The 120,300-nt window shown below is 44.9% G+C and overlaps 8 protein-coding genes and 2 pseudogenes across 14 annotated transcripts in view; 5 read left to right on the plus strand and 5 right to left on the minus strand.

Moving 5' to 3' along the window:
* The first annotated feature begins 3,879 nt into the window (after nt 1-3,879).
* Nucleotides 3,880-14,624, plus strand: eda (ectodysplasin A). Of its 5 annotated transcripts, none has more exons than XM_076162711.1 (8): nt 3,880-4,322; nt 10,206-10,305; nt 12,390-12,428; nt 12,658-12,828; nt 13,162-13,196; nt 13,298-13,349; nt 13,803-13,933; nt 14,129-14,624. In XM_076162711.1, the coding sequence occupies exons 1-8, from the start codon at nt 4,014-4,016 to the stop codon at nt 14,387-14,389; spliced, it is 1,098 nt and encodes a 365-aa protein (XP_076018826.1). In that variant the 5' UTR covers nt 3,880-4,013; the 3' UTR covers nt 14,390-14,624. The 5 variants fall into 5 exon arrangements, with proteins under 5 accessions (XP_076018826.1, XP_076018829.1, XP_076018831.1 ...); XM_076162714.1 differs by having other exon boundaries at nt 13,803-13,927; XM_076162716.1 differs by having other exon boundaries at nt 13,815-13,933.
* Nucleotides 14,625-16,279: 1,655 nt separating this feature from the next.
* Nucleotides 16,280-18,615, plus strand: LOC143010518 (tumor necrosis factor ligand superfamily member 13B-like; annotated as a pseudogene).
* Nucleotides 18,616-23,314: 4,699 nt separating this feature from the next.
* Nucleotides 23,315-29,954, plus strand: LOC143010426 (uncharacterized; annotated as a pseudogene).
* A 2,770-nt stretch (nt 29,955-32,724) lies between these two features.
* LOC143010471 (gap junction alpha-3 protein-like) lies at nt 32,725-33,786 on the plus strand. Its single transcript, XM_076162802.1, has one exon. The coding sequence runs from the start codon at nt 32,725-32,727 to the stop codon at nt 33,784-33,786; it is 1,062 nt and encodes a 353-aa protein (XP_076018917.1).
* A 4,565-nt stretch (nt 33,787-38,351) lies between these two features.
* vma21 (vacuolar ATPase assembly factor VMA21) lies at nt 38,352-40,220 on the minus strand. Its single transcript, XM_076162847.1, has 3 exons — nt 40,040-40,220; nt 39,253-39,362; nt 38,352-38,710 (listed from the first exon to the last, which is right to left on the minus strand). The coding sequence occupies exons 1-3, from the start codon at nt 40,099-40,101 to the stop codon at nt 38,565-38,567; spliced, it is 318 nt and encodes a 105-aa protein (XP_076018962.1). The 5' UTR covers nt 40,102-40,220; the 3' UTR covers nt 38,352-38,564.
* A 4,985-nt stretch (nt 40,221-45,205) lies between these two features.
* Nucleotides 45,206-52,332, minus strand: mtnr1c (melatonin receptor 1C). The gene is made up of 2 exons (XM_076162846.1): nt 52,146-52,332; nt 45,206-46,071 (listed from the first exon to the last, which is right to left on the minus strand). Exons 1-2 carry the CDS (start codon nt 52,330-52,332, stop codon nt 45,206-45,208), a joined length of 1,053 nt encoding a protein of 350 aa, XP_076018961.1.
* Nucleotides 52,333-55,443: 3,111 nt separating this feature from the next.
* neurl1b (neuralized E3 ubiquitin protein ligase 1B) lies at nt 55,444-63,878 on the minus strand. Its single transcript, XM_076162706.1, has 6 exons — nt 63,648-63,878; nt 59,446-59,690; nt 59,028-59,361; nt 57,530-58,273; nt 56,636-56,761; nt 55,444-56,336 (listed from the first exon to the last, which is right to left on the minus strand). Exons 1-6 carry the CDS (start codon nt 63,676-63,678, stop codon nt 56,089-56,091), a joined length of 1,728 nt encoding a protein of 575 aa, XP_076018821.1. The 5' UTR covers nt 63,679-63,878; the 3' UTR covers nt 55,444-56,088.
* A 21,358-nt stretch (nt 63,879-85,236) lies between these two features.
* Nucleotides 85,237-88,682, minus strand: dusp1 (dual specificity phosphatase 1). Its single transcript, XM_076162796.1, has 4 exons — nt 87,962-88,682; nt 87,599-87,741; nt 87,252-87,471; nt 85,237-86,593 (listed from the first exon to the last, which is right to left on the minus strand). The coding sequence occupies exons 1-4, from the start codon at nt 88,371-88,373 to the stop codon at nt 86,238-86,240; spliced, it is 1,131 nt and encodes a 376-aa protein (XP_076018911.1). The 5' UTR covers nt 88,374-88,682; the 3' UTR covers nt 85,237-86,237.
* Nucleotides 88,683-91,706: 3,024 nt separating this feature from the next.
* On the plus strand, nt 91,707-107,767 carry ergic1 (endoplasmic reticulum-golgi intermediate compartment 1). 3 transcript variants are annotated; one of them, XM_076162750.1, is made up of 10 exons: nt 91,707-91,851; nt 97,584-97,645; nt 100,065-100,137; nt 100,644-100,738; nt 102,733-102,857; nt 103,619-103,723; nt 103,902-103,962; nt 104,054-104,154; nt 105,353-105,475; nt 105,871-107,767. In XM_076162750.1, exons 1-10 carry the CDS (start codon nt 91,832-91,834, stop codon nt 106,045-106,047), a joined length of 942 nt encoding a protein of 313 aa, XP_076018865.1. In that variant the 5' UTR covers nt 91,707-91,831; the 3' UTR covers nt 106,048-107,767. The 3 variants fall into 3 exon arrangements, with proteins under 3 accessions (XP_076018865.1, XP_076018866.1, XP_076018867.1); XM_076162751.1 differs by having other exon boundaries at nt 105,940-107,767; XM_076162752.1 differs by having other exon boundaries at nt 105,606-106,024.
* A 528-nt stretch (nt 107,768-108,295) lies between these two features.
* flt4 (fms related receptor tyrosine kinase 4) overlaps nt 108,296-120,300 on the minus strand; it is a 33,485-nt gene continuing 21,480 nt past the window's right edge. Inside the window, exons 12-30 of the mRNA XM_076162831.1 lie at nt 119,417-119,525; nt 118,854-119,213; nt 118,099-118,242; nt 116,897-117,028; nt 116,140-116,246; nt 115,249-115,384; nt 114,681-114,785; nt 114,275-114,388; nt 113,030-113,118; nt 112,770-112,926; nt 112,585-112,679; nt 111,755-111,877; nt 111,402-111,513; nt 110,956-111,055; nt 110,590-110,695; nt 110,384-110,508; nt 109,795-109,915; nt 109,530-109,615; nt 108,296-108,923 (exon numbers count right to left, since the gene is read on the minus strand). Of these exons, the coding sequence (XP_076018946.1) occupies nt 108,704-108,923; nt 109,530-109,615; nt 109,795-109,915; nt 110,384-110,508; nt 110,590-110,695; nt 110,956-111,055; nt 111,402-111,513; nt 111,755-111,877; nt 112,585-112,679; nt 112,770-112,926; nt 113,030-113,118; nt 114,275-114,388; nt 114,681-114,785; nt 115,249-115,384; nt 116,140-116,246; nt 116,897-117,028; nt 118,099-118,242; nt 118,854-119,213; nt 119,417-119,525 (2,541 nt within the window). The 3' untranslated portion in view covers nt 108,296-108,703. The remainder of the gene's footprint in view (nt 108,924-109,529; nt 109,616-109,794; nt 109,916-110,383; nt 110,509-110,589; nt 110,696-110,955; nt 111,056-111,401; nt 111,514-111,754; nt 111,878-112,584; nt 112,680-112,769; nt 112,927-113,029; nt 113,119-114,274; nt 114,389-114,680; nt 114,786-115,248; nt 115,385-116,139; nt 116,247-116,896; nt 117,029-118,098; nt 118,243-118,853; nt 119,214-119,416; nt 119,526-120,300) is intronic.

The raw sequence follows: 120,300 nt of genomic DNA on the forward strand, positions 1-120,300 counted from the left end.
CAGCCTCACGGAAGCGAGCGGCGTGGAAACCATCCAGGGGGACAGAGAAGCCGTAAAACATCATCCTGGCACATATAAAAGGCTCACATAAACGCGTATCTCGCTCGTATTTCACCGCTTTATTAGACTACGCACACATAACATATCCAAGACACAAGTGTGGACATGAACATGTTCCAAATGATCTCCGGATCGCTGAGCCTGCTGTGGGTTTTAACGGAGCAACTCGATGCCTAAAAATCCAAAATGTAAACAATCCTCTGACGAAGGATTTGGCAGGAAATAGCAAAGTCTGAGTGGGATAATGGCTCGGAGTATTTTGATTCCTGTTGTAAATTCTTTCCGGGTGACATCCTGTTCACTATCGCTTTCTAATTTTAACCACTACAAGATAAAAGTCCTTACTTACATCCTTTCATAAATCTGGGGATGTGTTTTCACAAATATTTACGTTGTTAACCAACCACGAACTAACTTGAGTGTAAGTAATTTAATCTGCTTCCCACTGGTTTACACCGGGTACTGATGACAGATATGAATGCTTTCTGCCCTCTGGCACATCAGAAAACAGATCCATCTTATGATCGCACGGGTGAGTCAGACTAACTAACACCCAGGTTAACACATCATTCACTTATTGTTAATCATTCATTAATCAAGCATTAAGAAGAGGGCAGTAATGTAAATTGTGAAGGGATTTCTTTGAATATTCGCATTATAGTGCCGATCTGACAGCCGTGTTGTTCTCCTGTGTGGTCCAATAGCTCTAAAGTTTGTGTGTGTGTGTGTGTGTGTGAGCCATGTGAGTGCACTGCATGGCTCTCAGCTCCTCTGCTTTCTGTTAATAAATACAATTACAGGCCCATGTCTCCACTGATGGTGCTGCATTGTAAGCGACAAGGTTACTCACAGAGGAGCAGCGCCGAGCCCCGAGGCCAGATACACAAACAAAATACAGCCTTTACTGCACCACACCGCTGTTTAATAAATTACTTTCAACAGTGCAAACTTGCCACAAGGAAAATGCTTTTACGAAGGAACACTTTCACACAAATGCACTTAAAGTTCACCTGACGTTTTTGCACCAGTTAAGGTGGAAACTTACTCTGACTCTGCTGAAAAATGACTTATTATTGGTGGTCCAGTGTATATTAGTGGTTTCAGAGCAAATACCTGCATGTTTGAAACGTCTAAACAGCATAAATTCTGTGTTGAAGCTTTTTTTAAACTGATTTGCCAGCTTACAGAAAACATTTGGGTTTCAGATTTAAGAGATGTAAGAACATAGAATCAGACCGGACGCTCCCTAATCCTGATAGGGACTCGTAAGACAAGACGCCTAAAATGAGAGCTAATCTGTCATCGTTGAGGGAAATGGGACGCAGTGTCTAATTTACTGGAGATTTATAGGTTGAGCATCAAATGCCACTGCATATCAAATTAGCCAAGGTTACACCTTCACAATGCAGTGTGCTGATACAATCAGAGGTCTGAAACAAGCCACCGTGTGTAATTCTGCTACGCTATTAACAATAAATCATTTAAACTCATCTCTGACTCCTCAGAAACGCGCTGGAAAGTCGATTTGACTTTGTCTCTGTGCATCGACGGATAGAAAAGGAGAGACACATACGGGATGAAAGCAGAGGGGATGCCTGACCTAGCTGCCATCAACTTCTAACAATCCTTTGGAAGCCATGAGTATTCAGACAGCAGCCTGTCATTCAACTCTCCACGGTAAAATATAAGAGGGCCTATTCCTTCTGCAAAACTCTATCATCTGGCAGGGAAAGCCTCTAAATCTTGTTATAAGCTCAGTGAGGATAGAGCGGCACAGCATTTATGAACGCTGGCTGCATTGAAGCCTGGGGGATGGAATAAGTATTATTCCATCTCTTTTCAATGCCAAAAACAATCATTAATACTGCTTTAATTGCCACAGAGTTTAGAGAACTCTTGAGTTATGAATCTGCCCTTTACATACGGTCCCTCACCTTCAGTGGGACCTTTACCTGAGGGCGGTCTGACCTCCACAAACACGACCAAACAATGACAAATGAGTTTGCGACAAAATGAAATTTGAGAGGGTAAACAACCGAGAGTGATTCCTCAAACACACGACTAAAAATTGACACAAAAACAACACAATGTGTAATAACAAAGCATCCCAGGCCTGCATTATAATCGGCCTGCTGCTCAAAGTCATTGTGCCTGCTGCTGGGATGAAAACCGTGGCAAACGAGCTTAGGCTGAGCCCTCAGTCGCAGTCGCCCTATAAGAGTTACTTTGAATGTCTTACTCGCTCCAATTTCAGGATGTCAATGGAGAAACGGCATTCCTGCACAAGAAGGGAGGAGAGTTCATTGGAGGAAAAAGTAGGAAGGCACAGGCAGAAGAAATGGAGTGGGCACAAATTAAATTATACAACAAATGTTTCCTGATCAGAGTTCAAGTTCAGCAGGACATTGGTATGTAGAGTGATTGATTTATGGCTTGGCAATGCTGCCCTTCAGTGGCAGCTGACGAGAATCACTTTTGCTGCAGATGAGAGGGAGTAAAGACGAAGATAATGTTCTGTAAAATAGACGAGAATGACGAGTAGAGGCCCTAAGAACAGAATCACCTCCAGCAAATATAGTAAGAGACGTCCAGCTACTTATAATAATCAACTTTCCAGCAATGATGAATTACTGGACCTTTTTCGCTCATTCTTCTCTATTATTGCTTTGCCACAACACAAAGTGAAACATGGTGATTACTCACTGCCTGTCAGTGTAAGCTCACATCATGCAGGAGAGCACCTTCCTGTAGGTCAAGCGCTCACAAATGTCAGGTTGTGTCCGAAAGAAATAAAGACAAATGTTTTGTGGCACTTGTGTGAGAACTAATCTAAGCGGGTGATCCATCAAGTCCCAAGTTTCAGAGCCGCTTAGCGTGCTGGTTTCATCATCCATCGCTCAAGGACACACTACCTCTGGGCTCCTTGCTTCAGGGATCAAAGTGTCTACATCTGCAAAGGGCAAAGCTAAGGTTGGCTTTGAGTTTTGAAAACATAGAAACCACACTGCCACATTCAATCTGGCTAAAGAATTGTCCTCAGCTGGCTTTTTGGTAACAAAAAATGTCAAATGATTTCCCATGTTGTGCTGAGTGACATGTGTTTAGAGTGTGTGATGGTGCTGTACACAGAGAGGCACTGCCCTCTGAGTAACACCCACTTTCTTCCCGGCCTGTTATCATAATGTTAAGGTCGACGGGGTCCAGGCGTAATTAGATGTAATGATATCGTGTATATTTTGTATGAAGTACATAATTTGTAATACTTTTCAGATCATGGGTGTTATGGTGAAATCATCAAACTTGAGTTCTTTTGCAATAACAACGCTGTGAAATATTTACACCAGTTTTTGAAGATTGGTTCTCAAGTCCTGGTTTCACTGGCAGGCCAAGAGATTACAAACAGCCCTCAGTGCCACCCACAGAACAAAACAAAGTGCCAGGCAAAGGACACAGCAGTGAAAAATAACAGGACTGACGACTAACACACACACCCTAGATATATGCTACGTTCATCATAGATAGACAGATGGACAGATGGACAGATAGATAGAACTACGCAACGCATCAGAAATCATTATGGGGGGTTAGAATAAAAAAACAAAATTAAATACCCCTCTAACCAAGCTTTGCAGTTACCCTACTTGTCCATTAGGTGTCGCTCCATTACTGCACCAGGTGGAACGCAACCCCCCCACCCCTTCACCTCCTCCCCCCCTCCAACCTATGGCCTGGATCGGTCTGGCTCGTAATTGTCCCGGGCCAATCACAGGCGTCGTAGGCGGTTCTCTATTGTTACTACAGAATACAGATACTCGGGGAGAAAGTTCGCCCCACCGACCTGCTGCACCTATGAGTCTTCCCTCCTCCGCGTCAATGACTAGCAGCGGCCCGAGCGAGACCAGCGCGCCGACTATGCCGAGATAAAGAGTCCCTTCGCCCCGCTCCCTTCTCCGATGATGATGGCATGCGACGGTGCTCCCGGGGAGGATTTCCCGGACAAAGTGATGCCCAGAGCCGCTGCGTGCACGTGTAACAAGAAGTGCCGGAGCCGGAGCAGCAGTGTCGTCTTCCTGGGATTCTTCCTGCTGTCGCTGTCTCTCCACGCTGTCACGCTCGTCTGCTACCTGGACCTGCGCTCCCAGGTCAAACGGGAAATATTCCATCAGAAACGGGACTCCGTGTTGACGCTGGGGGGGTCTGACCTGGCTGCTGACCCGGCGGTGTTCGCGCCCGGACACCCGCGACTGGAAGCCGGGCATGAGGTAACGATAAACACACACATGTACGCGCACACACACACCCCGAAAACAAGAGTGATGAAGGAAGGGGGGGAGAGGAAGAAGGGGGGAGTCCGGCATTGTTTTCATTCCTCACCCGGGAGGCTGTTCGTGTTCGTTCACCTCCTGTTGCCGTGTCGCGGTGTCGGGTTCTGCGTCCTGCTCTGTCCCGGCATGTTCTGTTCCGGGGAGGGGGGGCAGGTTCTCGTTTATTAAGAGGAGCGACTTTTTGCCAGATTCGCTTCCCAGACAAATATGTTTTCAATCAGCTTGCGGCTCCTGTTTGACTCAGCCTCTCTCTTTCTCTCTCTCTTTTGGACGAAGATGCACAAAGGAAGGTATAAGCTTCGCCTCTGTCACTTGGCCAAAGCTTCAGGTAACCACAGCCAGAAGGCAAAAGGCGAGAAAGTTAAAGCCATGATCCGGAATTTTCTTTTTAACCCGCGCGTTTGCGTAAATATCCGCCCCTGAAAACCCAGAACCCTAAAACCCTAGACCCAAGGCCCGGTGCCCAGCTGGGAGAGTGTGGGGGGAGGTAGAGGGGGAGAGAGAGAGAGTTGGGGTCAGCCAGTGTGTTGGAGCAGGTGGATGGAAAATGAAGTGGATCACCAGCAGGTGCAGAGCCCAGGGGCTGATGTAAATGCATCAGGACTCAGATGGGGGGGCCGGTTGGTACTTGGAGCCCGGCCAGCTTCGATCTCTCACATGTGTTTTCCTTTCTGCCAGTGGGGCTGATTGAATGTTCATTGTGTTGTCTGTGGCTTTGGCAACGACCCCCCCCCAACGCCCCCCCACACACACACACACTCACCACCCCACCTAACCCCACCCCGCCTCACTAATTTCATCAGTACAAAGGGGCCGAGTGTAGGTCTCAACTCTGCATTGCCTCGCTCAATTAGCTCATGTGTCATTGCTTGTAGAACGAGACTCTCTGTGTGTATGTGTGCGCATGTGTGTGCACACGGGCATCGGGTTGGACGCTTTAGTCGTGAGAAACCTTGAACCCGATAGTCACCCCGAGGAACGATTTGTTCGGGATGCAGGGACCGTGTCAAGAGATCCAGATCCCATGTCCGTCTTGGAGTGTTTCTGGTATTGGCGGTCGCTTTGTAACATTTCACTTTCACAAATGGGCGAAATGGAGCCTATTCATTTAGTCCTCAGTGTGTTCCTCTGCTAAGCTTATTATAGATAGTAGTGGTTTCCCTGGTTAAACTGGAGTGAAATGGGCCTGGTATTCAAGCCAGATGGTGATGCTTCATGAGGTGAAGGACTGTGGCCCAGCTGTAAATATTTAACAGCGCTGTGATGCTGTCCCTGCCAGATGTCTGCATTAAACAACTCTGATTACACATCCCACAGTTTACATAGTTGGAGAAACAGGAGCATGTGGCATTTGGATGTAGCGGCCGCACTTGTTAGCGTTTGAGACGTTCCCTTTGAAGAATTTTTCGTAGACCTAAAAATTGTTTATTGGATTTTTCACACAAGTCGACATCAAGGGCGCGTCAGATGCACAACCGCGATTTGATGTGATATGCAGGTATACAGTTAAAGTGTAATTGATTATGGAACATCCGTCTTAGCCAACAAGCAAAAGACAAACAGGTGTGTCGCAACAAACAAACATGCACATCACATAGACAGAGCGGACACAGCCTGTCTGTCCTATAACATCGGGACGTCAGGCCCATATGGGATGAAATGTGCAATCGCTGCTCGCTCTCTAGGAACGACCACGGTGCGGTCAGAGCGGTTGCTTTGTAATGGAGGGAAAGCAGAGCGCTGTGGTCACTTCTCACGCAAAGACCTGAGCAGCCCTCAGCCAGGCGTAACTTGGTAACATGTGTCCTCACTGTGTCCTCACAATGCCCAGGTGCTGCTGTTAGGTCTTTGTAGGGGTCACCAAATGTTATTACTTATTACTTAAGCACTAAATCGGTATTATTTTGTGACGACAAGCTGTGGTTCTGTGATTTCTCTCTTGGGTTTTGAGCGTCTCTGTTCACAATGGAGTGGAATAGTTGTGACCTATATGAAGCCCAGTGGGTCCAGGGTGGTTGTGAAGTGAAGTGGTGCAAACTACAAAAGAAGCTGAAACAATAATCCAAATATGTGATGCTACAGATTCAGCATATTGAACACAAATCATCACGTCTGTACAACTTATTATTGGAGCAGTTTTCTCCACTTAATATGAAAACTGCTCAGTTTTTCCTGGAAATAACACACAAAACAGCAAAATTCTGATTAAATCGAATAACAAATCTGGAAATCTCAGGTCTCCTTGTGTTATATATGAGCAGATAACGTGAATGTTTATGATTCTGAACAAAGGAAGTGAGCAAACGGTCTTTACCTAAACACTCACAGTTGGTGTGCCCTTGAGCAAGGCATTAAATCCCAGCTTTCCAACAGATCTGCGTAGTTCCCAACAATAAAAGGCCACTCCCAGGTGTGTGAGTGTGTGTGTGTGTGTGTGTGTGTAAGAGAGAGAGAGGGGGAGAGAGAGCGATGCATTACTGACTTAAAGCAAGTGTCGCTCTCTTTCAGCCTGACCCTGTCACCTGACCCGCGTGAATAAAACTTAATGAAATTCAGTCCACAGAATGATTAAGTGCGTTAGATCAGATAGCGTTTTATTCTTGTGCCGAACATTTTCTTATAACCATTATATGAAATAATTTCTCCTCTGATGTACGCCTTCAAAGTCTCACAAAGAACAGATGCTGAAACATCTGGAGTCTAGTTAACGGCTATTAAAAAAGTCAGTTTGATGGGACACAAAGTCCTCAGCAGCGTACACACTCAGGGGCGCCAGGGTGGGCTGTCACCCACATCAACATCCACGTTAATTGTGACCAGTGTGTGATTAGTTAAAACAACAGCATGATATGCACAGCTGGAGTCTGCTTTCATAAAAGGAGCTGATCAATCTGGACTAAGGTGTCAAAGACGCAAGATGAGGTAAAACTCTGGAGTTTCACAGGGAATGCTTCCTTATAAGAGTGAAGTGTATTGACAGATGGCGCACAAAAGTAACCAGCCAGTGCAGATTAAACCTAGAGTAACAATCATCTACTAAACTAATACATTGTCTGTTATTTACTGCATTCAGACAGACAGCAGCCACTTTGCCAGTGATGTTGCAACAGTTGGAAATGTGATTTAGTGCTGACAGGCAGCGTTTCCCAGTTGAGATGTTTACGGAGGTGTAGGCTCCACTTCTGAAGATATTTAATAAGAAAAGAAAGCAAATTAACTGTCAGTGTTTGTCTGGGAATGGGAATCGCTGGGGTGCTATAAACCTCTTGCTCAACAAGACGCAGCCACTAGCAATGCCGACAGAGCGGCAGTGGGCAAGCTGTGGTTCCCACCCACATCTGGTACCCACCAGCCCTCAGTTTCACCTCTTCAACTTTGTAACCTCACATTCTCACCCGCGAGTAAGTGACTAATCTTCACTGCTTGTCCAAGACTTCAGAGCCACTGCAACAGCCAGAGCGTCTGTGTCAGTCCGCTCAAAACAGAGCTGCACACGTCACTTACAAACTGGTGGTAAACTGGAGAAACTTCATTAGTTTCAAGTGCACCAAGGGGTAAAATTCAAAGCGTTGTCTAATTTTATTAAATAAGTGTTAATAGTGCAAAAACAAATCTGGTGATCACAAAATTACACATCCCCGCGGTGACTGAATTTTAGTCATATCCTCACGGAGCAACAGGGAAGCGCGTCCTCTGTGTGCAGCACCACCCCCACGCTTTGAAGATTTGAAAGCCCTCTAATTAATCGCGTTTTTTTTGGCCTCGCGCTGAAAAAAGAATGGTTTACTCAATAGTTGGCACTTGGCGTACATACCAACACGTTGTCATCCTGATTTACTGTAAGTCTGCATGCCTTTGAAGGGTAGGTTGAAGGTTGTAAATGTAGTAATAAAGCAAACAAGGACACAGAACCAACGTCTTAAAGGTACTCGAGTAGTGGAATAACTTTTTAAAAAGCCGGCTCATTGCCAAGTTCTGTGTTTTCCAAAACAGCAACCGCACCACTATGGAAGTAGCTTCGCAGATTGCTTGTTTGTTTTTTGTACATTCTGATGAAGCTTAATCTTCGGCCAGAATTTGGCTGTTGAAATCATGTTTGGCTGTCAGAACAGACGAAAGTGTAATGCCATATGCCTGAACATACACCCAGAATCCTTTGAGGGGTAAAAGCCCCCTATATGCCAACAGCTGGAGTGAAGATGTGGAGACACCTGCACACCAAATGAACAGCAAACCTCGCTGCTAGCAGGAACATCTGGTGGCCTGTGTGTCGATAAAGCGTTCCAACACATACTTCTCCATCAGGCTGGAATTCCCGTGCTTATAAAGGTCAGACATGGTTGGCAGCTGGTCAGGGATGTAGACTTTAAGTACTTAGAGCTTGCCCAACACGGCCAAAGGGGTGTTTGACATGATACAGCTCATCCTCGTGGAACTCCAGGGGGTTCCACATCTGAGTCGAGGTATAGACGAAACTCAAAACATAACTTTTCCCGTCTGCCTTCCTATGGTCTTCCAGTGGCTCTGCCTGAAACCACACAAAGAGCCAAACAGAGTTCACTCCGCAGTAAGGAGACGGATTCCTCCTGCCATCGGGGTTTAACGACAATGTTTACTTTGGTTTAACAGCAGAAACTTAAAATTGTCAACAAGCATGTTTGACTCTTTTCTACTAATTCAACCTAATGATAGATTATTTATTTGTTATTTTCCGATCCGAGGCAAGGTACTGCACGTGTCACTGCTCGGGAGACGTCAGTTACACAAACTCCTTGCAGATGTCCGACACAATAGTAGTTGTACTATTATTTGCCCTCAGCTGTTGACAGCTTTTATTCCTGCCCTTTTTTACCATTATTTATGCTGACACTCCAAAGTGTGACCGAAAGTGATCTCTTGGATCGCAACTCTCGACGAAAAGATCTTTGGGTGGTCTTGTTGTGTTTCCAGCGTTTCTTTGTCTATGCGATTCTGGGATTCCTCCAAAGATGTGATCACAAAACTGGCTCTCTAACAGCATATGACTTTGAACAATGGCACAATCTGCATTAAGGAACTCTTGAATCGTGAGGACGGACATTTTGTTGTCAGCCCTCGATCGTGTTTGGAACACGTCCTAGGTGGTTACAGTCGGGTCAGGACGTCCTACAGAGTTCATGTGAATGTAGGTCGACCCTGAATCAGTCACATAAGAACACGGGCGTGCATTTTGTCCCGCCACTCGCTCACCCATGGGAACATCCCACTACTGTAGCATAGACCAGCTACATCATATCCTTTCTTTGGCTCCGTTCCTTTTTTTTTGGGCTTATTCATGCCACTCTGAATAGGGCTGGAACCAGGTGCCATATGAATGGGTATTGCTCTCAGATTAACCACAATTCATGTCCTCCTTTTGTATAAAAAGGTGAATTTTAGAGCAGTCGTGTCCAGGTGACTGTCTCAAACGGCAGCAACACAGACAAAAGTGACTTGGGTTACCGGATAGGTTACAGCCCCGATGGTCCAGACAATGACTTGGCTGCAAATGAGTGTGCTGGCTGGCAGTGTCTCACGTCTTTACAAACAGCCCAAGTTGTCTTTGTGCAAACATTATACCCCAAGAATAGAAAGAGCACTTGTAACTTGGGTCTTGTTCTCAAAACGGCTTCACTTATTAGTTTCGCTACACACAATGGTTAATTGAACGCGGACGTGACTTCTACTGATGTCTGAAAGTGGCTCTCCTTGGGGGGAGGGGGGGCTGTGCCGGCTTGAAGGTTCTGTGCAAACACATTCCAGGTTCGTCCGCAACAATAATTTTGTTTTGTCTTTCCCTAGGAGAAGTTACCCCACAAACACAGCAACTCCCAGCCCACAGAGGATCACAGGGCGGTGATGCAGCGAGCGAAACGGAGCCCCAGCAGGCAAACAGACTCAGGTACAGGCTGCTTTAGGCTTCATCATCTTTTTACCAATTGTTTTGCACTACAATCACACCATGTGCAAATGCCAGGTTCAACTTTCAAACAACATGCAATATGAAAACCATTTAACCGAGTGACATTCTTTATACGAAATGGCTGTCATTCGCTCATTAGCAGCTTGAATCATTACATTGACCACACACACCTGTGAGCATCCATATTCATATGCAGGCATATATATTCAGTCCTCTCTGCTGCACCTGCATGAGTGTATTTTCTGGACAGCGGCCTGGCTAACAGCTGAGCAATGGTTTGTTTGCTTAGAGGGGATTGGGTACAGTGTAAATAACCGGCTTATTGGCGGCTTAAGGCTCTTAAATTTTGAAAACAGTTTGTTAATGGTTTCACACTTTTTGCGGAATTGATTTTTTACTACTTTGTGCTTACTTAACAAAGCAGTTCCACCACATATCACTGCTGAGTTTATAGAGCCGGAGATTAAATGGAATGGGATTCATTATTACTTGGATAGCAAACAAGGAAAACAGAGTTTGGGAGGGTTTCACCAATTTGAAACAGACAGCGAAGCCTGTGTTGATTTCCCCGTCTCAAAATAATATCAGGTCCCTGAAATATCTTTTGTATCTGTCAACTGAGCAGATCTAGATTTGGAACCCAACTGTGTTATTGCTTAAGCATGAACCATGACAAAGAAGAACACAAAATAATCTTTTTGTAGAAGAAACGCTCAATTTGAAGACCCAGGTGGGCGTTCTTAAGAGGACGAGTTTGTCTCAGACTTGAGTGGAATTCATTAACTTCATCGAACCGATTCATGCTAATCAATAGCTTGGCAGAAAACAATGCAGTCAATATGCCCGAATTTACTTTAGTAGTTTTTGTTGAGAATGTGTGCTATGCAAATAAAAAAAGCAAAGCCTTTGAAGTTTCACGTCTGAGTGCAACAAGTGCAGCATGATCACAAGGCATTCCAATGTCTGTGGCGTGACACTGAATACTTGGGGGGAAGTTTAGTGATTGTGTTTAAATTAGAAGAAAAAACTCACCTTTCAGACTTTCTACATAAATCAGTAAAGTCCCGAGCCTCTAAACACTAATCATTCCCAGGTCTCTATTCTGCTCTCAGCACACAGACAAAGGCTTTTGTAATCTCAGCCTTAGATGTGTGTGTGTGTGTGTGTGTGTGTGTGTGTGTGTGTGTGTGTGTGTGTGTGTGTGTGTGTGTGTGTGTGTGTGTGTGTGTGTGTGTGTGTGTGTGTGTGTGTGTGTGTGTGTGTGTGTGTGTGTGTGTGTGTGTGTGTGTGTGTGTGTGTGTGTGTGTGTGTGTGCGCATGTGTGCGTTCTCGGCACTCCTAACGGGCACCAGATTCCAGATAGGGCTGCTCGTTAAGAGGAATCTATGCGGATGCATCCAGTCATTTAGCCAGAGGAGAAACACTGGCCATATGTTTGAGGGGGACTCAAACTGTGAGGTTTTAAGGTTAAATGGCCTTTGTAGTTGTAATGACATGGTAAACACACGAGCAGCGAGACGGCTTTTTGAAAAGGATTCTTCAGTTGCACACAGGGTCTACACACACCCATACACACACACACACACACACAATCTCACAAAGTGCATTTTGTCTTTCAAGCATTGACATAGATGCCCCATCAACATCCCATGCACGCACGTACATACACACAGTTGTAAAGGGGAGTCTCACACACAAACACATGCACACACACACATACACACACTTTCATCTGCATTCTACATCTGGGCTTAATTCAAAGAAAAGGATTTTGGCAGGATAAAGTATCTCTCTAATGATCTTCTCCAGTTCCACTGCCTGTGAATGCTTAAGGCACTTGTTCATACAGAGGAGGTGAAACCACACTTACAAATTACTACACTAGAAGATACCGCAGACTGACATACCTCCACTCAATTGCTCATTGCAGAACATCTGATTCTGTTATTTTAGCCTGTTTAGTGTACCTACATGGAATGAGCTGGATACTAGAGATGTTATCTGAGATGATAATTGTTCAGGAGACCATTTCAAGCTTAATCACACTCTTTTGTTTCTTTCAGAATCAACTGTAAAGGAAAAAAGGAAAGAGAAGAAAAAAGGTAACATAAATTGCAGCCTAGTTTCAGTTTAGTCTGTCTTTCCATCTGGTTAAACTGCTACCTGTTTTCTGGGAGCATCCCTTAGATATCCTACAGTACAGAAATCCAGTCGGCCCAAAATTTAATGACATGTTCAGTTTTCAGCTTTCTGTTTCATAGAAATGCTTCACCATTTTATATTTCTTAATAGTCAAACTGTTCAACAATTAACAATTTAATCTTGTTTTAGCAGGGAGGAAACGGCTCCCAGGCCCCCCTGGTCCCCCTGGTCCACCGGGCCCACAGGGGCCACCGGGCATCCCAGGAATCCCCGGCATTCCAGGAAGCAATGCTGTGGGGCCTGCGGGACCGCCTGGACCCCCCGGGCCACAGGGACCTCCGGGCGCTCAAGGTCCAGCAGGTATAAATTGTAAATAAACATTACATGATAAGTGCAGAGATAGCCGAGTCTCGAGTAACAAGCCAGAGTGCATGAAAACACCCAGGAGACAGATTTGTTCTCAGCTTGGAGACCTCTGGAACACTTAGGGCTCATGGTTCCGCCTGCAAGCTGAAATGTTCCCACACGAAAAGGGAGCTCACGTCCAGAAAATCAGAGCACTTGTTGCTTTTACACGAAGCGATTTGTAATGTCAGACATTGTGTGTGGCAGTGGTGTTCCATCTTCTATGTGAATCTCTGCTCTGTCTCTCAGCTGTGCTGTCAGCTAAAGTGGTGTATTTTATGGTTGCAGGGGTTCCCGATAAGACAAAAACAAAGGAATTCCAGGTATGAAGTCACATTCTAAAACTTGATTTTTTTTTTTATCATGAAAAGCTGAATTCCTGATGAAGCAGAGCTTTACTCATGTTCTGTCCAAACTTTTTCAGCCTGCAGTGGTTCATTTGCAAGGACAGGAAACAACCATCCAAGTGAGAGAAGGTGGGTCTGCCGTATTACGCCATAAGTGAATGTATCTCCTGCCTTGTTTGATCCATTTACTGTATAATCTATCTGCTCCTTCTGCATGTCTGTAAATACGACTTTTGGACTGCTAAACCACAGAATTACACCAGACCTGATATGAATACTGTATGTTTGTTTCATGTTGATGCTTAGTATGTTAGATTAAGGAGTAGATGTTGTGATTGATCAGTATTTACAATAAGGTATAAATAATAATCCTGTAATGATTTGATAGTCATCCCAGTTATTGTAATATTACGAGTATAGGGTTGCAAGACCGTATTGAAATTAATGTTTCACTTGGGCGGGGGAACACAATCACACAGCCAGGAGGCATGAACCCATTGAAACACACACCCTGGTTGTAGTAACACACTGCTGAAAGTTGTTTTTGTTGTCTGTTTGCCTCTTACCTCTTATAATGTTTAGATCTGTCTGAAGGCATCCTTAGGAACTGGAAGATGGTGTCCATCCACCACCGTGTGTTTAAAATGCACTCTCGCTCTGGAGAGCTTGAGGTGCTGCTGGACGGTGTCTACTTCATATATAGTCAGGTAGAAGTGAGTACGGTCCTTGACGTAACTCTTATAATTTACAGTTCAAAGTTAAAGAACTGTTTTTTCTTCTCCCTGTGGCTTAAAAGCTTCTTTAACCCAAACGCTTGTCGGCTACTCTCATAAACTTTCAGCTTTGTAGTTTTGTGCTCACTACCCCTCTCAGTCTTTTGTGAATTGTATGTGTCCCTAATCCACCAGGTGTACTACCTCAACTTCACCGACATAGCCAGCTATGAGGTGATGGTGGACTCCAACCCCTTCCTGCGCTGCACCTGCAGCATCGAGACAGGTCAGCGCAAGTTCAACACCTGCTACACGGCCGGGGTGAGCCTGCTGCGCGCCGGCCAGAGGATCTCCATACGCATCGTCTATGAGGACACGCTCATCAGCATGACCAACCACACCACCTTTCTGGGAAGCGTCAGACTTGGAGAGGCTCCATCTGCTGGACAGAACTGAAAAGTACACAGCCACTGGCCCTCCTCCGAGTGCTGAATAGAAGTTGCTCACACCGGTCAAATCGGTCTTTTCATCCTGCCAGTAGTCACTGCAAGGATCGATGAGATGTTTAGATAGGTGTTAAGAAGCAACTTCCAGCTCATGTCATGCCCTTTAAGGTCCTGTTAAGGTCCTTTAAGCCTCCTGGTGATTAAAGTTGAGGACTCCCCTGGGTGACATTTGTTCACTTTCACAATTCTGCATACAAAAGGACATTATAGACTATGCGTCCCCTGACAGATTCTGTGCAAAATGAACCACCTTGGCGAGCCAATTGTCCTTTTACTCAAATCAAATGTTCCTATTTATAATCATGGTTTTGTCTCAAAACAGGCAGCATCTCTCCTTGTGACAAAGAAGGACATTGCGCTGACAGATACTTTGTATACTTCAAGTGCTGTTGAATGATAATCTTGTATCTCCAAAAACATCAGCTACTTATAAATTACGACATGTCGCAGTGGTAAGAGAGGTTAATCAAACCTCATGGTCCAATCTTCGCCAAAGTCACAATGTTGGATAAACACAATCTGATTCAAAAACTGTTATTGTTGTCTTGCTTCATCCAACATCTATAAAGCTTTAGTTGATGGACTTCTCTGACTTCATTTTTCCCCTCGCATATCCTGAGCTGCTCCAGGCCCTGCAGCAGTGACGCAGCCCCAAACCATGGCGCTTCCCCCCACGATGCTTGAGCTGCATGAGGTTTTTGGTTTTGGTGTAGAGCCTTTTTCCTCCAAACATAGCTGTGCATTTCTGCCAAAAAGTAACCTTTGTATCATCTGTCTCCAGAACATTGTCCCGGAAACCTTGTGTAAGATCCAGGTGGTCTTTGGTCTTTGAGTGTTTTGAGAGCAGTGGTTTCCTCTGCGGTGTCCTTCCATGAGCAACATGTTTGTGCAGTGTTTTTTTTCTATAGTGGACACATGGACACAGACTCTGGCTCGTTGAGTGTTTCTGCAGGTCTTCTGCTATAATCTATGACCAACACTACTAAATTCTCTCCATTTGTACCAATTTGTCCTATTGGGGATTTGAGTGTGATTTGAGGCACCTGTATGATCCACACCTCCAATCCCATGGAACCACTCACTACAATTTGCATTTTGGAGAAGTCATTACCTCAAAGTCATTTCTGTGTTGTTTACTTTGAACAGATTGTGTTTATGTATTATTGTGACTTTGGCAATTCATGAAATTCCGAAGGTTTTCCTAACTCGCCGCTGTATGTGCAGATCTTGTACCAAAAGCCTTTTAAAGAATATCCTAGTGGTTATAAGTATTAGGTTTAAAAGGGGGTTTAAGGTCTTTGTGCCTCTGCATCATAAAAAAAAAAGACTTAGACTATACAAGACTATGTAAATGTTCAGAGCAACAGCACTATATCATTTGCGCACATTTGCACTACAGCAGCCCTGCAGAATATCAGAGTGATGTGTTTTGTTACAATGCTATTTAGTTACCGTATGAATGAATCCATGTTGAAAAGTGATAGTTATGTTTATAAGTCACTGTACATATTGTATATAAAATGGGATATACTTTTGTAAATGGATTTGATTGATGGATTAAAATGTTTCATTTTCTGTCTTAAAGCATTTGTCTGTGCTGATTTTTGTATCTGTTTACCTATTTGATCTGACTGGCTCGAGTGCTTATGAGAACAAATCCTGTTCTTTAAGTGAAGCGTTTATGTCTATATTCATGTTCTTCTGACTCAAAAGTTTCACAATACTCTACAAATTTGAGCATAATCTTCATATGATCTAAATGAGTTCCATCTTGAGGAGTGGTGAGAAGATAGTTCCTCATTTTGAAACCAAACATGTACATTTCCGGGGTTAACTCACGTGTGACCTCACCCTTTTTCCAGTAATGCGAGGACATCGAGTCTGCGAGTCTCAAAATGCTTTACAATACTCTATTATCACTAACGGCATTTATGTTTTGTCTTAGCCTTTTCCTGGCGTACAGAGCCAGAGTTTCAGAAAATGATTTTCGAAAACTCCAAAGGGACATAATTCTACAATTAAATCAACCACGTTCTGAGGGAGTCGGTGGGAAAATGGCCAAGCTGTCTAAAACAAGCGAGGTATGTCACCGATTAAGCAGGATGGAGTCATCTTGGACATAGCACTACTGAGATTTTATCAAGCATTCACATCACACTGCAATAACAAATTTTGTGATTAATGCTTTGTTTTCTCTTAGGACATAAAGCAAAGTACTTTCCAACAAACTCAAATGAGTTCTCTGGAAATATTCAACAGAGTCAAACGTGAACAGGGCGGCTGTGGAGGTGGGTCATCAGCTGCGGACTGTGAATGTGTCCATTAGCTATGGCCTAATCTGATAAGAGTATATAAACAGTGTATGCTAAGTGAATAAAATTGAAGTGTATGTTTGTTTCCCAGCTTTCGCAACTCTGACACCATTTCTGCAGTTTACAGCAGACGGAAACAAACAGCCATACGTAACAGGTAACAGGCTAAATTTAAGTTTTGGATTTTAGCATCGCAAAGTCTGCCAGTGTTTTGAATGAATGTTTCTTGCCTTTTCCCATAGGAGATGTAACAGTGATCCCTTGGACTGTTTCTGCACAGCAGGGAAATAAAATTTCAGCAAAGGAAAACAGAATTGTTGTCCAAGAGGATGGTTATTACTTCGTGTTTGGACAAGTACTGAGTCACAGCAGAAATCTAACTCAAGCATAACTAAATTGATATTGCAGCTGATTTGTTCCAACTGTGTTGCTAATGTTCGGCTTCATTTGCAGGTTTTGTTCAAAAACCCAGGCATCATTATGGGTTATATAGTCCGAAGTTGGGGTTCCATTTTATCCGGAATGAAATCGACGGAGCTCTTGCGCTGCGTGCAACAAATGCCTGATGCGTCTCATGCCAATACGTGCTACACAGCAGGTCAGTGACGCTCTGCTTCTGGCCTGCATCAGTCATATAATTAGTCCGTCTGTCCCAAACTGCATCTACGTTCTGTTGCAGGCATGGTGTTGCTGTATCAAGACGACGAGCTGGAATTGGTGATACCAAACAGGCGCTGATCTCGATGGACGCAGAGTCGACCTTTTTTGGTGTCATGCAGCTGCACTGACACAGAAAGAAAATGATATCACAGGATGTGGGAAGCGGACACGAAAGGATGCCGATAGAGCGATGAGTGGCAGCAGCAGGAAGAGCTCTCGGCCTCTTGGTGACTCATCAGGATCAGGGAGAGGCAGAATGGTTTTGTTAATAAAGTGTCCAACTATCAGCAATACTAAGGACAGCTACTTTGAGATAAATGTGTGCATCTTTCTGATAATCCACCAGGTCCTGTCCCTTTAAGATGGTTTCTGTGTTCCTTTCATCAGCCTTTTTTAGCATCTGTCTTTATGCCTGGCTGGGGGCCTCCCTCCACCTCCACACTGCCTGTTTATTTGTTCCTCTTGTCTATTTCAGAGTGGCTTCCGTCTCCCTATACAAGCAAACCTGTATAAATGTTGCTTAGGAGGCCTTTTCGAGTTGTCTCTAAAACTCAATAAAACATTTTCAGACACTTACTTAGCCAATCTAATGTTCACACTTCACCAAATTTGATAAAGTAGTTCTCTAAGGCAGATGGAAAGCACCATATCAATGGTCAGGTCTTTCCTGTCTAAATATAGAGTCAACAGTGCCTATCTGGTATCCACAGCCTGTTTCCCCTCGCTCTTGTTTATGCAACAAGCCTATAAGAGGCTGTGTGTGTGTTTGTCTGAATGGAACAGCAACAGAGGGATAATGTTCAGACATACATTCTCAAATCTACTACTCTGGTCGCTCTTCCTCGACCCTCATGTAACAGGAGTGTCACATCATGCTCCAAAGGTAGGCTCAGGCTCAACAGTTGATTCATCACTACTTGCAAAATGTAAAACTGTTACTTGAATAAATTCAACCCTTTCTAGCCTAACGAGGTGAAACTTAACCAGTTCAGAAATTTCAAAATCGGCTAAATTTGCATAAATGTTTACTTCCTTGGTCTAATGATTACCCTTGATCTTCCATTCAATTTAAGGAGATGTCTTGGCACAACCAGAGCCTCTATTCCGTCCCTTTGGATTTGGATATGAGGCTCAGAAGACTGGACCTGTCCAATAACTTCATCAGACAGTTGCACACACTTGGTTTGCCATACTTGGAGCAGCTGGACTTGAGCAACAACCAGCTGGATCTCATCTCTGAAAGGGCTTTGGAAAAGCTGGCTCAACTTGAGGAGTTGAATTTGTCCAAAAATGTCCTCAACAACAACATTGACAGCAACAGTAAGGCCCTTCAATCCATTCGTAAGCTGAAGACTTTGGACCTATCGATGAACGGTTTGAACGATGAGGCAGCAGAATTGTACCTTCGAAACAAACCTTCTCTTGAGCAACTTGCGTTAACTGGTAATTCCTTAACAAGACTTACAACCAACTCGTTCAAACAAAGCAAGAACTTAAGGGTCATTAGAATTGAAAATAATCTGATAAAAGTAATAGAACATGGGACATTTGAACCATTGAGACAATTGGAAATGCTAAATTTAGCCAAAAATAATCTGCCTCATATTTGTGATTTTAAATTAAATCAAGTTAAATATCTGAATCTCAGTCATAATTCATTAGAAATATTTATTACACATGAGAACGAGCAGGTGTACAAGCTTGAAATTCTTGATCTGAGTTTCAATAAACTCCTTTATTTCCCCATTCTTCCAAAGATCAACACTTTGAAGTATCTTCATTTACAGCATAATATGATTGGTGCTTCTACTTCAGAGGCAACAATGATATCAGAAGCCAACTCTCTTTATCACAACATTGTAAGTGAGGAAGACAATGAAGCTGAAAAAAATACCCTTTACTCTCACTGGAGGCCGATGCCTCTGACTTACATTGACCTGAGCTATAACCACTTCAGGTATTTCCCATTTGCCACTTTAAGCCTTCTCTCCTTTTTGGAAACACTGAATTTCAGCTTTAACTGTGTGCCAAGCATCATCTGGAATTTAACAAAGCACAAGGAATTTGGCTTCGATCAGATTTCCTTTCCCTACTTAAGGAACCTCGACTTGCAAAGCAACGGACTTGAACATATTTCGTCCACCTTTCTTAGAACTCTCACACAACTAGAAACATTAAATCTACAAGACAATTTTGTGAAACCCTGTTCCCCCATGGGCTATGTGGAACTCTCTCAATCAACACGGCACATCATAAATCCTGATGTACCTTGTGTTTCTTTTTGGAAAATAAGTAATCTTCAACACCTCAATCTTAAAGAAAACAAGATAAAGAAACTCCAACCAAACACATTCGTAAAGACATCGTTACTTTACCTCAACCTTGCAGGAAACTCAGATATGGTGATGGAAGCAGGTGCACTACAGGGTGTAGAGAGAACGCTGCAGTCCCTGATTATCAGCGAAATCAATATGACAAATGCTGATATGTTACCCTGTATGCCAGCTTTAACTCAGCTCAACATGTCAAACAACCATCTAGGTACAATACCCAGCAGTTTAAGATGCTCTCCTCTGAGAGAGATCGACATAAGAAATAATGTCTTTGTGTCTTTGAACTACTCTTGGATTCAAAATATATCTTCACACCTCAATATTATGTATATTAGTGGGAATTATTTTAATTGTTGTGACAGTAAATGGCTGGCAATCCTAAACAAGTTCAAGATTAAAGTACCCGACATATGTCAAACTGAATGCTTTACACGTGCTGGTAACATTATGGTGACAGAGTATTTGAAAAGCCCAGATATGTATTGTTTGTTCGATACAAAAGCAGAAGAAATTAACTTTGGACAAATTATTATAATTGCTTTATTTGTAACAGTAATACTAACAACATTGATTACAGTCACTTGGAAGGTGTATCGTAAGTGCAGATGATGTATAGTGTGATGTCCTAAATCTATGTTCATTGTTCCATTGTGTACATATTTGTATTTGAATATGGAGTACATAGAGTCTAAGACCTTCACTGACAAACATGACAGACAACAGTTACTGAAGCATTCTTCCTGTGTCAGCTTACAGTTAATATGGGAGGGGCTCAAAGGCTGCTCCTGCTGTACAAAATAAGAGTATTTCATTTATGCTAGTTTCAGCAGAGAGATGTTGTAAATAAAGACATGAGAATTTGCTCTCAGTGAGTATTTATGCCTCTACTGCACACCACAAATCTGTGTAATCTCTGTATAGTATTATGTTGTGTGATTCTAGCATCTAAATATTGTGATTGGAAATGGCTCTTGTAACTTCCAAGATGTTTGGGTACAGGGTTTGCTGATTCAGCATTTATCACAGCAGAGGGATTTGCTTGTTCTTCATTTTGACATGTTTGTTTGCAACAAGGTCTTAACCATGGACGACTTAAATGTCTTCTGTGGGCCACAACATTCCCTGCAAAATATGGACTACTTCACATTAAAACAATTCCAATAAGAAAACCTCGTAAATTGTACTTTATAACCACCCGAAGCTTCTTCTCTCAATTATTTTTAATTAAGCAGCAGTGACTGAATAGCAATTTTGAAGCAGAGCTTTCTTATTTGTAGCAGAAATGACCACAATGGGGCTTAAGCTAAAAGCAGATGAATAAATGTTTATTCCGCCCTGCTGATCCATGAAGGATGGTAATCACACCCATGATGTGGGTGGGAAATGAGTTGCGATAATGTGCATTATTCTCAGAGGAATCAACGGATAAGAACAGCTATTAGATAAATCCTATTCCAGATGGGATACTGTTAACTGATGCAGCTTTTGTGTCAAAATGGAGACAGACAGTAGGAGCAGTCTGGTGTGTAACCTTAGGGTCAAAGCTTTTTGTGAAAAGGAAAGCGAGATGACACAATGCAGTGTAAAATGCATCTATGTAAAGCTATCAGCAAGGATTGTAAAAGGCTATACCAGGAAACAGAAGGATATCCTGTTGCTTATCCTGACATGGGCACAGCACAGCTCCTTCACTAAGCACATCCTTCCTCTTTAAAGTGATGCAATATGCCACTCAATTCCTGAGGCCATTATGACTTTGTCCAGTATGTAGAACCAGGTTTCAGGCCTGTGATTTCACATTCGTGTCAAAAGATGTGAGATGAGCTGTCTTGGTCTTGAGCAATATAAATGTAGAAAGCTTCTTTCTTGCCCCACCCACAAGATTTACTAGATCAAGTAGCAGCTTGACAAGTTCAAGCAAAGAGCACTCAAAGAATAGAACACTGTGTGGATAGTATCAGGTGTAAAACCATAGGAATGCAAGTAGCAAATTGTATTCATTCTTGTACTTGATGTTTAAAGGTAGCTGGCAACTGGTTTATTAACACATTGTAGGAAGAACTGGAAACTTGTATTACTGCCAGCCTCTATTAACAGGAGAACAATGCCTGTGCATATTTCTACCAAACAGTCATCTAATATATATTTCATGCTTTCACATCAATCTGTTGGATAAAAATGTAATCCATGCCAACACAGGCATGCTTTATGACAGTGGAACTCTCTCAATAAAGATGATTTTGTGTTGCATCTTTCATACCAGGCTTCCTCAGACTTCCTCTGAACAATCTTGCACATACCTTGTTTCTTCCCACTCCTTTTTATTGTTTATCTCCCTCAACTCACTTTCTAACACAGGTATTCGGCTTGCGCTTTAGTTATGTTTTCCTCTCTATTCATTCTGCAAAACTGGTATTATTGGTATGGCGACCAAAAACATTATTTTGCCTGACAGAACCTTAGAGCCTTTTCTCATTTCCAGCCCCAAACAAAAACAAAGATATTTTGCTTTGAAGCCACTTTTCCCTTTCCTTAAATGATTGAGTAAATTTCCAATTTTGCTGAGCCAGACTTTGATCACTGCAGAAGTCCAGACTGAGAAAAAAAGATGCTGCAAAAAGAGAGTGTTATTGTAGGGAATAGTCTCAAGCGAGAGCCCACACGGAACTCAATTTCTTTGATCCACAAGCTGGGTGCAAATTCCTCTCTGTGGTTGTGATGAATACACCGTGTGATCTTTATATTTAAACATATTGGGTTGTAGAGCATTTCAGTAGCACTGAAACTGGCCGTCGAGTCTTTACGCTACAAAACACGTGAATACTTTTGCATCTCCTCTGCCAACATCACCAAGCATCAAAGTTGTGACACGCGATCTCAAATTTATCGATGCTGCTGCCAGGAAAAACTGGTTTGCAGACGATGAAAACCAAGCCACAGTCTCCAGAATCAAACCAGGTGGGACAGAAGCACGTTCAACGTTAGGAATGCAAAAATGAAACTCGTGACCTCAGTAGGAGAAGGTTCTGATCTGTCCATCACTATGGTTGGAAATGAGTTCAAGCTTATAAACAGAGTCAGTAAAGGATGCTTCATGTTCCTATTGAGTTATATTTTACTAATTTATGGGTTTGATATTTATAAAAGGATCAGCTTAGTGATAAATAAATACTTACTTTTCTGAATGTATTTCATGGTCCTCTGGTCATTTTTTCCCCTTTTTGTTTTTTATGTTTTCAAATTGAAAGCAAAACATTCACCACATAAAACAAAATCAGATCAAGACAAAGACATTTTTAACAATAAAATCATATCCAACGCTCCTCTTGTTTAGCCATTTATGCCAGTTCATAATAGTATATTCAGATGTAATAGCCCCATAAAAGCTCCAGCAGACCGCTATAAAAAGCATTTTAAAACTTTCACCACCGCCTGGAAAAATGTAACATTAAAGGGAAAAGAAAGTGAAACTACGCCTTCGTTCCTCCGTTTTGTTTTTGCTAATCTGGCCGACATCTTGTCAGAGCTAGCTTGCTAACGTTAGCGACCTGTGCGAGGCCCCATCGGCTTTCTCCAACTTTTCACCCGCAGACAAGTACCGTTCTCCGGCAGCAATGACTCACCCGTCGCCGCTTCTCCGGTGTCTCCCGGCGCCGTCCAGCACGTCACAGAAAGTGCAGTTAACTTTCAAACTGCTTATATTGGAAAATGCCCGAAATACACTCGACCGAGAGCTCCGCAGTTTAACCAATAAGGTAAGAAACGCGCAAATATGTAGCACGTTTATGCAAATTACAGGTAAGTGCTGGTGTAAACCAAAACTAAACCTTTAGGGGGGGCTTATGCAGTATAATATCACTTATACGCCTGTTTTACTTTGTTCCCGTAGGCTTATGAAGAAGTCCAATGTTTCATAAATTCATCTTTTCCATCACTTTTGTTCACTGACCTCCTGAATTCTTTGGATGCCAAATATCAGACTTTAAACAAGCTCTTGGCTGTGTTAAAGGACATAACAATTGGTAAGTGAAGGCTTCAATTTACAGTTACTGGCGTGTCCGTCCAGGGCCGGGAGCCATGTGTCAAGACACGCTGTCAGCGCCCAGGGGTCACACACACGGACAGTAGAACATCATGGTGTACATGTCTGGTCTTTAAGCAGAATCACATGCTTATCAAGGGTAAATGATTTCCCATGGATGTTCATTCTAAACCCTCTCTGTCTTCCTCATCCAGAGCCCCAATTTCATGCCCCACCTACTGGTGAAAACGGAGTGAGAACAAACCAAATCCAGCTCCACAGACACAAAGAGATCTTGGCAACACATGTTCTAAAGTTTGGGCCCATGTTGAAGAAAGTGCTTACGGCTCTCTCCATATCCAAAGCAATCCAGGTGCTTGGATCCACACTTTCCCTAAGGCAGTTGAAACAGTTCATCATCTCACAGCCTCGGGCCATCCAGGAGTATGACGGGATTCGTAGTACCTCATCCAGCCACGACGCTGCCGCCGATCCCGCTGTAAGTTCACCCTGTGATGCTCAGGCAGAAGAGGAAGAACGTGCTGTTGATTTTGATGAGAAACGCCAACCAGATGCTGTCATTGTGCCACCTGCGATCCTTCAAAGTGGAGCACATAACACAGAGGGGCCACCTCCACCGCTTCCCATTAAAGCCTTTCTCCCAGAGACCAGCAACCCTAAACCCATGATAACACCACCGCTAATTAGCTGGGGATATGAGAATGACGTCCAGCTGCAACACAAAAAACAAACATGCACTCAGCTTTTGCACTTTCTCAGCACAGGCGCTACAAACATTGGTGCAGGGGAGATCACTTTAAAGGAGCGCTGGAACTTTTTGTCCACTCAGCCAACATCACCTACAATCCAAGCTGACCAGGTGACAGATGTGGCAGAGGACAGGATGTGTACTGATACTCTTGTCCCGAATAGGTTGCTTGCACGCTCTGAAAACCACCGCTCGGTCTTCAGAGTCAAAGGAGTTGAGCCGAGGGCTCTTATCTACTCCTGTGTGATTGCAACAGAGAGTGAGTTGTGGGATATAGGCAGTATCGCCACAGAGGTGGGAGAGAAGCCCCTTGATGACGACACTTTGGTAAACCAGGAGTGCAGGAATGAAAGCGTTGACTCCACTGTAAACCTCGACTCGGAAACTCACACACGTTCAGAATTGGAACAAAACAGCAGTTTGCCCGGTGCAAAGCTGTCGGCAGTCAGTAGTGTAACCATTCCTGAGTTCCGCAGCCGGATGTTTGAGGAGGTAGAAGTGGTCGTGTCTCATGTTGTCAGCCCGGGAAACTTCTACATCCAGCATGCAGACGGCATCATGAAGCTGCGGGCCCTCGTCACAGAGTCAGCATTCCTGCACGGATTCTAAAGTTTTCCTCTTTTCATCTGTTCTTAAACGTCTCTTTTCCAGATTACATTTACAAGGCTCAAATGTTCTATCCCTTCATCCACATTCTTCTCCTCTCACTCATTTGCAGCACCTGGAGCCCCAGCCGTTCATACGCAGAGCTGAACCGCATTCCAGACATCGGAACCTCGGTGATGGGTCGGTTCCCTAAGCAGGAACAATGGTGCAGGGCTCAGGTGACCAAGATATGTGGCGTGAGTGCAGGTGGGCCCCGTTTGGACTCTTTGGAAATTATTCTGCATATGTTTACCCCTAGATGGTGGTAATGTCACACAGCTGGAATCTGTCCCTGTGTCCCTCTCTCAAGCTCATGTTGGGCCTAAACTGCCACACACTCTCTCTCTGTGCCTCTCTCTCCTTCCTTTGTGTGTGTGTGTAAGGTAATATCATTAATGGTGCGGGAAGTGAGACATCCATCATGGTGGAAGTACAGCGGCTGGATCACGGAGACGCTGTCTGCTTGTCTCTGTCGGACGTCAAGGAGCTGTTGCCAGAAATGGCTGCGTTGCCCCTCCAAGCTATCCAGGTCTCGCTCGCAAACGTGGGTGGCTTTCCTCTCACGATCTTATCTTAAACGTAGGATTTGTCATTTTCCACGTCGGGATTTGCATACATGGGAATGGTTAATGCGCCGCGCTCCGCCGTGAGAGTGCGGACTGAATTATTGGCATTTGCTCACATGATTAGTCACAGTCTTATCTCTCGCTGGGCGATAAAGGAAATGAATTATCTGGGTTCACGGTACTTAGTGTGTGTATCCTTACCCGCAGGTGACGCCGGTGAACGGGGGAGCCTGGTCCGAGGAGGCGGCGGCCTGGTTCAGAGCGACGGTGCGCGGCAGGACGTTCTATGCGAGGCTTCACACGCAGGGGCCCAAGGTCACAGTGGAGCTGTTCTTTGAAAAGGGGAAACTAGGAGCCATGAGGTATCAGTCTGCATACATTTACATTTAACATTCACAGAATGATAACACAGCCTCATTTATTGAATTTTTGAGTCAAATATAGTAGAACATATGACAGAAATCTCTAAATCAAAGTGTCAATAAAACGCTGAGCCTTCCAGAAAGCAGTTTCCTGTCACAGCGAGTGGATTGGATTGCATTAAGTGAGACAGATGGAACAACAAACAATCAAAGTCAATCAAAGTGTGTGATGTTTGATGAGGATGCGCAGCATGTCAGCTTAACAATTTCACTGTTGTCTTTAATTCAGGAGAAGCGCATCCCTGTCACTCAGACTCGCCCAGAACGGCCACGCCAAGCACCAGCAGCTGAAGAACATCGGCGTCGTGAAAAGAAGTGAGTAGCCATGAAGTTTGGGACTGCACCAGGTTTTCCCTCATGCTGCACTTAGGGGGCGGTATAGCCTATATGTGTGACCAACGCACCTGTAAACCTTTCCACTCAAAATGGTCCTGTTCTCTTTTTCAGGCACTTCTCAGCTGCAGAGGAGGAATCAGGAGTCTGACTGGGAGACTAAACTCATCTCAGTCTACACCCAGAATAAGAAAATAACCCGTCAGTCATCCAGCCTGCGCCTGTATCAAGGCAATGCTCTTTGACTCGACATTCATAAACAACGGCGTTAGAGTGACAGATTGATTTGCATCTTTTTTGCTGTTGACAAGCTGCTATAGTCTGAATAGAAGAAGAAGTAAATACCAATTTGAGCCAAAGTTGGAGGCCTCTCACATAAAGGAGCATTCAGCAGTCTGAACAGTGTTTACACAGTGATGTAAAGTACAAAAATAAAGCATAAACCTTTTTGACTAATGTTTAAAGCATTATAGTGCTATTTGAGTTGTCATCCTTCATTCATTAGTCTTTTGTTTGTATGAATAAACTCCTGTGTTCTTGTAATAAATTTCCATTTGCAGTTCTCTGGCTCTCTGGTGTCTCCCTATACTGTACATACACTGAGCGGCGTTCCCTCTATAGGAGGAATACAAATGAAGTGGATTTCATTCAAAGAATTGCCAGGCCACCCAAACCCTCCCACCACATGCTCATTAGTGACGCAGAAACACTCATGGCACCGTGAACTGCGGTAGGTCATCTGATCTGACAAACAACCACATTGTGTTTCCTGCTGCATTCAGTTTGTTTCTGTAAATTATGGCTTCCACTGATGAAGGGAGGAGTTGAAATCTGAAAATTGCGAATGCATAAAGGTATAACAAAGGCAAGTCTGTGGTTCAGTGTTCACGAACGTCTGAGGGTTATTGAGTTTACACCCATCATTGTTAAATATATGACAGCATACTGTAGACATGAACTCATTCATAAACACACGTGTACTTTACAGCTGCTGGCTCAAAGGCCTGAGGAGTTATTTAACCCAAACAGCTGCTGTAGTTTGATAGATTTGAGCCTATAATGTCTTTAAAGTGATATCATAACCAAATATGTGAATTTAGACTTTGGTGATTCTAATTCAGGCCATGATGACTTCTCTTCTGATATCTGTTTAGCCTCATATTGCAGATTATTGCCGTGGTAATAGTTGTGACATGGTTTAAAAACACAAAAACATTAACCAAATTAGATTAACAAAGATGTGTCTGTCTTCGGCTTTCATTTTCCAGTACAGCTTTGTTTTGGGATGAGTCAACAGTTTGTGTTATTTTGGGGATGAATCTGCGAAGCCCTTAGCAAACTCTGTATTCTGAATGACAGTGGCTCAGGTCAAAAGCCTCGTTCACTTCTCTGCACTGCCAAGCACAATAAATAATGTGGCAGGCTAAGGCCTTTTGTGTCCACACAGATTCCTTATTTTGCCCGGGGTAGGCGGAAGTCGAGGCGTTTGATCTGAATTCTAAAAGAGTCTTGTTGCAGCCCAATAAAGGATGCCATTGTATGTAAATAGTTTATATAATAGCATATGACTGCTACGGTGCAGGGCAGCGGCTAGTGGCGGAGGAATGATTAGCATTTTCCTAACGCATGGTGTTTTCAAACCAGCTTGGTTTGCTAAAAAAAAAGACAATATTTTAATTCTTTTTGAATACTTTTGTACACTTTGTGTGTACCAACACAGCTGAAGGTAAAGTGTACTCTTTGTTCTTCTATTTTGTACTAACATCCAGCGTGCGGTGAGCTCAGATGTAATGTGAGGCCAGATGTCTTGACCAATACTTGGAATGCTGCCGTGCAACATGTAACCCCGCTTAGAAATGTTTCAAGGAGTATAAACACAAATATCTTAATCATTTTATTTCATTTTTCAGTCAAATGGAGTCAAGTATGTAGCCTCTGTCATAAACAATAGAGGATTCTTATGCTGCTTGTAATGAGATGGATGTCTTTGCTGGTTCCTTGGAGAAATATGCTGGCAGTCTGTCAGTCTGTCTGCAACTGGGCTGTAGGTCAGATTGGGAGTAGAGTATTAATACAGGGTGAGCATATCACGTGGCTCGCCCAATGTTTCGCAATTGGCTTCGCCGTCTTGCGTCTTGTGACGGTGCAAGTTGGTAAGCCATCGCCCCTGCTCTTATACCGCCAACCAGCGTCTTCGCCATTCTTGTCTGTTGTTCTTCAATCTGCCAAATTCAGCTTGATGTGCAGGCCACATCTCAAGATGGTCATCTTCGGACCGGGTGCTGCTTACGCCGCTTGCACCGCCGGCTGAGCCTGGTAAACCTCCGGAAAGATAATGTTATAACAGAGTTGATTACGGCATGAAGTTATGCATGATGACAGTTGGAACCGAGGCTACAAATATGATTTCATGTCCATATGAAATACTGCAAAGCTGTTTTTGTTTAATATGTTGTTCTAAGTTGTTAATATTTCACTCAGTTCAACCGTTAACATTTGTTTACTGTACATCATGTGGAATAATATGTATTATAATGAAATCCCCTTAAGATGCAGATGTTTAGCCAACGTCCATGAAACCTTGACTGAATCTACTGTTTTTGTGTCTGCAGACCTGGAGTCGAAAATGAACTGGGGGACCTTTTATGCCGTGATCAGCGGCGTAAACAGGCATTCTACTGGCATCGGACGCGTTTGGCTCTCCGTCATCTTCATTTTTCGTATCCTGGTCCTGGTGGTGGCGGCCGAGAGTGTTTGGGGAGATGAGAAGACGGGCTTCACCTGCAACACCCAGCAGCCCGGATGCAACAGTGTCTGTTACGACCAATTCTTTCCCATCTCCCACATCCGCCTGTGGGCGCTCCAGCTCATCCTGGTCTCCACCCCCGCCCTGCTGGTGGCCATGCATGTGGCCCACCGACGCCACATTGAAAAGAAAATCTTGAAGAGACAAGGCCGCAGCAGCCCCAAGGATTTAGAACACATCAAGAACCAGAAGTTTCAGATCACTGGAGCGCTGTGGTGGACATACATGATCAGTATAATCTTCAGAATCATCTTCGAGGTGGCATTTCTTTACATCTTCTACCTAATCTATCCTGGCTTTAAGATGGTGCGTTTGGTGAAGTGTGACTCATACCCCTGCCCCAACACGGTGGACTGCTTTATCTCCAGGCCCACAGAGAAGACCATATTCACTGTGTTCATGCTGGCAGTGTCTGGGGTGTGTGTGCTGCTCAATGTGGCTGAGGTGATGTACCTCATCGGAAGGGCCTGCGCACGCTGCTGCCAGGGCTCGGACGAGGAGTCCAAAGTGGCTTGGCTAAGCCAAAAGATATCTTCATATAAGCAGAATGAGATCAATCAGCTGATAGCAGATCATTCTCTCAAGTCTAAGTTCACTGTGACCAAAAAGAGCCCAGGAGAGAGGAGTGAGAGATGCTCTGCGTTCTGAGGCCCCATTCTTCCTGCTTCCCTTCAGCTAACACACACACAGACACACACACACACACACACACACACACACACACACACACACACACAGTCGTCCAGGAGCATTTATGTCACATACAGTATATATTGTATATTTGCTCATTTTCACTACACTCATGAGACTATTGATGTACGGGGCCATTCAGTCCACTGCTTATGGATCCATCATGTTTGTGTTTATTGTTTGTGTCATATTTGGAGCCAGTAGTATGTTTAGGGACCGCAACAGTTTTTTGTCTGTTTTGGTCATTTTGCTACCAACTACTTAAACCAAAGTGTCATTGTCTGCTGTATTAACAAAAAAAAAAGGTTATTATTTTAGATTTTTTTGTTTTTGTTTTAAATAGGAACAAATTGGTTGAAACCCAAGATTGTATTTCCCCACTTAAATTAAACCGTTTATTATATAATCTAATAGAAAATGAGGTCATCAAGCTCTAATTTTGCTTCACTAAAAGAAAATACAAATACATAGAAAATTAAAATAAGCTGCAAATTGCTCAACTTTAAATTCCTTCAAAGTAAATCAATGGTCAAACGTCTGAATGTTGTTATTTTTCTATTATCTCAGATTTTTCCCTTTTTTTAATATCCACAATTTAAAAGGAATTCAATTATTTTTAACAATACCGCAAAATCACCAATGAGTCGAACATCAACTTTACTGCCAAACTGCATATAGAAGCTTCTGCATGTCGCCAGAAAAGAAAACCCAGAACACAAGCGCCACAATAAAACAGATGCAAGAGGGATTATTCCCAAATTAATTATCATTTCAATAAAATCAAAATCATAAATGTTGCTGTTCAGCCGCTGATTCAAGACGTTTACGATTTTGTAACCACAGTTGAGCTAAAGTTTCGCAACTTCGAACTGCTTGTGCGTTCAATGCTGCATTACATCACACTGATATTGTTGCAGTATTTACTTGTTTACCTAACTGCGTCTCCTGTTACTTCCTGTGTTTTGGTTCTATGGTTGTTTGAGGTTTGGTGACTTTTTAACATTCCGCTGCGTCATGTATGAGTTTACGTTGTGTAGACATCATGTTCAGGACGTTGGCAGTGAAATATACAACTGTTCTCTTATGAAGTTAACCTGTTTCTGTTTTATTTTATATTTTTAATACACACAGAAAGCCTTTTTCCATGACTTGCCCGAATGTTTAGGTTTAAAAAAATTCATTTAAAAAAAGCTTGAAACTGTACATATGTACATTGTGTAATATGAAGAAATAAACCTCATATTTATCAACCATTCAACTTATTGTTTAATTTTATTGTTGAAGATAGAAAACATGTCGCACTAAACTTCATGATCAATTGTTTAGTCACTGTTGTCACGCTGGAGCTTCCGTCTCTTCTCACACTCGCCTCCTTTCCGTCTCTGCCGTTTGTAACTTGAAGATGCAAATGGCTACTCATCTCCAAATCATGCCCCCCCCCCATCCCCACCATGATAGGAGAGACCCTCCTGCTATATTTAGACCCCCTGCTGCACTTGTGTCCAGACAGACTTGTGCGGACAACATTATTGGCCAGCTGCCCCGTCACTCAGTGTAACGAGCGAGTGGAGGGGCTTTAATAGTTTACATTAGAGAGCGCGGCCCTGTGCCAAATTTAACCACGGGTGCCGGGCAGGGAGGGCGGGGGAGAGGGCAAAGCCTTTCGGAACGTGCTTGTGAGTGTGTCCAGCAGGTTGTGGCCAGTGGAAGAAGAAGACCCCCCCTCCAACCCTAAAGGCCTTGGATCCATGGCTGGAGACGGAGGACTTTGAGGACAGATTTGTTTTGGGTTTGCTGGTGTGGATTCAGGCCTGGAGTCCACTTTTCCTGTCCATTCAAGGGCATCTCCGGCGGCCTGGAGATCAGTGTGGCACCGAGGCCTGTCAGCCAAGCAGGCGACCCCATGGACCCTCAGAGACTCCAGAGTTTTCCACGGCAGCAGGAGCTGTAGAAGATGAGGAGGTGAGTGACTCAAGTGTGTCTGCTTGCGTGTTTTTGAATGCGATTCTTTCTTTATTTGCTGTGAACTTTGATGTTGATTGAAGTCCAAGCAGGAGTCAGAGACCCAAGTGAGCACAGAGACAACGTGTTTGTTTATACAGACTCTGCTGGAAGACCATTTTAGTAATTGTGAAATCTCTCAACATTGCATTAACTTTTTCCAGACATTTGGACAATTTCCTTTGTTTGAAATCGCGTCTCGGTCCCGTTTCCAGCAGCAACGAAGTTAGAATCTGTTAAAGACCGGCTGATGGATTCACATGCTAATGGAGATTTCATTTCCCTGCACAGTAGCGCACAATCACGTTACATTTACTCAGCTCGTTCTAATTCACGCCTCACCTTGCCGTCTGGCGTTTTGTTTCACCACCGGCGGCTCATGTTGCCGCGAAGGCCGAGAACCAGAGAATCATAACGGGAACCTGCATTCCCCCTGTCCGCACTTCCCAAATATATACCATCCTAAAGTAAATATAATCCTGACACTACCTGCTCAGTTCAGAGTCCCACAGTCGGATACTTAGTTTACCGCTTTAGCTGCCAAGAGACTCGTTTGGTCGCAGCCCTCCTGACTTTGGTAAGAGATTTTACAGATTTCAAGCAGTTAGACAAATAAAGACGACTTAAGTTTGAAGTTCTGGATACATGTTCTTTGTCACAAACCAGATTGATTCTAAACCTTTTTTTCTGGATGTCTCTCTAATCCCAGAGCTGACCTCACATAGCCATGGGGGACTGGAACCTGCTGGGAAAGCTTCTAGAAAAGGCCCAGGAGCACTCCACTGTGGTGGGGAAGGTGTGGCTCACTGTCCTGTTCATTTTCCGCATCCTGATCCTGAGCGCCGCCACAGAAAAGGTGTGGGGCGACGAGCAGTCGGGCTTCACCTGCGACACCAAGCAGCCCGGTTGCGAGAACGTGTGCTATGACATCACCTTCCCCATCTCCCACGTCCGCTTTTGGGTGCTGCAGATTATCTTTGTGTCCACGCCGACATTAATCTACCTGGGACACATCCTCCATCTGGTGCGAATGGAAGACAAGCACAAAGAGATGGATGTACAGCCGCACCATGAGGTCAAGAAGCGTAAGAAGCCTCTGGTGAGGGACGAAAAGGGCCGCGTGAGGATACAGGGGGAGCTGCTACGCACATACGTCTTTAATGTCATCTTTAAAACTCTGTTTGAGGTAGGCTTCATCGTGGCCCAGTACCTCCTGTATGGCTTTGAGCTGAAGCCCATGTACACATGTGACAGACCTCCCTGCCCCAATGTGGTAAACTGCTATATATCCCGTCCCACTGAGAAAACCATCTTCATCATCTTCATGCTGGGAGTGGCCAGTGTGTCGCTGCTGCTAAACCTGGTGGAGGTCTATCATCTGGGCTTCACCAAGTGTCGCCAGGGCATCACCTTCAGGAGAGCTCAGCGCGCAGGGGAGATCATCCCCAAGGAGCCCTGCGAGGCAGCGGGGCCATTCGCTCCCAGTTACGACGAGTACTTCCACGGGCACCACCAGGTCCAGCCCGCCTACCCACCCGTCCCCAGTTACAACCTCTCGCCTCTGACCGAGGGCACAGACTCTTCCTTCAGTCCCTTCCACAGCAAGGCGGCTTACAAACAGAATAAGGACAACTTGGCAGTGGAGAGGAGCAGCAGTAAGCCAGAGGAATGTGACCTGAAAGGAAAGAAAGGAGCCGGATCGGCCCCTGGGTCACCTACGCAGGCAAGGCCGGGCCGCAACGCCAAACACAGCAACAACAAGACCAGAATAGACGATCTGAAGATATGAGAGGGTTTATGTTTCTCTGAGGGGTCTGACGTGGCTGTGAGGGGATCGTATGTTGTTTGGGCACTTTGATATGCCTGCATGACTCCCCTCTTTAAGATGGCACAGGTTTGACTCATTCCAGCTTAAAGGGGAGCAACATTTATGCAGCAAACAGATGACCACCAGTAAAAACCTGATTTGGGCCCACAATAAACCCTCTAAAGGCTTTGGCCTGTACCTGTTCTCCACTCTAGAGGCTCCCATAAAGCTTTACTGGCTGTGTTTTGTTGGATTGGGTTTCACATTAGGTGGTAGCATGAATGATATAACGACACGATAGTTTCGATCAATCTTGACGTTTTTCTGTCTTTAATTTGTTTATAGTGTGAATATTTCAACCGTTCACTGCCCGTTTGTTTTCTAAACCGAGTTTCTATTTTCTCACTGCTGGAAGAATGTGACAACACAAGGTATCACAGATCAGCTTTAGATAAAATGGGAGGGAAAGAAACTCTCAGCGTGAAGCACAAACGTGTTCTTCATCGACCTTCTGACCTCATTCAAGGGAACCAGATAGGGCAAAAAGTTAAATTTAACTTCTTTAACTGTTCTGAGGTCACCAAGTAGCATAGCTGGCTTGTGCAGACTTGAAGTGAAACGTTGCGCAATACGTGACAACATTTTGGACAATCAAGTGCTTGTAACTGATATCCAGGGCATGACTCAAAAGAAATTGCACTTGTCTCAGGAGTCTCCAGAGTTCTACTTTATCTTTCTGTTGCAACAGCCAGCAAAGTGCAAACTGTAATTATAAACACATGGTTTTATTTATCCTTGTTTAGATCTGAGTTTCTGTCATTTCTCCTCTGTAAAGCACTTGGTGACAGCCATATTTGTACAAACTGTTCTAAATAAACTTGTCTTACATTTGCAACATTAGCAGCGCTTTTGTCACGCACATGCTGCAACTTTGAGCTCGGATTGATGAATTAAATCAAGATGTCAGATATCAGGGGAAAGGCATAAGCTACAGCCACCTGCGAGGTCTCGGCTGAATACGGATAAATGGATCTCTGCAGCTTATAGGTTCAGTCAGCAGTGAATGCACGTAAACATTTGAGAGTGATTAACACTGTAGTGCTGGAGCAAGAATAAACACGCTACAGGCTGCATACAGACGCTGCACCTGCACATCCCACACATGCCCACTGTGCTCTCGCCCCTGCCAGCAAAGCAGCACATGCAGGAGGGACTCTCGCCATGGAAACCGTCAAACCAATGAGGCAACAAGAAGCCGCACACTGTCCGAATGGAATGTTCATCATTTCCTGGGCTCAGTTTATTATGGGATGTACCAATGTACGTTTGAGGTAACGGGTAAGGGTTTGTATTTGTAAAATAGCTTTTAGTAGCAGTAATAGTGAATAGTGTCTAATTCACAAGAAAAGAACAAAATGATGAACACTGATTATGGGAGGATTTTAAGTAAGAACATTGTTATTCAGAAATTATATCTATTATATTATAGTTACAATTAAGAAAATGCTAAACAAACATTAATTATAGGCTCATTTAAAAATACAAAATCTTCAAAATAATATTCTGCAAATAAACAATCATTTTCCAGACTTTACTTTGGTTTCCAGTTTAAACATGAACAGATATTTAATGTCTCTTCATTCAAACTTTATGAGCTCATCCTCACTCGTTAGACTTTAGGGTGATTATGGAGTTACTGGTTTAAAATTGCCAATAAACTTCAAATTCATTGTTCACATTAATAACTCAATTTGTCAGATTTAACTGCTGCAAAGTCAGAAATCACAAACTTTCTTTTGATTAAAGCGTCCTCTTCCTCTGTCGTCGCCTTTAAACTGGACAGTAATTGTTCGGCCTTTACGCTGCTTTCACACAGCTTTTATACAGCAGTGACACATTTCACCCACGCTCACACACACACACACACGCGGCTTTGGGGGGAATCTAATGAGATCCCAGTGCTGCCATTTCCTGAGCTCTCATATAGTCCAACTTCAGTAATTAATGTTCCCAGAAGAACCTGAGAAATTACAGCTCAGGCAGAGGAAAGGGAGAGAAATGTCCCGATTGCAGTTAATGGTCAGGATAAGATGTGTGCGTGGCCTTTATGTGTTCAGATGAATTATACTGTCACTATATTCTCTCTGGTCAGACGCTTCAGATGTATTTCACACCAGCTGCGGTCCTCTACTGCCCTCTTGCTCCTTCATGTCCACATTAGCACTCGAAATGCTGCTTGATATGGAGCTTCCATCTACTTGGACGCCATCTGCTGGATCCAACAGAAGCAGGAGGCCTTTTACAAATCTGGAGCTTCTTCCTCTGTACATTTTTTAGCAGTCTACTTCTTCTGCTTAGTTCTACTTTCAGACAAGTACGGATTGGCTGAAGCTCAATCAGAAAAAACGACTTAAACTCCACTTTAAAAACATGAAAACATAGTAAAACATAGTAAATTGTGCTACTTACAGTCCGATTCAAATGGAAGCTTGTTCGTTCACACACTTGCCTCTCACAGCATGAAGATCCTGGGTTTGACTCCCTCTTGATTGTGTGTATTCTCTACTTGTCTGGTTTAAGGGTTGTGGATGTGTGTTGTTGGCAATGCAGGACAGAAAACTCTTCCAGGGAGCGTCACAGTGTTTATTTCCCCTTTCCGTCAGACAGCTGAGTGCACTCCGGCCTGTTTTTCATCACACTACGTCACTCCGACCTGATAATTTGCGATAAATGACAACGGCGGATTGACACAAGCGAAGCCCCCCGACTTAATGTTGCTGCGAGGGCGAGCTCACAACATGCCAGCCAAAAGGGAAAATGGGGCTCCTCAGTCTGATTGCTTGCAGGCCTGTCACCTCCTCACCATCACCAGCCTTGTTAAACTCAATGCAGACTGCACAGTTCAACTCCAAAGTCTCTGCTGGCTGGTTCACTAGGGGTACTGGAGGAAAAGGGACTCGCAGACCACAGAGGAAAGTGAAGCCAGGTCCGGCTCTTGACATGGTTTGTGAGGCAGAAAACATCATTATGGCTTGGCATCTGTCATTTCATGGCTTGGCTTTGTCAGCGTGTCTGTCTGTATGTTGGGAATTGCCTCAGTGTTTGCTGCCACCATGTGACAGCTCCAATTCTCTGCAGGGATCAATCAGGCGTTTGTCTCGGCAGGCTTCGATACTCTTTTCGGCTCTTTTGTAATCTATACCAGGCTGTTTCTACACAAACATGCATCTAAATCTGTCCTCTCGTGCCGAAGACGTGAACTTTGGTGATGAGGTTGTGCCTGTAGCTCTGTTACTGTGTGTTGCGGCTGTTGTGACAGCTGGATTTGCCCCGAGGATAAATAATACAGTAACAGTTCAGCCGGTTTATGAGTAAGTCAGCAACTCTGACGCAAATATCACCCGATTATAGATTTATAATCCCTAAGTAAATAAATAATTACACACACACACACACCTCTGTACACGATTTAGTTTGGTGCAGTTCACAACAGATGGTCAGATGAGTCCAATCTGTCCTATTGTGCTGTGCATCACTCCGACAGCTCATCTATATCGGATAACACATAACTAGATGATTACTTTCCTTTCTACACATCACAGGCTTAATAAAAAGTGTAAATTTATTGACTCTCATACTCGACAATAAACCAAAGAAACGATTGGATTTCTATTTAAATTGTAGCATACTGGAGGTCTTAAAGTGCGTAATGAAACAGTAATTTGTAAAGTGAAATCTTTATTGGACCGTTGTTGCGTTCTTCCTCCACATCAGATCACACTTACACTGACATCTGCACTGGCAAACGAACAAACATCTTCAATACAAAACAGCAGGATCAGAATCTAGCTGAACCTCTCCAAAAGCATCCCTTAACTTAAGTGGAAAACACTCAAACAAAAGCACAACACTTGCATATTCTACAGGGTTTACCAGCACAAGCGAACAAATCGGATTTATTTTTTAATGACAAAACCACAAATACAGACATATTTGCTCCAAAATACAATAATCCACTTCTCTCAAATTGGTGCCTGGCATGGATGTTAAGCACAACACAGATCGATGCTGATGTAGTTAGGAGCCATCTTCAGACGGGTGGATGAAGAGGAGTGCAATCTGGGGACGGAGTTTATACAGCGTTTCAAATATTGTGTCATTTCAGCAGCCGCTTTGCAATCCGACCCATCGCGCACACACACACACACACACACACACACACACACACACACACACACACACACACACACACACACACACACACACACACACACACACACACACACACACACACACACACACACACACACACACACACAAACCCAAGATGGCTCCTGAAATGACCGTGTAGTTGTGAGGGCACCTGCAGCACTCTGCCAAATGGAAGCTCATTAGAAAGCCTCTTCAAAATAGGGACGGTCCTCTCTTTGCAAAACTAGCTTTTATTTCAGAGAACTAATTTAAAAGTCTGAACAGGCCGGCGGAAACACACACCCAGGCTCCACACACACACACACACATACGCAGGCACACACACACACCCCACCGCAGATGATATACAGAACGTTTCAGGCATGAACCTCTGGTCATAAACCGAGCACAAACCAGATCCGCTAAATGTCTGTTTGGTTGACGATGCTGTGTTTATGCTGGAGCCATGGTGGGGGTCGGGGGGTGCGACAGAGAGGGGGGGGGGCTGTGGATCTGCGCCCGTGTCAGTCCGTCTACGATGGTATTTCCGGCTGATAAGCACGGTGCTTTTAATCGTGTTTGCCTTTTCCCTTCGGCGTGCCTGTGCCTTCGTTCCAGGCCACGTAAACAAACAGAGCCAGAACCACATGCACGGCCAGGACGGCTACGATGGCGGCGTAGAAGTAACTGTCTGAGCTCGACATCTTCATGGAACCTGGGGAGAGGAAGCGGAGGGATGGGAGAGGTCAGCTGAGGGGAAGTGTGACTCCACACATGGAGCCAGAAAACATCAAAGGTATCACTCTTATTTTTCTGCGAGCAATTATTTGTTTAGCATCAACATATTGGCATCAGCATCTCAGAAACGTTACACAACACAACTTCAAATGTGTCGTTATTGAATCAAGGTGCCAGAAAATTAGAGAATTTGAGAGAAGTTGAGATTTCCTGATGTGTTTGTACGTCAACCCAGAGAAATATACTTTACTATTAAACTGTAAAACGTCTCCTCTCTGTATACTTTGTATTATGCATCATACTTTTAAAATCACATAATCTCACATGACATCAGCGCCACAGTGAGAAAAGTATGATCCTCTGGCGCTTTTAAGGACAAATCTTACAAACAAAGCAAAGATTTCACACTTCCTCTCAACCTACATTCAGCATCGGTGAGGTCACATAACACATCTCCATAGTTACCAGTAGGCCCCCTGTTTATAGAGCGGAACAAACACAACTTTTTATGACTCTTACCCTCAAAGACATAAGACTTTGAAGCGAAGTACAGTCCGATAGGCAGTGTGACCATCAGGATAGTGAAGAACAGTAAAGTCTTCAGGGCTGAAACCAATGAACTCTCATTCCTACAAAGGAAACACAAAGACCAAGATTCAGCCAAGGTGACACACAAGGCAGAGACAAATTAATTGGTGGAATGCATCAACAAGGGACCGTGCTATTTGGTAAGCCTAAATTTGTGGTATTGTTTTTATGTGGTCGATCAGTATTAATGTCGTAATATGGACATGGATGTGTGTTTTACTTTTTTTTCTTTTTGTTTTAGTTTTATGTTGATAGATTTGTGATTATTTGTTTATTTACAGTCACCAAATACACTTAAACTGAAGTTTAGCTGCTGGCGTTCACGGTTTCACTCAGATTATCCACTTTTAAAGGCCGTTCCTCCGAGACAAAGCACAATAATGAGGCATTCATGGAGATAAATGATCTGATTTTAACATCTGCGTCACTATCTGATACCGCCGGCGCTCTCAGGCTACACGCACACATTAACACGGTCACTCGTTAATCCGGAACACTAGGAGCTGCATGATAGAGATGATTTATGTGCCGAATGTCCTCCAAGGATGATTTGTGTTGCTTTTAGGAAAATAAACCGCAGAAGTGTTAATTGTCCAGAGCCAATAATGCGGGGACGCGGGTGTATTCGGGGACAAGTGTCTCTGTGTAGCTGCACGGGAGCTAACAGCTAGCTAGCTGATGTCAGGTCGTTCATGGCGTTTATTGCTTGTTTTCTCACCCCCTGGAATAAGACGGTGGTCCGTACGCCTCGTCTGAAGATGGTCGGTTAGACGCGTCCATTGCTCCACCGGTGAAAGGCGAGATAGATGTCAAAAGAAATGTGAAATGAAAGTGCCTTGTGTTAGCACAGTACGTGGTGTCACTGTTGACAATTCTTCCGCAAAGAGTCACGGGATGGTCACGTGATTATTGCTTGGTTGCCTATAGTCTCGCGAGATCATGCCTCTTGTTCTCTTTTTCTTTTTCTTTATACAAGCCCTGGTCACGCGAGATTTGACATCAGACGCAGATAGATGCACACTATTTTGGGGATATTTCGGATTAATTAATTCAATAATTGATTGATTTAATTAATTAATAAAATTAAAATTTCGTATGGCAATTGCGTGTTATTATGTACTTACGTTGGAACGGTTGGAGTATCTGCATATCTTTCATTTCATTTCGTAGTTAAAGTTAATGTTTTAATGGTTCCTCTCATTCTTATTTTCTTTTCATTCTGTGGTGTCTCAGCACTGGTAATACACATGAGTCACACATTTAACCATCATGCCCCAGGAGCTTGTGTGACAGAGAGCAGTGCGGGCCGTGTCGTGCTGCGTGTACATTAAGTATGTGTGTTTGTGCTGGTTGATGTCTCCCTGGGTGAGGGGGAGGCTGTTTCTGCTCCAGTTGGCCTTGTTCTCCGGGGTTCCACACTCAGCAGGCTCCCACAAAACACACTTCAAGTGGAAAAACTCTCCAAAGGAAACCAGCCAAAGCCACCTCACCACAATCCAGCCACGTGTGTTCAAAATAATATTTTACATTCTGTGGCCATTTCACCCCCCGAGTAGTTATTCAACAAAAACAGCACCTGCTTGAAGCCACAGAGAATAAAATAACATTAAACCTTAAGTTGTTGCTGTCTGAACAATTCGTTTTCTATATTGAACCACAGCACCACCATCAAATATTTCAGATATTTCCTTTCATTCATCAGGCCCGTATTCAAACATGTTATTCTGTCTGTAAATAGACACATGAAAGTTCTGAGTAGAAGTATTTGTAACATCAGTGTCACATTTATCATGGTTCATGTACATTACAGGGGGTCATTCATATGATAATGAACACAGTTTGCTTTTGAAACATAAAGTATCATCTCCAGTATTACTCACAAGCAAATGATGAGCGAATAAGCTGTAATCAGGAAAATGTCATTTTTGTTAAGTACATGCAATTAGAATAAATTTATTTGAATGGATTACAGATGTGATGTCAAATAGCTGCATGCAACGTTTACTCCACAACGGTTTCCAACAACAATCTTAATACGTTCGACCTTAATAGCAACGAAGAAGAAGAATAACAGGGTGGTTCCTCTATTTTTTGACTTTATTTAGATAGAAAACATTCTTATGCTGCAAAAAAACATCTTGGGACTGATGATTAAAACCATAAATGGCTAAAAGGTCAAATATACATCGGCCCAAAACATCAGAATCGTATTATTAGACATTTCAACATCAAGCATTGGGAATATAAAGAGACCGATAACGATGTGAACGCATTCTTTGGCGACATATGCTTCACAAAAAAAGTCCTGTTGACTTAAATTCTCAATGGAAACACGCAATCACGGCGTGCAGATTAAGGGCTTTCAGCGGCTCTCCAGTCCAGGTTCGATACGGGCTGATCCTTCCACGTGGACCTTGACCTCTGACCTTTACAAGTATTTCCCATAGCCCACTCTGTCAGTACTCTCCATAGTATGCCTCGGCATTCCACACGTCACCGGTATTCTATGTCAAACAGGAGGCACCTGTTGTTTTGATCGTGCACAACACAATGGGCTGGAAACATACACACACTCATGGAAGTATTACCTGAAGTTTCCATCACACTTCCACAGGGAAATTCATCCTCTGACCCATCCTAACCACCTGGAACACCACTATAACTTTCATTCAAATAGATTCTAATCTTTTTGAGTGATTATTCGCATTAACTCAGGCTCAGGGTTTCTCATCTTGCTGGTGGACTGCAGGCTACAATCGAAAGACAGCACGTGTGGAAACATGTACAAATGATAATGCACATACAAAATCGCTTCCAATCCCCTCAGTGTTTATCTAAAAATATTCAAAAAATTGTCATCATTCCCATTTCCTGTTTCCATTGGTATCTTGGACCCCTGATACCTATAAAGTTCTTGCAGTATTGTGACCGTGGGGCCACTGGGATATGTAAGAAGACATTACATGCATGAGAACGCAGGCCGTGCTACACCCAATGCACAGATCCATTAGGAGACACACCATGTGCTTGCTATTGTATCTGGAGACCGACGGTGGGACCCCAGTCTGCTGTAAAGTGCACTGATGTGCGAGAGCTTTACAAATTCCTCATCTGACTTCATCCAGCAGGCAGAAACCTCATCATGTCATTCAAGCGTCAGGCCGTATAATGTCTCACTGCTCAATCATTTTCTTTTGTTGAAGGGTTTCTTTCTGTTGTTGGGAAAAACATTTTCCATAACTGCGAGTCTGTTTCTTCCAGGCCTCTTTGCTCTGTGGGAGGAGGAGTGCTCAGTGTCCTCAGACAGCTTCACTGCTTCCTCCTGCTTGATGCAGTTTTGGCCACAATACAAAAATACATCAAATGGAGGCTGCACAGAGCGCCGCTGCTGTTGTAGATATTATCTGAGAAAACGACCAGCAGACCTTCCATCGCTCATACAGCAGTAGAGCCACTGACACCACAGTAAAATGATACAATTTATGATATAGAATTCTGACACAATCTGAGATTTATGACCCCGAGCTGCTGAAAGCTTCACTGGCACACAGCAGCCGATGCAGAGGTGAATGTATAGAGCTCAGCAGTGTGCAGAGACGTTTTCATCTATCCAGGCATTTAAACGCAAAATTCAATTTGGATTTAATACATCATTTGTACTGTGACTGTCCAAAACAATTGAGTAAGGCTTTAATGCTTCTGTTCACTAATACATCTTATCTGATTCTGTTTCACTGTTCTGTTTGTTTTGCTTCAACTTTTACAGTTTGATGGTCTCTTTAAAATGACTTTGATCTAATTTATCCATAAAAGCTTCTCAGTCATCCGGGCCATTAGTTACAGCTAGAAATCCGTTTATGGCAGCTGGACTCACAAAGTAAACTTTAATGTTACAGCAGAGGACAAAATGGGGTCATGAGTTACAGACATGATGGTCTGCATGTATAAAGCGTGTTGTCCTTGAATAGAAGTGCAGGAGAATCGGCCCCATAAGCTGTCAGACAACAGACTGGGTGTACTTTTAATTGCTTTCTTTAATAAGAGTTGTGTATATATATAAGCTGTATCACTCCCTCATGTATATTTACTGTAAGTCGCCACTTCACGGATTCTGTATATTTTTGAAATTCCACTCCGGCTACAGCAGCTAGAGTCGACAGAGGAATCAGAATTCCAATGATGGTCATCTGTCTGCGCTGTCGGAGGTGGCTGGTTTCAGTCGCATCACTCTGGCATTTGCGCTGATAGAGGTTCAAAGGTGGCGAGGCGCCTTGGGAGGAGGAGCGCCGGAGAGAGAAATTGAGTTAAGGCGAGTAGGAAGAGGAGAGGCGAGGAAGAAGAGGGATGATCCTGCCATTCCTGAGTGACTCTTTGGTGTGGGGGGAGTCCTGGCTGTCATCCTTCCTCGATTCCATTAAGCCACTCAAATGTGACTGACCTTCCTGTCGCTGGTGGAATGTGGACTCCTGCTTTTCCACATCATAGACGTGGAGTTTGAAGGAGCACATCTGCATCTTGATGGCACTTGGCTGAGACAGTCTGACTCTTCCTCTAATGATTTCAGATCCTCAAAGATCCATCATGGAGACATTCTCCCATATCGCCTTAAGCAATCATCTGATGACTTCATCTCAGTCTGCCATCCGGGAGTTTATGCTACACAAATCAGAAAATGGATCTCAAACTAAATGTGGCATGTGCTGGAAATATGAATTAAAAAAGTTTCTGCATGAGGCGTTTGAAGAGTGTAATCTGTTTAATAGTCCTGTAACACTGCGTCACACTGCGTCACTCTGACAGCTCACAGCCGCTCTGTGAGGTGAACCTCTCACAGTTTGCTGGGGTGAACGCCGTTCTGCGGCTGTCGGAGCTCATTGTACGTTTGCGTGACATGTTTGGGTGATCTTGATATCACTAAATGAAGTCTCTGGCTCCTGATGCGTATCGAGCCCCTGAGACGTTCAATAAGCAAGAAAGCCAGCTTGGTTTATCATCCATTCTTCATCCATTTGCCTAAATCACTCAGGTGCTGATCCCAATCTCAGTATCTGCTCAACTGATAACTACATGAAACAGTTATTGAGTGAAACTTACGGGAGAGTTGAATCCTGCAGACGTGCCTGCACCCACATCTCACATCTCACATCTCACATCTCATATCTTCCTTGAAACATAATTACAAGAAACACTTCCACAATGATCCCTGTGTTGTATGAAAGCAACATTGTACAAATCGACGCCTTAGGGCGAAATAAACATCACAGTGAGCCACGACCAACGTGTCCAGCAGGACAGATCAGGATTTTCACACTGATCAGTGCAGCTTAAGGTGTTTCCAGAATGACGTCAAACTTTAATATTCTCACAAAAGTCTCAGTCAAAACGTTGAATCTGTAATGTGAGCTGGTCACATGATGAGGGGATGCATTCAAAGGCCTTCAGTGTAAGGCTACATTTCATCCTGGCTACATCTGAAAGCACAAACAAACACAGCTGAGGACAGATAAGACATCGGTACGCCTACGACTTACTGTCCATCCTCTGCATTTGTGCAAAGTTGCAGCTGGTCGTTCGGGTGCATGTGACGCACACATGCAGGGACTTGGATCTGGGATATACAGCATGTATCCATCTATTGTATTCAGACGTTTCCGAAAAGGATTTCCCATGACTGAGGTTGAAGTTCTTTATCTGGATGTCTGCTGCTTGTTCGGCAGTAAATTTTGCATTTGGAATTTGGGAATGCGGTCAAGGAGGAGCGCAATGGAGAAGTGAAACAAGTGCCACTGAACCGATAGATTCCTCTCCAAATATGGTTACGGCACAAACATGCCATACATCCTGCGATGCGATAAAGGCACTTGTTGAGGCCCTCAGCGTCGTTTCATACATTTATCTCTGCCATGTTATTGTTCGTGACGGCCGGCGAGGGTTTGCTCTTCAGGCCGTCTGTGACACATCGAGAGTTGTCGGTGAGCAGCAGACGCGGCGCACACAAAGCCAGCAGGATCGTCTTGTACTCCTTGCGGAAGTTTTGGTTGAGCAGTCCGTAAATGACGGCGTTGAGGCAGCTGTTGAAATACGCCATGAAGTAACTCATGACGAAGAGCCACTCGGGTATGTTGGGTGCCACCCTTACAGGGTTGATGGCCACGGCCAGGCCAATGAGGTTCAGAGGAGCCCAACATACGGCAAACAGCACAAACACCATGAACATGGTGAGGAAGTTCCTCATGTCGCTGGGTTTCAGTTTGGGCTTCTGCTCCGGTTTGACCCGATGCTTCACCTGGATAACCAGCACCCAAATCCTAAGGTAGCAGTAGGACACCACCAGCAACGGGATGAGGAAGTGAATGACGACCACAGAGATGGTATAGTACGAGCTGACCGTCTGGGCGAAGGTGCAGGAGTAGATGCGCGGGTCGTACTGCAGCGAGCCCACAAAGAAGTTTGGTACGGTAGCGATGGCGGTGAGCAGCCAGGTGAGGCCCAGGTAGCAGCATGTGTTCCTTAGGCTGTACAGGCGCTCGTAGTGAAGGCTGTGGCAGATGTAGCAGTAGCGGTTGATGGCTATGGCGGTGATGTTGAAGATGGAACCGATGACGCTGATGCCCATGATGAAGCCGCTGGCCTGGCAGTGCAGGTCGCCCATGGTCCAGTCGTTGTTGAAGATGGCCATCAGGACCAGCGGGTACGGGTAGAGCGCCACCACCATGTCGGCCACAGAGAGACTCACCACAAAGATGTTCCCTGCAGAGAGAGCCGGCAGATAGATATTATGAAGATTGATGGGTTAAAAATGCATGAAATCGTTCAAAGAATGATAAATAAAACAATTCTTAGGTGGAATAGGGATCATCAGCATTTCTGACAGCCGTATCAAAGTTTTTATTCTAGCGGTCATTAAAACTAAAAGCCAACGATAAAGTCTTATATATGTAATTAGTCGAGTGGATCCCAATAAAATTCTCACACTGGCCTGTTTTTGTTCTCCTCTCTTCAGCTCCTGAGGGGGGAAAACACTTTTAACGAGGGAAAGCTTGTAAAAAAAAAAACAGGATGTGGGCGATCATAGCATCCCAGCTGTGAGATGATCACATGGCTACGCCCGATCACCTCGAGAGAACGAGAATCACTCACTAAAACGACACCAAAATGACATCGAATTCACATTCAAAATGTCAGATATGATGGAAAGAGGCCTTTAAACTACTTTAAACTTTGTGGGTAGATGAGAGTTTCACCTACCTAGATCTCACACACACACACACACACACACACACTCAGAGAGAGCATTTGTGTTTTCTATTAGTAATCTATAAGGGAATACTGTATACATCCCTCTGCAGAGATGTTCTGCTTGTCTTCTGTCACACGTTGGGGCGGCTCCAGCGTTGATGTAACCCCAACTCCCACTGAAGTTCTGCGCAGGGAGGGCGAGAGGCTATTTCCATGTCAGATAACAGCTGAAACAACAGAGCTGATTGACAGATATGATGGAGTGGATTCTAAACACATGCGTGAGTATTTAAAGCCCGTGGTAATCCTCACACCTCGGGGAGCACGCGGCTATGGAGTGTTGATTACGGGTGCTCATAATTGCTCCCGATCGACTCGTCTGTTTGTGCTGGTGAGAGAGGAAAGCGATCAATACGTTGTATCTGAAACATGTTAGAGCAGCGAAGGTTTCACAAGCGTCTCTAAGTCATTTCTCAAAGTTTGCTGAGACGGAATCCAAATGGTTCTTCGCCCTCAGGTCGGCTCGGTGCGCAAACCTGTCACATCGCATTTGTGACTGTGGCGACATCTTGCAGCTCTATGTGTCTTTGCTTCATAGAGGCTGGACACAGGGGAGGGGGGTGTGGGGGGTTGCGTTTACGCTCCAGCTGCCCGAACTCGTTCCCCTTCGTCATCGAGAGAATGAAGTAAGTGCGAACTCGCCAGATGACTGTCTGACTTTAATCGACCCTGAGTGAGCCGCCGTTACCTCTCTGTGTTCGATTAACCGACTTGGCTCGTTCAGATTCTCATCGCACCCAAACTCAAACAAGCAGGAAACAAAACCTTATAGAACAGATTCTTATCCCTGAAGACCAGACGGGGCCGCTGACGCCACTGGAAGCTTTTATTACAGACACGTGTGAGTTGGAACAGCTTAACCTGAATGCCGGTGGGTCACAGCCCACCAGAGACGGATGATTGCAGCCTTTAACTTCTCTGACACCACCGCCTCTGTAATTATGAGGTCAAATGCCTTCACAAAGCTTTGGTATATATATGAACTCTTCCTTTAAAGTGTCTCCAGAGAGGCAAGAGACCTCCAGCATTGACGCTATGGTTTCAGTGTTCAGTGTTCAGATTGTGGCCCCAGTCTGATGAATGATGGAGGAACTGTAACAACTGCTTCCATGTTGTTCTGCATCTCATTCTTAATTGAGGCGTTTCATGTTCCTCACTTGCTGCTGTAATCGTCTGCAGAGATTGAGTGGGATCGGCTCATTCTTAAAAAAAACGCTGGAATCAGTCGACTGGAACCAAACGTGGCACTCGCGGTTTCAGCAAAACATGCAATTGGCCTGATGGTGGCGCCGTAGAAGCAACGGTTACATTTTCTTGATAACCTGTAGATTTGTAGGTTTGTCAATAGGGCATTGATCGTGGTTTCTTGGTCTTGTTCATAAGCCATTAAATCTTATTGGATGGAGTCATAACTGGATGACTCCACCTTGGTGGAGGTATGAGCTTGTGATAAAAACACATCCAGGCTCCAGCAGAATGAAACATGGAGTGAGGCAATAACACACAGACACACCCGCCCTTTACAAGCCTGCATATGCATTTAAATAAGAGCTATACGATGTGGGCAGGTAGATGGAACAAGAGAGCAAACAGATGAGATGAAGGAGATGAAGGAGATGAAGGAGATGAAGGAGATGGAGGAGATGAAGGAGATGGAGGAGATGAAGGAGATGAAGGGAGTGACAGTAAGAACAGGTACGCGATGGAAACACTGATGAAAACAAATGGCTGCCGGTCGAGTGGATTTTCAATCTGACAGACGCCTGAACGTACGAGTCTCAAGGGCGTATGTTCGTCTGTCAGTGCCTGTGTGCCATCACCCTCACTCACTCACACACACACACACAGGGAACGTGATATGCTGCTCTCTGATTCATGCCGCTATATTTACACGCCTGTGAGAGAAAGAATGAATTCATAAAAATGTGTAGGAGAGCGTTGACGTGCGTCGGTCACAGATCACATATAAGCAGAAATAACCTTCAGGCAAGGGCATTAACGCTGATGAATCGATTGTGACGACTTCATGAACTGGTGGCTCAATGGGCCAGAGAAGAAGTTGGAGATTAAACTGACACGCGGTGCCTTTGGTGGTGCTGCCCGCTGTGGGTCCAGCCAAAAAAATCATCGTCATCATCAAAGGCCGTGTAGCAATCAAGCCTCCCGTGTCGGCGGGAATGAGACTCACAGGGCTGCAGAGGAATCAGATCACAGCGAGGGTTTGGGCTACGAGGGAGATGTGGAGCTGTGAGAATGTTAACAAGGCTGTGGTGATGTGTGCGTGTGAGTGAGTGTGTGTGTGTGTGTGTGTGTGTGCAACATCACACCCGAGACCTCAGATTGCATGTAAACACAACACTGCAATGTGTTTTACTGAGATAATCTCTCTTTGTTTGTCACATTTGAAGCTAAATGTCACTCAGATCTCCTGTGGAGTCACGCTGTCAACATCAATTGGCTTCTAGTTTGAGCTGCTAATGGGGCTCCATTCCAAATCTAATTTTGTGGCATAAACTTGTGGCAAATATCTGATCTGACTCCATGGATCTGAATACTGTCAGATCTGTTCTGGACTCATTAAAGCAATAAGGAAGCTGAGATGTTCAGATTCAGATTTTCATGTCAGAAAATTTGACTTTCTTCTAGTTTTAACTCCTAATAATGAGGCAAAAAGTTGCATCTTTACATCAGAATCAGTGGTTACTGCAGTTGTCATGTGCAGAGCAAAGCACAGCAGGTGCAGCGGAGTCAGACTCAGTCAAGCTGCGTTTCTGATCCAGACTGAGACTTCATATCAACTTGGATCAGTTAGATTCAGTGTCTGGGTCTCTTCCAAATCACTGATCCCTCAAATCTCAGCGTATAACTCAGACTCTACGTCCTCCGCTAAACCATTTCTGTTCATTGCTGCTGTCTGGTTTGAATTAACATCCAAGCTGCTCTCCTCCCTCCTCTCCTAACACCTTCAAATCCCCTGATGGCTTTTAATCTAAACTTCGTTTCTACCTCCTTTGCTTCAAGTGTAACATTTTGTTCTCCTCCATCTTGGAAAGTAAACCTTTGTTCACGCACGCGGGTTGAAATCATGCAAACACAGCTATTTAAACATGAGACGCACTGTAGGTGAAACAGCAGAAGTGCCTCAGGAAGTGTGTGTGCGCGTACGTGTGTGTAAAGGGATGGTTTAACAAAACCGAACACACCCCCCGGCTCCTCTTGTGGAGGTGCAAGCTGCACAGACATGCAGGAGCATCCAGGCTCATCCATCCTTTCCCTCTTTCCTCCATCTGTCCCACTCCATCCTTCCTTCTCTCATGAGTGCATCTTTGAGTGTATTTTTAGTTTGTTTGAACCCCGGTGGTAAACTCCTGCGTTAACACTCCGCCGGATGGAACTCCTCACACGAAGCTTCGCCCTCAGAAGATTCAGTGAAGAAGATCCGATTAGATCTGCACGCTTCAGAGACGCTGCAAAATCTATTTAGGTATCAACTGTCAACCAAATAGGCAGAGATGATTGATTGTTTCTATAAGTGAGTATCTGGAGAAGGTGTGTGTGTGTGTGTTTGTGTGTGTGTGTGTGAGGCTGCATGAGGTGAGTGTGTTGAAGCCGCTGCTGGCAAACGGGCAGTCAGAACAGAACAGGATGTAAAGGGCACAGTATATGTCGTCACTAACGTATTGCAGCTCATCACATCCATCACATATCAGATTGGAGTTCCTATTAAACCGCCTCCTCCGCAAACCCGCCATCCATCACACAAAATGAATTTTACAGCAGACTGAGCTTCCATAGACGTTCGAGCCGATATTACCTCCTTCAGCTGCGTCCGCGCTTTCCTTTCGGCGCAATTAAACTTTCATATATGTGAGCCGTGAGCCTATAAATAACTTCTTAAAGAACAGACAGAGAGGTGGCGGAGGTGCAAACGCCGCAAACAATTCCGGTCTCTTAAGGACGAAGACCCGGGGTCGAGATAAAAACGGAGGCTCTAAACTTCTGCTGGAGGTTCAGGTTTCCACTCATGCATGCTGCCCGGATCTCCGCCGTGACTTCAACCCAATTAGAATGTGTGTGTGTGCGTGTGTGTGAGGTGGGGGGGAAGGAGAGGAACAGGAACAGCGACACAAGGTCTGAAATCAATGCAGTGTTTGTCGTCTGCGAGCATGGCGACCATTGAAGAGGCCATTTACTCCTCTCATTGTACGAAATCAGTCAACAGTCACTGATTCCAACTAGATCATCAAATTATTCATTACGCTTCTTAAACTCCACCAAAGCTGCACCGGGGCACATTAGCTGGGTTACGTAAGGCGTTTGTAATTGGAAGACATTTGGCTGAGGCGTTGTGGTGCTCATCATGTTTAAACTTCTGACAGCATCTCAGTGCTGAAGCATGCAGCCGCACTATTGGACACAACACAAGCCATAAAGCGTCTTTGTTGTTCCTATAACAAATCTTCTCGGCCTCAGCCAGGCATTTCAGAAATACACTTTCTCATTTTTCGGTGAGTCGTCTGCGGCGATGATGAATCTGGTTGCTTTTGGAAAACCAACAGAAAACCATTTTTCTCCGTGTTATGAATTCTGAAGACAAACTCCGGTTCCCCACTCTGAAAGTGTGTGTACGTGCTTATTGCTGCCCCTAGTTACAGCTTATTTTAGTCACGGTTCAATCTCCGCAGTCTACAAATAGAAAGACACTTAGTGGAAAATGAGCGTGATAATTGTTTTGCTCAGGTCATTAAAATGGAAACAGACTTAAATTACTCCCTAATTTCCAATATAGTCCACAAAAACTGGGATCTAAAGGAGCTAGCGGCTTCATGAGACCCTGGTGAGAAAGCAGAAGGGGGCAATTGAATGATACCAGGGGAGAAAAGGGTCCATCCTCTTCCCCTTCATCATGTCAGCACGCTTGAAATATACCTTGTAATATAAGGTTATGGTTCCACATGATGATAAAACCGGTTTGAAAAAGGACATGGACGCTATATGGGGACACATCTCTCACCTTGGCTGCTCAAGGGACCCTATAGGTCCTGATAACCAGAGGAGGGGGTGGGGGGGAGGTGATTCATCTGGGATGGGGCGGCAAGGATGAAGCCAGAGGTGGAGATGGAGAGGTGTTATTAATTATGAGCAGATATGAAGCCCAGGCTGAGGAAACTCCATCACCGTGGAGACGTGGAGGCTTATAGTACTTTAGATAAAAGGGACCAGATCTTTACAGGCAGAGAGTGCTTCATTATCACACACACACAAGTACAGGACAGCACACACACACTTTATGATGTCACATATGGATGATGATGGGGGGGGGGGGGGCATCCTATATAGATTGAGATACAGACTTAAGACATAAGGAATAAGGTGTCGGATATTAAAGAGATATGAAACAAATATCAAATTTAGTCTTGACCATTTTTCCATCCAGCAAAATAAAGCAACAAGCTATTTTCTTCTTCTCCTTCTTCTTTTTTAAACTTCTTCCTGAACCCAAAGCCCTCAGAGATCCTCCTCACCTGCGTTCCTCAGCTTCTTGTTCCTGTACACGGACAGGATGACCAGCAAGTTGCCCAGGATGTCCACCACGATGGTAAAGATCAGCACGCTGGCCAGCGCAGTGGACACGCCGGCGGAGGAGCTCAGCGCGCGGTCACTCGCGTTCCCGCGGCTCGAGCAGCTCGCATTCTCCGCCTCTGCATCCATCTCGCCTCAGGACGCAGGGGGCATAGTGGAAAACAACAACAACAACACAGCAGGACAGGTCCAGGTGCAAGATCTTCTGAAGTTCTCGTGATCGGAACCCCACCAACTCCTGCAGAATCGACCTTTACGCGCGGGAAGACGCGTTGGATAAGTTGATTTCTGACGCGTTTAGGTTTCCAGGAGCTCCGGTGTCGTAAGCGGTGAGTCTGATCCCTCATCGGGACCCTCTGCTCCGCTCACACGCCGCGGATCCCTCTGCACACTGCTCCATTGTGCCAGCAGAGCTCCTCCAGGACGCATGGGGAGGGAGCTGCCCTGCGCGCAACGGGGATGGAGGTATGAAGCTCGCAGCTACTGTCCCAAACTGACTTCTCTAGCCTTTTGTGACTCTGTATTTGTATCCCGGCGGATCAAAGCGCCTGTTTAAGAGCTTTTCCACGTGTGTTATGAGCCTGATTTATGAAAATAACCTGCGGAATTCGCGGCCTGACACGCAGCTGCTGACCTCAAACTCAACCTCAAAGTGGACTTGAGGATACTGAGATGATTTGAATCGCGCCCATAAACAGTTTCCCCTCTTTTATTCAGATACATATTTAGTCAGCTGCCACCCAGTTCCGTCTGCGGGGAAACAGCGTCCTCGTGTGTCCAGAACTGGGTATTGCAAACGCCAATCAAGAGCCTTTCTATGTTATCTGATGTTTGTCATGTTATACGGGCATCAAAGTGACAAGATTGAGGTTACAAATGACTAAATATGCAGACGATTTCTTCTCTATCTTGTAAATATTGAAATAAAATGCATTTATAGTGAATATATGTTTACACCCAGTATATAGAGAACAATGAGGCACCTTAATAGTTCATATGTGGATTCATGTCGTTGGTTGTCATGGTGCATCTGTAAGCAATGATGAGATGAGACATAAATGGAGACAAACGTGCTCTTCCTCTCCGCAAAACAAAAACTCAGAGTTTGCCAGAGTTTTTGGCATCAACATAGACAACACTCCCAATATAGCACTCATTAATTCAGAGTTGATGCTATAAAGACGACATTTACTGTCAGTCGGGCCCCTGCGGACCAGAGGAAGTCCATTTGTTTTCCTTATTGTCTTTACCATTTTCCAATATTGACGGTAAAAAGTGACAGTAATGGAGCTGGAACGGTCCACATGAACATAACAACCCAGATATAGAGCCGTTTGTTTAGTTTTGGACTCAACAACAACAGCCTAAAAATAAATGACTTGGATGGTTGAATGAAAACAGTTGCGTTCCTCATCACGGCATTTCTCTCTCTGATGTGAATCTCATTATTTGACACCGTGTAAGTCTCTCTGCATGATGGCTCGGCACATTAACACACACTCTATCTGAAGTAACGGTCTGCTTCTTTATTTAAAGTGCAAATGAGTGCCGGAGATGAAATGGAAGTGGCATTTCAGACACCGCTGGGTCTCTTTGGGGAGACTTTGGTGCCTCTCAGAGCCTTTTTAACTGCATTTACATATTTTCAGGCTTTATTTAGGCCATCACTGAGGACTTCATCTGATATACAGGCGGGTGGGAAAGTACAAATTTTGTTCATTTCATCAAAACATAACTATGGAGTGCTCTTCAATTTCCAGGCTCACAGGGTAACGGAAAAACGATGAAGAGTTCATTACATAGAAAGCTCTGGATGAGGTCAAACAAGGCAATGTACCATTTGGATAAGTGGCTTTTCACTGGCAAAATGACAAGATCACTTCCGAATCTTAACACACCCCCCTCAGAAACACACTCTGGGGCATTTTAAAGTTCTGAACAAGTCCTTTGTGCAGAATTAATGTATCAATCAATAAACCATAAAAGTCTGTAACCAGCTGAGGGCACTGTTGTCTTTATAAGCTATTAGAGTCCTAATTTACAGTGTGTTTTCCTGGGAGTTATACATTCTGTTATGGAGGCGAAGCACAAACTCTGTTGGATACGATTGTGCAAGTGTACCTATTAAAATTGCAACTTTGTGTCTATTTTTAACTGTGAAGTCTGAGTCGCTGCACACAGAAGGTGTCCTACAGCCGCTCGTCCTCTGAGAGAGCGGGGAGTGAAATATGACATTTTGCCACAGCGCCTCTTGGCAGTGGAGAGAGAGAGAGAGAGAGAGAGAGAGAGAGAATAAAAATCTGTAGAACCACAATAGGTTGACTTGTTTAGGTGAGATGCTGCTCAAACTTTAACTGCGTTATCGTTCATGGCACAAACTGAGTTATCTAATTCTCCCGTCTACTGATTTTGGGCCATCATCCCCCTTCTTTCCACACCCTGCCATGTCTCATCCCGGCCACTAGGGTTCACTCTGTGTTGCTCCATCCTCCCTGCTCTTCCAGTCTCACACTCCCCGGCCTCCCCTGCTCCTTCAGCTTCTTGTCCGATGGTTGTGAGCTCTCACATCCTCTTATGTCTTCAGCTGTTTTCTTGCTCCGGTCTCCTTGCTGAACCCTTGGCTCAGTGTGATTGGACTCTGATTCGGTCTTTACCCTTTATCTGCCTGACTCTGATCTTCTGTGATACAATTAAAGGTTGCGTCACCATCAGCGTCCAACAGTGCAATACAATAGAATAATGAGTGAGGTCAACTTTCACTAAGCCTGCTGACAGCCTAATAATAGACAGATCTCTCTCTCTCTCTCTCCTATTAATACATAAATACAAGTGGAATGTGATTGTGTTGTGAAGATGAACCCATCTCCTGAACTTTATATACGTACATGTAACAGCCTCCGTCATCAGTAACTTGAGATTCCTGCATTCACAGACATCTGTTCCAGATCTGTGTAAGAAGAAAGGTGGATTGGGATGAAGAGGACGTGTAAACATCCTGTTCCATACCCCAGAGGCTGCACAACACCACATTGTTTATTGTCCTTCAAAATAACTCAACTTCTTACTCATAAGACCGTTAATCTGTCTGTGACATATAAAGATCAGGCTGTTAAGACGTCACTGCGTCTAACTCTTGGTCTTTGTTGAGATGCAGAGGAGGCATTTTGTCTTTTGTATCTTTTTGTATTTTTCCTTTCTTTATCTTTCTTTACAAATGTGACACCTTTTCATTTATCCCTCCTTTATTTATCTCTTACTGTACAATACATACACAGTTCTTCATTTTGCTTTCCACACACACATTTTGTAAAGCACATCACTGAACACACTCGTCATAAAGTTACAACGTTCCACTTATTATGTTGCCCTTTATTTGCATAAACTCACAAAGCTTCAACACTTACACATTAAAAATATGGCTAAGATTGTTTTGTAATTGAACACAAAATAGGACAAAACCTGTCTAAGGCACGAGGAGTTCTGGTCTACGTCAGCACACTCTGCTGGAGCACAGACACATGTGGGACGGTGAGGGGAAGGGTACAAAACAATTCACAGCAGGTTTTCTGCTCAACCGAATATATGTACAGGACATAGATCACATCCCACTGTGGAATTAACAGAAGATGGACCGTGCACAACGTCCTTCAGTCAGTTTCTGAGTTATAATCACAGATCTGCTTCTCAAGAACTTTGTCCCTCGGAAAAATGATGATCCCAGATGAAGTGTTTATGTTATAAAGTTCACTGAAAAGTCCTGGTGTGTGTGTGTGTGTTTTCCGGTTGGGTGTCAGATCCACATCCCAACCGAGCCTGAGAAGAGCGATCGGGTGAACTCAAGAGTGAGAAGGTAGCGACACCTGGGGAAGCTTAACGTCTGGACAGTCAGGGCCGATATGTTTTGATGACATCTTTGATGGGCCTCCTGCAGATGGGACAGCAGGCGTTCATCTGTCTCTTCAGCTTCAGCCCGCAGTCGCTGCACAGACACATGTGTCCGCAGGTGTAGATGACCGTGTCCACCTCCTGGTCGAAGCAGACGGTGCACTCCCCGTTTTTCCCGGGAGAGGTCAGCTCTGCAGCGGCGAGGGTCGGGGAGACGGGCGGGCTGAGGGGAGAGCTGGGAGCCGTCACTGGACGAGAAGAGGAGAGGAGAGAGCTTGTGTGTTAATGTGGAACAGGCGTGTGTGTACAGAACGTTACATTAAGGTTCATCAACTCCCATAACTCAGCTCCTATCCCACATTATGTCCGTATCAACACCACAGAATCATTGAGGGAAACAAGGCAGAGATCCCAGAAGAATCCAGATGTGCTTTCATGTTCACTAAAGACAAAACATCTCTCCCATAACTCCTCTGATGTTATTTATCACCCACAGCGGCGCCCTGAAGTTCTGACTCAGGCGAGTTATTGACCTTTGGTGACCTACCCAGAGAGGATTCAGAGGCTGAGGACGACCTGTTGACACTGAACGCCACGTCTGAGTCGCTGTCATCTGCACTGCTGCTCTGTGAGGTGCTGGGGGACGCTGGGGGAGGACTGGACTGCTGCGTTCCTGTGTCACACAGATAAACACACACACACACACACACAAAGCCCCATGCAGTTAGACTTCAGAGACACTGGTGCATATTTCACTGGGCTCGGTCCGTCCTTGAACAAAGATGGCATTTGATCAATCAAGACTAGAAACACATGTTTGAGTTAGTCGGGAGTCTGTTGTTTTTCCTTTCCTTTCTCCTCATTTGCTTTGAAATAGCATTGTTGAGTCATAAAGCATTAGAGGAGAGGGAGTCCGTGTGGGAGCGGCGGGACCGGAGCAGATAGGCCGCAGCGGCTCAACACTGCACAGGCGAACGGAGACACAAACTACTCAAGCGCATTCCTTTCAGTCTGGGAAAAAAGAGATAAAGTGCAGCGGCTGCCAATACTCAAGAGTGATGATACTTGAAGGATGTGTCTTTTTTTGGGCATTATTCAAAAATTTTAACTGCTTTTTATCATATTTTGTGCCTTAATAGATGTCATATGCCACAAAATACACACACGGAAAAACACATTTTCAGCTTAACCTCCTGAAACCCATCGTCCTCATATGTGGACATTACATTTTTCCTTCCCTACACCTTATACAACATTTAGCTCAACTTAAACCTGTTGTCCTTGTGTCTTTTCTTGTTTTTATTAGGTCCAATTAATCCAAAATAGCAAGGAGAAATTAAAAATGCATACAAAATAAATCTCCGGGTCTCAGGAGGATAATAATCATTATAATGCTAATTCATATGCAAACATCTTGATGGTGTCCTTCTGCTTTGTTTACCTAATATCCTGAGTCTGTTTACGGCCCCGTGCAGCGTGAAAAAGGCCCACAGGACCTGAGAGGCGTCCACGCAGAGCAGCCTGCCACGTCCGATCCCGTTCACGCCATGGTGAACCTCACCGCTGGGCAACAGGCTGAAGCTGAGCACGTCTCCCGAGCACGGCATGGGGAAGCCCCGGTGCAAGACCCAGTACTCCTTGCGGTCCAGGAGGACCTCGGGGTCTGCCGGGAGGTCCCCCGCGTTGAGGGTCGCCGGGTCACAGGATGTTAATCCAAACAACAGCGCCCCGAAATACGGCAGGCCCAAGTGTCCGACCTCCACGTACAGAGTCTCGCCCACCAGCAGGGGTCGGTCACTGAACACCAGAGTCCGACTGCTGTCCAGAAAGTGAATGCAGGCGGCCGAGCGGTCGGCGGACAGAATCACGTCCGAGCCGCGGGTGGGGTGAAAGTGCAAGTCATTGTCCAGTGGCGAGGGGAGGCCCCTGGCTACCCTGGTAACGCTGAACCCGGTGGAGACAGAGAGGGACGTGGAGGTGGAGGAAGAGGAGGTGGAGGAGCAGCAGGGGATGAGCTGCGTGTAGTTGTTGAGCTGCAGGTTGGCCATCTTGGCAGCTGCCGCCTGGTTGTTTTCCAGCTGGTTGTTGCTGTAGTTGGCCGAGTCGTGGTTGCTCTGGGGCAGGTAGGCGCTCAGGCGGGCGGCGGTGAGGCAGCTGGAGGCCACGCTCTCAGCAAACGTGCTCTCTGTGGTGGAGGACACGGACACATCAAACAAAAGAGAACTTTTAATGAAGGAGGTGACCGATATGGAAAGATTCATCCTTCAAATGTATTATTAGAAAGTGGAAATCTCAAATCATGAATGTCTCTTCTGTGTATCTGCAGATGAGTTATTGTTTGATCTCCGTCCTTACAACTTTCCAAACTGCCTTCTGTCAAACACTTTATTCACAGTGCTGCTGAGGTTTCTGGTACATTGGGAATGAGTTGGTATAAACAGCGCTGGTGCTCGTAGCCGCGCTCTCCGTTATGAAACATTCTCTCTTACTACTATTTCCAGGGAAGAGGCAGCAGCTGAGCGCGCTGGCCCCTCACCAAAGCTCCTGGGATCAACTGCTTTGACCAAACATGGCCATCGCTCGCTTCTGTCAGACTGAATATAAACACACCCGGAGAGTAACCCAGTGAAATACGGGGGAGACGGTGACGGCAATGAAAGTAGAATAAAAGGGAGAACGTGACGGTGAAAGGGCGGGAAAGCCGGCAGGGAGGTCGATGGCGGCTGATATCTGAAGATCTGATCCTCAAATGGGTCTCTTTTAAGGCGTGCCAAGTCAAAATATCAACCACTCCATGTTTGTCCTGCTTTAGATCTCTAAGCTGCTGATCTTGGCCATGACTGTGTCGCCGCTATGAAACGACACTTCCTGTTCAAAATACACCAAGCTCAAACCTGATTTTAATATTTCAAACTAAGAATTATGACTTTGCCACATACCGAGCAGCGTGACCTCCTGAGTGATGCCATAGATGTCTATGATGGCCCAGAGTGGACAACCGATGCTGAGGCCGCAGTGGAAGAGGATGGGCTCCCCGTCGTTGATGCTGTAGAAAACTCTCCCGTGGCGATCGGCCCAGAATGACAGCACGTTGTCCTTCAAAGCCAGCCTCTCCGGCAGAGCCTTGGCCCAGTATCCAGGTCGCGTCACCAGGTCTGGGCAGGCGTATTTGGGGATGTCCGTGGAGAGCAGCTCACTGGGTTCCAGACTGGTGAAGCCAAAGCGGAGAGCTCCACTCCAGCCGGTGTGAACGCCACTCAGGCGAAGTCGCACCTGAATGAAGGAAAATCAGAAATCAAGTCTTTAATATTTTCTCATTGCAGCTTCTTTTTAGAATGGGTGAGAAGCGACACACACCTTCTCATAGAGGCGGACGGGCCTGTGGCTGAAGGTGACGCCATTACAGAAACTGTTCTTGCGCGTGGCGCGGCGAAGCTGCCCGTCCAGCCTGATGTTCTTGCCCTTAGCGTGCGGGTGGAAGCGGGGCGACTCCAAGCTGATGCTGACCGGAGGCGCAGACGTTCTCCTCTCCGCTCCCGCCCCGTTGTTGGGCAGGGTGTAGTACTGCCTGCTTGCCACTGGGCGGGGTTGCAGAGTCGCATCTGTTGGTGAGGAAATAGGAGAGAACGTTTTGATTCTACCTGATCGAGCCCTGCGTGTCTGTTGTCTATGTCACAGGCAAGGTCAAAACAGAAATATTAGTATGGCCAGCTGCTGGAAATACATCAGCGCACATATCAACAAGCTGTAACCCATCTGCAAGTGGTCGGCCGTAGCCGGTGTGCATGGCAGAGGCCGCTTATGTAAAGCAGCCCACAGTCTTCAGCGCTTTCCCACAGGGACACTATGGAGTCTTTCTGCTCTCCTTTAACCACACGTACAGACAAACTCACCGTTCTGTCCCAAATAAGTCCTCTCACAACATCCATATGGGATATTTATACCACAGAGGCGAGGCAAGGTAGATTTAGACAAAAACCCCTGAATATATTACTTCCTCCCTTTGAAAATAGCAAACATAACACCATCTGCCTTATTTTAACATAGACTGGAGTAATATTAGTTGCCCAAACAGGACGAGAGCGAGAACATAAACACCAAAAATCAACAGCTATATTTCGACAAGAGGCACAATAAGTCTTCCTCTTATTTATGGGCGACACACACCCATTGCCTACAGCATAAACAAACCTTAAATAGCCTCTTACATTCCCCCTCAGTTATCTCCACAAGTGGAGAATGAATCACATACTGGGCCCAGTCGGCGAAGAAACACCCCGATAAACGGCTTCATCTTTGATTTCCTCTTCACAGGAGTCCATGTTTCAGTGTCTGGAGGGCTGCGTTTCAAATTAGCCAGGATCAGCCATCAAAGGCAAAACTTCAGAGAGTTTAACGAGACGGCTTGGTTTTAATATGAAATACAACGACAGTTTAGATGAGTGTTTATGGTATAGATGGTTTAAAAATCCACAAATACCCAAAGCCAGGCCTCCTCACGGCCACAGCGTGATTACATTTATGTTTAAAATTCACTGATCTGGGTTAAGACAATAACTCTGTGAAATGTTCCACAGCACATTTCCTAAATTAGACATTATCGCTGATTATATTCTAAACTATGAAGGAGCAGCAGGAACATCTGCAACATCTCAAATGATGTGTCGGCGCTCCTTTTTTCCCTGAGCAAAGTTCAAGCTATTCAGGGAATTAGGGGTGTGTAATGTACTTTTGTGGTAAGCAACATTTGGTGAAAACAAGCTGAGGGCTCACCGATACTATGTGTGTCAGACAGAGACGTAGTGGGAGTCTGGAGTCGTATGAATAACAGTGAGGGAGGGGAGGGAGGTATAGAAACTTGTTGGTCGTTATCGGTCATCTTCAGTGATGGATCTCGTCCTTCCATTAATCTCTTGACCTTATTTACAATCACGAGCCAAAGGTTTGTGTTAGACATGAGAACAACTCCTCAACTAATGAGCATCTGGGGGTTTGGAGGACTCGACAATATTGGTGGTGCTGCATCTGCTCGACGCTCAAACAGGAAGCGTGGACTGCAGCTGGGCCAAAACATCTAAGGTTCAGAAATCCCCAAATCACTGAACTGCTGGAATGACACAACCTTTACTGCAACCCTAAAGGTCGGGTTATGCTACAGGGTCAGAGCTACACCGCACCCCTGACACAGGAGTCGATGTCGTTAGCATCCGCAGTTCTCTATTGGTATGTGTACATTATTTAGTGCAGAAGAAAGAATTGAAAGAATTGTTTGTGCATCTGGGACGACTGCAAGACCTGGTCAAGATGCGTCCAAGACATCAGGGACATGACGGGGGAAGAAGTTTTTGCTGCAGATGGGGAACGTTGGACTTGGTGTCTAATTGCTTAGGTCACGCTTAAGACAAGCACGCCGAAAGATCACGGAAGAAACACGTGTGGGTGTGTGCCGTGCTGAGCCTGAGAACAGTTTTATAGTATGAGCGGGAAATGTTACTGACGCACGTAAAACGGAAAAAAGCCACGTACACACGGGACAAGTCGTTAAAGAACAATTCAAGTATTGATGAATGACAGACACGTTATCTGTGACCCTCCAAGTTAAGGTGGTACGTTTGAGAACCAGTGAGTTGTCGTTCCACAAAAATAGCAAGTTTGTTACAGTGCAGCTAAAGTTCATACCTCCACCAAGGCCAGTTCTCTGATTATGGCACAGTCTCTCTGGTGGAATTTAAAAAGGTTGATTGAAAAACTAAAACTGCTATTATAGTGCCACCGTCAGATCGATTGATGTTCAATTTGTCTACCAAGTTTGGATACAGTCAACTGATTCAGTCGTGAGATAAAGCCACACCCACTCAAATTTGCCATCCAATTATAGCACAACTGTGGGGAATATCAGAAAACAAAGACGGCTTGTCTGCCTTGGTCCAGACAACCTACCCTCACCCAAAAATGTATGTCTATAGGTACACAAATACAAAATGGTGGGAATTATCAGACTTAAGGATGGATGCAGATGGATGGTGGTTACGTGGTTATCACAGCGCCACCATCGGGTCGACCAGTACTTAAATTTAACAGCTTCTTCCCTGGATCACGTCCAGCCGGCCCACCAAGCCTCACGGAAAAGCGTTCGACCAACTACGGCTGAACAGATGGACGTCCATGCCGTCACCATCAAAGTCTGACAGTTTAACGGCTAACACTTGCCTTGCGTGACTTGATTATTTTCAAAGCAAAAGCGTGCAGCGTGGTGAATGGCAGCTCCCTGTCTTCGTCTTGATTGGGGGAAACTGTATAAATAAATGCAATCACAAGATCGCCTGCGTGAGCCATAGGGCCGTGCCAAGGAAAGTTTCGTGAAATTTAAAACTGATTATGTGCATTCATCTAAATTATCTTTGGCCGGACAGATAATCAGGCTTTTGTTCATATCTCCGCTCAGCACACTGTACTGAGCAAGGCCTCGGCGGCTTTCAGGGGGGAATCCAGTGTCTGTTTTGGTGCATCATTGTTGCTACAAGTTGTAAATACACCGAATGCCTTAAGTCAAGGCAGAAACATCTCAATTACATCACTTGAAACGATTTACAGCTGGCATTATGACCTCACCACACCAAGGCCTGCTGCACTATTCTTGCCCTCAAACTCGGACTACAAAAACATTTTCTAATTTATTCTGTAATGGGAAAACGGTAAACAAATGCTTTTGTAATTCCATTTTAATTGATAGCATACGATGCAAGCAGTAGGACCCAAAGTTCCAGCACCGGTGCTCCTTAAACACCCAGCAGCCTATCTGACTTGACTCAGTCCAGCCCCCCCCTGTCAGCTGGCACTCAGATGGGTCTGCTGGGGGGGCGTGAGACCTTCAATCAAAAAGTGATGCTGGGAACAGATGATCGAGACTGTGAATGTGCTAATATAAGCAAGAAACATGTTCAAGTCTCTGGTTATCACATCAGAGCGCTTTAATGAACGACACTCAGCTGTGAGACGATGCTGCAGATATCCAGAATAAAGCTCAATCAAAAGCTTGTTCCTTCTTTGAATGCTCCATGTAAACAAGCAATGAGCCTCAAAGCATCAGATCATATGGTGATCTTGCTGACTTGTTCTTTTATGTCAGCAACATCATTTCTATAGAGTAAAACAAATGTACAACTGTAAGGATAATTATGATCCAAGTTTGAATAGTTAAAGCAAAAAAAAAAAAAAATCGAAAAATATGACGTTATTCATCCTTTTTGGCATAATGACATCACCTGCTAACATAAACATACACATATGTTTTCTATAATTACTAAACCAAGTGAACAGAGGTAAGCAGCTGGTCTGCTGGATCGTGGATCTGCTGGATCGTGGATCTGCTGCTGCTGAGGAATCACGCTCAGCTCCCCCGTGATGTGACTGGAGGCGCGTCTCTATGTGCACAAGTGGAGCAACGAGGGCGAACCGCTCACATCTCGGCTTTGATCGGCCACTTTCGTCAGATCTCACCTGTGAATTTCCGGCGTTAAATATTAAAATCAAACCCACGCATGCATGACGGGACTCACCTATTAAAGGTTTGGGTGTCGTGTTCCCCATTATAGCCACAGATTCCACGCACCGGCTGATAAGTTAATTCCGCCTGCAGCGTATGTGTGTCCATCCGTGTATGTCCGTCCCTCCCTGTCTGTGTCTTGTCTGTCTCTGTCCCCGCGCGTAATGATGGACACCTTCCAGTCGTGCCGCTAAACTGCGCCGCGTCTCCGCGCTCAAGCATGGACACGCTCCGTGTGTCCGAGCCTCAGCGACATGCAGACAGCTCCGACTGGCGCACAGCAGCCCCCTCCCTCCCTCACCGCCTCCCCCCTCCCTCCCTGCTTCACTACACACTCCCCTGTGCACGACTTTAAAGACACAGCGAGCAGAGACCCCCCCTCCACCCCCCCGCACACGCACGCACACACACACACACACACACACACACACACACACACACACACACACACACACACACACACACACACACACACACACACACACACACACACACACACACACACACACACACACACGAATAATTCCTTTAAGTCAAATGCTTTGATAATACATGTGTAGGGGTAGTGCCATAGCTCTGACACTTATCATCAACTTCAGGCTTGGAGGGAAGGAGGAGGGGTATGTGTGTGTGTGTGGGTGGGAGTTTGGACCCATTTGAATCCAAGCATCAACATAGAATTCTGCCAGGACATTTACATACAGAGAGAGACAGACACACAGAGGGATTGATAAAGACATGAGTGGATCCAAGCTGGAGCAGCATCCCGGTGTGTGATCCACCAAACCTGACTGCGTTTGGCCACAGACAAGCCCTTTGTCTCCCCCGTAGAGTCCGAACGCATCAGGAGCGCAAAGGTTCCAAGGTAAGTTAATCATGTTTGTAGGTTAGGCAAACATGCTTCAGAGGACAGCGCTTTGAAAAAAAACTCCCAGCACCATATGAGGAAATCCCCTTCCCCTCCCCCCATCATATCCTCTGCCCTCCCACAGCCTTGACTCCTGGGCTTCTCTCAAGCTGCTTCCTGCCTTCTGGACCACGCTGGTCTCAGAGGAGCCGTGGCCTGCGGGGTCTGGTTGGACTGTCAGTGAGAGGAGGGCCGGGAAAAACCAGATTGCGCCAATTGCGCCGTTTACATTCAGACACGCTGAACACGGGTCGCTCGCTGATGCTTAAGGAGCTGATTAAATAAGAATGAGACGTGTGCAGTGGAAAAGGATACACTGGTTTATTCCTTCCTTTGGTGCCAGTGTGCTGTCCTTTGGTGCCAGTGTGCTGGATTTTAAGGGCTGGGTCTAATTGGGAACGTGCTGGGATTAACATGTGGCAGAACCAGGGATTCATTCTGGTGCATTCAGGCCCGGTTTCACTCTGACAGCATGATCCATTTCACATAGGAGGGGGCGGGGGGGGCGGCAACACTCGATTGCGCCAAGTGCCTCTGGGCTGCAACGGACCCCATTGTGGTTATATATGATCCGATTCAGTTTGAGGGCAAATATGTCTTGTGGGAGATGGTGTTTGGGTGAAAGAGGGCACGGACTAAATATAGCTCATAGACAAAAGCATTTGTTTCCTCCTCAATGCTGTTTGTTTTAGCAGGATATGGCGGGTCCATACGCGAGCCTGCATGGCGAGGGTTCGGGGTGAAGTGAAGCTTGAGAGTGAAATTCACCCCCACCCACACACACACACACGCCCTTGCTATGGCCTCAGAAAGAAAGGAGCTGCGACGACGAAGGGGATTAACACAGGAAGCGAATACGAGGCTGTGATGGAGTCTGCAATCAAGCCTTCCCGGTAAACACCACCGAGCCGCAGTAACAAGTGCCGCTTCCCCCGATGCTTCCTTCACTGCCTGTGCTCAGACTACGGGGGTGTTAATGAAAGCATAATGACTGCCAGTCTGATTTTCATTCAAAGACAAACAACAAAAAAGAAAATGAACTGCTTGCGGGATCATTTGCAACACAATCACTTAGGATGCTGCTGGATGTCTATATTTGGAAGAATGTTCAAAATGCTCCATCTTAGGGTTGCTCATTTAAACCGTACTTGCGTCAATAGCTCATACCATCTTAGTTTAGCCTGCGCTCGCATAAACAGTGTCTAATCTGAAACAAATCACACACACAAAGACAAATTATGTCAACAAGCGGCCTTTATACCTGCCCGTCGCACACTGACGACTCCCATGACATGTTTAGACAGTGGAATGTTAAACAATACTCATCAGTTTAGAAAGCGTGTCTGGCGTTTTCCTCGTACTGCAGCCAGAAGCTAAATTACAACCCAGCTGTACACCCCTGGATTTGACCCCTGGACAATGTTAGCACAGATATGCCAGAGAGATTGTTTTGACAGCATGACGGATGCAAAGAAGACTCCGGGATGACAAATGTTGGAGTGATATGAACTGAGAAAGAGGTCAGTTTGAGCTATAAATAAATCTGTTTAAGCTCCATCGATGAGATTCTCTTGATTAGGATAATGAACTTCTGATTGGACAATACAGCATATTTCAATTGACAAGCGAGCTGTGAATTACATCATCCAAAACAAGGCAGAGGACTCGCTGTCTGCTGCACAGGAAAGAAGCAGCATCTATTTTTATTTCAGTGGATCTAAACGAAAGAGATTCTCTCCCAACATGAAGTGTAAGCACGCTGCCCCCATTTTAGGCATTGAGCATCTGTGATGCAACTATCTCACGAGGGCCCCGACAGCGAATAAAGTTATTTCCAGAGAAAGAAGGCAGACGCGCCTCGCTTGCTCAAGGAAACTTGGCCCGGCGCGGTGCGAGAGCTGCCATGTGGTGCAGTGGAGTGACTGCTCCTTGGACAGTAAAGTGTTACATTTGCAGGGTTTTAACTCTCTTTCAAAGGCAGCGCAGAAATGCTGAGCAGATGGCTGTTTGGGAAAGTTTGTATGTAGTGGTCTCAGTATCAGGGGAGGGCTGTTGTCCAAACCCCAGCCACTGATCTAATGGGTGAAGTGAGTCATACCCACCTTCAATAGGAATACAGGCATCTCCATCAAACGCACGTGGGCCGGCACAACAGGCCACATTCAGAGAACAATGTTTGTCTGGTCACCTTTCTCATTGAAGGGCTGCTTACTACTGGAGTGTATCTACATCTGCTTCCAATGAGTGCTGCTGTCTTTTCATTAGGTCCATTTTTAACAGGCCGTTGGAGTCAAGCACCTGCTTTCAAAATACTCAATAACAGGTCAGCGGCGGCCAAGCCCCTCGCAAAAAACATCCCTCGCAGACATGATGAAAGGCACCCATTGCAAATGTTAAGTTGTAAAAGTGTTTTATCGAACGCAAACGTGCTGCATTTGCCTTTAATTGGAGCCATTTTAGCAGGAGTTATTGCTATGTGCTGTGTGCCCTCACAGATTGTTCTAATTTCCAAAATCCTCAGATCATGAGTCTGAGAGCTGCGGCAGTCCTAGGCAGACAAAATGCATGCATGCTCCATTTCACCTCTGCAATTTCAGATTTAAGTGAATTGAAAACACTCCAAAGAAGTGAGCCAATGGCACGCGGTGTGAATTGAGAAACTAAAGCAAGCCCACATCTGCTCAGATTCACCACAATACACAACATTCGTTTGAGGATAATTTGATCAACCATGTTACTTAAGGCTGTGGGGCGATACGGGCAATAAATATTCATCACAATATTGTTCAATCCCTTGGCGATATTTGACATATCTCAATGTTAACCGATTGTGACAGATTTGGGACAAGCTCACGACCTGAACACAAGCGTTAAGGAAATTAAGCGTTTTCAGGAGTTGACAATTTCTGAAAGTCACACCCCAGACATAATTAATTTGCAAATATTAACAGAACCGCACCATTCCACCACGGATGAAGTGGCTTGCGGCATCCATTAGTTCTGGAGCAAATTATCTCAACAGTTCTAGATCTCAAAGACTGTCAACATTCTAACTGGAAACCATATGCGATTGTTTACTCCACCACCAACGAGATTGTGTGTGTGTGTGTGTCTGTGTGTGTGTGTGTGTGTGTGTGTGTGTGTGGTGGGATACTACAGTTGAGAGACTCATGCCGACTTGAGACATGACTGACAATTTCTGTGGATTTCATATTTTTGTTTTTATTCACGTAGAAATGGTTTGTGAATAAGGACAGAATATATTGCACAATATGATTGACTATAAATGATTTGTTTGGCTGCCGTTAGTGGTAATTGTTTCCAGGCCCTCAGAGTTCATGAGTTAATATCTGGTAGCTCTGCATAATCTCATTGTTTGTTTGATTATTAATAACAAAACATGACCACGTTTTGCTTTTAGTTTAATGTCTGCAGTTTGAGTGGTGCTGACAGGCAGCAAGCACACACTTCAACACTGCTGGCTGCCGTGGTGACAAGGTTAACACCGTTGACTGACAGCATAAAGCCTCACACACCTGCTCCTAACTATGGGTGACTGGGCTTGGGCCTGAGCCGCACAAATGTCAACGAGCTCCCCAAGTTTTAGGCTTCAATCAAAATTCAAGCCAATATTGCAGTTGAGTTTCCATCAGCCATGTGCAAGCAAATGAATCTCTAGCAATATCACTTCCAGGAAATCACTTCAACTACAAATATGCAAAAAAGTACAAAAAAAAAATTTGGTTTGCTGTATCCTTCAACATATTGGGGCCCTCGATTCATATTCTGTGGACAAGTTTTACTGCATTTTCATTTTATTGAACAGAAATATATCCGCCTCAAGCAAATATTTTCCCTCATTTGGAAAAATGTATTTGCAATTTCCACCAAGCATTTTCTGTTAAATATGTCAATTCAGATTACAATCACTTGGATGGAAACATAGATAACGTCAAAAAGATTCATACTTGTCTCAAAAAGATGAGTATAACAACTAATTAGCTCAAGAATTAAGCAATCAAAACTACTCTTTTCAGTAACATTAATGCTGAACAGGCAGAGAAACTGCTTTCTACCAAAATCCTGGTTAATTTTCCACTGAGGGACTCTAAATCACAATATTACATAATGTGCCAGTTCCTGACACTAGGTGACCCCTGCTACTGCTACTAAGTGATGGAATCTTTTAAAAAAAGGCCCTTGTTGGTTATAATGTGGATTTATAGGCATATTAACCTGCAAGTGAAATCAATGTTACGCTTTGCTACAAGGAGCTGGATTTTCCATGTCTGGTATTAAAATACAAAATAGTGGCATGGCTCCACAAAAATGTTGTTTTAGGCCTCAGTCAGTGGGAGATGTGCTAAAAATGGCCACTCAATGCATTAAACCAGATGCACAGACAGTGTTCTTCCTCCATCTGTTCTATTGTCTCAGTGTTCTCGGGGATGAGGAGCGGATGCACCACCGAAGGAGATGCAGGAAACACTTTAGGCCCAGAACAACATGACGAACTTCTTCTAGACTTTGGCACATTGACTTAACAGACAATTAACCCCTTTTTTAAATGAAAGTATTTAGAAGTGTTTGATGTTTATCAATCTGTAACTGCATCAAAGCACAGAGATTTCACACTGATTGCTTTGATTCAAGGACGTGCAGCAATTCATGTTTTTTTTTAAATTCCCTTTGTTCCTCCAAAACAAATACCTAACCCCTTTGCTAACGGCTGAACTCTTCACTAAACTGCTACTTAATGTTTTCTTAAAGTGAAGAGGTTTCTCAAACACATGTAGAGACGTGTATCAGCCCACACACCCTTCAACACACACACACCATGAGCTCTTGGTTAGAATGAGCAGGATCACCTCTAATATAATTTAAGCTTCTCCCACACACAGCTAATTTCACTCAGAGGTGTCAAAGTGCTCAGCTGAAGTCAATGATGGCCAATTACACTGATTAAATGCTTTTTCCTTCTTTTTTAATTACTGTTGAATAAATAAAATGTGAGGATCCAAAGGAAAGGAAGAATAACATCTGATCTTCATGGGAAACAACATTTAATAAAGTGGACTGCTCAGCATATTCTTTAGGGCACTCAGACAAAACATTTCATAAAATTGATCACTTCTTGTACATCCACCACGCTTAATGCAGATGTATTGTTCTTTAATAAATGATCTGGCTCAAGTGGAACTCTGTAACAGGATGTCCTCTGCAAATTTAGCCTAACATGGCTGTTATAATCACAGCCATGAGCAATTGATTTAATAAATAAACAATATGTACACCAAGACACATGGGCACTTTATCATGTACTGTATGTAACAATGGTAAATAACTGAAATAATTACTTTCATTAGTCACATTGTTTTTGTTCTGTTTTGGCTTATCTTACTTTACAAACCAGAGGAGCTTTGAAATGTTCAGCACTGAGGACAAATCTACAAAATTTACCAGTGTTCTTTTGTTTCTAATGCCTCCTAAATGATGGTCATTAAGAGGAAAAATAGAGGAAAATGTTACTGATGTTTTTCTAAGGTCCAGATTGAAGTTCAGTTAATAAGCCTCTTCTATCCACTCCTTGAAGATGGCTATAAAACAGCACGACATGGCAAGACGTGTTGGTGTGTCACCCTAATGAGACGCTTTCAGGAGGACAGGTTGTGTGATTACCCACTGGTTGAATTATGATATGTGCTGGCACATGGATGAGAGAACAAACCTCTCTTGGAACAAACCTCAGCATCTCAGTTGGGTATGGACTCTGGTTTGGCCACTCAAACTCACAAAATGTCAAAGTGTTTTGTTGTCCAATAACTTGTGTTTCAGGTTTTCATCTGACGCCTCCAGACGTCATTGAGTTTCTTGATCAAATTTGGAAATTGTTTTTCCACCGGTAAAACATTCAGGTCCAGCGGAAGAAAACCAGCCTGCAAACCATGACGCCTGCTACTCACATGCAGCGACGTGACAGGGCGGAATAAATAAATACAAATGCATTCTACTGTGTTGTCCTGACAAAGCCAAACTATGACATCGCTCTGGTGCCATTGCGCGCTCTGTCTACATTTCAACCAAAACACGCTCACTTCCTGCCTCACATGATGACAACAGATGGATAAAGATTATCCACAAAGTTTACAAACACTGCCTATTATACAATATGTAGGCTTTGCATTAGGAGGACATCATCAAAAAGAGGCTGCCTGCCATTTTTTTTTTCAAACAAAGGTAGAGAAAATAGCTCCTGTTAGCTAGCTGCTAATGTCAAAGGACCCAACACAGCTGTTGGTCGTATCCTATCAGCAGGCAATGAAGCACAGAAATGACTTAAGAGTTCCATGTCAAGGTCTTTGCCATCGTTACACAAATAGAATGCCCCCCCCAAACCCCAGCTGCTTGGGTTCTGCTATAATTTATTGCTTGATGTGGTTTTTTCATTGTTTCCTGTTTTATTTTGTTGTACTCACCTCTCCTCTCGTTCCAGATACTTATCTTCCTGCCTTTGTGTGTTTTCCCGCCTGTGTGATCCTCTGCTGATTAGTTTCACCTGTTCCTCATTTGTCTCACCTGTTGGTCATCATCCCTTGTGTATTTAGTCTCTGTGTTTCCCTCTGTGAATTGTGGTGCATTGTCTCATCTTTGCAGCCCTGGTTTTTCTGATCACAAACAATATTTGGGGTTTTGCAATTCCCCTTCGTTTATTTATTTGGAATGATTCTATGTATTTCAAACCCTGTTTGTAGTAAAGATGTTCTTTAAATTTTAACTGGTCTAGAGTTCTGAGTTGTGGGTCCACATCTGTTGTTACCGCTGCTAAACGTGGACCTGTCAGGCTCAGTCCAGAAATAGCCACTCTAGTTAACTAGTAAGATTTACAAGATGAGACCACAGCCTATTTTTAATGATTCTTCAAAAAAGGCAAAAATAAAAAGTGGAAAATCAAACTAATAGAGGTTTAAATGAAGAGAAGAGTGAATGCAACATGATTTTTCTATAAGGTCTCATGAATGCCTTTAGGCCTATAAGGGAAAGCAGTGAATTCTTGGGGTATATAATAAACAAGAAACCATTAAAAGGTCCCAATTATTCCTGTAAACATCATTAGAATTTATGACGCAGTTCAAGCATTTTAAGAATTCGTCAATTTCCCTTCGGGCTCTCTGGTTCTAACCTTTAAACTTATTTACTCTTGAATATTTGGGAAGAAATATTTGAAATCTCAGAGGATTGGCAAGTGGTTTCAGGAAAGCACCCTTTCCAGAAATGACATTTTCACAGTAAATATCTTGTTGGAAATCCTTTGTTGTTCCACCTTAAGGTTTCAGGTTGAACTGTATACTGAAAGTGGTGTTGGGCTAAACTGGATGGAGATATGCCCCCTGCTAGACACACAGAGGCAATTAAGAAGCAGTCAAACACTCAACCAACATACACAAACATTGTTTGAGAAGTATTTCCTCTATAAAACCATGACGCATGAATTGCAGCATGGAATAAATGTCAACTATCGCCAACAATAAGCTCATGGTGATCCCAAAGTATATGCAAGATTTACGCAATCCCTTGACATTGACCTTGACCACCACTGGTTTAATGGGCCACTGAACACCCTTAGGGTTATGACACAAAATAGTTTTCCTAATATTACACACTCAGTGGACTGAAAAAGACACCACAAAGCTCTTGGTTTGCCCCTGGCTTGCTGTTCAAGATTTCCATGATTTTCCATGAAGTTTCACATTCAAGAACAACAGACAGGAAGCCCAGAGCTGGATCCAGTTTGATAAATCATTCATCAAAATATAGTTTATAGTTATTTATACTGGTGTTACACTGGTGAATCCTGAGAGAGGGCAAATGGGGATAGCCCAGGTTTTTCTACCTTACGTAATTGCACACTTTTCCTCCTTTTCCTCTCAGCGCTCCCTCTTTCCATTCCCCTGCAGTTCTAGCCAGAGACAGCAAGACATAGCTGAACTATGTATGTAGGCTAACCTCCCTGCTACTCTAATTTTCCTGTGGAATGTCTTTCCACCAGTTGCCCCTTCCCTGCTCCTCTCTTGAGGCTGAGAGTGACGCGGAAGCGGCAGGTTTCCCATAGAAGGCCGAATAACCCAATGGCCAAGTAGTGGTGATCTGCACATATCAAAGGTCAAGGCAATAACTTTGCTGCTTTGCTCATGCAGTGCATCCATGATATTGTTGAAACCAAAGTCACGAATGACACAATAGAGGACTAACAGAACCATAAAGCTGGAAAAGGCTCCAAAGACATTTCTAAACTTGTGTATTCAGTACATGCACAAAAGTTGACAACAAACGAAGGACATTTAGTTCTGTTGCCGTTTGTCCTGAGTTCAATCATGTGACCGCTGAAAAATACTGAAGGAGAAAAGCGTTCATACTGAGACAAAATGCAAGTAACGGCTACATAAAACCTTCACTGTAAATCTCAAGTTTCAAAAAACAGACTGGGTGTTCTGTTCCTGGGACAAAGTTCTGTGGACAGATCAGACAAATGTTGAACCTTCTGGCAGAGATGCACAATGCTGGGAGGACCGTCGAGAGGAAAATGTTCACCAAGCACCAAAGCGTTATCTCAACTGTGGAGAGAAAGAAAGAGAGAAAGAACGTGGTTTGGGGCTGGAGAGCTTGCAGTCACTGCAGGAGCAATGAATTCTCAATGGTGTCAAGAATTTTTGGAGAATAATCCTAACAGAGCCGCGGGTACACCCGGATTGAGGAAGAAATAAAGCATCTACTGGAAATATGGGCCGACAGCTAAATGAGGGAACAACTGAAATGAAAGAATGAGTGAGAGGATTTCAGCGAACATTAAAAAGCGTAGACTTTACATTTAAGTCTATGATGCACTTTGGAAAGATAGTAGTTCCTGCACGTTCATACGGTTGGTTTCATCTGTTTGTACTGCAATAATAGAAGCAATATCACCATAATACAGAGCTTGAGGAAACATTTTTTGGAGACGGATCACTGAAAAATGAATGAGTCAAAGTCTGGTTTGTGAGACCAAACGAACCAAATAATAACAATGGAACAAAAGGTCAAAGTCTGCAGTGGACTCCAGGTGTGAACGCGTCCTGAAGCTTGATATAAGATGGATGATGCAGGAAGATGACGAGTGCAAACAACAAAGGATGGAAATGGAATGAGAGAGGAAACGTTTGGGTATTTTTGTTGCTGAACTAAGCTCAGTTGTTAAATACAAGATGGCCGTACTTTCACCAACCTGGACTGTAAAGAACCACCGCTAGACTCTGATGATCCATTTCAGACCACATTTGATGAATTGTCTTTTGAGTTTTTTTTATGAATTTGTGACCATTTCTCCTGCCACCGCATGTTTACTCTCTCTGGACCATGCATCATGACGAAGGACATATAATTGACACTCTAGGGGGGACATAAGTCAAACCTCTACATCCAGAGCTCCGGGTGCATGAGTCACTTGTGTCAACTGTCGCCGCGTCAAAAAACATTCATACCCCCTCGCTGCAATATACTGCCAAGTCCAGTAACCAGGTGGTGTTCTTTCGGTGTCAAGGGCGATTTCAAGGCCTGCCGTTCTCTTTGATTTAGCTCATAATCAAGGTGAACAGCTCTGCCTCACTTAATGCACCATGCCAACAATTATGTCCTTTTACTCCAACAGGGATGGCAAGAAGGGGTGTAATTAGCTGATGTAATGTCAGTCACATGTCCGGCACTCGCCAGCCTTCTTTACTAACCTGCGATCTGTCGTGTTGCCAGGGGGATTGGCCCTTAATATTTTCAAATCATGCTGCCACACACCCAAAAAAGCAATTTCAAATATTTAGTGTCCATCATTTACCCATCTGCTCAGCTCTATAGTATGCCAGTATTGCACACAGAGGGCCCGCTTTTGCCTTTTTATACGTGATTCTTCTTCACAAGCTGCCTCAGAACAAAGCCAGAAACATACGAGTCGGTGAGCTCAGCATGCTCCCAGCATCGTTGCTGACTTGAGTGGGTGGAGGTAATTAGAGAGCAGGTCCTGATAGTGCAGGTCTCCAGGGAAACGGCTGCCATCCAGGCCCTGGTTCCCATGGTGCAGCCGTAGCTAAGGTGGCTGCTCCGTCACCTCTCTGCTGTGCACACAGATTAATCCTTCTGTCCTACTAAGGTCACTGATCGACACACCTGCAGAGTGATCCACTCGCATATTTCTGTGCCAGTGGAGTAAAAATACTATTTGTACTACTTAAGGTTGTTTTGGGAGAATTTTCGTACTTTAGTGGAGTTTTCCTATTTTTGCAAATAACTACATTTACTTCACTACTTATGTAGAATTTTGTCTTCTTGACTTCTATTGAAATACTTTTTGTAATTGGTTAATTTTACTTGTGAGAGCCATTTTACCCTTCTCCAGTATGGCTTCCAGGCACCACTCATTATTGCTACGCTGTACAAATAGAAGACCTTGAGAACTTGCGTAACTGTGACTCTATGACCTACGAACAGACAAAGAAAAATAAATGATGGACATTGACACTGACTGACTTGTTCTACTTTGACTGTAACAGAATCAGGAAGCAGGGGCAGCAAAGGGCCGAGCCCCCTTTGGTTTCCTATCATTCAAATCCACTTGGCTTGGCTGACCCACACGAAATCCAATAGCAAAATAAAAGTCAAACAAGGGAAACGATCACTAAACTAAATATTGTTTAGTTATAGTTTGTGTATAAATTGAAAGACGATTGAGGGCCTAATCCTGAGACATTTTGTGTTAAATACAAATATTAAAGAGAAAGAACTAAATAATGAGCCACAAGTTGATGTCAACCTTGTCTGATGTGGAGGTTGTATTCAAAGCATTCATCATTCCAGTGTTGCTGGGATACAGTGAAGGTAGAATGTGTTGTATTGGATACCGTCACCTATCTGGGGTCTCGCTCTGCATGCCAGACATCAAAGACAACTGTCACACGAGGGGGGCTTAGCCAGAAGGGACACTTTGTAAGCTGAGCTCGTGTTCATGACACCTGACGATGTCCCAATGTACAGTATGCAGCTCCTCTGCTCTAACAGGTAAACAGCTCAGGCTCAGGTAGTCATTACTGCTCCCAGAGGGAACGAGATGAAAGACAGAACTGCGGGTCGTAAACACGCTTACATAAGCTTTGTGTTTGATATGAACGGGGGGAAGTGCTGGGTCGCTTTCACAGACACTCACTTCACCTTTTGCCACTTTTACACTGCTGAGTGCTTCCGCCCATCTGTGCCCCTCTTCCCGTCCTCCACGTCCCTCTTCTTTCATCAGCTAAAACGTCCAAGGCCTCCTCCTGTCACAACTCAAGACACTTTCATTCTTTCATTCTTCTCCATCCACCCCCTCCTCCCCCCTTTTGCTCTCTTGTCATGACATTGGCCTGTGACACGTGTGGGAAACTTCTGTGGGCCCCCGGCTTGGGGCGGGACACTGATATACTGAGAGTGCTGGGTGACGGGGCTATTTTAGGAAGTTGTAAATATGGGAACTTCCTTTCCTAAAGTGTATCTAATATCCCAGAGGATCATTTTACATTATTAACAACAAGGCAAGTTGGAGGCTAAAAAGCAGCTCATCCATTATCGCTTCCAGCACAGCTCCTCTCACTCTGTGTGTTTAGATCGGGCGACTGGAGGCTGCAGCCATAGATTATCAGCACCCATTTGGTCTTTAACCACTATAACTTTCAAAATCACCGTCCTACAGCTTAAAGGACGGTAACTGCAACAACCAGGCAGATATTTTGTAGGGGACATCCGGCTCTCAGTCTGGGACACCCGAACACTCGAGTCAAGGAGCAGTCCTTTCAGCTGTCAAACCAGAACCAGGGTGGATGATGACTGACTGTGAGTTGCTATTTTGCACACTTTATAAAACCACAATGGGGAGTCTCTTATTCGGAAACAGCCTATGTGTTTATCGCCTTAATGGAGATGGAGAGAAGGAACAGAACGCATCAACAAGGGCTCAGTATCTTGCCAAAGATTTGAGATTGTGTCCAGCCATAAATGGGAGAAAAGCTGACCTGTTCATAAACTCTTAATCAGTATTAATCATTTAACTGGCTGGATGTTTGGGAACACACTTTAGCTTTGTAAAGATCATTACAAGGAAATACGATGTTCAAGTAACCATTAAGAATCCTTAGCAAAAAAATAATCCCAAAACAGGGTTTTCCCACTGTCGCCTCTCTATCTCTCACACTCACACACACACACACACACACACACACACACACACCTACTTCTTCCAGTGAATAATTAAGATGGTGCTAAATGTTTAACTAACTCCCTTTATGCCACCCAAGAGTTTTCATCTCATGTGCGTGAACGGACCAAGGTCATCATCTCACACACGCACACACACCCACTATAGCGCATTACCAACACTTTGCACCACTTCCAACTTGGGGAAAACAGAGCTTGGATATTTGGAAAAGAAAATAAGAGGCTTTGATGGTGATGGATCATGACGTAACACATCTGAAGACGTCTGACCTGACATTCTATACCCTGATAGCTCACTTCAACACACTCTGTCTGACCCTAGGAGAGAGACAATACTGTATGTCAGCTGCTGCTGTAAGAGGACATCATGTCTGACTGGGTGGCACACGAATGTACGGAATATGTAGCAGAGTGAGGCCATCCTGTTGTGTTCAGGTTTCAAATATAGGGACGTTGGTGGACATTACACAACCACACCTGTTGCTTGAGTCAACAAGTCGCAAGCAACCACTTCCACTGCGTGTAAACATGCCTCACAAAGCGTGCCTCACAGTTTACATTTGACCTTTAGGCATTTAAATAGAAACTGGATTTACTGTTTAGTGCTGCAGTGAAGTAGAGAAAAGTAAGTAAGTGTGATGTGATGTGATGTGAGCTTGGCCACAGTAAGTGAATGAACTCATCCTTTAGGTTGCCAAAGTCAGATCCCAGCGTCCAAACAGCAAAGCACGCTGAACAGCCCTCCCTCCTTGTGTGACATGAAAGTACTACAGCGGCGCCACCTAGTGATGCATAGCTGCCACCGTTGCTAATGTGCAGTCGAAAGGCGGACAAAATTCTTCCCAGATCCAGGAGCCATGTGCTGACTTTGCACTCTGACCCCCTCAGAACAAGCTGAGTGAAAATAGAACTTCCCCTCAAATTACACAACATATTGCCATAACTTTGTTGTGTGGGTTGGTGCTGAATATTGCAAATTCAACAAGACATTATTATGAAAATTAATCAAGCACAGGTAAGGCTTGTAATTCAACTCGTTAATCACAATCCATCACACTTCATACGATGATCACAAAAGCAGAGGAGTTTGTTTATTTATTGACATAACTCACTAACTTATACATGAGCTGTAAATAAATGACACCAAGGGGAAGAGGCAGATAGAAAAGGGGGCATTCCAAAGCTATGAAAACACACTGAAATCATTTTGTTTCCTCTGAATTACATTGCTCATCTTTTCAGCAACTTCCCTTTTTATTTTCACAAATGTTCTCTCGTTTTCCCATCACCCCACAGGGGTCTGGGAACGCCATGACATCATCTGAGATCCTTGTTAAAGTCTCTCACACAGCAACAGATGAGGGACAGGCATTTCCTGCCCGTCTAAGAATACAAGTAAAGCTTAATGATGTCGTCGTGTGGTCAGTCTGAATAGAAACTGACAGGGGTCAAATATGACCAACACAATGAGAACCAGATGACGTGCATTCAATTATAATCAAAACTGAAAATCTAATCCTATTTTCTTCCTTGATTACAAACTCACAGCTGTCAAGGAGCTCAGGCGACACAGGTGGAATGGTTCACATCTAAGGAGGATGACGAGGAGGAGCATCGCCATCATCATCATCCCACCAGGAAACACTAGTCTGTGCTTTATTACTGATATGTTTACAGTAGTGATGGGAAGTTCGGCTCTTTTCCGAGAGCCGGCTCTTTTGACTCGGCTCCCAAAGAAGAGCCGGCTCTTTCGACTCCCGATCGGCTCTTTATTTAGGATCTTTTGTAGCCTATAGCTTACCTTAACTTTGCAAAAAGATCATTGTTTATGTGTTGAAAAGCCTTTTGCTTTCAGTGTTTTTATGAGAGACCTTATAATTGCCTAATTCTGTGCATTTATTTTATTATTTAACAATAAACTTCAAACAAATCCACAGAACAGAACCAAACTCAAGCTAACATTAATAATGTCCTCAATTAAACTTTTGTATTGGACAAATGAACGAAAGATTTCTAACAAATCCACAGAACCAAAACCAGAACCAAACTCCAGCAAACAGCATTAGTCCTCAGGGCAGGTTGGCATTCAGGAAGATCAGATGCCTCAGCTTGGATGGGCTGATACGATTTCGCCTCTCCATGAGTATCTGCCCTGTTTTGGGCAGATATTGGGCAGATCTTTTGATGTTGCCCTGTCACTTGGCTCAAGGAAGCAGGTACGCTCAGCCTGGCCCGCCCACTCAGCGCACTCCCCTCGACACACACACACACACTTTGCGGAGCATCACACCTTGCTCCCCCTTCCTCCTCATCTTTTGATGTTGCCCTGTCACTTGCAGGTACGCTCAGCCTGGCCCGCACACACACACACACACACACACACACACACACACACACACACACACACACACACACACACACACACACACACACACTTCACACTTCAAACTTCTACTGGCCCTGTAGTTACTTGGTATCGGATCGATACCAAATACCCGGTAGCGCCCATCTCTAGAGTCAAGTGGTGTGTCTGCCCCGCCCCCCTCTCTGTTTACACATCCTTAAGTTATTATCATTATTATTATTATTATTATTTTTATCAATTCTCACGTGAATGCCGCATGCTGGTCGCCATGCTGGCCAATATTTTTTTTTTTTTTTTTTTTATTGATTTTATAGTCACTATATACTTCCTTTAGTTTAAGAATATAAGTAATAGAAAAAGATAAGTAATATTACTGTTCATATTTATGTTATTGTACATTTTGCTGTTATTTAAAAAAATTTAAGTTCGAACGTCTGGTGTTTCATTTTACAGCACATATACGTATAACAAATGTACTTTCAGTTTTGTGAAGTATAACAGGTGAAGTGGAAGTTAAGAAATTAAACGCAGACTGACTCACCCACGACGTGCTTCATGTTGTTTTCTTTGATGGGAGTCGAGCAGTGTGGCATTAATGGCACCAGCGTCTTTACAGACTGTGCGTTTCCCATTGCGGTCTACCTTACAAGTATACCGTAAGTAAACAAAGTCGACTTGACGTTCCTGCCTTGACGTTCCTGACTGAGCAGCTGAGTTGCTTCTGGTCTCGGTGTCTCGGCGGCAGAGTTGTTGTTTTTCAGAATTTGTGCCATTTTGTAGGGGAAAAAAATCCCGCCTGAAATTTGAAGATGTGAAAACATGAGCACGTGCGTGTTGTTTATCGCCAATAAAACTCGAGCGTGACACGTGAGCGCTGCGTGCGCGTGTGGGCACAGTCGAGAGAGCCCGCCACGGACCGTTGAAACGCGCGCGCACACACACACCCTTTACTTTGTACTTTGATGGTTGAGCTAAATATAGATAAACACTTCCAACCTGTACAAACTGGCTCTAAAACAACACACACTGAGCTCAAACCTGTAAATGCACGTTATAACATTTCTAACGACTATGTGTGAACTACAGTGAATGTAACTCTGTGCAGTGGTTCTCAAGCTGTGCTACCTGTGGTACTTGTAGCGCGGTGGTGTTATGAAATTACGTTATTGTGGCTTTTTGCCACTTTGCTGTTTTGGTTTGCTCACAAGTGATACTAATGGATCTATCTGAAAATCTAAATATAACAATTACATATAAATCAACTATCTATAGTCTTTTATAGGTTGTTATAGTTGAATACACACCTGCTAAGAATGTCAACAAAACTGAACATTTGCACACAAAGGTTGGATTTATAGGGTGCTATAGGTTGTAGTATTGCTTTGCACAGGTGTATCTTAATAACGTGGTAGGTTTATCATTAACCTTCACCATTTTATATACAGCAATGAATTGCTCAAATGGTCACATTTCCCTCTAAAATTATGTTTGTATCTGTTATCAGCAGTGTTACTCATTAACATTACTGGCTGAAAGTCAACAGTTTGCAGCTATGAGTGTGTGTCTTTCTACTTATCGTGCCTAGATCAGCAGTTTTCTTTTACATTGGATGCAAACTATGTATAGAAGTCGAGCTTTGGATCTGTTGGGAGACAGACTTTTATGAAGGACAAGGTCAGGTTAGTGTAACATCCTCTGGTCCCACTCGGCAAACTCATGCTTGACTTTGAACACAATCAATAATCATTTCACAACCACATAAATGTCCACACAGAATAGAACCTTTAGATTTTCCTCAACTGGTGTGATGGAGTAGGAACATTTGCTGTGATAACACTATAAGAGTCTAAATGTTTGTTTTGTGGAAGGGAGGCAGTGGCAGTGGCTCAGTGGTAGACCTTCCGCTTGGAAACCGGAGTGTTGCTGGTTCGAGTCCCTGCCGAGGTGCCCCTGAGCAAGGCACCAAACCCTCAACTGCTCCCCCCTCTGTAACTTACTGGGTGGTAATGTAAGTCGCTTTGGATAAAAGCGTCTGCTAAATGCTTGTAATGTAATGGAAGAGAGACAGTGCAGGCTGCAGATTCCACGTTGTACATGTATCTGTCCACAAGGGGGCGCTCATACCTAGTGAACTTGGAGGAAAACCTACCTGAGGGTCTCAAGCAGTGCTGGGCTATATTAACCAGACATCTGCTCTGTTCCTGTCTGTTTTACGTATTATACACTACACAAGCCCCAAACTATGCCTCCTCCCGCACGTCATACTGAACAGCCTTTAACTCCTCTCTGTCACTCATTTCCCTCTCATGTGCACAAACAAACATGTCGGTCGTTTTTCTGCCTGTCTGCTGGCCTTGTGATTTATGCTTGCTCGTTGATCTTGTCAGGGTGTGACATCACTGACCCAGAGCCTGTTTGGGGGAGCGGATGCCGAGCATTCCTTGAATACTCCACGCAGGATCTCGCCTCCGTCTGTGAACACGACCCTTTACCTCCAGCCAGTGGAAAAATACAGGCTTTGTTCAGGGTCAGTGAGGTGAATGAGGCTGTGCGAGGACTGAGGGGGCCTTATACCAGGTTTATCATTGGGAAAACCGAATTGAGGTTATAAGTAATTAAATGTTATTACTGCAAATGTAGCTTTTAGAGGGTTTAGAGCAAAAAGGGTTTCATTGACAGGCATCTTTTTTATCTTAACAGGAGGAACAATCACAATGGGGAAATGTAAAAATATACAATTTTAAATATTCTGAACAATAGGACAAATCTCAGATCTGCCAAAGTGTGTATATGTCCCACTTCCACCATTGTCTGACATTCCAGACGAAGGGGAGCCCTGCTGGTGAGGAAAAGCCACTTCGCAGAGGCTGTACGTAATATCCTGACATTCCATAAGCTGTACAAGAAAGCCCAGTTATCACTTCACAGATCGGGCCTTATCTTGGTTCCTGTCACGCAACTGCAGCTCGTCTGGGTTCTTTTGCAGGCCACAGGCTTTGGAATGTCAAGAAAACAGAAAGGTCACAGGGGTACGATGGGGGGAAAAGGTAGAAAGGGGAAGAAAATGCAGGGCAGCTTAGAATAAACTGTCTCAGGATAAGGGTTGGAACGAGCCACCAAAATGTTAGAGCCTCATCATACTCGTAATCCTCTTACAGAGCTCCTGACCATTCTACCATGACATCAATACACAGACTCAATTCTCCTTCAGCATATTGCGTGACAATGTGTGTGTGAAAGAGAGAGAGAGAGACTTTAATTCAGTTTTCAGGTAGTGTGATGTGTGTAATTACTCAATGGCTGATGTACACCACCTCCACGCAAACATGTTAGCTGCTTTCACAAGCAATGACGTTAAAGCGATACGCTGGAATTGCATTAACGTCCAAGCTACGTCGCCGTTGTTGCTTGGAAGTTGTAGCATCGTTGAGGTCTTTGGTGTTCACATAAGACGTCGATAGGTTATACACGTTTTCTACTCTACATAAAGGTAGGTGCAGTGTGTGAATGTTGTCAGAGGTCTTGGGAAGCCCCCTTTGTGGTCTGATCATGAGATGAAAGTGTGACCAATCACATCCTCCCATGTACTGTCCTTCACATAACTCATGTTTACTCCTACTCTCACTATTTAATCATCTTCATGGTTCATATTGCTTCTCAGTTTTAACATTTTAAACTTTTGACACTGTTTATCTGTGTGGATGGGCAAATTTAGTCTCTGGTTAGACTTTCCAAACTTGTGTGAGATTTTGAACAAGCAAGTGGCTGTATATTCTTGGCGGTGATGTTCGTCGAGAGCCATTCCTGATCCAGACAAGAGTAGGAGCTTTGGTTCTGGTCCCCATGTGGGTTCTTGGCTGTGAAACAAAGGAAATACCATGGCCCTGCCATAGTTCATGAGCGTTCTTAATAACGTTACTGCTACTGATTACTTCAGCTCAACTCACCTGATGATACATGACACAATCATCTGGTGTTATGATAGTTAATGTTGCAAACTCTCAGCTGCTCTACACATCGTCATCTGTGTTATCATAACCTTCAGCACCATTCATCATAGGATCGTTAAGAAAGCAATGTGTGAAGTCTGAGTAATTCACACCAATCGTTGCTTAATGGAGCTTTAAAGGTGCAATCTGTGGTCTGGATGTACGCACAAACAGAAATGAAACTCCTGCTCAAATAGACTGATGTGTCAAAAGACAAATTCTGTAATTATATAAGTGGATTTACGTCAATAGTCAAATAAGGATCAAGGCTTTGAGACACGTGTAAGAAAGCACATTTATCCAACAGGTTTTACTGTATCATAATTAAATAAGAATTACTCACATAGCAGAAGGGTGTGGAAGTGTGAAAGTAAATGAAAGGAACTCAAGCAACTTCTACTAACGCTATCCCAACCGGATGATGTGAGACGGGGGGAGAGATTATTTTGGTAGCTTCTTCCTGTCTTGACAGCAGCGGCTCACACGTTATGTAACCGCCGTTTTCTAAGGATTGTGATAATTGAAATGGCTTTTATGTTGAGTCAGAGCTCCCTCGCTAAAAGGAGCCATCAATTGACAACGTGGTGACACTGGCAGATGACGCCACGGCCGACGTTTGCCTTTGCGACTCATGTCAGTGTGAACATTTGGAAGCCGTGATAATAGAAACAGTCTGCAAAAAGAGGACAGTCAGATTGAATCACCATGTAAACCAATCAGTCCACCTCTCCTGGATTATCTGTCTCGTTTGTGGACCCTCTTGTCTCCACAGCACCTTGACATTGTCTCACACCACACACAAACACACACACCACTCATCTCACACACACACTTGAAATTGCGACACTTTAATGTCCCCCAACTTGGCCAATGACCGAGGGCCTTGTGTCTCTAGAGCACTCCCAAAGAAAGCCACAACGACTTTCACACACATACACAAACACACACTCCCACAGCCCCTCCCCACCCCCCCATGACAACAGGAAATCTAAAGACACAAAGGGGGGTGGCTGGGCTGGTTGGGGCGGGGGGGAACTGCACATATGTCACCAAAAAGCAGCAGCTTGTCTTGAGGGAGCTGGTGAGGTAATGAATGAGCCTTTCATCATCGGTGGCCATGTTTCCTCTCACAGTCAAACATTTGCTTTGCTCTCAGATAAGACACGAAGGCCAGAGTTTACTATAAAATCACACACTTTGTATTTAAAGGGACACTAGTTTGCCAGGAAGTAGATAAGAGATCGTCAATGAAAAGGCCTCATCATCAGCATCATTGTCACTGAGGACATCATATCCTTTTTTTTTCTCACACACCACCAAGGGTCACAGTGAGTGTTTTGGTTAATTTGCAACCCAAACATATTCCTCTTCCTTTTTTCACGGACGTCTCCGGGCTCCACCTCCTCATTGGTGTGTGAGGCAGGGGGACACAAGGCCGGAGCACGATGCCACTGAATGCTCTTTAGTTGTCACACTTTTTCCCAAACGCCTTGCAGCTGCCCCTATTGTGTCCGCCAAGGGAGGTGCTCCTTGGCTCATTCTGTTAAGCCCCTGCTGTTGCCCCGACCTCGCATGGGTCCATAAAGGGGAGAGCGTGCCCCTCACAATAGCTGACATCATGACGCCATGAGACGTGTGCGGACAAAATCCTGATGCACTCTGGAGATATAGGCCAGAATTCCAACACATGGACGGGGAATACTGATGGAAGTATGTTCACACGGTACAACTGACAGAGCAGATGGTCATTATCATCAAGATGTTGTCACAGACATCAGGATGGATTTATGTAATCGCCCATATCAGTTCAGACATTTTATCTGATAAGTTGTGGTGACATCATTCCATTGGACAGTGTATTAAACTCATGATTAAAGTGTTTCCTTGTTGTTATGTAATGTGACATCATACTTATTGCTTTGGTTTACAATAGGTTATTGTGTGTTTATTGCCCTCTGGTTAAATTGTTACAATGTGCAGGCTGATCTGTTAACTTGTTGTTTTGGGGGCATGAAGGACTTCTGGTGAGCCATCTGAACATATAAGACAGAAAAACTGACAAGATCGCCAACCATTTAAAAAAGTCAGATGAGGTTTATTCAACTGTATAAAAACATTTACCAAACATATGCAAAAATAGATATGATAACAAATATATTACTTTAGTTCAATAAATATGTCATAAAGCAGTCACTGAGCACTATGTGGCCCCTCTTGAATAGTTGCGGGCTTCTCTCTGCCTCAGTGCTGCAGTACACAGTACATAAACATGAGGTATTTAATGGTCATTTTCCCCAATGTGTCAGGATCGTCAAGGTTTGGTGGGGTCTTGAAAGGCAGGTATTTGCATTTGAATTGGCAAACCATTCAACGCTCAAACTGAAAACTTCTGGCACATCAAGCTGGGAGAGCGAGAGAGGGGTGTGTGTGTGTGTGGGGAGGGGGTACATTCATTGTTCGTCAAATGGAGGAGCGACTTCCTTGCCTGTGACTTAAGGTTTGGCAATGAGTCTTGATTCTGTTGAGTTTCTTATGAGCAGCTCCGAAGGCCTGACAAGACAACTGGGAGGTTAAGTCAACATTCCTGAGACAACTGTAAGCCCTCCATGTCGTGTGGTTAAAAAAAGAAAAAAAATAGATTATGATTATCAAGAGCGGTTTGCCTTCATACTTCTAGATGTAGAAGAAGTCCTTTTGAATAAAGAATATTCAAATATTTCTAGCTTCCTCTAGAGGAATACACTCAACTACTTCTCAGCCCTTTCACAGGACATTTAGGACTCAAACGTGTGGGTGACTTTCACATTTAGCACAGAGGGGCTAAACCTCAATACTGCCTTATGGTAGCAATCACATCTCCCCTTGAAATAATGTGGTCATCCTATCGTCCACAGATGGTGGCCAGCGGACCACAAACAAGCCAACCCAACTGTCCTCTAACAGTGGCTCCCACTCTGGTGATACCAGTATCACCATGTCATGGCCTCAAGTGACGGCCATGTTTTATGGAGTGTGCCAAGTCTTTAGCGAGCTGCAGTTCAAGTCCAAGCAAAGTCTGTGTGACCCGCAGCTTCTTCAGCAGCTGGGCGAGGTGGTGATGGGACTGTGCAGGAATGACAGCTGGCTGGCCGAGGTGTGAACGGGGATGGAGACGGGGAAGTTGAAAACCGTGCTGTTGTTGCCGATGGCCGGACTTCCTGCCTCCGATGAGCAGGTCGACGAGGCCAGGACTTGGGACTCGAACTGGAGGAGCTGACCCATGAAGCTGAAATTTGGGGAGATGATGCTGCGGCGCTGCTTGACAAACTCAAAGGCCTCGTCCAGCTTGACGCGGTTGGTGCGCATGAGATAGGCGAGGCAAATGGTGGCAGAGCGGGAGATGCCAGCTTGGCAGTGAACAAACACACGCCCTTGTTTATTTCTCACAGAGTCTGGAGGGGAGAGAAGAGAAGGCAGGGTGAGCACTGTGTAAACATCTATGAGTGTATGAAACTCAAACACATCCAAGTCTGACACACGGACTGTCACAGGGAAACACAAACACTTTCAGTTGCTATTCAAATTTAACTGTGCACCCAACGGTTTGTATCTCATTAAGACACAGGGAAACGGCTCACAGGGGTGCAGGGTGTGAGCGTGTGGGGGCTTTTCCCTAAGGAAGCAGCCTGAAATGACAAAGGGGGACCCCCCATCCCCTGCTGGGGGTATTGATCTGGGAGGAAGGCCGGCAGTGAGTGAGGCGAGATCGCCCTTTGTTCGGCTGGAACAAAGAGCAGTGTGGAGGGGAGCAATACAAGCCCAGCCAGCCTACCCACTACAACTAGTTTGGGGCCAACTCATTAAAAAGGGGGGTATCCCATTCTCTAGGCCCAGAGGCGATGATGTAACCACCTTTGTTGTGCAATAGGTAGCCTGTGCCGAGCCAGCTGGTCAGTTTTGGAGGGAACTTTTAAAAATGTAAATCCGACAGTGAAAGGGGGGGAGAGGAGGAGGGGTGGGGGTGTGGTGGGGTTGAGTGTTCTGTGTTTTGCCATCAACAGCCCGTGTGCTACAGTAACAGCACGTGCACAAACATAAAGATCAACTTACCAATAAACTCAATGGCCTCGTTAAACCAAGAGCTGATATCGGCTTTGTGGTTGTCCTCCACTGGGATGCTCTTGTAAAGGAAGGAGTCCTCAAAGTGGTTGGGGCAGTTGGCAGAGACGTTGATCAGAGCTGTGATCCCCAGCAGGTCCAACATGTCCTTTCTGGAGGCATGATAAGCACTGCCAAGGTACAGGAAAGGCAAGATCTCCACAGGGCCCCCCTAGACAAGAGGAAGAGTAAACAAAACAAATCCAATTTAGTCACAATCGGGACTTCCAGCTGAAAGTGCGAGAAGAAGCACTAACTGTGTTTGACTTTGATAATATGAAGAGGAAGAGATTACACACCTGGTCGTAGAGGGGTGTGTTGCACGGACTACAGCCTGGGTCTGCACTCCCTGGGTGGCTACTCAGGGGCAAACTCAGTCCCTGAGGAGGAGAGGGTTTGGTACACATCTCTGGATACTCGATGGAAAATGTGTCAAATCCGCCTGGATGGTGGAAAGAAGACATAAAGGTCAGATGACAGGACAGTACAGAGACGGCGACATCTACATTTAAATGTCTTTCCAAAAAGGTTGACAGCTGCTCATAGGGCTATTTTGGCACCATGTTTACTCCTAACACCAGCTGGTACGGTGACAGCTGTAATCCGCATTTGTTGCCCCGTTGTTAGGATACAGTGACACAGTAAACCCGGCTCCCTCTTACCTTTGAGAATAAACACAGTGGCTCCGCAGGGGGCCCGGCACAGAGCGGACACGGCCAGCATCAGAGTTCCGTCCTTCTTGGTCTGGCCTAAGTCTAAACTCCGGTCGTCCAGCAGCACCACAGACTGGTACTCGCCGGAGTGAAGGCGGTTCCGGGTGTCTTCGTTGGGGACGATGTGCTCCAGGCCCAGACCTCCCCGGGCTCTCCTGCGGACGATAGTACTGAAGCGCACGTTGGCCGAGCCCGGGATGTGGGACGAGTTGAAGGAGAAGAAGGAGCGGCAGTCCAGCACCAGACAGCCCGGGACGTCGCCCTCCAACAAGCCACGGAGGGTCGCGCAGTCGATAGTGGGAACCTCCATTATGACCATAGTAGAGCGGCGCGGTGGTAGAAAAGTTAAATCCAAATACATAAAGCTCGGACGGCCGGAAATGTTAAGTTTAGGTTCTGATACAAAACAAAAATATTATTTCTCCCAAAATTACAAAGTAATTCAAAGCGCCGAGTCCTTTTGTTCCGGTTAGATTCAAGTCTTTAGGGGTTTGTGAGTGTTCTCGTAAACAAACACTTACAAACAAACACGCGTTTCAAAAACAATAATAAAGCAGCTCCTTTACTGTTCTTCGGTGTATCCTGTAGTTCGAGGTTTGTTCTTAGGAGCGTTCATCGACTTTACGCGGACTTCCTTCTGTCCCTCGGCGTGTTGGCCGTCTTTTATATACGAGCCTGTCGCTCATGAATGAGAGGCCGCTGACGACACGCGCCGCCCCCTGGAGCTCTGCCAGCGGGGCTGACGTCACGAGGGCAACGCAGAGCCAGAACTTTCATTCAACGCGCATGCGTGACATTGCTGTGCGGTGCGGCACGTAACGCAGGGACGCTGGGTCCTGTTCTCCCTCTCTGTATCTCTATCGCTCTCCCCCTCTCTCTCTTACTTATTGGGTAACTCTTTCAGAACTGGTGAAAAACTCAGAAATTTACTTTGTGCCTCTGCAAAGGAGCTTTACAGGACAAATTAAGATATAAACTGCATCTTTGTTTTTGGTGAACACTATATTAGATCCTAGATTTAACACTTTGTTTGCCAGCTGCCACAGAGTTGCACAACATTTAAAACTGCTACAGCTTTTTGATGGTGTAATAACTCCAGGCTGATAGGAAAAAACATTCGGAATACATGACATGATATCCAAAATTATATAAATGTATTTCTCATAGATTTTAATTTGTGACTAAATACACATTGACAGTCCACTGTCAATTCCACAAAGGTTGACTGTTGTTGTTTTGTTACTTCAGTATACGTATGAAACACTATTAACTTTGCAAAAGCAAATAAGGAATTTGCCAAAATTTCCATGAAGTTATTGATTGATGAGATTCTTATTTTGCCTCTTCAACTGAGAGTTGACAAATAACAAGATAATAAGTAAATATCTGTCCTGGGGACCATAAACTTTTATTGTTTGTTTTTATTAGTCAGAGGTACATAGTGCTCAATGCCCAGCGAGCAAAGGCTAACCATAAAAGTTAATCACTGTATAGAAATCTGAAGTCCAGTAAATTTCCACATGCTGGAAACAAAACACTAGTCTTACAGGAAGACAACAGCAGATGGAGAGTCTCGACCTATCAAGTCTGTTTCTGTCTTGGCTTACTTGAAACAGAAGGATGAGGTGTTTTTTCCAAAAATTTAAATCTATAATAAATAGCAAAACACATTTAGAGCCTCTCTGGGAAACCCTTTTGAGTTGTGGTTTGTTGACTCAGACTGGGCAGATCTGGTGTTTCATAAGGAAGCTTGACGATTATTATTGACAAACAACAAACGTGCCCTGACATCAGGGCGTGTAAAAAAAAAAAGAAGAAGTAAGAAAAGACGTACTGGAGTTGATGAGTGTGAAACAAACGTTTAGAGTGGGTGAGTGAGAGAGAGTAGAATCAAAGTCCTGTTCTATAGTTTCAGGTCATCAAAACCTCTAAACTATAAGTATTTCTCAACCCACTGACCTAAATATTTGCACTATGTGTGATTGTGTCTAAGTAGCTAAAAGTGTTCATACACTATCAGCTAAGAGAAGGTTTAAGTTATGTATTACTTCAACTTAAAGGCTTATACATTATATAGGGCATGATGTCATTCTTGCTTCACTGCAGGCCCCTGAACCTGGCGAATTCACATCCAGTGTTTTGGTCGTCTGTTTTACTATGGCAAAGGGAAAACAAATGTGCTATGTGAGAAAGGAACAGGGGGAGGGGAAGGGAAGCTTTAAAGACAGAAACTTAACCAATCACAGCAGCGTGCAAAAACTCTCCAGCCGGTTTAACCTCACACTCCGGTGAGATGAGTCAACTCTGAGACACATGCCACAGAGCAAGAATGTTACACACTAGGGGAGGGGAGATGATCGTAGCCCAAAGCTCAGAAAACACTCTGTACCCAAACACTTTGTGCTCGCTGCATCTTCCCATGTGATGCAATGGATTAGACAATTGATGAATGGGTGTACGCAGATAACAGGTACACACGGCCTGATGCAATAGTGAATTTGTTGTATACATGTCAGGACTATTTAGGAATCAGAATCTCTTCTCAGAAGTCCACGTATTCGTGAAACCAGTGTCAAAGTGTGTGTGTATATGAACAGTCAATTGGAGTGATATTTAACAGAGCAGCCTTCCCCTATAAGAACAGGAATGTACTGTATGCATGTCTATTGTGCGTGAGTGAGAGAATATTAATATTATCGGCTTAAAATAGAAGCCGAGTTGCAGCTCTGTTTTTGATTCCAGTAGTTACGGCCATGAATCAAGGGACGCTCTCATCCAGAAAGGGAAGTGAAACACTGGTTGACGGAGAGGCATTTCCTCCTGTACGACACTGCTGTCATTTGCTGTCATCCTTGCCTGTTTACTGTCAAGATTACCATGGGCAACTGCTGAGCCATCACTGGGGAAAATACAGAACCTATATCCACTGCCTCTGGCTCCACAGGGTGTGTGTGTATATGAACGTTTTCATTTTCATTTACAGTATATGGATGAGGACAAACAAAAACACCCGTTGTTATGGGAAAAACCTGACACGTCTTGAGAGATCGCTCTTGTGGTTTGAATATCATTAATCTTTCTGGCACGTGAAAGCAGTAATGTTCCTATGGTGATGAGAAAAGGGTTGTGTTGGTATAAAAACTAAATGGAATTATTAGATTGACTGGTATTCAGTGAATTATTATTGGAAAATGCATTTAAGTCAACAATGCTGTCAGATAAGTTTTACAGATTTGACTATTAGTGCTTCTGCAGACATATTATTATTCAATCAGGAGACACATTTCTGATAAAGCAGCTGAACTGTCCCAGTATCAAATATTAATATCAATAGATGAAGAAGATGAATGGCAATTTAAGGGTTAACTTCAACTATTTTTGGAGAGTTGAAAACTATTTTTGACCAACTTGATCGACCTGAAGACCCTTATAATTGTGTACTCATAATAACGTGCGTAATCACGTTTATAAGCTTTATTAATAAAAGCTCCAGGTCAAACAAAAACTGTCTAAATGTGTAAAAAAATAGAAAATCTTCGGAGTAACAGAAGTTTATATAAAAATTACTGGATTCATTTTCAAACGCACACAGCGATTTTTCGTTTCGGTCAAAATTGCCAAAACGAAAAAGTAGCCAGCGACGGATGTAGAATCACAGTAACCGGAAGCAGCTCTCAGCCAATCAGATCTTGCAAAGCGTCCTAAGCTGACGTCAGCCCGGTACCAATGAACAACCGGTAGCGCTGAGACGAGCTGAATGGTAGCCCGTTGTGTTTAACCCTCCTTCTGTGAAACCCTCCGGTGTACCGCGTTAGCATCATGCCATTCGATGTGAGGAGGTGAGTACGGGGCTAAGGGCCGGCGTGGGGGGGGGAGGGACCAGGGGCCGGCCGGCTGCGTGGGTGAGTCCACGCTCCGGGAGGGAAGCAGAGCCCACTCATGCTAAAGTTAGACAGCAGCAGCGGCGCCCTACTGCCCACCGCGATCAATGGGACACTTTGTCTCAGGTGGCGGTGAGAGTGTTGTAAGTGTGTGAAAGCATGCCCAGGTGTGTGTATGTCTGTCTGTGTGTGTGTATTTTCAGGTCACACTAAACAGTCTTTGGATCAGCTGCTATGTCTCATTTTATCCAGTAAAAAGTCAAACTTCTGGACTCTAGACACAGAATTGACACATAACAGCACGTTAGACATTCATAACAACAATAACAGGTCAGACAGAAAGAGTCCGAATGCACCTGAATACAGACAGTGCAGCTCCTGAAAGACTATAATAATGCAGACACACACACCTCTGCAGAAGTTAAACCTGTGTCATTAGAGCACACCCTATCAAATAAGGGACAGGATGTTTACACACAGCTACCATTTAGACTGTGGTCACTTCATACTATTGGTGGAGTTTACAAATGATTATAGTTATTGATTGAAACTAATTGTTAGTTTTTAAAGTATAATACAACAAAACAAAAATCACCAATTGTCAAATATTTACACTTGTAAGTTATTTCAATAATATTACATTATAATTGTAAAACAGATTTCCTAATTCAGTAAGAACACTAGTGATGTCATAGCTATGATACATCCTAGAGCCCCCCAAGACCAATACAATGAATTTGATTGATTGTTGATTTGCGTAGTCAGCACAGATAGCCACAGCCGATCTGACCCTCACAACCGTCACGGATGTTGATGACTCGTGTTGAAACCGCATTTACCAATACACAGGATCTGGTGTAACTTGTAGGTTTTCTGGAAGTTACTGCAGAACGACCTGTGGCAGAAACTGGCTCAGATGTCTCCTGGGGGGTAGGGTGAGACCGGGGGTGTGTCTCTGGGAAGTGGAGTGGTCACTGGGGTGTTTCAGTCAATCGGGTCTCTGATTGTACAAATCTACATTGCCACACAACAGGATGGCTGAATTGACTCAACAGCTTTGTTGTTTTTTGGTAGTTTCACACGAGCAGAGAAGTGATTGCGCAATACTGTGACTAAGACAGTAGGTTACCATAAGTTACACCAGACTGACCCTTGCCCTAATGCAAAGGCCTTTAATGGATCACTGTATTGGACTCCTAAATGTTGACTCACATCAGAGATTGGAGAGATCATAAGAATAGATTAAAATGATAAGAAACAGTAATAATAATTTCTTCATATATTTGTTAGGCCTGCATAAGGGAACATTATTTACTTATTCCCCCCTTTATTACTTTAGTGCTGGAACAGTTTGATCAGTTAAACGACAGACAATTTACTGGACGTTTATAAGAGTTTCCAGTCCACCTCAGCTGTTTATCTCCGGAGGTGGAAGGAATTGTATAATGAAATCATTGAACTTAAAACGCAGGAAAACAGTTTGCAGAGTAAGAACTTGTTTATCTGGAGTGTTTGTATGAAGAGCAAAGTACAGTTGAATTCTACCTTTGATTGAATGTTTGTCTATGTGACCAAACAAATAAAATGATAAGGAAGTATTCAGTTTAATTGGCGCTATCATCTTATATCGCCGCATTGATACGCAGGTGTTGTCCTGGTTACCCTTGATGTAGCGTCGGCTGCTTTGATGAGATCACGTTGACTTTTGAACTTACGCTGGCACCGCTGTTACTGCGTTTTAGGAGGGTTTGATAGACAATTGCATTTTCTCTTGCTGGAGAAGCACAGGTGTAATTTGTATTTGGCTCAACCCCATGTAGGCGTGTCCCTGCAGATCCATTTGTGTTATCTGAAATCTGTTATGATGAAATCTCAGTAGATGTGTGGTTATTTAAAATCCATTTGAAAACAAAGCCATAACTTATTTGCGTGGGCTGTTCAGGCTCCAGGGGCGGGCGTCCATCAGCAAGATGCAACTCCTTATTCAAAGTAACGAGTGAATGAGAAGATGAGTTCCTAACACATGAGCGGGTTAGAGACTGGGCTCGGATGCGTGTGTGTGGCTTAGGTGAGAGAGTGTGTGTCACAGGGGTTATCAAGTGGTCAAGAGTTCATTTGGGTGTTTCTGTGAATCGGGGTTTTGAACATACAAAACTGCATTAGCACATCTTGAAAAAATGGCGAAATTGACCCAACAGCTCTGCTGATTAGTAGTTTCACACCAGCTGAGAAACAGTGGTGCATTTCTCAATAGTGTTAGTAAGACTGCAGATTACTTTAAGTTACACCACTGTGCCACTTCAATGTTTGCAATGTATACACAGCTTGGTGTGAATTAAGGAAATCGCCTTTTCCACTTCTTAATGTGATTGAATTAGGCCTAATGAAGTATGCAACTCTATCACTTCTAAGACGATGTGATTGCAAGTTGATTTAATCAAGCATGTTAAATAGCAAATTACATAGCTTAAATCAATTTCTCCTGCGATATTTCCCCCCCCCTTCACTTCTACCCCAGCCTCACGTTGTACACCGTAAGACAGTCATTCTTACCTGACATTTGTGGAGTTTTGTTCGTTCTAGTCGATCTCCAGCGCTTTGTATTGCGTCTCACCGACAGTGACGGTTGCTGCCTCTTTCTCATGATGCAAAAAGTTTGTCCTTGGGATGGAATGGAGCTCCTTTTCCACTTTAGAGATGTTTTCCAACGTGTTCTCAAAAGTATTGTGTGTGTGTGAACTGTGTTTGTGGACGAACTGCGGGTCATCTGTGACATCATGAATTATGTCATTAAAAACTGACATCATTCATGCCAGGGTGGTTCTAACTTCTAATTATGTTGTCATTAGCAATGCTAGGGTGATGTCATTAACAACAGTGACATTGTAGGGAGGTTCCATTCATGTCTCTCATTGCTATAATTTGGTAATGCAAAATAAAAAGATAAAATAAAAATGTAAATGAAATAAAAAGCGGCCAATGCAAATGATCCCTGAGCAATGTTTCGGTCTGGTGGAATGCTGCTCTTTGTGTTCACGTTCAAATACACCCTCTCCCCAATTAAAGTAGAATAGGAAGGAAGTGTGTTTCCTAGAGTCTGTGATTGTTTTTATAGTGGTGTGTGAGACATGGCATGCAAGTCATTCTGACAATTTAAGTACAGTCTGACAACCAGTAAGTGCCTCATAACACAAACAATGATTAAGGGTCATTTTGAGTGGTAACTCGATATAAACCACACCTTTCGTTTCTGAATAAGCGGTTTGTGTATCTGGGTCAAACTGGACGTCTAAAGTTACAGCTGGAGAGCCACACATAAAATGGCCTCCAATAGGAAAACCAAGAAACTAGTCAGTAAATTGCTCCTGCTATTTGTTTTAAATTGTGGTGTGCACGTACAGGATTAAGGGTCCTTGTTCTGAAAGTCTGACACAGCATGTAGAGATGAGGATGTACCTGAAGTGGCCATGAGGAGGCTTTACTCAGCACTTGGATGGAATGCTTAAACCTCTGACTCACACTGAGTCATTGGCACAGTTAAATTACTCAGGTTTTTTTTTCTCCTTTTTTAAAGCGGCCGCGTGCTTTGGTTTGTTGTCCTCAGCAGAGCGGCGATGGTACACCACGTTCTCTCTAATCACAAAACATCTGACAGAGATGGAGGTGTTGACTGTAATTCAGGAAATTACCAACGTCAACAGCCGAGCGAGCAGTGAACCCTCAGGAGTCACTCTTAATATTCATGAATACAAAATGTTCTGCTGCTCATGCAGTAAGTACACACAAGAGCCCCGGAAGGAATAAAAGACGTTTGCATGAATTATGTATCATTTGTGGGGTCCAATAAAAGCAGAAGAATTGTTGTCATTGAGGCGGGATGATGTATTTTCATTCATTATCTTCATTATTGTGGCTTCATTCTCATACTTGTTTGACACTTTTATAGCGTAATAAAGGTCAGCTGTGTTTACTGCCATCGCTGTATCACATATGTGGCCTCTATAGACGATTTAAATATTTAAAAGTATGTTAAAAATGGAAAAACAACAATGGAAGAATAATATATGAGCATATTGCATACTATCATCTTATTTTCATACAGGGATCTGTTTTAAATCTTTTTGTTTTAATTCTATTTTTAAGTTTAATGGACAAAAACAACAGATCAATCTGCTTTTGCCCTCCTTTGCTGCATCACCCTGTGCACACAGAGTGAAAACAGGCCCGTTTGACTGTTTGTAGGATGTCTCCATGTTATTGATGTATTTCAATGAAACTTGCTGGGCTGGTTGGACTTGATCCAGGGAAGAATCCATCAAATTGGTGCACTGGTCGGCCTGATGGCGGCGCTATAACCAATTTTCCATTCCGGTTTACCAATGGTAATTGGTAAGCTGTTAAATGTCGTGTTGTAGTTAAATCAGTCTTTTTAAAATAGCTCCTAAAAAAACAAAAACTTTTACACTTCAGCGTTCATGTACAAGGTTCACGTCCGCATTAAAACCCTCAGGTCACCTTGGCTGGGTGAGGAGGAGGAGGGGGCCAGGACACAACCAGGAAGTGTTAGTTTACTTTTTTTAAACCTTTATCCTGAACGACCCCTCCCTGGATTCCAAACCGCACCCCAACCCCCCAACATCCTGCCTGCCCGGTCCGCCATGTTCACGCTGGGACCACAATGCTAATGCGATGCGGGTGAGGTGGGCAACAAGGAGTGTTGGCGACGTGAGAAACAGAGACGTGAACGCGGGCAAGGAGATGAAAACGGAACGCCGGAAAAGCGGGAGGAAACGAAGTGAGCAGCGGGGGTCAGGGCCGGACAGGAAGCCCTCCCTCCCTCCCACTTCCTCCCCCGTCTGGCATTGCGTCATCTGTGATCACTCAGCGGACGAAATGTGAGCAGACGTTGAGTGTTTTGGAAAGAGACGAAGAGCCGCGAGGGGATGAAGAGGAGAGCGAGCGGTGGGCGGGGCCTACGGGCAGTCAAAGACGGGCGGCGGGGGGAGTGTTTGGGGGATGAAAATGTTTTACTGCCCCAAAAAGGACAAACGCAGAGTCCGCTGACAACTAATACACCAGAATAGTTCTCCATTTTCTCCCCTCCCCGGCTCCCCCTACTCCCCAAATAGGCAACAGGAGCGTTTCACAAGAGGGAGAGTGGATGTTGTGAGGCGGTGCGGAGGCGCCTCATCTGGTCCCCATTTACTCTTTGATTTACGCACTCGTTAGTTTTACCGAAAATGTTCATCTTGACAACAAAAATGTGAAGTGAAGTCAGTCTTATATCCCAGGAGACGAGTTAGCTCACCGACCCAAAACACATTTATTTTGTCATAAAACCTTATTATACTCAACTGGTATTTGTTTATATTACACAGTGTGTGTGTGGGTTGGCATTGGGGTCATGTCAGAATAGGTATTGCAAAGAAAGTGGTGTAAGATTGTAGGACAACCTTGTGTATGTGGCTGTGTTGTGTGTGTGTGTTACGGCTGGATGTCTGGGCCTGTATGTGTAATGGCCGTGTTCCAGAGCTAACATTCCACCGCTCCTCTGTAATAACGCAAGGCCTGATGGGTACAGAGTGTGCTTCTTTTCTCAGCACGTAGTGTTTACATTTTATTTTTTTCTCCCTCTTCTTCCTCACTCACCCACCCCCACCACCCTTCATTTCACCCTCTTCTCTTCTCAGATTCGATATCTACAGGAAAGTACCCAAAGATCTCACCCAGCCAACGTACACAGGAGCTTTCAGTGAGTAATCCTACACGCTCACGAGCTTTGGTAGCTCTAAACAAACGATAACAGGAACATGAGACTTTCATTAAGACACGTGACACGCAAAAAAAGAAAGAAAACTTGTTTGAAATTGCCAACAAAACAAACCTCCACTTCAAAGTCTTATTTTTCCAGTAGCAAGTTTGATTGGTCGCTTAATGAGAACATCACCAAGATGCAATAGATTCACGTTCACAAATCGCATCGTGGACATTTCATCGTCCAACTTTCGTCCCTCAAAACCTTTCCCTCGAGGTCGTAGACTTCCATCCCAGTCATAATTTTAGGAATGTGTGTGTTGTCATTCTGCATGCGTGCACCAGGTACAGCTCAGGTGTGCGGGGGGTGAGGGCGGATGAATCAAAGGGGCGTGGGAGGAGGGGGAGGGGCATGAAGGGGTGGGGCCATACCTGCGTGAACACGGGCACTATTACAGGAATGTTAACGATCCCTTTCCCGTCACAGCCGCGGGCAACGCAGAAATCCTTAGTGGAAGTTTTGTGAGTATCTCCTGTCAGCTCATGTGTTTTCCTATTTGTCATCACCTCATCATCGTGTAACCAATGAGTGTATCGATTATTCACCGCTCCAAACAATGCAAACAACCTGCATGACTGCATTTTAGCCTGTCACCCTTTTTCCTGTAACACTTATTCATTTAGGTTCCTACAAAGCCATCAGCTGATCACAGAATAGGCCTGCGACTGAAGAATCCACTATTTGTAATGTTTTCCAAATTTCGGCAGATTCCAAACACCTTCCTGGATGACTTTTTGTTTAGTTTTTTTGAACGAATAAAGCCACAGGGTCCGCCTGAAGGGAAACGGAAAGAAGTAGTTCCTGCAGACAGTCGACACCCTTCCTGTCTCTATGTTTCGCGCTTCCACCCTACCTAAAGCTGAGGGACCTTTGGTGTGTGTGTAGGGAGGGGGGTTTAGGTGTTAGGTAACGCGTATTGCTTCTCTTCTGGCGGGTCGACTCACATTCTGGCTTGTCTGGTCCAGAAGCAACCAGAAGCGGATCCCTCGCTTCACAAAAGGTCACATATTTGACCCCCTCGTCTTTTGTTAGGGTCTTTTTTTCCCCAGCGCTGCATTCCAGCGAGCTCAGTGTGAGCGTCTCAGCTTTATGTAGGACACACGGCCTTCCTCTTTCATTTAGGAGTATTAAGCCGTTATTGAAGCAGTTTTATGCTTGCGCTCGCATTCCTGCGGTGTGTGGAAATTTAATTGTGGTCTTTACAAAAATAAATGGCACATTTGATTACACAAGCTGCACCAGACTTGCGTGTCACCAGCTGATTCATGGTGCTATTGTGTCTGATTCACCGTGTCACTGTCGCCTCCTTGTTACACGGGAGCGAGCCACACTGCCTGTGTTTACACTGAGGGGAGGATGAGCTCAGGTTTACATGAAAACCAGGCCAGTGTGTGTGTGTGTTGTCTTTGTAAATCATTTGCCTCGCCAGTATTTCCACTGCAGGACCGGTTCAAAGTTAAATAATGTAGTAAGCAGCCCGTTACTCTAACCTGTAATCCCCTTCAGGTCCTGGGAAGAATGACGTGTCCTGTGATGAACCTCAATTGGTGGCCTGATGTGTCATGGCGACACTCCCTATTGTTTGTCAGTTAAACAGTAACTGGTGCACAGCTCCAGGTCCGCCAGTGACGCCCTGCCTCAACCACAAGGTCACGTGACGCCGCAGCTCTCCTTGGAGACGAGTTGCCACGTAAACACGCCTTACCTGCTGAGTGAGAGCTTTCTGTCTGGGGCAGCAACGCCGGACAGACCGCAGACGCGTATCAGTTACAACCATATTTATCTGAGTAAACACATGACAACATTTGACTTGATCCTCTATCTGTCTGAGTGTTTAGACATCTGGAATGAAGCAGCCGGCAAAGCTACTTCTCCTTTTAAGCCCCCGTTACTTATTTCTTACTATTTAAAGTTCAGAATCCTCATTTTCTTGGACGTTTCGCTTGAGGTGATGCTTGTTGTGCCAGTCGGTCTCAGGATGCCTTAAATGAGCCGTTTGCAGGGCCTTTCTGGCATGAGCTCAGCCTCCTTTTCAAAGCAGATATGCTGTAATGGCTGCCCGCTGCGCTGGCATTTAACATGCAATTACCACAGGAGGGTCTTTTATAAAAGCTGCGTAATGGCCAGCTTAACACCGCCAATAAAGCAGGTTTATTTAGAGGTAATGTTTACGACTCGCTGTGATTTCATTAATGTCAGCAGCTTAGGTCAGTCATTCCTATAGGACTGGAAAACACGCCCGGCCCGTTTGAGGCGCCGAGGTGAAGAGAAAAAGTGACACAAAGCCCATCTGACTAATTGTGGTTAAACAGGGATTGTGTCTAACCTCCCATCCTTTCTTCCTCTTCTCCCACAGTTTCCATCCTCTGCTGCGTGTTCATCCTCTTCCTGTTCCTGTCTGAGCTCACAGGATTCATAGCCACTGAGATGTAGGTACCGCAGCGCCAAACACACCGCTTTGAAGTAGGATTTATTATCTCTATTATAAATATTATCATCATCCAACAGTTCATTCCTTTTTAGCAGCGGCAGCATATAACGAGACAGACGTCCTACATGACGCCTCATTGTGACTATCAGCGGCCCTCGTCACGCCGTATTCTATTTGCTCGATGTTGTAACCTCGCCGAGTCAAGTCAATTTTCTCACAGGAAATTGTCTTTGTGCCTGCGTCAGCCTGATGTGTAATGGGGGGATGATTTGGGACGAGGCGTGACAGGAAGGAAATGACACGGACAGAGAGACACACAGATGCTTTTAGTCCACATCTGAAAGGAGACAAATTTGCCAAATTGTGAAAAGGACACAGACGAGAACCACGCCTCCTCGGACCATACCGCAAAATGCTCTTTCTAACCCCCCCTCTCTCTCGCTCTCTCTCCCTCTCCCTCTCCCTCTCCCCCCTCCCCCTTCTCTGTCCATTTTCTGTTGACAGTGTAAATGAACTCTATGTGGATGACCCAGATAAAGACAGTGGTGGGAAGATAGAAGTGAGTTTAAACATCAGTTTGCCAAACTTACACTGTGATTGTGAGTATATATAAATATATACATATATTAAACACTGTTTCTCTGCATTTACACTCCATGTTTCTGTTGTTTTCATGCTTTTATGACAGCTTGTTTTTCTTGCACGCCGCTCTTATCTGACAGCCTCTGCATTGCGCTCGCTTTATCGTTTACAAATGGCGTGTAGGTAGAGGATAAAGAAGGCCGTGGGTAGAGACTCAAACTGTCACAACGGCCTCTGTGTTGCGCGCCGTGTTTACACTGATGTTGGATAACGGCCTCCAGCACAGCCTGACCCACAGGGCTGAGCCGCCATGTCAGGAGTGGGCTGACCCGTGCCAACACACACAGAGGGAGAGAGAGAGAGAGATAGAGGGAGTCACTGGTTATTTGCTCCTCATGACTTCTCTCCGAAACTATGCCCAATGACAAATCACACTAGAACTAACACACACGTACACACGAGCTCCTTCACACCATACACACACAGTATTCAGGATAATACCCAAAAATGGCAAACGCTCAGAAATGCTTGTGTGAAGAATCAAGTCCAGATCCCAGAATCAGACAAAAACAGAAACGTCTCTGCTGCCCCGAGCCTCTAAAGGTCGCCGCGGTGATGCGTTTATGGTCGTTTTCTTTGTGTGTTTGCTGAATTTCTGCAGGGCTCCAACACGTGGAGGCAAAGCTGCAGCTGAGTGTAATAAGTTAGAAATGTCCCCCCCTCCCCCCCCCCCCCCCCTCCTCCTCCCTGCAGGTTCATACTGTGCTGGAGCCAAATGTTTGTCATCCATTACAAATGGGCCTGGAGAGAGCGAAATCGTTTCATCATGGAAATCTGGCATTTCCGTCTTTTTTTCGTGTGTGTGTGTGTTTTCTTGACGTGGTCTGTCATGCCGCGTTGTGCTGCTCCACACTGAGACCTCTCCCCTCCCTCTCCCCCCTCCCCCCTCCTGTGACCTTTTTACCGGCTTTGATTTGTGAGTTGATGGAAAAGCGGAGCTGTGTGCAGTAACCTTTTAATAATTCCTTCCTCCCCGGATCCACTTCACTGGAACACTCTTTCAATTCTAAATGTCTTAAAAAGGAGAAATGGTCCGGCCGCACTCGGAGACTTGGCTTATATTTGTGCGTTGTATTTTGAGAGTGCCATTGGAGTGGACTTGGGTGGGGGAGGGGGGAGGGGGGTGAACTTGTCTCAGATGTCAAAGGTCAGAAAGATGACATGTGGAAGTTTTCAGCACCGATCCGGGCCGACATCCGGCCCTGCTCACCAACAAGGGGGGGAGGGGGAAAGGTTCTCAAAATAGGCGGCAGGTCGTGTGCCAAGACGGGGTGGCGACCTGCAGGACGGGCGACAGACGGAGGGAGGTGGGGGAACACGGTCACGGTGGGAAGCGTTTGGGAATCCTGCAGGTTTACATGCGGCGCAGCAGTCGGGCTAATGTCAACGCTGCGTTTAACGGACTCAACCAACGTGTGTGTGTGTGTGTGTGTGTGTGTGTGTGTGTGTGTGTGTGTGTGTGTGTGTGTGTGTGTGTGTGTGTGTGTGTGTGTGTGTGTGTGTGTGTGTGTGTGTGTGTGTGTGTGTGTGTGTGTGTGTGTGTGTGTGTGTGTGTGTGTGTGTGTGTGTGAGAGCCCCATCCACTTTGAAGCCATGTGAGCTACACACGCATATTAGATTAGACTCCAGGCGCGGGTGTGTGTGTGTAGCCGCCCCCTGATTCTCTCTCATATCTGCCTGCATTCTTCACATTTCAGCGTTCTGGCATCCATCTTAATTAAAACATGACACGAAGTTCCTTTCCTTCAAATATCATAAACGTGAGCAAGGCTTCCTGCTGCCTCCAAAATGAGACGTTTGTAAATTGTACTTGTTAATCTAAGGGGAATGTCTGAATTCTGAGTAACGGGATGATTTGTGCGTTTGTTCAGTCTGTTGGGATGTTGTGTAATTGTCTTCTCTTGTGTTGCTTTGTGCTGTTGTGTAACGCCGGTGCTCCCTGTGGTTTCAGTGGTGGGTTTGGACATCCAAGATGAGATGGGCCGACATGAAGTGGGTCACATAGACAACTCCATGAAGATTCCGCTCAACCACGGCGCCGGGTGCCGCTTCGAGGGAGTGTTCGCCATCAACAAAGTGAGACACACACACACACACACACATTGAATGAATTACCTGTTTTATGTAATCCTTTCAAATGGAGGCAAAAAAAAAATCCAATCCGGTCCCAGGTAATTAGATTATGATGGACAGGATAAGCAGCAGGGTTATGGCGGCTATACGCTGTTTATTTATGTTTGACTTGAGTTAAATATGAGGCCTGACTGCTTCTTCCTCTGGTCTAAATCGAGTTATGCGCGCTGTAGGTTTGGCATGGGTTCCATCTGAGTGTGTCTGGAGGCTGCAGGAGGCCTGTGCGGGCTTCATCTCTAATCTGGTGCGTCAGACTTTCCACTACACTCTAAAATTATTAACCCAGAAGTGGGTTAAAGTTAAAGAGCAGCTCAGAGAGGTTCAGAGAGGTTCAGGGCCGTTAAGTGCTCCTGTCATTTAAACGCTCCGGTGTTGTTTTCCGGCGAGCAAAGCGTTTAATTTCCAACCAAATCTGCATCCAAACGGGCTCATTATCCAAGTTAATACATTGCAGGTGCACACAGTGCCCTGACGTTTGAGTACCAACACTGTTCTGTGTGTGTGTGTGTGTGTGTGTGTGTGTGTGTGTGTGTGTGTGTGTGTGTGTGTGTGTGTGTGTGTGTGTGTGTGTGTGTGTGTGTGTGTGTGTGTGTGTGTGTGTGTGTGTGTGTGTGTGTGTGTGTGTGTGTGTGTGTGTGTGTGTGTGTGTGTGTGTGTGTGTGTGTGTGTGTGTGTGTGTGTGTGTGTGTGTGTGTTGTCTTCAGGTGCCGGGAAACTTCCACGTGTCGACGCACAGCGCGACAGCTCAGCCCCAGAGCCCCGACATGACACACAACATCCACAAGCTGGCGTTTGGGGAAAAGTTGCAGGTCAGGAAGACGTTCCACACCTGCGTCATATTCTGACAAACACACTCTCGAGCACATACACACACACACACACACACACACACACACACACACACACACACACACACACACACACACACACAACATAGAGCTTTATGCAGTTGTTCCATTGTTAAATGTCTGTGTCATTGTCACGCAGGTACAAAAGGTCCAAGGAGCGTTCAACGCGTTGGGAGGGGCCGACCGGCTGTCGTCCAATCGTATGTGTGCTGACACACGGTGATGTAACGATGTGACTCGTAATGTCGAGCGGCCACTTTATTCACAAACGGAACCGTTTCCCCTTTGCAGCTCTGGCGTCACACGACTACATCCTGAAGATTGTTCCGACAGTTTACGAGGACCCCTCGGGCAAACAGAGGTTCTCTTACCAGTACACGGTGGCCAACAAGGTGGTGTATCCCTCTGTCCCTCCTGTCTGTTTACACACACACACACACACACACACACACACACACACACACACACTTGTGTTGCACGAAAGCGGTGTGACCAGCGGAGCGTACCTTAGCGAGTTAACCTGTGTGCTCACCCGGAAGCCGAAGCTCACCCCCCCCCCCCTCGCGCTGTGTGACTGGAAACGCTCCGTGATGTCAACAAACCATAAACGCACTTCCTAGAATTCCTTCAACTGACATTTACGGTTTAGGAGTTTGGGGTGATAACACGGCCTGTCAGCTGCGAGCCGGGAGGAAGGGGAGCGTAGAAATGTTCCTCAATCTCCTCGCCAAAGCATAAATAAAGGTGCAGCCCCAGACAGGAGTCAGGAATGTGGAGCTTGGACTTCATCACTTCTCCCTATTTGTCATCGTGTCAGATTTATCAGGAGTAGTGAGAGAATTGTGCGGTTTGCCGTTTTGCCAAATTCTTTCCAAATGAGCGTAACCCCGGCCGCAAATCATCACATAGCGATGCTCTGAGGTCTTTGTAATATGCTGTCCCTCGTACATGGAGATGGAGTGGACAGAGTCATGGTGTAATAACATCAAACACGCCTCAGATCATCACAGCAGAGCCTCATAAATGTGCTTTAATGCCTTCCTCGCTTTAATTTACACTCCGAGGTTGTAACTTAAGCACCGCGGCCCCGATCGGCTGTCGGGGACGACTGGCGTTTTAACGAGGAGGCCCCGGACGGACATGATGTCGTGAGGACGTGCGGGCGGTTATGTCACAACCGCGTCTCAGCCGGTCGGGTTGCATTCTGATGGAAAGGTGCTCGGTGTGTGTTTACACCTAGAGACCTCGTGCAGCCTCTTCCCTTATCTGGTTAGACACACACACACACGGGCAGAAACACACTCACACAGCAGCAGCATCAATGACAGAAACAGTGACGTAACTACTGACATGTATTGTGTTGGTGTGAATGAGGCTGTGTCATCCGTCCTCTTAATCCAAGTCAGATTGATCAGAATAACAGGATTGAATAGACCTGATGAGTCACCGCTGCCACTCAATGACACATAACTCACATCAAATACATACAAATTATCAAATCCACGTGTCTGAAGTCTGTATGTAACATGTTGTCGTGTCCCCCTCCTCCTCCTCCTCTTCCTCCTCTCATCTCGCGTCTGTCCGGCGTAGGAGTACGTCGCCTACAGCCACACGGGCCGGATCATCCCGGCCATCTGGTTCCGATACGACCTCAGTCCCATCACGGTCAAGTACACGGAGAGGAGGCAGCCGCTCTACCGCTTCATCACAACGGTGAGATTCTGCCCGCTTTGTTTGTTTACACACGTAAACGCATATGTGTGTGAACACTAACGGCTTCCTGAATCCCCTCTCCTTTGTCTCCTGACCCTATCGGGAGAATTTTTCCGATGTTTGCCGACAGATGTTGCGGTGTGGATCTGGCTGGCGGCTGAGCTGATGAGCCGCTCCATTATTTGTCTTTGAGCGTGGTTGAAGTTGATGTTGACTGGAGGCGTGGATGTGAGATGACTGTGCTGGTGTGTGTGATTATGAGTCACGGCTGAAGACGGTGACTCAGGCTGGAACCAGGCTCTTTGCCGGATTCCAGCGCATACTGAGGTGTGGGTGTCATGTATTGTTGTTGCTGCGTGTGTTTGAAATAAAGTGGGTATTCGGGTCGTTTATAGCCACGGAAGTTACACGTCCACGCTGCCGTCCCCTTAAAAGGTGCGACTGACTGTGCTCCTCTGCTGCAGATCTGCGCCATCGTCGGAGGGACGTTCACAGTGGCAGGCATCATCGACTCCTGCATATTCACAGCGTCAGAGGCCTGGAAGAAGATCCAGATCGGAAAAATGTCCTGAGATCTGCTCCTCGCCGGACACCCTGCCCTCCCTCCCCCCCTCTCCCCCCTCCACACACACCCAGATTATTTATAATGGGACAGTTGCTAGCCTGTTAGCTATATCCAACCCTGCTGGAAGCGACCTCCTCCTCCTCCTCCTCTTCGTCGGAGGTGATCTCATCGCCGAGGCCACTCGATTTAACTACCAGGCTACACGGCCGCATCTCCGCCAGCTCCTCTCAGACGCCATCCGACCTATCGTCTGTCAGAAACCGAGAGGGCAGGAAACGTCTTCGGTTACCACGGAGATGAAGGCTAAATGTTACTTTTTGGGTTCTTGATGCCAATTTAGCAAAATGGATACTTGAAGGGCAAAGCTCCTTTTTTTTCTATAATGAAGTAAAAAAAAAAATAATTGTGCCAAAATTCCACATTTTGAAATTTGACTGCAGATGTTCTCCACTACAAATACTGAAGCGACCTCAGAGGCCAAACTGGAGCGTGTGTGTGTGAGTGTAAAAGGTTCTGGTTCCGCCGCGTGTGACGCATGTTTGGTTACTCAAAGCTGCAGAAACACCTGAAGAAGAAAACTTGTCTCTGTTCATCTCATCTTAAAGATTCGTCATCGTTCCTCTTCCTGTCCTTTAAAAGGAAACCTTAAACGTCCCGTGTTGCCTTTAGGTTCTCCCTCATTATGCACCATTATGACTGTCAGAAGGTCAACCTCTCATCTCTGTGTTGTCCGTCTGACACGTAAGTCACTGTTTCATGCTACAGCAGCCTCTTCATCACATTCCCCCTCAGGGTTTCACCTTTTCTTTACATTTTTGCAATCAAAATCACAGATTTTGCGGCAAATTGCGCAATTCTTCCTCCAGTAATCGCAACTTTTACTCTTTTTTTTTTATATTCACAACGTTTAATTAGATCTACATGACGAACACAAACAAAAGTCATAGAAACAATTTTCTTGTCTCACTACATTTCACTACATTTCAATTTCTGACATCATTCTAATCATCATTTCTCGGCAGTTTGCTAGTTTACACTGGCTCATTGAACTGGATCTGTTCTATTCCAGCACAGAATGAGAATCAGCAGGATTTTGATCATCCTTTGTGAATTTCAAACCATTTTTTTATGAAATATATGGGTCGCAATGGGAAATCACACAGCGTTGCTCGATTGTTGAATTTGTACGATTGAATTCTGCGCTCATGCAAAGCTGGAGGGACTCAAGGTCACGAGGTCACTGAGGTTAGATTTGTTACGACTGTTGCTTTCTATTCGGTCATCAACTTGTTTTTCTGTTCACTTATACCAAAATATCCTTGTTACTGATAAACGTCCTTTGTTTCAATCTTGTTTGGATTCTCAGCTCTCTGTTCTTGACTGATTGAGTGTGTGTTTGTTTGCTGAGGCGAGATCTGATTTAGTTTGATTTGTTCTTAATAGTGTGAATTTGTTTTGTTACATGAAGTTGGGAGTTATAATGAAGGTTTGATCTCTTTTTCTTCTTCTTTTATACCGATTCTGTTCCCGTCTCCTCTGTGATCAAGGACACCGATGTTCAAGCCTTCAAACTTGTTTTTTTTTACTCTTTCTGATTGTTTAATTTCTGTCTCAGATTTCTCTGTAAACCATCTGTTGCTCAAGTAAAGGTACTGTAGAAATCTGTGTGGCGATAATCTGATTTTAGTTAAGTCTTGTACGAGATAAAGTTTGATCTGCTTATAAAAGTGACTGACAGACTTTTCTTCCTTGCTTAAATAGCTTCAGAAATGAGTTGATTACCTCATAAAACTCCAAATAGCTCACTTACGGAGCTCCGGCCTCCCAGAACACAAAAGACGAGCGGTTCCCTTATCAACAGCTCAGACCCTGAAGATGCAGCTCATTGAGTTCCGTGTCTGTGATGCGACTATGTGGCTCGACGCTGTGAGATTCCTTCAGCTGCCAGCCAGAGTCAAGACAGAGCAGGCAGCCGTTTGTGACACGAGCTCGTAAGCTGTCAGTCGTCATCCTGCTTACGTGTGCAGCACTGATAAGAGATGCTTTGGGGTGACTCACCTTTTTTCGACCCACTTCGCTTTGTTTACCTCCGTCACTCATTCCTTGCTCACGGCCATGCGTCTCCTCCTCCACTAAATTACATACACTCTTCAGAAAACCACTGATTGAATCGATGACGGCCATAGGTTGAGGTCATAATAGTTCAGACTTCAGATAATAAAATGAAACAAAAAGTGAGACAAAAAGTGAGAAAGTATATAAATTTCTTTATTCCTTCCCATATGAGTCATATTTTGTACAAATTAAGCAAGAATACTCTGCATATAAAAGATAAAAAATATAAATGAGTTAATAAAAAATACTCAGGTTTGTTTTTTGTCGTAATACTGCCACCCAGTGGCTGGTTAGAAGAACTTCAGGCACATAACAGCTCAGTCCATTTGTTCAGGCAGAGAGAAGACATTTGAGATGAGTGGATAGTGAGCTCAGTCAGCTCTGATCATGAGGACAAACCGGACCAGACATTATCGACGAGCATTAGTGATTGATTACAACATTGGGATGTTACAGAAGCTTCCACGCCTCCCTTGACCTGAGTTTCCCTCTGTGGCAGTGATATTTAAAGCCCTTTCCCTCTTCCTCGGGCTGCGTCTTTGGTAAGCTTACACGTTGGAGGTGGCCAGGCAGGTGGCGTCTGAGGAGAAGAAGTCGCAGATGCCGTCCTCAGACAGTTGTCCGTACTCGTTGTTGTAGAAGGTCTGACCCGACAGCTGGCTGAGGAAGGCCGGCCCATGTCTGGAGCCACAGCCGGCACCGCTGGACCGGCCCAGGGAGCCGTGGGAGGCTGTGAGAGGCTCTGTGCTGCTGCTGCTGCTCACACGGCTGGAGGGAAGACAAAATCAGCTCTAATAACATAATAACATGTTCTGGAGGGATAATCCAATAAGAGCAACATTTGGACACGATCATGAATAATTGTTTCATGCGTATGCGTGAGAATGACTCAGACTGTTGCTTAATCCTTCTTACATCCTCAGAATAAATTAAAATAGCTGACCTTTTTCTTTATTTTTTACAGATATGTGGTATTTCCAGATTGCATTAATCATCTGTGAATAAAAAGTCTGGTGATGCACTTTGGGATCACAAGTCAGTCAGTGATGTCATTCCAAAAGCTCAGAATCAACACGTGTTATTTTTAGTTGTAGGAAATGAGGTATGTGTGCAAAAGTAGCATGAAACATTGTGAAAGTCATAGATGTCACTCGTGCAATGACATGTATGTGACATATCTCATCTGACACTTGATGATTGTGTCTTCTTAATGTGTCATGTCCTAATTTGGTGCTCAGTTTCATTCTTCATAAAAATATCAGAGTCCAAATGTCAAACCCAGTCTGACTAGGAGTGAAACTCACTGTATGTTTCCTGTGTGAGTTCCTGTACAAACATGAGCCGAGCAGTAACATGAGTGAGTGACTTTTTAACCTTTTTGAAACAGCTCCTCTGTGCTGATGTTCAATTCTCTCAAATTCCTCCGAGGCCAAAACCATCCCGCTGTCTGTCTGGTTGTCCTGAAAAGAGACACATTTGGACATGACTTGAATGCTAGACGCGTTACCGGCAACGGCAACTATTTCTGGTAATGGCCGGTCGTCAGAGGAGAGCAAATTCCTAAAGTGAAATGCCATTCATTAAAATGTCAGCAGCCAGTTCACATTTGGAGCGGTTGATGAAAAAGTTAAGAGGTTACGTGTGTGGCTTTCTGTGGGTGGATCTCCAGGGGCAGCTCCTCAAATGTCTTCACTCTGGGCTGGCATATCTTCGAAGGTCCCACAAACACGCAGCCACCAAAGGGCACGCAGTTATAATACCTAATAGAGAAAATACAATACACGAAAGGACGTTATACGCAACAGAGTCTCCTGACAGCAGCCAAATGCTACCAGACAGACAAGAAGGGGCAATAAGTCCTGAGCAGACTGGAATAGCAGGGACATAGCTCCAATTTTGTCAGAAAGTATGACTTTTGTCTATGGGTTCTGCTGTTTTCTTTTTATTTAACTTCTCGTCACACCATCATCTTACCTTTCTACCTTTCAAATCAGTGGAAAAGCAGAATCAACATGTTTATGCTACAGTTGGTTACTTTTTAAGACTTTTTTTTAATTAGATTTCCTCATTAAATCCCTCAAATCCTGTCTATCTGGCTCTCATTTGCCAAAGAAATACCACCAATCAAAGGAGAGTCTCAAGCTCCAATTTCTTGCTATTTTCTGTGAGAACACGGTCATGAATCAGAAGGAAGTTGGTGCTCGCTGCTCTAAGAGTTTCCCTGGTACCTGGTGGGCAGAGTGTTGCAGGCCAACCTCAGCTCCTCCTCAGACGGAGGCCGTGACGAGGCCTGCGAGAAGCCGTCATCCTCTGAGCTCTGGGAGCGATTCAGAGGGATGTAGTCCTTCCCATCCTGTCACAGACGCATACAGGAAGTGAACACAAATTCACTTTTAACTCTTAAATACAGAAGTTACCCCCAAAATGAACTTACTGGTAAGCTGTTGTCCTGTAGAAGGTCCCCCAGGATCTGCACCAGAGCAGGGAAGTTGGGCCTCTCCTTGGGCTCCCCCTGCCAACAGGCCAGCATGATGCCGTATCTACCAGCAGGGGGCAGCACAGGCACAGTCAGCAAGACACATCAGCTTCACACACTCGCTTATTACACAAACTTCTGATCCTATCTCAGCTTCTAAATGTGCGAGTCACTGAAAGTATATGTTGGAGCAAATTACACTTTTAAATCTTCTGGAGGATTCTTTCGCCTCGGTTCAGGCAATTATACTAAGATCATAAATCTCTGTTGACAGGGTGAGGATTGTGCACCGAAGAGATAAAGAAGTGAAAAAAGGCCGCTCACATTTCTGGGGAGGCGGTCTCTGGTGATCTCATCCTCACGCCTTCCTTCAATCGTTTGCAAAAGTCTTCGTCGATCTGGACCCCCGGGTAAGGAGATGCACCTGGAAGTGAACAGAATGAGGTTAAAGGTAGGCGATACGAGCGACAGGTAGCAGGGAAATGTAATTATTGCGGGTAAATCAAAGGGTTACTCAGGTAACAGTGACGCCTCTGACATGAAGATTTACTCGACTCATTATAGCTGCGCCCACTTAGCCCCCTAAGGCGTGCTGATAAAGACCGGATTCCCATTTGTACTGGGGATTGTGTTTGAAGGAGCCGAGATTTGTAGACGCACAAAGCGGCTGCACATTAGTATTTGTTAAAAGCCATTCCTTCGCCTTCTGCAAATTATTACTCGCCGCCTTCAGTCGTGTTAGATTTGCAGACAATCATTTTGTTTTGTACCCAGAGAGAAGATTTCCCAGAGGAGAACGCCAAAGGACCACACGTCGCTCTGACTGGTGTACACTTTGTCAAAGATGCTCTCTGGTGCCATCCACTTTAAAGGCAAACGAGCCTGAGAGGAGAAAAAAAAGAAACATTAATAGAGCAAACCAATATTACCGCCATCGTCACGGAAACAGGAACGGCACCTTTGCCTCCGTCTCCAAATGGCATCTTAGTGTTGGCAAATTTAAGAAAATACACACACACACGCACACACACGCTTAATGCTTCCAGGCAGGAGGCAGTAAATGGGTTTGGGTAATAAAAATGGAAGCTTCATTTTGGAGAGTGTGAAGATGTGGTGTACGTACGTTGCCTTTTCTGACGTAGTCGGGGTCTTTGTATATGTCTCTGGCCAGGCCGAAGTCACAGATCTTAACAATGTTGTTCTCTGACAGGAGAATGTTCCGGGCTGCCAGGTCTCTGTGGATACACTGCAGGATACACACACACACACACACACCACACATACATCAGAACCCAGAGGAAAGGTGTGTTTGTGAATATCAGCAACAGCCAGATGTCTAAACCTTGTTTAAGTTACTGGAATATTTTTGGGGTGTTTCAGTAACCTGGATCGTGTGTGTATGTTTCTCTGTGTTCCGGTGTGTGTGTGTGTGTGTGTGTGGGTGTATCTGTGCCAGTTTGTGACTGGAAGCGGGAATGGGGCTGGAAAATGTCTTGTCCGGAATAACTGCAGGAGATCTAACATCATTTGTGCAGCTCAGGAGCGATTAGGAGGTTGGAGAAAAGAAGTTCAGCACTCTCAGGAGTACTTCCTCAAAACTCTGCTGTATTTTTTCCAATGATAGATGATCAATATGTGTGATTTGGCTCGCAGACGGACAGCATGCAGAGCTTTGAATCATCTCTAATTGCTACAGAGATCCAGAATCCATCTACTCAGCTCGTTTTCTTTGTGTCAGTGTTATTATTAGAACAAATTTTCATCTTTTCTTGTTGTTGAAGTGCTTCTGTCAGATTAATTCATGATCACAATCGAAACCCAGACTGATTGATTGGCCAGACGCGATCCGAGCTCCAGTCGATTCACTCCTCCTCCCCCTCTCCCCCGACACTGATTGGTGATTAGAGTTTTGCTGCGCCGTTCACTAAATGTGGTCATGGTGATGTGTTTAACCTTTCTGGAGGCCAAGAACTCCATCCCACGAGCCACCTGGAAACTGTAGCAGATGAGATCTTCTATCGTAAGAGGCGTTTTCCACAAATCCTCCACTGGGGAGAAGGAAAAAGCACACGGAGACACATTTGTAATGCCGATTCCAACTCAAACAGATTTACTCTTATGGATCCCGTCTGACTCACGTTTCTCCACGGCCGGTTTGCTCTTCTGGTCGGGTGCGTTGGATGTGGGACTCTGAGGAGAGGAGGGCGGAGAAGGCAGGAGGTGCTGAGCTCTTTGGTCGGCTTGGCCCGCCTCGATCATCCGTCTCACCTGGCTCTGAGTTTTCGGGGAGCGATCCTGGAAAAGGAAAACAGTTCATGGAATCATTGCGGTCGATATAGAAGAAGTGCAAATGATGTGTTATTGAGTTTGTGTGCAGGTTGTGTGTCGGGTTGGATACCCTGTAGGGGAGGAAGAACTCTCTCTTGGCTCTCAGGAAGTTGGACAGATTCCCATATTTGCAATATTCCACGACCACCATCAGAGGACCTGCAGATACGACGAGTTTACAGGTCAAGAAGCTTCTGAGTCAAATTATTCCTGCACAATGTCACAATGTTTTTCTCAAACATAATGAAGCACTGCAGAGATCCTGCCTATAATTAGCTGCAGCGCTAATTGCTTCAATTTTTCATTGAAGTGTAAAACTCTTGTTGACCCTTGAGCTTTTCCCATATCTGCTTCTCAAATGTGCAAATGCTCGGATCAATGCTATGCGCATAAATAAGGCAACTATTTGGCAGTTGAGGCTGTTTTCGCTGTGATAAAACGTGAGGAAGCTACAGGGAAAACGCGACCCTCACCTCTGTGAAAACGTCAATATTGCATAACTCTGTGCTGTCCACACGGAGCCGACCTGTGCTGTCCAAACACTCATTAATTAACTAGCTTAGAGCTGTTTACCTTTCTGGGAGGAATCTAAGTTAGGGGAAGAGGAAAGAAGTGTGTCAGCACACTGAGTGTGTATGTTTCACACAGTCCCCCTGTGGACAGCAGCCATTTACTGTCAGTTTTAGCATATTTCAGACTCAGTTCTGTAGCAACAGCATATGCCAATGTTCAGTTAGAGTCTGCGGCTAATAACGCAGCTAACCTTGTGTTTATAATATATTGTTCATGAACAGCTGAGTGTGCTACATTAAACTAACTAACCCAGTAAGTGCTAATGTGTTAGCATCACAACGTTGGATTCACTTCCAGGTTGCTTCTCAGGTTGCTTGACTCTACAGACTTTGAGTCGTTGAGTAGAGCATCTTTGTGACTTTGTTTTTATATGAGATGCACAAGTCTACAAACAACAACAATAACAACAAGTCTTAACAAACTTCACAAACTATTGACACACCAAAGGGAAGTAGAGCGACTTGCTAATGTAGCAAAACATGTCTAAACTAAACACATTTATATATCTGTTGCAAAAAATGGCTTTGGACTGCTGTAAGCTGCAGCAGAGAAGGGAATGTTGAACAAAGCCTCTACTATCTACTATCTGCCTGTGGGCCCTTCAGCAAAAGATCGGACAAATTCTGAAATGTTCCTTTGTTAAAGTTACATTGAAATTGCGACCTGCTGTACGTTCAACTCTACAACCACCGACTTGTTTATGGAAGTATGCATACTGACACAGAGACACACAGACACACACCGTTCAGCTTGGTGCAGGCTCCTAATAGGTTCACAACGTTCAGGTGGTTGCCGATGTGGATGAGAATCTTTAACTCGGACATCAAAGCTTTGTGCTCGCTGGCTGTGGATCCCTCTGAAACACAATGAAGCGGCCCAAATGAATCAAACAGACCAAGACTCAGGGGAAACACAAGTCAAACACAATTTAACATCAGACACCAGCTACAGCGTGGTAACATTACACAGTAAATTAAAGAAATATTGCAGTTTCAGGGTGTGACAGCTATTTCTTTGTCATATTATTGTACATGTGATATCAAATAATTGATCTATGTTACTGAAATGGTGAAGTAGTGAAGTAGTCTCATGCTATGTGTGTGTGTGTGTGTGTGTGTTCAAGTGTACAAGTTGACATCCACTCTCACCTTTCAGCATCTTGACAGCCACAGTGTCCAGGCTGCTGCTCTTACTGATGCCGTAGATTGTCGCTTCGATTACTTTGCCAAATGCTCCATGACCCAGGACTTTTCCTATTACAGGACGGACACAGACAGAATATTCATGTGCATTGATCTACGCTGTCTTCGCTTCTTTTGGTCTCATCAGAATACACAGGCAGCTGTTGTTATTTGGCGGAGGCGAGCGTATAATTGTTATCTGGCACGGGCAGACAGCAGGGAGGCGTTAGGATCTCTGTTACAAAACACACCAACATGTTCCCATATGTTGCAGTCACGGAACAGATGCGTTTCCTGGGGACGTTTTTAAAAAGCCGAGCTGGGAACGAGCACATATTTAACATTAGAGCTTTATACTTGGCAGCACTCCTGCTTGGCGGCCATCCAAACACGTACCATTAAGGATTCTGGAAATGGAAAAATAATTCAGTTTCGTCCATTTATCTGCTCTCACCCTCCCGCCCATTATCTCCCCCCTCACACACCTCCCCCTCCCATCCATCCATCCATCCATCCATCCATCCTGACTGCTCACCCAGTCGGAGCCTGTCACGGGAGATTTCCCACTGGGAGGAGTCGTACGGCAGGTATTCACACTGCTCGTCCAGCGGCACCTCCCCGGGGTCCATGATGATGGACAGATAGCCCGTCTTGATGTCTGCTGGGTTAACCTGAGGTACCCAGACAGGGGGGAGAGAGAGGGAGAGAGGGAGGGCAGACACCAGGTGTGAGAGTTCAGGCCATACTATCGAGGGCTGAGTTGTAAATAATAAACGATGTGTCAGAAACGGAAATGCAAAACACAAGCAAAGTCAGCCTGGAGCGCGGAGGTGCATGTGTGTGTGTGTGGGTATGTGTGTGCTCAAACTGTTTGTGTGAATGTTTTTCTGAGGAAGGACCCTGACAGTGAAGCTAGATCACTGTGGTACATATAGATCATTGCTGTGTTGTCTCTGGTTTGAGATGATAACCTCTCTGACCTCACTCGGCAAATAAAACAATAAATTGTGACCGAAGCTGCTGCAATCTTTTGAGCAGGCGTGTACCCTTTTCAGTTCCATAGTAGCTGTCTGACAGTATATATAGTGTATATACAGTATCTGTAGCATGCAAGGAAGGAAGGAAAACGGAGAGAGAAAAGGCAAAAGTGTCCTTCACATCAAGCCGACTCTGACATGAGACGATGATGTCACCGCAGGTGTTGTATGAGGCAACCTGGGACGTGTCAGGACAAATTAACAGCAGCTTGAACGACTTCCACTCGGGAGTAATTAGACATTCAGGTCAGATATCAGCGAGCTTATCGACTCCTCTAACGATCAAACACACACACACACACACACACACATACACACACTCTCACACACACACACACACACACACACACACACACACACACACAGATTGAGAAGCATTGCCCTCTGACCCGTTTAACGTTGCAGAAGATGAGGATGAGCAACGCCCAGAAGAAGACGGCCACCACTCCGGTCCCGATAAGGATCACAATCTCCACGTTTGCCTTGTCGCTCGAGCCTGGAAAGAAAGAAAGTAAGAAAGAAAGAAAGAAAGAAAGAAAGAAAGAAAGAAAGAAAGAAAGAAAGAAAGAATCAGTTTTCATTGCCCAATTCCCAATTAAATCCCCATATTTCCTAATTGAATCTCCCTCCTGTAACTCTAGGGGGTGCTATATCCCAAACTATTGATTCCAGTTGTTTCTCACAGTCTCCTTAACTGTAAATCTTTAAGTTGCAGCGATGCGCTAAACAGGCCATTTACTTAATTTAACTGTTCATCAGGAGACTTCCCGGAAAGCGTTAAATTATTCCCGGTGAAGGCGGAAAAACGTTCCGACATCGTTGACTTTCACTTTTCACTGTGCAGAGACGCAATTAAGCAAATCAAGCCCGGAGCGGCGACGTGAGGGAGCGAGAGGTGAAAGCATCAAGTGCAGACACATCAATTAGCGGGTAAGGATGTGCGACTGGGGCACGTGTGTGTGTGTGTGTGTGTGTGTGTGTGTGTGTGTGTGCGCGTCCATAATGAGTTATTTAAGTGTTATTTAGTAAGTGTTTGGGGTTAAGCGTGTAGTTGTGATGGGAGATGTAAGCCTCCAGGGAAAGAGAGTTAGTGAGCGGGAGAGAGAGTGTTGGGTGTGTGTGTGGTGTGTGTGCCTGCGGTCTCACCGATGACCCTGACGGCGGCTGTGGAGTGCACACAGCCGCGCTTGTTGCAGGCGGTGCAGGTGTAGAGGCCGGCGTCCTCCTCTCTCACCCTCTGGATACTCAACGTGCGGTTAGAATCCTGCAGCTGGATCCCTGTGGCAAGGCACGGGGCGGTTAGAAACACACACACACACATACAAACACACACACATGCACACAACCTCAACGTCAACGGTGCGTGTCTGCTGATGTGTCAGATTTTGCACATCTGTATGCAACTTGAGTGCCTCTGTCTCTCCGCCTCTCAACTCATCGCTTCGATCAGTGTCCCCTCTAGCACACCAACCTTGAACCCCCACCGACACCAGACACACACACACACACACACACACACACACACACACACACACACACACACACACACACACACACACACACACACACACACACACGGTCACACTTTTTCTTTACATCTTAACAGCTATAAAATTCATGTCAGACCTCTGGATCTCAATCTATTTGACTCATTTATCTTCTGGTCCAGTATTGGAGGCGGCAGCTGCATCTCACCGGCACCTCCGCCTGAACCTGGAGCCCCAGCTGTCGCTCAGACGCATATTGACCACCCGCACTACCCTTGTCCCCCGTGTCTCCTTCAGATGTTTAGAGGAGCCACGCAGTGAGAAACCTAATGAGCCGTGTCTGTAGGCCCGAGGGGGCTTCTGTGTGTGTGTGTGTGTGTGGGTGTGCACATGTTCCCAGTAAAATGCATCGGAGTTCTGTTTGACAATTTTATTCAACAGTGTGTATATGTGTGTGTGTGTGTGTGTGTGGGTGTGTGTGTGGGCTGGTGCGAGGGCGGTTGAGTGTGTGTGTGTGTGTGTGTGTGTAGGCTGTATGAATACGTTTTTAATGGATGGATGACATTTATCAAGATGGAAAGAAGACAAACAGCGTGCTCTTTACAAGGCGACAAGAAAAGATGGTAACATTTTCAGAATAACAAAATAAATAAATACATAAATAATAGATATTATATTTGAGTTATATATTTGTTGAATATATTTGCTGTATTTTGCTAGGATCTCACCTGGATGGAGACTAATATCAGGAGACAATAATGACAATAACATCGCCTGTTACCTGTGTGTGTGTGTGTGTGTGTGTGTGTGTGTGTGTGTGTGTGTGTGTGTGTGTGTGTGGGTGTGGGTGTGTCCATGCACCTGCCATTTGGAGAGGCTGATTGTCTTTGAACCAGGAGAGCTGTGGGTTGGGCTGACCCTCCACGTCGCACATCATCCTCAGGGACTCGGTCACGTTCACCGTCTGGTTGGTGAGGCTGCGCATGTGCCGCGGCGCCTCCAGGGCTACGGGAGAAGAGAGGGAGGGAGGGAAAGAGGGGGGCGAGGGGGAGAGAAGGAGAAAAAAGAGAGGGAGAAGGGGAGAGAGAGAGAGAGAGAGAGAGAGAGAGAGAGAGAGAGAGACATGCTTGTGTAAACAGTTTGGTAATAAAGCTTTGGTCACTATTAACCCAAAGAGTGTGACAAGCTGCATTTACAGATACAAACAGGTCAAAGGTCAAAAACTTCCATTAAAATGTGCATGTACCTGCCGAGGTTCGCCACATGAATGAGGCATGAATGTTTTTGTGCTTTTCAGCCGCCGGCGTCTCATTTCTGTACTTTGTCACAATAAATTGATGCCTGCAAACATCCCCCCCCTACACACACACACACTCACTCACACACACTCCCCTGTGTGCTGTGTGGAGGTGGGTCCTGGGCTGCGTGGGCTTTCCCTTTGTGAGTGTGTGTGTGTGAATGTTAAGCCTCCAGCGCCTCTGCTTCGCTGCAAACTCGTGTATGTTTCTCCTGCCAGGGGGGAGATTTTCTGTATAATTAGCTGCGGTGTGTATTCATATATCACATCACCATATGTGTTTGTGTGTGTGTGTGTTTTGCTTCCCATCGCCTCTAACCTTTGACAGAAACATATCTGGACAGGCACTTTTTCTCGCCGCTCCTCCTGTTCTGAGCCTTGCACACGTAGAGACCCTCGTCCCTCAGCTGGACGGACGGGATGGTGAAGTCCAGCGTCCAGCGTCCGGCCCCAGGCTCCTGGGAGGCGAGCCGGCCAGCCAGCGAGTCGGCGTAGAGGTGGACGCTCCTGCAGTCTGGCACCTGGCGCTTGCCCTGCTCGTCCTGCAGCGCCTGAGGGTCCAGACGGAACCACTGCAGCTGCTCGTAGGTGTAGTTGTCGGCGCTGCAGCACAGGGAGACCTTCTCCTGCTCCAGGGGCTCAGCTGGCTGGACCTCCATGCTGATGCCCTCAGGGATGGCTTTAGAGGAACACAGGTCAGGATCAGATCAGGTTCAGACAAAGACCAAACTGATTACGTCTCTATTGCTGAGAGAGTCTTCTTAGATTCATATATGCATGAGAGGAATATAGGACTCTCAGCTCGACCCAGATCAGGCCCGGTTTTGAGGCCCTGTTTTAAACGATGTGACATCATTATGATAGTGTGCCGGGCGAACTCACTGGTCACGTAGAAGTAGATGAGCCGCTCATCTTTGCCCACTTTGTTCTCAGCCGAGCACTTGTACATGACAGAAACGCTGGCGTTGTGAATGTGGAGCCTGCTCACAATCTGAGAGAGGGAGAGAGAGGGAGAGAGGGAGAGAGAGGGAGAGAGGGAGAGGGAGAGAGGGTGAGAGGGAGAGAGGGAGAGAGAGAGAGGGAGAGAGAGAGAGAGAGAGAGGGGAAGGGAAGGGAGAAAGAGAGAGAGAGGGAGAGGATGGATGAGATTTAACTTCACCTGGCCGAGCGAGTGCAGTTCCACACAATAGACACACACACACACACACACACACACACACGGCTGTTGTGTAATTCTTCTCCTCTACTTGACACAAATCCAAGTTTTATGCTGATGTGCAGAAAGAAGCAAAAGTGTACAAAAAAACATTCAAAACCCAGCAGGAAGTGTATGTGTGTGTGTGTGTGTGTGTGTGTCTCTCTGCTGAAGTGATGATTTCCTCTTCTGTCTGTGTTTACGTACAGTGTGTGTGTGCCTGTGTGTGCGTGTTTATAACCAGGCCTTCCAGGAAGTCTGCAGAGGAAGAAGGTTCTAAATATTTCTACAGTGGAAGCGAGTCCTGATTGACAATATTTTTGTTATGGAGCTCAGAAATTGGGACACTTACATAAAAAACATCCGTTCACGGTCAAATCCTCTTATGTAAAAGCCTTCATTTCTGGATTCTGGCCTAATTTTGTTCCGTCATAAAATTGTAATCCTTAATTACGTAATCATATTATCATAATCCACACTCTGGGGTGTGTGGGGGGAAGCGGGCTCACTCTCTCTCTCTCTCTCTCTTGCTTTGTCTCTCTGTCTCTCTCTCTACCCCCCCCCCCCCTCC

The sequence above is a fragment of the Genypterus blacodes genome, unplaced genomic scaffold, assembly GCF_046128005.1.
Source record: "Genypterus blacodes isolate CSIRO-AG114 ecotype Tasmania unplaced genomic scaffold, CSIRO-AGI_Gbla_v1 ptg000128l_1, whole genome shotgun sequence".
Classification (NCBI taxonomy): Eukaryota; Metazoa; Chordata; class Actinopteri; order Ophidiiformes; family Ophidiidae; genus Genypterus; species Genypterus blacodes.

What these genes read in the sequence shown, in the direction of transcription:
- ergic1 (XM_076162750.1), top strand. Translation starts at nt 91,832, where the DNA reads ATGCCATTCGATGTGAGGAG. An exon ending in GGATTCATAGCCACTGAGAT is followed by an intron (nt 100,138 to 100,643) that starts GTAGGTACCGCA and finishes TTCTGTTGACAG; the next exon opens with TGTAAATGAACTCTATGTGG. An exon ending in CGACCGGCTGTCGTCCAATC is followed by an intron (nt 103,963 to 104,053) that starts GTATGTGTGCTG and finishes TCCCCTTTGCAG; the next exon opens with CTCTGGCGTCACACGACTAC.
- eda (XM_076162711.1), top strand. Translation starts at nt 4,014, where the DNA reads ATGATGATGGCATGCGACGGTGCTCCCGGGGAGGATTTCCCGGACAAA. An exon ending in CAAAAACAAAGGAATTCCAG is followed by an intron (nt 13,197 to 13,297) that starts GTATGAAGTCAC and finishes AAACTTTTTCAG; the next exon opens with CCTGCAGTGGTTCATTTGCA. An exon ending in AACCATCCAAGTGAGAGAAG is followed by an intron (nt 13,350 to 13,802) that starts GTGGGTCTGCCG and finishes TATAATGTTTAG; the next exon opens with ATCTGTCTGAAGGCATCCTT.
- mtnr1c (XM_076162846.1), bottom strand. Translation starts at nt 52,332, where the DNA reads ATGGATGCAGAGGCGGAGAATGCGAGCTGCTCGAGCCGCGGGAACGCG. An exon ending in CAAGAAGCTGAGGAACGCAG is followed by an intron (nt 46,072 to 52,145) that starts GTGAGGAGGATC and finishes CTCTCTCTGCAG; the next exon opens with GGAACATCTTTGTGGTGAGT.
- vma21 (XM_076162847.1), bottom strand. Translation starts at nt 40,101, where the DNA reads ATGGACGCGTCTAACCGACCATCTTCAGACGAGGCGTACGGACCACCG. An exon ending in CCACCGTCTTATTCCAGGGG is followed by an intron (nt 39,363 to 40,039) that starts GTGAGAAAACAA and finishes TTTCCTTTGTAG; the next exon opens with GAATGAGAGTTCATTGGTTT. An exon ending in AAAGTCTTATGTCTTTGAGG is followed by an intron (nt 38,711 to 39,252) that starts GTAAGAGTCATA and finishes TCCTCTCCCCAG; the next exon opens with GTTCCATGAAGATGTCGAGC.
- LOC143010471 (XM_076162802.1), top strand. Translation starts at nt 32,725, where the DNA reads ATGGGGGACTGGAACCTGCTGGGAAAGCTTCTAGAAAAGGCCCAGGAG.
- neurl1b (XM_076162706.1), bottom strand. Translation starts at nt 63,678, where the DNA reads ATGGGGAACACGACACCCAAACCTTTAATAG. An exon ending in GACACCCAAACCTTTAATAG is followed by an intron (nt 59,691 to 63,647) that starts GTGAGTCCCGTC and finishes CCTCACCAACAG; the next exon opens with ATGCGACTCTGCAACCCCGC. An exon ending in TCAGGAGGTCACGCTGCTCG is followed by an intron (nt 58,274 to 59,027) that starts GTATGTGGCAAA and finishes CCTCCACCACAG; the next exon opens with AGAGCACGTTTGCTGAGAGC.
- dusp1 (XM_076162796.1), bottom strand. Translation starts at nt 88,373, where the DNA reads ATGTATTTGGATTTAACTTTTCTACCACCGCGCCGCTCTACTATGGTC. An exon ending in ACACACCCCTCTACGACCAG is followed by an intron (nt 87,472 to 87,598) that starts GTGTGTAATCTC and finishes CCTCTTGTCTAG; the next exon opens with GGGGGCCCTGTGGAGATCTT. An exon ending in CGAGGCCATTGAGTTTATTG is followed by an intron (nt 86,594 to 87,251) that starts GTAAGTTGATCT and finishes TCTCCCCTCCAG; the next exon opens with ACTCTGTGAGAAATAAACAA.